We start from the raw sequence: 144,179 nt of genomic DNA, 5'->3' as shown, positions 1-144,179 counted from the left end.
TCTTGAGTGACATTGCAACTGATAATTTTACAGAATTCAGCTCTAAGTGCTGCATTTTCTACATTGATTTCAACTAAACTTTTTGCCTCTATATTATGTATTTACAACACATATTCTTCTAATGTTAACAATTAGAAGAACATGTGTTGTAAATAATAATAATAATAATAATAATAATGTCTTAGATAAATTACGTACATATGATTATTACAGACATTTTTTGCATGTTTACACATTATGTATAAAATAATATTTTTTTCTATTTTCATCGTAGAGAGTATTTACTGGTATATTTATAATTAATTCATATTACATTTGCTGTTCTATACATTATACTGTACGCAGTTTAAGACACATTATTTCTTTTCAATGTTTTTTTCTTTGGATACAAATTCATATACTTTTTTTATATCAGTATCTTCATTTCAAGTATCTTCTTTCAAATATTTGAAAGAAGACAAAATGGAAATGATAGAAGATGTGAGGAAATTACTTGAGGTAGCAAAAGAGAAGAGTGAAAGAGTTAGGATGGTGAGTATTTTGCCGCGGTATGACAGTGAAGTGTTTAAAAGGAGGGCCATAATTGCCAATGACTTTATGCATGGGTTATGGAGAATGGTGTGGAATTTGTGGATGTGTGGAGTGAGTTCAATGGGCGAAAGGATTTATATAAGCTGGATGGGTTATATTTGAATGGAGTTGGTGTATGGAGACTTGAAAAAGTGTTGATGAATGATGTGGGAGTGGATGTACAGACTCAGGGAAATTAGATTTATTAAGGGGGGGGGAGTAGATATGCAGACTTTAGGGAGGCAGTTGAGTGTATGAATGAGTATAATATGCCCGAGCGAGTACAAAGGACAACAAATCAGAATGGGATAGTTAGTATAAGGCATCAAAGTAGGGATGGGACTAATAAGCTTCTGCAATTCATGTACACCAATGCCAAGAGTATTAGGAACAAGAAGGAAGAGTTTTTGGCATTGGTTGGCACTTCCAGGCCACAGGTTGTTGGTATTAGTGAAACATGGGTGACAGAAGATGATAAAGCTAGTGGGATTGAATACGACGGATATAGCGTGTTCAGGAGTGACAGGGTGAAAAAAAAAGGGGGGAGGAGTGTTATTGATGATAGCTGATGAGTTGCAGCCAAGGAGTATAGAAGTTGGACTGCAGGATAGAGAAAAGAGCATATTTGAGGCTGTTTGGTGTGAGATAGAATCTAGCAGAACAAAATATACAATTGGGTGCTGCTATAGACCAGGTGATGGAATAGATGGTGGGGATAGTATGCAGAGGCAAAGAGAAGAAATGAGTGGAAGGATGGTAATTATTATGGGTGATTTCAAATATGGTAACAATGACTGGAAAGAGGAGAGGGCACATGGGAGGAAGGAATTGGATTTTATGCAGTTATTAAAGGACAACTATCTGCGGGAGCATGTAGTGGAAAATACCAGGGGGTAGAGAGTGCTTGACCTAGTAATTGCAACTGAGAATGTGGCTGTAACGAACATGACCATGTTGCCACCAATTGGTGAGAGTGACCATAAGGTCATGACTTGGGAGATGGCTAAAGGAGTGGAATTTACAATTAAGATAGGGTACATGTGGAATTACCGGGCTGGTAAGTATGACAAGCTTAGGTGTGTGCTTGGCTCAGTGCCATGCCATGTAAAACTGCAAGGGCTGGATGTTGACAGTGCATGGGAGGTGGTTAAGAAGTGTTTGCAGGAGGTAATGGTTGACTGTATACCAAGAGTCCGAATAATAAATCAAGTAGGGGTTAAATGGATGAATAACACTATTAAGCTTGAGCTGCAAAAAAAAGAAACAATTGTGGAGGGAATTTAAGGAGAAAGGTGACCAGCAGGCGCAGGAACGGTATAAAGCTTAGGCCAGGATGGTAACAAGGGCGATAAGAAAAGCAAAAGCGGATTACAAAAGAAAATTGGCCATGCAGGCTAAAATGAATCCCAAACAGTTTTTTCAATATGTTGCAAGTAAAAGGGAAAATGTTCATGGCAGAATGATCTTAAAAAATGCTGAGGGTAGGGAGGTAACCGAATCAGTCGATATAGTGGAATTACTGAGCGAGCACTTTGCAAAAGTATATCATCCAGGTGGTGATATTGCAGGAATGGAAGAACCAACAGCTTATACTGGAATTGTGATGAATGAAGTAGAGGTAACTAGTCTATTACAGAACCTCAATGTCAATACATCTGTGGGATTGGATGGTATACCAGCTCGTGTCGTACGTGAAGCGGCTAAAGAATTGTCAGTGCCCTTGACCATTTTGTTTCATTTGAGCCTCGGGTCTGGGTCAGTCCCAAGGGAGTGGAAAGAGGGGAAATAGTTCCACTGCATAAAGGTGGTTCCAAGGCTGCTGTTGAAAATTACCGGCCAATCAGCATAACAGGAATCATTATCAAGGTCTTGGAGAAAATAGTCAAGAGGAAAATACAAGATTGGATTGAAGAAAATGGGATACTGTATCGGGGACAGCATGGTTTTGTGAAGGGTAGGTCATGCCTCAGTAACTTGCTCACGTATTATAACACAGTGACGGCTGAACTGGATAAGGGTAATAATAATGGGTTTACAGTGATTCTACTGGATCTTGCTAAGGCCTTGGACAGGATACCACATGGAATTCTAATCAGTAAATTGCAGCATGTGGGGATGGACATAGGGTTGGTGAGATGGATAGGAGAGTGGTTGACGGAGAGATATCAGAGAGTGGTTTACTCAGGAGTAGAGTCCACAAGACAGCCTGTGACTAGTGGTGTGCCACAAGGATCTGTTCTTGGACCACTGCTGTTTAATTTGTTCATAAATGATATAGGAAAGGATCTGAGAGGAACAGTTCATTTGTTTGCGGATGATGTGAAGTTGGGTAGGGCAATAGTGAATGCAGATGACGTCAAAATTTTGCAGGATGATTTGGATAGATTGGAGGTCTGGGCTAAGGAGAATGGATGTCAATTTAATGTGGCAAAATGTATGGTTATACATTTTGGGGTAAAAAGATTAGCAGCAGTTTACTACATTGATGAAACTGTACTTCAGGAAATTGTTGAGGCACGAGATTTAGGAGTGTTGGTGGATAAAGGAGTTAAAGTTTTAGTGGGCACATTGCAAAAGTGGCGAAATCAGCTCATCAAATCACTTGGTTGCTGAAGAATACGTTGACAAGTAGAGACAAGCAGGTTATTGATCCTCTGTATCGAGCCTTGATAAGACCCCATCTCGACTAATGTGCCCAGATTTGGTCACCTAGGTTTCTTCTTGATGGGGAAGAGGTTGAGAGGATCCAGAGGCGAGTGACCAAGATGATAGCAGGTCTGTGGAATAAACCTTATGAGAACAGGTTGAGGATTTGTGGGTTGCAGAAATTGGTTGATAGCCAGAGGAGGGGAGATATGATACAGACATTCAAATTACTGAAGGGTTTCTATAAAATTAATTCAGAAGATATTTTTGAGAACAGGGCTGGTTGTAGGGGGACTATGGGACATCCATGGAAACTGGAAAAAAGTGTGGTTAGTAAAGGTGTTAGAGCTGGGTTCTTTACTTTTAGAGTGGTGAATGAGTGGAATGGGCTGCTAGAGTCTGTGGTGGATGCTGTGACAGTGAATGAGTTTAAGGCGAGGTATGATAGATACTGTATTAATGTCGAATAGTTGTGATGAATATGATTTTGGGGCCTCCCTCGATCAGTCTAATGACTCCCTGGAGTTACCCGTAATAATAATAATAATATATTGCATACTTTTGTTACAGTTATTACATATATTACATATATTTGATTACATATGATACATTACTTACATTTGTTTACATATGATACTTACATTACATACATTTGTTTACATATAATACTTACATTACATACTTTGGTTTACATGTGATACATCTTGGATGAGAAATAATTTCTCTGCTTTCACCCTCGAAACTTATATGTAAGCTTATCTGAGGATGACACCAGTTGGTTATTATTTATTGGGTTTTTTTTGATGTGTTGGGAAGCTACGAAATCTATGATTGAAAAATTCGCGGGCGCGCACACACACACACACGCGCGCGCACGCACACACACACGCACACACACACACACACACACACACACACACACAATAACTTGGAATGTTTTGATGCGTCACTGAACTGGAAGCCTGAAGGGATATATTGTGTTTCATTAAGTTTGTATGGTATTTTGGGTGCGTGTTTCTTGTTCATAGTATGTCCTTAGAGCTCTTTTCAGGCTATTGTAGTTTGTAAGGTTTCTGTATTCAAAAGGTAATTTGTTTATCATGTCTGGAATGTAGAAGTTTCGCATGGCCTTTCCGTGGTGATTATTGTATTTATATGTGATATAATTAGTGGTCTGAGGTCTTGTTATACGGTATGTATTTCTGACTGTCCTGTAGTTGGCATCGAAATAATGTTTTAGCAAAGTTGCATAGTGACATAAATGTTTTGTTGTCAGTATTTTGTGTTCTGACATTGCAATGTATATAAGGTCATTATTTTCTCTTTGTTCCCGAAAGATCAGTTTTATCATTTTGTACTGTAGCGACATTAATCTATTTAATTTGTAGGGTGCACACAAAGCATACGTTATTATAGCGTATCTTAGTATATTTTGGCGTAGTGCTTTGTATATTAGTGTTTTTAGGCGTATGGAAACTATGTCTTTTAACCTGTAGAGTTTGCCACTTATTGTTCGGAGTTTGTTGTGTAGATGGTTTATATGGCTATTCCAGTTCATATCTGCATCGAAGTAAATTCCAAGGTATCGTATTGTTTCAACCTGAGTGACTGTAGTGGTTTTACTGTTCTGTGTGTTTTTTATGTTGGAAAGTGGATGGTGGATGGTTATATATTTGTTATCAACTGGTCAATTCAATGGATTTATGAATATCATTAATTTTGTCTTTTCTGAGTTTAGGTGTATGGAGTTTTTCGTGAGCCAGTCTATGATCAGATTTATGTCATGTTGCATATTTGTTTGGGCTATGTTTGCGTTATTATGGATGGATATTATTGCTGTATTGTTTGCGTATTGGAATATCTTACCATTGAGTGGCAGTGTGTAAATGTTGAATAGAGTTGGAGAGAGTACAGCTCCCTGTGGTACTCCACAGGTTACTGGTAGCTCTCTGCTTCGGTTTGAACCAATACGTGTGATATGCTTTCTATTTTGAAAGTAGTTTGTAAACCACCTGTGAAGAGGCCCGTCTGTTCCAACATGCTTCAGCTTTTTTAACAAGGTTTCATGTGTAAGTGTATCGAATGCTTTAGTTAGATCTATAAAGACTACCATGGCAATTTTGTTTTTGTCTAAGGTGGTATTAATTACGTCTGTAAAGTCTTCCAAGAGAGATGTTGTTCCCTTATTTTTCTGAAAACCATATTGTGTTTTGGGGATAATATGAAAGATCTAAGTGTATGCTGTGAGTTTCTTCAGTATGATCTGCTCCGTAATTTGATTGATATTGGTAATGTTGCTATGGATCTGTAATTGCTGATTAAATTTCTTTTTCCATGTTTGTATATGGGTGTGATTATGACGGTCTTTAGCATACTTGGAATCTGTACTGTTTTAAATATTTTATTTATTAATTTTAGTAGGATAGGACAGATTCCAAGTATGCTAAAGACCGTCATAATCAGGTCTTATACCATCAATTCCTGGGCCTTTGTTTGGTTTGATTTGATATATTGCAGACAGAAGTTCTGCTTCTCTTATGGTTGGGAACCATAATGTCTGTTTTGATTTTGGTCCAAGTGGAGGGTTTCGTTTTGTGATTGGGGGTATATTTCTATGCACTTCTTGGATGGAGTCTGCAAAGTATTGGTTAAAGTCATTTGCTAGTTGTTGGATAGGTTTTGCGTGTTTCATGAAGCTGTGTTTTATTGTTTCGGAGGCAGTTGTGTTGGGATCAAAATCTCATTGATCAGATGCCAGGTTTGTTTCATGTTGTTTTGTGCAGAGGTTAGTTTGTCTCTGTAGTTGCTTCTTTATGCATTTCCGATTTGTGTTGTATGACTGATGCAGTGTAACTCTTTGGTAGTGCTCGGACATTTATATGATCTACACAGGAGGCAGTGATAATATTTCCGAATATTTCTTCTCTAGTACATGATGTTATTGTTGGTATTAGATTATATATGGATAGCGTGTCTAGGTATTGTACAGTGTTGTTCTGGTTTTCGTTTGCAATATTTATGTTTATGTTGCCAATTATCATTAGGTATTCGGTTGAGCATATTGCTTGGATTGAAAGACAGCAATTGCGTTCTTGCAAGAATTTTATCATGTTTAGGTTTGGTGGCCTGCAAATAGCATTTAGTATTATGGGATGCTGTCTATTGGTGGTATTAGTGATTTCGAGGAAAAGGGTTTCAGCATGTTCAAACTGATAGGCCGTTTCTTTTCTTATTAATTTTTGTTTGATATAATATTAATATTCCACCCCCTCTTTTTGTTTGGCGGCATGATCTATTTTGTTGGAAGCCTAGAATTTGGAAAGCAGTCGCTTCATCATTGGTTATAGATACTTCAGTAAGAATCAATATAGCAATAATATCAGTGTAATTCCTCAGATAAGCCTGTAAAAATAACCAATGTTATCGGATGCTTCTGATGTTAATCTGCAAGATTGAGAGACCTTTCGCTTGTACTGTGTGTTATTTCCGTGCATCAAGCAATTCGAAAGTACAACTGATGTATTCTGGTGTAATTACATCTATCTGATGGTTCACATTCTTTTTTGTTGTGTTGAAATCTTCTTATTGAACTAAATTGGAGTCTTTTGATTCACTCTGGCAACCTATCTATATCTTCCGAGCTTTTTATTTGTATAGACTTTGAAGTCTGTGATCTTTCTCAAGAATATTTTCCCGTCTTTGATCCATAAAAATTTACACTTTTTTTCTGTTTTTTTCTTTTCTTGCTTGGTTCAAAAGATTCTGATTGAACGGTGTATAAATACTCAGATAGAAAGATTGGCGTATTGTCTTGCCATGCATTTAAATCCTTGACTACTGTTTTTATCAGTCTGCTGGCTTTTATGAGATTGTCTCTTGTAGCCTTGCTTGTCAGACGAACTATGACTAGTGCGGGTCGTGGTGAGCCTTGTTTTTTGTTCTTCCTGGGAAACCAACTTATGGTCTGAATATCATTATGCTCTAGGGGGATGTCAATTGCATGGCCTAACTTTAAAACTACGTCTCTGAGATTTTCTGTGGATTCAGTTTCTGGAAGACCGTTTATGACAAGGTCTTCTTTATGTTATTTTTGGTTTAAAACTTCGTATTGTAGTTTCAGGGAATTAAATTCTTGACGGAGTTCCGATGTGTCTTTTATCAATTTGTGCTGCCTGTCAGTTAATGCATTAATGCTGGTTTTAATGTCTTTTAGTGTTTGTAAGACTTCTTCGACTTTTGAATTATTAAATTTAACAAACTCTTCATATTCGCTAATTTTTTTTTGTTATTTCTTTATTCTGTTTATCAAATAGTTCTTGCACAAGATCTACCAAGCTGGCTTTTATATATTCTAAACCTTTTTCTAGTAAATTTACGGAACTCAAATTATAAGACTCACCGGTATTTTTTTGTGTGGTCAGTTCATCGTCCGCTTCTGCCTCTGGCGTAACCAGTTGCATCGTGGGTGGCTGCGTTTCTTTGTCCTCTCTGCAGTATAGGCATTTCCATTTCTCTCGCTTTGCATTGGATTTGCGTTGCCATGTTGTTTCTGAAAGTCTGGAACATGTAAAGTGAAGATTCCTAAGGCATTTCCCGTAGGTTACATGACTTCCGTCGGACGATAATTCCTTCAGGCACTTGTTGTACTTCATGGCTCACCTTTCTTCCCTTGGACAACTGTAAAATTGCGGACTCCTTTGTTCTATGCTGTTAGTGACCACGGTGAACTCTGCTCAATTTTCAGCACACTCAAAATTTTGGTTTCACTTGGCTGTATTGTATGCAATTGACTAATGTGTATTTTGCTATGAAGCCAATTTATTTTCTGAATATTTTAGAACTACGTGATTACTGTTGTACTGATTTGTTACACTTGTTATTTATAGGAAGGTGACGTATAGCTATACTATTATTGAAGATCAGGTACCTGGTTACGTATGTATCAAATAATTGTCATAAGTCTCAAATATTTTTTTATAATATTCAAAGGTTTTAGAATTAGTTTCTAAGCAATAATATATATTCATGCGTTTATTTTTAAAAATTTCATTTTTGTATTTGTTGATGAATAAAATGCAATTAAATTCTAAGGAGTTAAATCTATTCTTAGATGAACTGGGTATGATTGCTACTCTCTCTCTCTCTCTCTCCCTATTTCTCTTTCTATTTGTATCTCTCCATATGCAGTATAATGAACTGACCGCTATGTTTTATACAAACATTACATCCATAAACTATGTGAATAACTTCGATCTTAGACTATAAATCAAGCTCACAAAAAGGAAGAAAATAAAAATGTTACTTTTCGTAAAAACGTAGGTTAAAATCACTTATCATTCTTTAATCATATATATATATATATATATATATATATATATATATGATTAAAGAATTGCAAGAGAAACAATCTGCAATGAAGCTATTCAAAAATTATAGTATTCCTATATCGTATCAATATGCTATAAGCGGAACAAATGAAAGACGTAAATGTATTTTTTTTTAAATGATCACTTAGTATAATTGATATATCATACATATTTTTTTCTTGCAGGGGAATATTCATGATCGTGGTGGTAAGGATATTTCGCTGATCAAGTGAGTATTTGAAAATTAAAATTTTTTTTTCTGTTTCATTTTGCATAAAGTGATTCCTCACCCCTGTCATAAACTTGAAGCATCTATGCTAATCTTTTCAAGTTTATGGCCGCTTACAATCGAAATTTAACAAGAAGGTCCCAATAAACATGGGTCAGCAATCCTGCATTTTTGAGATTCATTCCTTTGTAGTTTTAGTACAAACGGCGACAATCTACAATGCAAATAAACAACAAAATATTGAGAAATAAGCATAAATCTCTTGGGAACAGAACAAAAACACTGCAGTATTAAGGTAATTCACAGTAGATCTTCAAAATAACCTTTGTTGCGTTGCAAGCTACAACAACTTAGACATGAAAGCAGTGAGAGCCTAAAGGGCTCAAAGGTTCTGTTGGTGTTGGATGGCAGTACATGCATTTTCAACACGTTTCTGCAGTTAAATATTGTTCCCAACTGGAGTTACGAACATCACACAATTTCAAATGACCGCCACAAATAAAAGTCCACAGGATTTAAACAGAGTAACTCGGAGGAGGTTAAACTCAAACCACACGCTGGGTAAACTTCCATTAGACAAACCTGGCTGGGGAAGCATGTCAGAGCCAACCCCCCACATGTTGATTTTTTGCTGATTACAAAAGGAATAAGGATTCAGAAAAATCATGCAGTGCGACTGCCACTCCATTTTCTCAAAGAGCAATTATGAAGCTTGCGGGCGAAAGCCTTCACGAAAGTCCACATGAGTTCAAAACATTAACTATGGAGAAATCCACTTATTATAAGCACTTGCTGAAATCTTTAAAATTTAATGACCTTTGCACTAGAGGGGAGTCAGCAAACCTGGATACAGTTTGCATCCAAAAACACATGTGAAGAACAGATTTTGGATCGAATGAAATCACAATAAAGCAAAGAATGGACTTTCGTCTATATATCAACAGATAAATGTGGTAATATAAAAATCGAAATGCTAGTCAACAAAAGGATCTATATTCACATCTCATCTATCTCCGAGAGCATAATGGCCATAACGTTTAGAACTCAAACTTGAAAGCAACAATATCCTATACCTATGCATCCACTGAGACTTCGGATGAAAACCCAAAAAATGCTGTCTACAATCAACTTTCTGACTTTTTGCATACTGTCTCAACACACAATCGGTATAGAACTTAACTCAGACCATATAATAGTAAGTGCACATATAGAACTTCGTCACCGCGCTTTTAAACCTAAAACAATGAGAACGAATATTAATGGAATGATCTAACTCTTCCTACCATACAAACTCAGTAAAAAGAAACAGTAAAAAAAAAAAAACTAATGTTATGCCCAATTCCTGAAGAGCCATCTGGCCGAAAAGAGTAAAAATAAAATGCTAAAAGCTGCAAGATACCTGAAAATGAAAGTGATTAGGGCGGAAGAACCACTTCGAAAAACCATTATATAATTCATTAGTGAACTTCACTACAGATGGTTGGCCAGAAATGATGATCCAAAAAAACTTCACATTATATATAACAGTTTAACAATGCAAGAATTTGAAACTGAGCTAAAAACCCAAAAGATTCAGAACGTACTAGGACCGGATGGTATAACTGCAGAAGCTATTAAACATGGAGGAAACGAGCATTAGTATCAACCGTTTAATATCTGTAATAGAGATCTAGTTATATTATTCAACAGTCCATCATGATGGAGAGAAGGCCTAATAATACCAATATCCCAAAATAGCAACCCGACAACTCAGAAAATTACAGAGGAATCACTGAAAAATCTATAACAGGATACTTCTAAACCATTTGAACCACATATAACACTTCTTATACTCAAACATTAAAGAGGTTTCCTGAAATACAGAAGCTCTCTTGAACACATCCACTCCTTACAATCACAATATAAAGAAATACAATATCTGTCATCAGTCAAATTTATCAAATATGGTGCCCAGACACAGAGCATCACTACTCAACGAGCAGTTAATATCATCAATAGGTTTGAGGCTACATGCCTTCGAATTGTACTACGATATACATTGCCCGACCCTATTCTTAATACTGTAATTCTTGAAGAAAGCCAGCAACCGCTCCCTAATAGAAACAATTCAAAAATGGGATGGTTGGAATACTAACTTAGACATCGACCTTCCCTACTGTTCAGTGCTCTCTACAGGTCAACTAACGTATACAGAGCAAAAGGAGAAGAACCAAGATAACAGTTTTCATAATACATAAGCAAACTACTTTTTGAAGGTGAGGTTCACGAACCATCTGACATTTACAATGTGATACAAACCAGAGCATCTTGGTACACTTTCATCCAATAGACTACCTCCATTAGTTTTTGTTATATATTTCCGTATTCATACATGAATAAATTGTAATTATGACTAAGGAGATTATGTAGGTGGTCTACTTCGATCAATCCATCTTTCAAGAAACCTTTTATCAAGATACTCTCTCAGTTCTTTCGCCTGAAGTGCCATAGGATCTCTATCATATCCTTATGGGTCTCTATTCCAAGGGAATGTCGCCGAACACATCATGGAAATTGTTTTCTGCTAATTTTAGAAAGAAGTTTCGATACAAAGGTTCCGTAGGTCTGTATGTTAAATATATAGCCTCACTAATCTGCTTACAAATATAAACTGCATATACAGTGATGGAGAATTTTTTGTAATAATGCAAAATACCATCTCGAGTAAACATCACTAATTCTAGGAAAAGGGCACAGTTGTAGAACTTCTGACAAAATACAAATCGACAAAATTTAGTAGAAGTGTTGAGCCAGCTGGAAAGGCACAGTTAAAGTCGATTTTCATGCAGGTACCATCACAAACTGTCTCACAAGCACTCTTATAACTGCATATAAGACAGCCTCCTCTTTCACTGCAGTCCACTGTGTGCGTATAGTGCGTAGATTCCATGCCACCAAACTTAGTACGTTTTCTTTAGTTTCCAGAACTCTCACTGTACTTCACTCATTAGGCGGTGATAAACACGAAGGAATATTACACTTCAATCATATGCATTTCCGTTTTCACTTCTATAATAAAAATAAATATCCTCCAAGTCTGTAAACGTCTACTCACCGCAAAAGCGTAAAAGCAATTTCAGATTTAGAAAAAGAAAAAATAAATAAAATAAGATCATGTGACACTTGATCAGAGCGACCCTATTAGATCGAACTCAAATTCATCGGCTCTGTATGTTTCTTATACACAGTAGACATTCTTGCTGCACCTTGATATACATACTGAATCCAATAATTTATGCATCAAATAAGCTTTATACATTACTAAAAATACTGTATTTCAAATATTATGTATCTAACATGTATCTATGTAATCGAATTCTCACAGATATAGAGACATGTTGAAAAGTTATATTTGGTCTTTATTAACTATAATTGACACAACAGATATTTGGATTATAAGACCATAGGTTTAATACATACATGTACAAATTCGTCTACTGGTTTCGCTAGCAAAACTGACTAGCTTTGTCAAGACTATGCGGTGAAAAAACTAATAAATGCAAAAAAAAAAAAAAACCGAAGGAATTCAGTAAGGTTTACAACGGTTAGACAACAAAATTGGAAGGCACTGCGTGACATGGTGTGCGTGAAGCGATATACTTCAGTCATTATTATAAATACGCGTTACATAGTTTTTGGCGTACTGTAGTTCTGCTAAACTTAATGAGTTAACAAGATTTTTCCATATATCCTTTAATATTACTACTTGGTTTCTATTATCGTAGGACCACTGCAGCTTCTTTAAATATTCGCCATCTGTAATCTTCCTCCATGTATGGCATTGAGTTGTTATCCCAATCTTTAGCGTGGTTTGAAGTTGAGAAGTGATGCGCCAAACCTGAGGTGTCCGTTCTGTTATGATTAACGCTTCCGACATGTTCCTTCTGTCTAATTTCTAAGCTCCTCGAAGTTTGGCCTATGCATGATAGTCCACATGTATAAGGTATGCTCTAAACATCTGCATATTTGAAAAAAAGGTACACTGTGTTTAGGGGATCTTAAAAACTGTCTAGTGGTAGCGGTCGGTTTAAACTCTGATGTTATAAGATTTTAAAATTCTAGCTATTTTATTGGAGACTAAACCAACATAGGGTATGATAATGGCTGATATGTACTGAGTTGCTATACGTTGTTGCTGGAGGTTGTTTTTATAAAGTATTTTATTGATTAAGTTTAGAGGATACCCATTTTGAGAAAGAGATGTGGGAAAGTTCTGTACATACGTCTTCTTCGTCTGTGACTATGTTGTGGGCTCTGTTTCGTAGCATCTGGATTATGCTGCATTTTATGATGATGATGATTTGAAGAATAATTGAGATACCATCCAGTATCAGTGAGTTTCCTTATATATAGTAAGTTTAATATCTTCATTCTCTAGTCTTTTGACAAGTATATCTTAAAAAGGTAATTGATGATTGCTTTCTAACTGTAAAGTAAATTTTATTTTGTCATGACAAGAGTTGATTTTTTCTAAGAACTCATGTAAGTTTTCTACTTTTTCTCTCCAGATAATAAACACATCATCAATGTATCTCCACCAGACTGTTGGTTTTGGAGTAATGTTAGTTAGAATATTATTTTCTAATTTCTCCATAAAGAAGTCCGCACATGGTGGCGACAGGGGACTGCCCATTGCTAGGCCTTCTAATTGTTGATATACAATGTTGTTGACTTTAAAGAAATTAGACTTAAGACAGTGATTGAAAAGTTGTGTGCTATCATTAGGAAAGAGATCTTTTATAATGTCTATGACTTCCTCAACTGGTATGTTCGTAAACAAGGATACAACATCAAGACTCGCCATTATGTCTGTCTTAGATAGCTTAACGTTCCTAAGTTTCTCCACAAAGTGTTAAGAGTTCCTTATGTAAGACTGATTGTCATATATTTTGCAATATATCACACCATACTGTATTTTTTTTCTTGTATTTTATCTCTGTACTATTGTATTAATAAGGCATATTATATTACATATATTAATTACTCATCTGTATTTTATCTCATCTTGTATTGTGCTTTGTATTTTATTGTCAGAAAACTAGAAATTTGTTAATATATCTTAACTGAATACTTTGTATTTTACTCAGCATGGAGTTTCCCGCACATCTTAGATTTTACTTAGACAGAAATACAGTGGTTCACTCATACCAACCAAAATATGAGGTAAGTTAAAAACTTGTTTTTTGTGAATGAGTTAATGATTCGCAATCTTAATGTTCGATGAAAAATGTCACTATTATTATTAATTAAATAGTATTGTTTGTTACGAATGCAATACAGATGAGGTTCCAGTAAAAAAATCCCCCTTTTTAATGCAGTATTAACTGAATGAAACTAACGTCATTAATGTTAATACTTTTAATAATTGCTTCAAGTTGATATTAGGCATGTGTATTAACTCCGCTTCATATGCCTAAGTGATGTTTCAGAACACTGATGGACGATCAAGCGGCATGTTGGGTATCTTGTATAGAAATGCCTACCTTCTGCTATACACCAGAACTTTGTAATACAGCATTCATGTCTGACTATTAAATAGATGTTAACTACTTAGAATCCAAGATGTTTCCCTCTCCATAGTAATTTACTTACTTTTACGATATTTTCTCTTATGTCATAAAAAATATATGGTGCCTAGGTATTCTTTTCCTTTTTTCTCTTAAAATGTTTCCCTTTTTCTTTCTTTGTTTATGTATGTATGTATGCATGTATGTGTGCGTGTGTATATTTCTATTGACAAAAGATAGCTAGCCAAAATAACCTCCCACTATATGGTAGTATATTTGGTTATTTCCAAATCTTATTCTGAAACCTCACGTGACATTTTTCGTTAAAATTGTAATTGCAATTGCAATCTTGAAATTGCAAACATATCAAGAAGTGACAGTAAATAATATGAAAAATAATTAACTTTTCATTAAACGAACTTCACAATGAAGTAATGTGTTTAAAAACTCAACTGAGTAATGGTTTTTTTTCCAGTAAATATCGGATTATTTTGAGTGAATTTTTCCCTATATTTTTTTTTTTCAGATTTTCATTTTTCTGATACTTTTCAGACAAATTTATATTTTCTTAACGTCCAATAACTATGTGAGGAGAAGAAGTAGCTCAACTAGGGTGTCTTAAAACTTACTTTCTCTACTTAAGAAATTTTCAGAATTTCTTGGGAAGTGATGAAATATTTCAGAATTTTACAGATAAAGAAATTAATATAATGGAATTTAATTTAAATATTTATTACCTTTTACTGTTTTATTATAATTTGATTGATTTGTTTATTGATAACAACATTTAATTTTTAATTGTGTTATAAAACATATCGATTTCGATTTTTGTGGTGTGTGTGTGTGGGGGGGGGTGAATCAGCATTGAAGAAAGCAATTGAATTGTTTTCTCTATAGAGGACATTAGATTATTAAAAATCATGGGACTTTTAAAGCAAAAACATAAGCAAAATCGGCTATAGAATAAACACGAATGCATTGCATTGAGAATAGGAACCCTGCTTCCTACAGTACATCGAACTACGAACTATTAATCATTACTAAATTAATTAGTACTGTTTACAGTACTAATTAATTTAGGCAATTCAACGCGCCGAGTCCAATGGAATGGGCCGTCATCCCCCCCCCCCCCGCATTATTCTCCCAATTACAGGTGTTGCAAAGCTATTTTCCTGGAGTCGCAGGCGTAACACCAACATTTTTGAATACGGATTAATGGATACTCTAAGGTGAGAATCCGTTATCAATATGAAAAGTACATTTCTAATCCAGGAAACTGACTCTGAGACACCTGCAATTAAAAAAAAAGTGTCTTGAAGTTAGATCGAAAAACAACGAAAATCGTTTCAGACTCTAAGAAATAAAGCTGCCACATAAGCGAAACAGAATAGTTGTCAGATAGAAGTAATAGTAAAAAGGCTGTTACAAGACATGCAGTGCCTTGTAACTTTTAATATGAATAGTACTAAGTTTTACAAAATTCACCTTACTCGGCAATTCGAATATGGTGATGCGCACGTCAGATTGAGATTCGCATTCAATCACCTTTAGTTATCGAGAGATGTGTGTACCCCATTTCATCTGAATAGCGAGTAGGAATACTCACGATTACCATATTTGGACAAGGAAAGAGTTTTCCACGTTTCAAAGGAAACAGTTATTACGTTTAGCTGATTCATTGACCAAAGATGGTCCTATATACTTACCGAAGGTTAGGATATGATGGAATTTTACTTTGGCTATCTTTTTCTTCATTAATTTAATTTATTCCCTCCTTAATAAGATTTTCTTTCTTTTGATGAGAAAGAATCTTATTTCCTTATATTTCCGAAAATGTCATCCTTATAGAAATAAGGATCTTAATTGCGGTCATTAGTGATCATTTAGTCTATATACAACATAAGGTTAAAGAATTGATATGTGGAAAAGAAAAAAAAAAAACAGTGAACTGAACTCCGAATCATGAAACTATTTTGTTTTTGTTTTTCAAATAAGGAATCGTAATGAGCATAATTGATTTCGACGAGGCTCTTTGGGGAAAGACCTGGGATCAAATACTGTCTAGTGCGCGAAGAAGACTTTGTCAACGAATTTCAAATGCATTTGGCGCTGTTACGTACGTGACAGGTTTTCAAAAAATTCAATTTTTTTCATTTCGTCAATCAGTTAGACGGACCGGAAGATCATACTCAAATGACAGCCATAATAAATCATACAGATCAGAGTATTAACGAGGTTTTTAAGAATCTTATTTATACTTGGCAGTAACAGGCCATTAAGCCTAATGTCAAGGAAGGAGAAAAAATCTCAACGAAGTAAGACATTTAGAAATAAGCGCCAGTCTTTTTTAAGTAAATTCCAGTCTTTCAGACGTAGTTGACTGAATGGAAAAGTGTCTCCCACCATTCTCTTCTTCAGTCAAAGGGTGATAGACAATTTTTATCACCTTTGCGAGATCACTACTCTGCTTAGCATAAGCCTAAAGTTGGTTTAAAAATACAGTGTTTCATCTGTATGAAACAAATACAGATGGTGATTCCTGGATTATTAATCCGCATTAGGGTAGACTTACATAAGAGAGAAGAATATTAAAAAAAGGTTGTAAACAAGTAGATAGATAATTTGAAAACCCTGTGCGAGACCAAACATGGACTTTTTGATGCTACTTCAGATTTTCAATATGCAGTCCAGTAGTAATATGACATCGGAGATAAAAGTCACCTTTCACTTAAGATTATAATAAAATCGCCTTTTCTAGTATGTTTACATAAATTTATCTTATTAATTTTTGCTGTTATTATCCCATCTCAATTTACAAATTGCACAAAATAGTGTTGATAAATACAAATTAACACTAGATATCAAAGAAAGGCTATTTGCATTTTTTCATAGATAAAGGCCCAACTTCCGATACATTATTTGTTTTTCTTTTTTATATCTTTCAGAGTGTCGAACTTCTCAGCTATATTGGAGGCTACATTGGTATATGGCTTGGAGTGTCGCTGATTGCCTTCGTTGACTTTCTGGAGAGTCTGATAATAATAGCAACTTTCTTCTTTCGTAACTGCCGAGCTCTGAGAAATGCTTTAACCAGTCAGAAGACGTAAATATCTCCCCATTTTAAGAAAATCTGAAGACGGAATTAAGTTTTGAATACTGTTACCCTATAATGTTAATGCATATGTTCAGTGGTGTATTTAGGTATTTTCCGCTCCTAGATCCGCAGAAAGTGCCGCCCCTCGTATTTAATGAACATGTTGATTTACATGCATAACCTATTTATATCGTAAATTTGTAATATATATATATATATATATATATATATATATAGAATATCATACGTCTTGCCGCCTCGCTCGGCGAAGGTATTTATCACGTCCTCGTAGTCCAGTGCCCTTGTAATATCGCTCTCAATTTGTAGAACTGCCAAGTTGCTGAGCCTTTCTTCTGTCATAGGTAAAAGGACTATGGTAGTCCTTCTACCTATGACATACATAAAATGTTCTTGAAGTTTTTTTTTTTCCTTTTATGACGTCCTTTCACATATTACATGCATCATTGTTGTGAGAAACCGGAACTCCTTCGAGAGGTTTTCATACGACACTTTTCTTCGATTCATTTCGAATGAGAGACTGTGCAAAATTGTGTCATAAGTATCAGTTCTGAAACTGACTGATGGATTGTACTCGTCTTCATTTTCGTTACTTTCATCTGCGCTGTCGTCAAAAAATCTGGTGGGCGTTTTCTTCCACTTTTTCTTTTCCTCATACCACTACGTTTCTTGCCATGTTCTTCATAGGGTTCATTGAGTAACTCTAGTTCTTTGAAATATTCTTCGATTGACCCGCACAGTTCCTATATTAATGTTTACAATTTGTAATTTCTTGCTTGTGGCATCTAGTACCTAAGAGATAAAAATATTTGGAAACAAGTATAAAGATTTTCTGAAATTAGATGTCATGTCGTTCCTGATTTCATAGAATATCAAAATTTTATTAAGTAATGGAACTATCTCATTGATATATTTATATTGAAAAAATAATTAAACGACATATGGTTGTGTATTTTTAGAAGATAGAAGTTATTATTTTAAAGAAAAATATTATTAATTTAGATATATTTACTGGAAGTGGAACATATTGTATTTCATTGTATTAAATACCTCAGAACGTCTATCAAATCAATATATTCATCTTCAATTTTATGCAAAATTCGTTATCGGTTCAATGTAGTTATTTCTGCATTAAATAAATTTTTGAAAGGAATTTTTAAATCTCCAACTGAAATGGTGTATGTATTCACTCAGGAACCAGGTAATTATAAATAAAAAATTGTATCAAATAAATAAAGATGATAGACCTAAATTTTAAAAATGCTGATAAGTCAAAAGACTTCAAAATAGAATTTAAGAATTCAGTACCTCTACAGAATTCTCATTACCATTGAAATCAACGTCATTTTGTCAGAGCATAAAAAACAATGCTACTATTTTACAAGAAATTATATTATTAGTTTTAAAAAAGGGCTAATTAGATAACTCTAAATACGTTATGGTAATTATAGAAGTGTATTTATTACAAATAACACCAAAAGTGTTTTTTATAAGTCATGTATTATGGAAGACTATTTCCAATAATATATTGTGATGTATCTGATTATTTCTACGTACAATAATGTGGATAATTTAAAAGTAGAGTTCATTTTTGCAATTTAGAGAGACTCCAGCTAAAAACCTACTGGTTTGATTTCATTTGAGTTGAGAAAGAAAAAAGTATGTTGCATATACAGCATATCAAACGAACAGTTCGAAGTTATAAAAAAAATCAAAGCATATTAATGGCCTAGTAACCATTTGATTATGTAGTTTGCCTGAGCCACGAAGGAATGGATTTAAATTGTCTAATGGTAGCAATTGCATAAACGTATGTTGATGGACGTTCTTATTATTAACATACGTTTCTTATTAACGTATGTTAATAAGAATGGCTGTATTTGCGTTTGTTCACCGGGCCAGTTTGTCTGCTTGCAGAAGGAAAAGCCCCAGATAAACTGGTGAGTAAAATCCTGCTGTCCACTCCCAAGATCGGCTAACTTGGCTATGTCTCAGAAAGATCTTTAAGCTCTTCACGTCGGCGATGGAATTCGAACCCAGGATACTCCTTTCCCAGGCATAAGGTTGCGAAGCGCATAGCCACTTGGCTAACCGCTCGGACTATATATTTTATAAATAAACATATTTGTAATCGAGTCATCCCTGGGTAATTAATTATTCATAATTTTAATTGCCTATCACATTTTTGATAAGGCTAGGCGCAGCTGTCTTTCTGAGTTATGTTTACGAATTAAAAAATGAGAAGATAATATCGAAGGTTAATGTCGCCCTTAGGTAAACGATACAACAGAAAACATCATCTGAAGTGCATATAATATATCTTTAAAAACTGTCTAAAGAAATTATGTGTAAATAATTTTAAAACTGTCAGGCGTTACTCTACGTGAGATGACCGGTTACCAATGATTTCATTCTTGACTGTGCGTACAGAGCTAATATAATGGATTGGAAACAAGGCAGCGCCTTCACAAAAAAGAACAGTACTGATATTTTTACATATAATTACGACAATTTTTGTATAAACTAATTTTTTCTACATTTACCTATTTAATGTTAAGTTAAATAATAAAACAAACACCAAATAGTTAGCAACTACAAACATTTTAACGGGATACTAACTTGGAACGAATTTAAATTCGCACAAATTTAATGAAAATGTAAATACGACAATTCAATACTTATCATTTTATTTGAAAACAATAAACAAATAAAAAGAATATAGTCGTGTGATATACTTTCTCTTCACTGTTTGGTATGCATTGTCTGTAGTGTGTCGGGGATGGGGAGAGAGTGTGTGTGTGTGCCTGTCACTTAGAACTTGTAGTCGTCTTTGATATAAGTTTTATTTTGATGAAAGTGGATTGTGACTCTGATATGCTCCAGCAAATAGTAGTCGGAATGCAATATAATTAATATCCGGTACAGTTGGAATTCCTGTATCGTTTTAATTTAAATAATCAACTTTTAATGGCTTTCAAAACGGACAGTAGAAGTTTCATAATTCATTAGCACAGTAAAATAAAATATTTTTTAAAATATATATTTTTCATAATACATTTCTTCACTACAAAAAAGAAAGAGAAAAAAAGTTATAGACTTATGCTGAGGTAAAAGACTAATTTAATATTGCAGTAATCAGTGCTGTCGTAGCGGAATTCAAATTCTACTGAATATCAAATATGAAATTATGGTAACAAAGTTATGGTAATTGCACAAACGACTTTTTGAACAATAAACATTGAATGCATTCTTTGTAATTCACTAGAACTTTTAAGAAATGAAATATTAAATATCTTGTATATTTTCAGGGATTCTACAATGCAAGATTTTAAAACTCCTGACGAAGTCCATTGTCCAAAAGATGACAACGAAAGAATATGAGTAGTATGGGTCACATTTCTGACCAGATCAACATCCAGATAAGATAAGGAATCGTGACGTGATTGGTTGTTCATTAGATGACGTCATTGTGCATGACGTCATGAGTTTGTAATGTTTGGAATTTCCTTGAGGGCATATGTGTCACTGACGTCAGTTTTTATGTTGTGGTTCGCGTATGGAATTATGGGTGATGGCAGAGATAAGGATTCGTGTTATGATTGGTGGTGCACTTCTGACTAGATCAAGATCAAGATAAGATAAGGGATCGTGACGTGAATGTTTGTTGTTATCAGATGAAGATAAGTGAGGTCATTTGTTATTTGTAAATAAGTGACGTCATTTGTTAGTTGTAAATAAGTGACGTTATTGTTTTGAATGGAAAGGGAGATATATTAGTGTATAAGGAATCGTGTCGTGATTGGTGGGACACTTCTGACCAAATAAAGATCAAGATAAGATAAGGAATCACGACGTGATTGTTTGTTGTTATAGAGTTTGGAATGTTTGGAATTTCGCTGGAGCCCTCGTCTGTCAGGGACATCACGTATGTGTTTGGTTCTCTTATTGCATTGTAGGTGATATTTAGAGATAAGAATCGTGACGTTATGTGTTTGGAAATTTCTGGGGAACATATGTCTCTCTGTGATATCACATGGTGTTTTGTTTTGGCTATGGAATTGTGGGCGATGTTTTTGAGATAAGATATCTTGGAATTTTCCCAGGATGACACACATCCATCATTGTCGTCATCACGTTTTGTGTTTGGTTGTCTATAGATGGGTGTACTAATTTTCCAATACATTTGGGGTATTTCTTTCCTGTTAAAGGGTGGGAATTCTTAGAGTAGAGTCCTGATGGCGGCTGTGATTAGGTTTTTCTGAATAATTTAATTATATACTGGTGTTCTGTTCCTCAAACAGACACTTTTTTTTTCCATAGCTCATCCGTATTTTCTTCTATATTCATATTCATAATTCATCCAAATATTTTGATTTGTCTAAATTAAGATCTTAAAGTTCAATAAATAAACAAATCATGTGTGAATTCACGGTGATTTCAAAAAGTGATCTTACTTAAACATACATACCACATCAACGACACTGTTTGTTCTTTTAAGTTTAAATATTTATTTCTCAGATATTATTTACAATGCAGTATGCAATATTTACCGATATCACCAATGTATCAAATGTATATAATGATTTCAATATTTAATTGGATTATACTTATATTGTTATTATTCAATGTTTCTATTTTATATTTTTAAATCTTCGTATGTTTTTTTTTTATTTACTGGTATTATATTTCACTTTTATATTGTATGAAATTTGTAATACTTTTTTGTGTAATGCGATTTATTATTATGCTGGCAATAAATTTATGTCCACATTTGGCTGTAGTCATAAAAATTTTTCATATACAGTTAAAAATGTATTTGGTCCTTAGCTTTTGGACACCAGTGTATTTCTGTTTTATAATTTGTTAAAGTTGATGTAATGCATTTTAAATGTTGCAAAGCACTCAATATGTTGCTCTTCAGTGTGGCATCTGTTTAGTGAAGTTTCTGTAAATAAATGCATCTGAAATCATAGCCGCTCTAATTTGAATCTTGAATAGCATTGTAGAATAATGCAACATTTTTTTTTTTTTTTTTTTGTAGACCTTGGAATGCATTGCCTGAGAGAATGGTTGGGGTGGGGACGGTTAATAGGTTGAAGGAGTGGTATGATAGACTTTGTATTTCCTAAAAACCACCTCCCACGATGAGTCTTTTGACTCCATGGAGGCCTGAATAATAATAATAATAATTTTCGGTCCCATTCTAAGTCAGTACGATAAAAAAAAATGTTTTCAGAAATAAAAATTAATGTGCCCTCAGGGTGCTCCAAAAGTTGTACTGGGCTAAAATCTCCCCGCTTTCCCCTAATGGAAATAAAATTAGTCCACAGATTTATTTATTTTAATTAAATTAGAATTTTCTACAAAACTATTATATTTCCTTTCAATGATGTTCGAGCAAGTCTAAGTTTTCCGTGTTGGTAATATTTTGGTAGCTTAAATTCCATTACGCTTCGCTAATTAATATTTAGGATCTTCAAAATGAGCTAAAAAAAAAAAAAAACTTCTCCCCAAGGATGGAAGAGAAACTGTTCAACTGCAGTATTCAGTTAGCCTACTCCAGCATATCAGCCACTTGCGAATTACATCAGCGACGCCTTGGTAAAAAATGAAAAAACTTAAGATTGAAATGCTACTGAATCATTTCAAAATCTGAATGTGTCTATCATGAAGTAACTAGAGAGGCATTTGAAATAGAAAGAATGTAAATGCAGAGTGAATAACTGGAGAAGTAGGAATGGCTCAAAAATAAAAATAAAAATAGGATCATATTGGGCTGGTTAAGTTACAAAAGGAAAGCCGTTTGGAACGTTCTGAAATCCCAACTTCTTAAACTTCCTGAGACTGCGGAAATCCATAAAAAACATTTATTTTTCGTGAAATCCCTATGAAAATTTTGATAAAAATATCTGAAAAGATATTTTGACAAACAACGTTTACGTTCAAAATATTCTAATCGAGAAATCATATAATACATAATATTACAAATAATAAAGTGACATAACTGTTCTAGAAATAACTCAGTTTCATAAAAATTAATATTCTTCCCAATCACAGCATTTTTTTAAATTAATTATTTTTTTTTAATTTATTATTTTCTAAATCTAATACAAGTTATAAATGTCTGTAAGCTCTCCGGATAGGATTCGTGACACAGTGCGAGAAACACTGGAACATTCTGAACTCAGTTTATTTTATTTATTTTTAGCCAACTAACCATAGACTAGTGTTTCTCGGCCTTTTTTGGATCATGCCCCACCTCAACGTTTCAAAGATTTTGATGCTACCCCCCCCCCCCCTAGCATAATAGTCAACCAAGTTCTGAAAAAGTATAATATAAATATGTACATGTATACATTTTCTAATTGGCCCCAAAATATTCAAATTTCCCCCCTGCGGGGCGTACGCCCCACGTTGAGAAACACTGCCATAGACCAAATACAGTTTAACAGAAATATATATATGGCGGATGGAGGGTAGGACGTATACTGGCTTCGAACAAAACGACAATCGGCTCCTTGGTGGTACACGGGAATAACAACGACAATAATAATCCTTTCTTTCTGATTTTTTTTAAACTACCATTAACCTTCCAGTAAAATACAAATTCGGAATTTATTCTTAAGAAATGTTTTGGCTCTGATATTTATTTTCAATTGTTAAACATTCAGAAATATAAAGATCAGAAACGTATTCTAACAGTTAGATTTAACTGTCAGAATATGTTTCAACAGTTGAATTACTGTGGTGAAATACCTTTTTTTTTTTTTGTTAAATTTAACTCTTTTTTTTTTTTTTTTTAAATTTAAGTGTATAATCCTTAATTATTAAAGAAAGAGAGTGTTTTCTCGCAGCAGTAGATAAGGCTTCAGTCTCCTACGCTGGGAAATATTGGCTCGACTCTCAACAGGAGGCTTCTGAGTTTAAAATATATCCTGGGGGGGGGGGGTCGCGTCGATAGATATTGTAAGAGAAACAAGTATTTCATTATCAATTGATAAAATCTCCTGTGTTTATTCTTGGGAAATGTAAGTAACCTCGGAGTATCTTGGAGAGGAAGAATATTACAAGGTAGCAGAGAAAGAAGTTTGCCTATCGGTGGATAGGGAAACTTGGCTCCTAATAATAATAATTATTATTATTATTATTACCTGACACCTCCAATGAGTCCAAAGAGTCATCGAGGGAGGGCATCTACTCTACAACTCCCCGAACTACAGCGAACCACATCATCTACACCGACGCCATCTACTGCCCACCACCACCACCACCACTAGTATTTTCACAGACAATCACAAATATCCATGCCCACGGCGGGATTCGAACCCGCGGCCTTTTGGCTGGAGAGCGGACTCGGCAAACCAGTCCGGCAAACAAATGGCCCTGGTGGAATTCGAACCCTCAATCCTCGGTTTAGGAGAGCGATGCCTTATCCATTAGACCAGAGGCTAAGTCAATAAAAGTAAATAAAATATGAGATTCTTAAATTTTATATTCAGAATGTTTAAATTATTGTAAATGCCATTTATTTAATTTTGTTTTATTCTGTGCAGTGTTTCTCAAAGTGTGGTATTCGTACCCCAAGAGATACGCGAAAGTTCTTAAGGGATACCAGACAGCATTTTTTTTTTTTAATTTTGATTTTTTTTTCTTCTTCTTCTTTTATATTTTTTGTCGCGTATTGTCGCAGATAAGCACATCCATTCTATAATTAATTTCTCATTATCATGAAAATCCTGATGTGTACCCACAGGGGGGTAGTACAGGATATTTATTATTAAGGAATGCAGAGAACCGAGCAGGGCTACTGTCTTAATGTCCAATCTTCATCACCTGGTAGTGCACTCCATTATGAGGTAGATACCTCATAACGGAGTGCACTGCCAGATGTATCTGGGATTTAGCCAACCAAACTTCACTCTCTATTGGCTTAAACCAAAATAATCACGTTATTTACAAAATTATACAACAGGATGGAATTAATTTTTCAATAACTAAAAAATCCTAAGGATTTTTTTAAAAAATAAATAAAAGGTGTCTCATAGCATATGCTGATCTCCAATCGCGGTCAAATTTATATCTGACGTGAGTCCATGTACGCCTCAAAATAATAAATATAGAACCAGATTTCAGCAAACGAACTTAACAGAGACACTTTCATTCATCTCATTAAACTTTTTTTATTAATGAAAATTTAAATTTCATAATTTTTATTTCTACTATGTCTCTATTGGATTAGTATAATTAAATATGTATTTAATAATTAAAAGAAAAAATTATATTACATGTTTGGATTTATTGTAATAATCAATACTGTGATTTTATGAATCTTCTTAATTGATAAGTCCACTGGAATTTCTTCCTTCCTACGACGCTTGGCTCTGATTATCATTTTCAACCGTTAAACACTGAAAACTATTAAGTTCAAAAACATAAATGATAATAGTTACATTTACATCATTCAATTTTAACAATTAAATCTATAATCTGTATTTCAACAATTAAATTCACATTCCACTATTTAAACATGAAGAAAGTATGCTCTTCCAACATCAGCCCCTGTGGCCTAATGGATAAGGCATCGGTTTCCTAAACCGGGGATTGTGGGTTCGAATCCCACCAGGGGTATTTGCTTTGTTTTTCTTAACTTCAGTATGAATAGTGTTATTGCGAATCTGAATTTAAAACATTCCCTGAATAGACAGTACATCTCTATACATAATGTAAGAAAAACAGAAATATGTTTTAATTTATAAAATATCCCAGTATTGATTGCAACCGATTTATTCAGACTGTCAAAAGCGTGCAGATTTTATATTGGGAAAGTGGATTGGTAAATGTGCATTTTATTTCCAAACTAGTAATTTGTATTTCTTTAACAGTAAAATATTTTCTTCTTCTTTTATAAATGCATATTTCGGCAATATTCTTAAGTTAAATATACTTACTTCATCAAGTATATTTCTTTCTCGAAATGTTCAGTGTACGGTGTATTGTAAAGGAATTACGGATTGAACAACCACTCAGAGAATAAAATTTATCAATAAAAATCTATTATTACACTTACGGGTTTCTGTCTCGTACCGAGAGGTCTTCAAAAACAAGTATATAACAAAATAACCGGGAAGCTATGAAAATTATATTCGGCAATACATACCGTACGACAGGCCTGCCTCCTAGTGAAAATAAACCACTACTAAGAAATAAAAAATGCAGAAACTTTTAGGATGATTATTACGCTTAAAATTTAACATATTCACGGTTGATAATCAAACCCAGACTTTTGGTAAGTGGCCACTTAGAATGAAGTAGAGAAGAACGTAGTTGTTGGGCTGTCAACATGCAATATTAACAAACCCTGAACAAATTAATGAGGATAAAAACACATTATTTTACAGCCAGTACGCGAAACTCTGAGATCGAAAACTACGATCTAAGAGTTTCATGCCGAAGAACTATCGCCGAATCCAAGCGTAAGTGAACACCTAGTAGTACAACACCAAAGCAACTCGAAGTAAAGGTGGAGCAAGCTCCCTCACTATCCTTGATATTTTCTCATAATGTAAAACACAGCTCCTAGGAGAAGTAATTCTGCCGTAAGGTAAGCTGCCTTACATTATGAGGAGAAGTCACTACCCAGACCGGTTTCAACCTTTTTTGAGGTCTCATCAGTGAGTAGGTAGACCTGAATGATATCAAAGTTTAAGTGAAAAGAACTTACATACCTTCACTATATGAATGCCAGAAAGGTGTGCTCATATAATATAACTAAGATAAAAACCTGAACAGTTAGAAACAAAGTTTCTCGATATCCTGTTCTAGATGAACTATGCAGTTACTCAAATGAACATTTAACCGGTTAGAAGCTGAAAATGTATTTTAAACAGGCAGTGTTTTACAATAACCACTATGCAGTTATCTCTTAACTTTTATTTTATCGCTGTCTTTTCGGAGCTCTTATCCGTTCCATCCCGTAAACTCATTGAGAGAGGCCCTAAACATTACATCAAGAACAACTATTCGCATTCGCACAGTATCCATCATACTTTGCTTTGAACTCATTTACAGTCATGGCACCCACAACAAACTCTGGCAGTCTATTCCACTCATTCACCACTCTCCAAGTAAAAAACCTAGCTCTAACACCCTTGCTAACCACACTCTTACCAAGCTTCCATGGATGTCCCCTAGTTCTCCTATCACCAGACCTGTTTTGAAAAATTTTCTCTGAATTAATCTTGTGAAAACCCCTTCAATATGAATGTCTCAATCATATCACCCCTTTTCTGCCTATCAACCAATTTCTGTAACCGACAGATCTTCACCGTGTTCTCGTAAGGTTCATTCCATAGACCAGCTATCATCTTGGTCACTTGCCTCTGAATCCTCTCTACCTCCTCCTCATCAAGAAGAAACCCAGGGATCCATATCTGGGCAGAGTAGTCAAGATGAGGATCTTATCAAGGCTCGATAAAGAGGAACAATAACTTGCTTATCTCTGCTTTCCAATGTATTCTTCAGTAACCAAGTGATCTGATGAGCTGATTTTGCCACCTTTGCTATGTTCCCCCCTAAACTTTAACTCCCTGTCCACCAACACACACCCAAATGTGTTGGTGGATAGCTGTTGGCTTCGTCAACCTCCTGGAGTACAATTCCAACAATGTGATATACTGCTGCTAATTTTTCGCCCCAAATTGCATAACCATACACTTTGTTACATTAAACTGACATCCATTCTTATTAGCCCAGAATGCCACTCTATGCAAATCATCCTGCAAAATTTTGACATCATGTACATTCACTATTGCTCTACCCAAGTTTGCATCATCAGCAAATAAATGAACAGTTCCTCTCAGATCCTTTCCCATATCAATAATGAACAAATTAAATAGGAGTGTTCCAAGAACAGAACCTTGAAGCACACCACTAGTAACAAGCCTTCTTTTGGACTCCACTCCTGAATAAACTACTCCCTTATATCTCTCCATCAACCACCCTCCTATCTCACCAACCCTATATCCATCCCATGTGCTGCAGTTTACTGATTAGAATTACATGTGGTATCCTGTCAAAGGCCTTAGCAAAGTACAGCAGAATCACTGTAAATCCATTACCCTTATCCAGTTCAGCCATCACTGTATTAAAAAACTTGAGCAAGTTTCTGAGGTATGATCTATCCTTCACAAAACCATGTCCTCCATACAGTATCCCATTTTAATCTATCCATTCCTGTATTTTGCTCTTGACTAATATCTTTAAAACCTTGACAACGATTCCTGATATGCTGATCGGGCAGAAATTTGCAACATCAGACTTGGAACCTCCTTTATGCAATGGAATTACTTTACTCTCTTTCCACCCCCTCGGGAATAACCCAGAGCTGAGACTTAAATTAAGCAATATGGTCATGGGAACTGACAATTCCTTTGTCGTTTCACGTGAGACTCGAGCTGGTACACCATCAAACCCACAGAAGTATTTACATTAATGTTCTGTAATATACTATTCACCTCCATTTCATTCACTTCAATTCCTGTATCAGCCATTCGTTCTCTCATTCCTGCAATATCACAGCCTGGATGATATACTCTTGCAAAATGTTTGCTTAGTAATTCTACTATTTCATCTGATTCAGTTACCTCCCTGCCATTGGCATTCCTTATAAATCATTTTGCCGTGCACATTTTTTATTTTACTTATAGCATATCGAAAGAACTGTTTGGGATTCACTTTAGCTTGCTAATTTATTTTAATAATCTGCTGTAGCTTTTCTTACCACACTAATTACCCTTCTGGCCTGTGCTTTGTACTGTTCGTGTGCTTGCAAATCACCTTTCTCATTAAATTTCATCCACAATTGTTTCTTTTTTTCCAGCTCAAGCTTAATGGTGTTATTCATCCATTTAACTCCCGCTTGATTTACTCTCCGGACTCTAGGTATGCAGTCAGCAATTACCTCCTTCAAACGCTCCTTAACAACTTCCCATGCACTATCAACATCCAGCCCTTGCATGACACTGATCCAAGCAATCTCCTAAGCTCGTCATGCGGGGTACATGTGGAATTACCGGCCCGGTAATTCCACATGTACCCCGTCTTGATTGAAAATTCCACACATTTAGCCACTTCCCAGGTCAACTTTATGATCACTCTCATCAATTGGTGGCAGTATGGTCATATTCATAATAGTCAATTTCTCAGATGCAGTTACTAGGTCAAGCACTCTCGAACCCCTAGTATATTCCACTACATGCTGTCTCAGGTAGTTATCCTTTAGTAACTGCATAAAATTCATTTCCTTCCTCCCACCAATCAATGTTACCATTATTGAAATCCCCCATAATAATTACCTGTCCTCCACTCATTGAGTCCATTTGCCTATGCCAGTGATGGCGAACCTATGACAAGTGTGTCAGCACTGACATACTTGAAGGTTTGAGGTGACACACCTTGGATGTTGAAATATAATGGTATTCTGATGAAAAAACTGCGACAAATCGTGTAAGATCGCTCTCAGTTAAGGTAGATTTGTTCAAAGGTAGGTTTGTTCATTCAAAGAATTTTCTACCAGTAGTCAGCAACAGAAAAGTCATTAAATGTAATGTAAGTTTGTAATTTCAGTTTATTAAATTAATTGTATAATATGAATTCATAGATTTTATATCAATGTCCTATTAAATAAATAGCCTAATATGATATGGTATAAGTCATCATCTATGATATGTAGTTACATTTATAATGCATGTATGCAAGTGGCACATCAACAACGTCAATATTTAAAAAAAAAAAAAAGTTTGACACACCTGGGTAAAAAGGTGTTGCCATCACTGGCCTATGCATATTGTCTCCATCATCTATTCCTTCGCCTGGTCTATAGCAGCACCCAACTGTAAATTTTGTTCCGCTGACCCTCAATCTCAAGAACCAGATAGTCTCAAATGTGCTATTTTCACTATCCTGAAATTGGACTATATTTTCTTTGACTGCAGTTCATCAGCTATCATCAATAACACTCCTCACCAATAACATATCCTCTAACTTATTGCTGTTATCGAAATACTAGCATTATTCATAATTACCATGCATAAAAATAGCAATATTTAAATTCTTCCAAACGCTACATCCACATTTCTGAGTAATTTCTACCTGCATAATAAAAGAATTGAATTTCATTTTAGAGAAAAAAATCTGAAATTCTTCTACTTCATAGTAATAACTTGATATATCCACTTCTCTCCATTTTATCCTAATTAATTTTTTATTTAATCGGTGTTTAATCCATTTGGCAGGGGGGAAAAAAGACATCCTCGGTTCAATTCTAGTTGCTATGTAGAAGAACTTTTTCTAAGCCTTTCCTCGACCGGTTTCAGATTTAGTCTATTACTTGCATGAGTCAATAGGGTTTTTAATTCAGGAGTTCTTAGCTTCAAATTTTTAAGAAAATCGTCAGTAGAAGTCACACTGTTAAAGACAATAACAGCATTAGTGTTTACAGCCATGAGACGACGGCAGCTGTTTGAATATTCTCTCGAAAGACTTGATAAAGATCCAATGCATCCTAGATGGGATGCATTGGATCTTTATCAAGTCAAAACAGACTTTGCTAAGGAATCTACTTTATCTGTAATTTATGAATAAATTCAAGCTATGTGGACTGTTAGGGTTTTAGCCAAAATTTGTTATATACATATATATATATATATATGTATATAACAATGTTGTATATAATGGTGTATATATATATATATATATTTATTTATATAAAACTTGACTTATTTGTCTGTTTGCTTACTTGGGAAATGGAGTAAAACCAGGTTTAAAATAGCTTGGTATCTTTAACATATATTATATCCAAGGTAAAAAACTTTCTATATATACACACACACTAGGGGGGGGGGGGCTCTTCCTTTTTATCTATAGAGAGTGGATATATATAAAACATACTACTTTTCGTCTGAAATTTATTATCGAACTGGGTATTCATTCTAGATAATTTTCTATTTATATCTGCATCTCTTTAAACTATTATTTCTGTTATTGCCGTCTAGCTTACTTCTATTTTTATTTTTATATTTTATTTTTTTTAAGTGCAGGGTTGCAGATTTTCCGCTAGATCTTGGAGATTTCGATGCTATCTAACTCATAATAAACTCTGGCATATGTAGCTTAAAATATAAGCTTCTTTTAAAATAATGTAATGGATTTTAGCTTTTGGAAGGGACAAATAAATTTACATAAATTATCAGGTGTAATTTGAATTTTTTTTAATGAAAATGCAAATAAATTGTACTACAGATTATTTTTATCAGAAAATATTTAGAAATTGAACCTACTTAATTGTGTGTGGGTAGTGTTGACTGCCTAATTGGCGCGTACGCACTCGCCAACCATTCCAGTTCTCTTTACAACTCATGTGGTAAACAGCGTAAGCATTTTCAAATTATTTAGATTTTCTATACCCCATAATAATGCCAAAAATAAAACAATACAAACAAAAGTTTGGAAGAGAAGATAGACAAATCAATTATTGAAAGACTGGTTAAAAGAAATGTGTGATAATTCTAGTGAAGCTTATTACAACGTCTGCAAAATGGATATCACAAATTATGATAAAATTATGATAAAAGATTAAAACTGCTATACTTCCGTTTATTTGAAATGTACAGAAATGAAAATAACCTAGTCTTCCTGTTCTTTTTTTTTTTTTTTTTTTTTTTGCGTCCAGTTATTGAGGAATCAAGTACTGCCGATAAAATGAAGCTTGTAGATGATCTCACACATTTACTGGTAAGCGGATCTTTCAACTACTAAAGTCGCACCTCTTACTTTTAATACTAAGTAATTTCTGGACCCAAAGCCTTGTTTAGGATATAGATTTGAAAGAAAAATTGAAGAATTAAGAGTGCTTGACAGACAAAGGATGAAGAAAATCAAAACTCATTTAAGATAAAAATGTTTAAATAAAGCCAAAAAGAAATGTTGACACCTGAAACAAAGACTACTAGAAAAATTGCATATTCTCAAAATGTCATTTTTATCTGTTGAAAAAGTTCATCCTATAACAGTTTGATTAAAGATATGAGAGCATCGGAAAAAGTCATATCTGCTTCTTAATATCAGTATTTAAAAAATTCATTTAATTGACTGGAAATAAATACTGAAACTTTCTGGAGTGAGGTTCTACAGTAAAATAAAAAAAAAAAAAAATAAAAAAAAAGACTCTTCAGAATAATTCCCATTCAAAGAACTTTCAGTATTCGCAATGTCGACATTAATTGTGCTGCACATAAAAGATAAAATTGAAGGAATATTCAGAAATTTAAACTAAGAAATAGAATAGAAGCGGAAATGTTAACGGTTTTGTTCTCTGTAAAATTCTGCTTGATATGGCATAAAAATGCTGCATTACTTAATCTTCCAGAAAACAATTTGATAGCTATTTGGAACACCCGCATCTTACGTAGAAAAGGATGATGAAAGCCAAATCTTAACCACGTCCACTAAGCCTTGTCCTTCATCAACTTACTGAGAATACTAGATAAGTTTAGTAAACATCTTTTATTATTATTATTTTCATTATTATTATTTTATGATTTTAATTTAGACTCGCTTATTTAATATTATATATTATTATGTAACATTATTGATGCTTATTTTCCTAGCTTTAATTTTAGCGTCAAAAAGAAAAAGAAATCTATCTTATTTTATTACACCTTTTTGTCCAAAATAACAAATCTGAGACAAATAGCAACTCTAGTGTAGAGGGACTTAGCGATAAGTCCTTGCACTCCATGCAGGTATCCCGCAATAATAATAATAATAATAATAATAATGTATAACCACCTGCAATAATTAATTCTTCCACTCATTGTCCATGTTTCACTTCCATAACAATGTTGGTTTTTATAAAATATTATATTACACAATACTGTACTTAGCTTTTGTTTTTCTTTGCCTGCTTTATTTATTGCTTTTTAATTGTTGATCTTAGGGTGTCGTTTACTATGGAATTATAATCATATATTAAAGTAATGATATCTTAGCTCTTATAAATTAAGAAATAAATACAAATACTTTTTAACTAATAGCGTCAAGATCAACTTTCGTCAAACCAAGTCTATGATGAAAGATTAATAAGGAATATTCCAGTAATGTTCCTGTTCAAAGTTAGTCGTAAGAATGAGTATATATTTTCCCTCTGCTTTTTATTGATATCTATAAAATTGACATTGGAACTATCACATATAAATGTAGTATAATGAGGAAATATATTTTTCAAAGTTCCTCACTATGCATATAGATACTGTTTTAGATGGTTTATTCGGAGTACAGTATTTGCTAACTCGAGAACTTTTTATTTTAATTTCTTTTCCCCTCTTAAATTGGACTATTTATCCTACAGATACTGGATGATTTTGGTAAAATCTGCTGCAAGCCATGGTTGCCAATATCCACAGATATACAATGTAAGATATATTATTTAAAATCTTCATCAATGAGTTTCTGTGATAAATAAATATATAATCGTCTAAAGTCATTTTAATGCCAAAATTAAGTAGGCATAGCTTTTTTTCAGATCTTATTTTATTTTATTTTATTTTTGGAAATTAGTGTGTAGCACTCAACGAAAGTGTGCTCATGAATAGCAATGATTTTTAAAGGAATAACGGAGAGAGAGAGTGGCTGACAGTGGTTTCATCCCTAACTCATTCCGTTGTTTGAAATTATGCGAATTCTATGGTAGATTTTTCTCAAATAAATAGTTTAAAAAACGAGTTTTGGGATTAAAAAAAAAATCTACTTAGTTGTGCCAAAGATCGACTATCTCAAAAACCGATTATCAATGAACTTACATCTTCTTTCATTTGAACACGTTTGTTGGGTGAAATACCCAATAAGATTATTTCACCTAGAATACAAGTTTTTTTTGTTTTGTTTTGTTTTTAATCTTAACTCATATTGTATATAGTACAAAAAATCTTATGTATTATGCGAGTTAGAGAATTGTTTGTTAAAGGAATGTTTAGCCGAATTGGCTATGCCTTTCACATGTTTTTATAACTCGAGTCTCAGCTGAGAAATGATCCACAGAAATGGGAGGAATGTATGATATTTCCAGTGTACAAGGGTGGTGCAAAACCTGTTGTGTCTAACTACCGACCTATCAGTATCTCTGGTGTGGTAATGAAGATTTTAGAGAAGTTGGTGAGAACTAGCATACAGAAATGGGTAGACAAACATGCTATACTCTGCAGGGAACAGCATGGGTTTACTAAAGGAAGGTCATGTTTTAGCAATTTGCTCATATTTTATAACAATGTTACTGCTAAGTTGGATAAAGGAAATGGATACACTATGATAATGTTGGATTTTTTAAGGCATTTCATAGGATACACACGAAAGGCTGTTGCATAAACTGGAAAATATGGGATAGGAATATAAACTCTTGACTTGGATCAGGGGATGGTTGACAACCAGTATCAAAAAGTGGTATACAGTGGGTGTGAATCTGTCAGAATTAAGGTGACCAATGGTGTACCTCAAGGTTCATCTTGGGCCATTATTGTCAAATCTATACATCAGGGGTCTTCAACGCATGGTCCGCGGGCCACCTGTGGCCCGCGGAGCTCTTTACCTGGGCCCACAGGCCATTTTGAAAAAATAACCACTTAACATTAAAACGTGATTAAATAAAAAATAATATCAAAGAAGCCCGCGGGCGATATTTAGAATTGTAAGATGCTTTCCAGATTCACAAGGAATGCTATGCATTTGATACTTGACATAAAATCCTATAAAAATAAATATTAAATAGGCATACTTCTTCAGCCATCTACCAGCAGCAAGAAGTACTTATTTTGGTTCATTTTTTGGGCTCACCTTGCATTACTATGGCGTCTACGAGTAAAAAGCGTAAATCTAGTAATTCTTGTCGGGTTTTTAATGAAAAGTGGACCAATTTGTACTTTTTCGTGGCGATCGACCACAAGTCAGTGTGTTTACTTTGTCGTGAGCCAGTGTCAGTATCAAAAGAATACAATACGAATAAATCGACACTGTGAGACAAAGCATGCGTCCAATTTCGATCACTGTCAAGGACGGATTTCTGTGGACAAAATTGATTTAAAATGCCAGCAGGGTACGTTTAAAAGGCAGAGGGAATAGAGCGAAGAGTGCGTCAAAGTAAGATATGTAATAACGGTAAAAAACTGCTAAAAAATCAAAAGCCTTCTTGGACTGCAAGTTTGTGAAAGAGTGTCTCATCGCTGCTGGGGAAATTCTGTGACCAAATAATAAGGAATTGTTTAAAAACCTGACTTTGTCTGGGGTAACTGTGGCACGACGCGTTCAAGGAACTTTAAAAAAACGGTCGTTCGTATTTACGTCATATTCACTTGCCTTAGATGAGAGCACAGATGTAAAGGATACAGCACAACTGTCTATCTTTGTACGTGGCAATGATCAACAATTCACTGGGACAGAACTGATAACGCTCGTACCTATAAAGGGAATGACGAAAGGCACTGATATTTTTGAAGCCGCCAAGAAAATTCTCCAGCGTTTCGACCTCAGCTTAACCAACCTCGAGGGTGTGGTTGCTGATGGTACCCTTGCTATGGTGGGGAAAAAACGAAGGGTTTGTTGCCCTGCTACGAAAAGAACCGGATCTAGAAATAAAAGATTTCGTCCATTACCACTGTTTAATCCACAGAGAATTTGTGCGCGAAAACTATTGCATTTGAGAATGTCATGAAAGTTATTGTGACTGTCGTCAACATTATTAGGGCAAGAGGATTGAATCATCGTCAATCCAAGTTTTTGAACCAAGAGTGCGAAGCGGATTACGGCGATGTAGTTTATTATAGTGATGTGCGTTTGTTGAGCAGAGGGAAGGTTCTTAAAAGAGTCTTTGACTTAAGGAGCGAAATACAGCTGTTCATGCAAACCAAGGGGAAGCCGATTGCGGAATTCAACGATCCGAAGTGGATGACAGACTTTGCCTTTGTGACCGACTTCTCGCTGCATATGAATGACCTAAATACGCTGCTACAATCCAAAGATCAACTGGCGCACCCCCTGTTTGATCACATCAAATCAAAGCTTTTGTGGCCAAGCTCAAACTTTGGGAGGTACAACTCGAAAAAAAAGATTTAACTCATTCTCAGCTTCTCTCTGAGTCCAATTATTCGTCTCTTGATGAATACGCTACAAAACTGGCCATGTTGCAAAGTGAGTTCAAAGAGAGATTTAGTGATTTTTAACCAACAGTCTTCTTTAGATTTGTTTTCAATGCTATTCAGTGTCAATGCTGCAGAAATGCCAGGCTCAGTACAAATGGAGCTGCTTGAACTCCAAAACAACTCTTCTTTGAGAGAAAAATTATTGAATGTGCCCTTGCTTATATTTTACAAAGACTACATTTCTGAGGACGCATTCCCTAATCTTCGTTTCCAAAATCTTGACATTGTAAAAAAATGAATGTTTTCTTTATTAAATTATCTTTTTTCAAGTATTGATTGTATTTGCTTATCATGAACCCGACTCCTACTTATGCTCTTAAAGCTGAGTTAGTTTATTTTTATAGGATTTTATGTAAAGTATCAAATGCACAGCATTCCTTGTGAATCTGGAAAGCATCTTACAATTCTAAATACCGCAGAATAGTTAGTGGACCGCGGGCTTTATTGAAATTATTAATGCGGCCCGCACTGTCAGAAAGGTTGAAGACCCCTGCTATACATTAATGACATCAGGCAGGATCTGACATCAGATGTGCAATTGTTTGCAGATGATGCAAAGATAGGCAATCAGGGCTGCTACTGATATTCAGCAATTACAACATGATTTGAATAGACTGGAAATTTGGGCAAACGAAAATGGCTGTCAGTTTAATGTTAGTAAGGGTAAATTATGCACTTTGGCGTGATTAGAGTTCCGGAGGCATATAATATTAGTGGGGTTATGCTACAAAAAAAGTAAAAATGCACGGAATCTTGATGAATAGGAATTTAAAGTTCAAAGGTCACATAGCAAAAGTTGTGAATACAACTCAGAGGATAATTATGATGTTGAAGCAAACCTTGAAATGTAAGGATAAGTCATTTTGCCTCTTTATATAGGCTGACCATACAGTTTTTTTTTTTTTTTTCATATTTACTGACCGTCCCATCGTTTTAATAAAAAGGTCAATTTTCTCTCGTTTTTAATGAAACCTATAAATATACTTTAATATTGGTCAATCATAAATTATTCATAACCTATAATCGTATATCAATATCACGATACCAATAATTTGGATATTCTAATAATACTAATGATATTCTAATACTACGGAGTCGCATTGTTCGATACTAAATATCAATATCTGAATTGATTTATTCTGAGAAGATAATACATTTTGGCAACATTTGCGTCTCCGTCTATTCTGCTGTAGCATTAGTTTTTGTTTTGCCTGTATGCTAACCGGTGGCTTCGTTATTAAATGCCGGTAGTTTAAATTTCATAATTTTTGAAGTTTTAAGTTTTATTTTTTAAAACTTTAACCACGCTACCTGCCAGGACGTATATATACGTCCAAGTTACCATGGATGCGAAGTGCATATTAAAATTGTAATACCTGTGGATCATGGCCATAGTTTTCGAGCACATGACTGCTTGTCGACATTGATCAGTAAAATTTATGAACCAAAATTTTCTTCAGCGCATACCAAATCAGAATCAATAATTACTAACGTTTTATCACCATACATACTGGGCAAAGTAAAACTTTTTTCTTATCGTCTTATTTTTTCGTCAATACATATTACATAACACACCTCCCCGTCCCGTTTGTCTCAAGGAAATATGATCAGCCTATCTTTATAAGGCTTTGATAAGACCACATCAGGATTACTGTGTGCAGATTTGGCCTCCCAAGTTCCAAGGGGCTCAAGAAGCTGTGGAAAGAATGCAAAAGTGTTACATAGATTATATCCGGATTATGAGGACAGATTGCGAGTGTGTGAATTACAGACTTGATTAACAGCAGAAAGAATGATATGATAGAGGTCAATATGATGAGATGAGACTTTTTGTTATATGGAAAGTGGGGAGTAGAACACTCAGGGTTTAATCTTAGTGGGGGGAGAGTGAGCAGACGATTTGAATATACACACTACGCATCGTATACGACCTATGACTGAGCATCTGCAATGACCGCTAATTCATAAGCAGGGGCGAATGCTGGTCTTAAAATTCACGCTTGCTCGTTATCATTCAGGGAGTGAGAGGTGTGATTGAAGTCTGATTAGCGGAATAATGAATTTAAAACTATATATTTAGAAATGCATGTACATTTAATCATACAAATACAACATTTCTTTCACAAATGATATTCTATCTTTTCCAATTTAGCTACCTGAATACAAATTCTACCCTACGGTTCTTCCTTATGAACTGGTCAATAACACTGTCATAAAAAGCTGGTTGTGACTTAATTTTCCTAAGCAACACGCACACTTGTAAAGACTGGCTGAAGCTCACTGGCTAGAGCTACTTTGACTGCATATGGCCTTGTGTTTAAGACGACGTGAAGGGAGCGGAAATGGCTATGCACGCGCATGAAATCACAGTGCTGCAGCGATGACCTGGAAGCTCCTACAACCAAGCAAGCCATTCTGATTAGACAAGCAAGCATAGGCCTTAGATACACAACGCAAAGCTTAATTATTGCTGCGCAAGCTTAAGACGTCTTCTGTCTACAAAAATAAAAGCCTAAATGGAATGCTTATAAATGCATTTATTAACAAATAAATATTACTTCTTTCTGAATTAATGAGCTTGCGCAGCAAGCATGGAGAATTCGCCACTGTTCATAAGTAGTATGGAAATAGAAGACACGACACAAAATAAATTTAAAAAAAAAGTGAATTTTATTAATTAGGAAAAGATTTTTGGAAATTTTTCTAGTGTTTTTCTTTCTTTTTCTTTTTGAAGGGGCCAGGGCCTTTCGTCCCCCTCTGGGTGCACGACTGGTGAGGAGAGAACAGGGGTATCCATGGAAGTTAAGTTTGTTCACAGTCAAGAAAGGGTTAAGAGCTAGGTTTTTCTTCCAGAGCAGTGAATGAGTGGAATAATTTACCCTTGGGGGGGGGGTAGTGAGCACATCTAGTGAATGAATTTAAGGGAAGGTATGATAGCCGATTTGGGTGATTTATGGTCTCCCTCAATGAGTCCTTTACTCCCTGAAGATCTCAAATAATAATAATAAAAGTGAATCTTAATTATAAAAAACTGCATCGATGTTTACGCCACTCATATTTCGTCAAGAGGGAATTTATATTTCTTCCTTGTAGTTATAATTCTGTATTTATTAAATTTAAGTAAAAGTGTGTAGTTTTGAACATGCGATTAAAATGACAGTGAAAAAGGCAACAAGAAAGACGAATGCTAGTGTGATGGATTTTTCGAAAATAGCAGAGAGGGATTTATATGGAGAGGATAAATAAGAGAGTTTGGGTATGTAAGAAATGCAGCATGCTTGTGGATATTTTACATTCAATGTAAGCAGTGGCAAAATATCACGAATGTAGCAACAGGTTTAAGCAGAGTTGACGTTGCAGCTGAGTATTTGAAAGGTAACGGTAAGACAGCGGATGAACGTGGCTATAAGTTATACTGATGTTGATTGGTAAGACAGCGGGCATAGATGGCAGCAGTTATGGGACTGGATGGGCAATTGGCTCATCTTACAAGAAAGTAAATCAAAAATTTGGATTGCTTCTAATCAATCAGGTGATTTAAGCCGCAGCTATAGTTAAATCCTAATGGGATGGAAATGAGGAAAAATTGCTTCATTAGAGGTTCCAAGGCAGAAGTAGCAAATTATAGCCCAGTTAGCATCTCACAAGTGATGATAAAAAGTATTAGAAACTTTGAGGGTAGAATTCACAATATTGTATGGAGAAACATTGACTTTTTGTGCAGGCCTTTTACTTCAGGAATTTATTCATTTTGTACAATAATGTAATAATTCAATTGGCTGTACCATTATATCACTGAAGGATGTAAATTCCTTCAGCAAAATACCACTCGTTATCCTGTGTCCTAGAGCTCTATGCATGGATAGTTAATTAGTATATCGTATATTTGTGAGTCATATAGGATGATTTGAGGAAGGAAGGATATCCAATTGTTTGGTGATGGTGGAAAACTATCAGACTGTAGTATGCCATAAGTATTTCTGTCATTAAAATATAGTATTCAGTCTTTAGAGGTCTTTATTTCATTATTGCTAAAGCAGCTAATGCTATGAAGCCAGTTGCATTATCTGTTAATTGCATGTCATCTCACCAGTTGGTCATCCCACTAACAAATTGTCTTGATACAAAGAGCATCACAATTTCAACACTTGACAGCTCTTATAAAATTATAATTACACCAAGTCTAATCTAAATAGATTTATTTTATATCTAAGGAAGACTTCAGGAACCAAAAATAACATCTCAAAACATCATGCTCACAACATACAAATAAATAAATAAGAACTTTAAAAAGTAACGTATTATCAATTTAACTTTAAATTATTTTTTTTTAATTTGTGGGACATTGAATTTTAATACAGATATCCTACAAAACCACCACCAGGTGCCACTGCAAAGCAGTTAGTTATTTGGTTATTTTGCAATTTATAGCCAAAGCAACTAAGGCTATGAGGCTAGTGTATCATATATATAAATTGTGTGTGTTCTGAGTAGAATGCCAGTTTTGCAAGGTGAAAAACCTGCATTTTCATGAATAAAAACCCTGTATTCTCTAAGCATCTTCACATCCTAGACAGGATAGTCCAGATCATTCCAATCAAAGGGTATCATTGATGCTGACAAAGCTATGGAGGTTTCACAACAAAGAATAAGTGGAGTATGACAGCCAAGTGCTGGTGACAGACTCTACTGAAAACAGAATAGATGTATACAAAACACTGAAGACCTCTGTTCATTTTTTAATTTTTTTTTTTTTATTTCAAGCAATTGTTTGATCTATGAACTCTTTAATACTGATAATATCTAATTTTACAAAACTATGTCTACTGGAGAAATTTGCAAAATTTGAACAATCATTGATGCTGACAAAGCTATGGAGGTTCCACAACAAAGAATAAGTGGAGTATGACACTACTGAAACACCATCTTATGATCAAGAGAATACCTGCACACCAATCATTATCCTAACTATGTATGTACCAAATGCAAGAAATCCACAAATATTTAAAAAAAAAAAAAAACAACCAGCAAAGAAAATATATTGGACTTGTCACAGTGGAATAATTCAACTGATTAATATAAATCAACAAACTTTCATTTTTTAATTCCAAAAAAGTGATTATGCAATACTCATTTTATGCCTGAACTTTTGAAAGTCAGTAAGTCAGTTTCGCCTCCCCTCATCATTGCTGAGATTGAGTGTACTTCCCACCTCTATGAGACTGGCTAACTCGCCTTCAGTTAAAAAATTCCAGGTAAAGGTTCTTTGTATCGCAGGTAAGATTTGAACCCAAGGTCCTTCCAACCGAAGGGCATCATCTATACCAACTGAATATGGTAGCTCTAATAATTTTTAAAACTGTAAATTCTGAAAACTCAAATATAATATGCATAATGCATTTCACTTCAAACAGAAACACCACTCCAAAACAGATATTTCATGAAGTGAAAAAAAAAAAAAATTATCATAAAGCATTTTTTTCCAAAAAATAAGATTTGTACATCTTCCTAAATTATTCAGTTCTACACAGTTTCTAAAATGTATACTTTATTTTCATAGTTCCAATAATAACTGGTATCTCAATTTAAAGAAAGGTAAAAGCATCTTGTAGCAAATAAATGCATAGATAACCATCTAAAATGATCTCTTATCTTGACACTTCAAAGAAATATTCAAAATATTCTCTTCCTATTTCCCACTACAAGAAGGGGGTTTCAAAGAACCATCTTCTATACACCCAGGCAAACTGCTTTTACTTAGCCTTTAGCATAAACATGCAACTTAACATTCCATAATTTGTTACACATCTATGTAACAAATATCTCTTTCTTCAACTTATGGAGAAAGAGATATGTAACAAACTTCTGAGTAAATAAATTAGTAGTTTACATTTGATTAAGTTTTTCTGTTGTTGTTGAAATATGAAAATATATGCCATTACTGTAATTTACATTAGTGTTTCACTTTTGAAAACATTATTGCAAATGTCATCATGTATACTGATGTTCAATTCAGTTTCTTTGTCATTTCTCTGTATTATATATGTATTTAAACCACATCGCCGTCAATATGGATAAAATACATCACTCCTCTACACTTCGTATCCATCATATATTTCAATGTAATATCAATGGTATTACAATTTTAATATGCACTTCGCATCCATGGTAATTTTGACGTATATATACTCCTGGCTGGTTAAAAAGAACAGTTGAATTGTTTTGTCATAAAATTTTAACAAACTTGATTGTGAACAAACCACTTATTCTTCACTCTCTGCACAACACTACTTTTTTTGTATTTTTATCTTTCCAAGTTACACAGATAAATGTATTTAAAATTTTGCTTTCTTTTAAAGTTACACGGTGATCAGCATTCCTATTTACGAATTTAGGGACACAAAACATGTTGAAATGATTATTTTACTTATTATTAATAAAATAACACTTGATGTTTCGACCGCTGTATTGAGGTCATCAACAGAAAAATACATGTGTATAAGAAGACAAGCTACATGCTCTTGTTCTCTACAAAGGTAAATACTATACTGTTAAAAATGCTAAAGTCTTCCTCTACTAAACTTTTCTTCAGGACTTGTACAGTTTAGGTTGCTATACTAAGATTTTCTTCTGGACTTGTATCGTTCAGGTTGCTACTGAATGTTAAAATAAAATAAAATTAAATTAAATTAAAAAATCTTCACTGGTCTTCTTATATTGAGATTTTTCTTTAGCTTGTTCTGGTTGCTATAATGGCTGTAAATGGGTCCTCCACATTCTTGGAATGGTTAGACCGTCATTTTTGTTCAGATTAGAATTGTGTTTGAGCATTTCACATGCTTCTTTAAATTTTCTCTCGAACCAAGTTTTGGAGCAGTGTAGGGACTTGGTACCTTTCCAATCAATTCTGTGGCATTTTTGGAGTGTGTAGTCTGAAACGCCAGTTTTCCAAAATGGAGGTATTTAATGTGTCATTTGTGTTTGTCCTTCCTAATTGGGATGATTCGCCCTGTTTCCTTTATGTATGGTAAGTTATATGTGCATTGTATTTTGTAAACCCCTGGGTGGGTTAGGTGTGGAAGAGGATCTTTGGAAGAACTGAGTAGGTGTCTTAATTTTGTCGGGGGTTTAAAGTTGGTTTTGACATTGTATTTGTGTAGTGTTCTGTCTATTTTTTCTGAAATGCTCCTAACATAAGGAATGGCAATGGCATTCTTGAAATCTTTTTTTGTTTTTTAGTGGAGTCTCTGATCTAGAGAATAGTTTTTTTTCCCCCTGTATCCATTTTTATAAATATCTGGTTGATAATCTCGTATTCCTGGTTTAGAGCTTGCTCATTTGAACAAATAGTTTGAGCTCTGCATTTAAGGGTGCTTATGACACCTAGTTTTTGTGTTGGGTGGTGATAGGTGTGTGTGTGTGTGTGTGTGTGTGTGTGTGTGTGTGTGTGTGTAGTAGATAAGTGTGTCTAGGAAAGGAAGAGAGTTGTTTTTTTTCTATTTCAATGGTGAATTGGACACTTTTGTGTTGTTTGTTTAGGTGGCTAAGGAATGTATTTAGTGCTTTGCGGCCGTGGGGCCAAATGGCGAAAATATCAAAGTATCTGAACCAAATTTTAGGCTTTAAGCATGCTGACTCTAGAGCTCGTTGCTCAAAATCTTCCATATATTGGGGGGGGGGGGGCTGTGGTGAGCCCATGGCTGTACATTCTTTTTGAAGGTAAAAATTGTTTTGCCACATGAAATATCCGGAGCAGAGTACGCGAACAAAGAGGGCCATGATGTCATGTGGAAATATGTTCTTTAGGAGCACAATAGTATCGTTGATCAGGACATTGGTACTCCACTCCAGATATTTCGTGTGGCAAAACAATTTTTAACTTCAAAAAGAAGGTACAATCATGGGCTCACCCCCCCCCCCCCCAATAGCTAACATTTATTTGGAAGACTTTGAGCAACAAGCTCTAGAGTCAGCATGCCTAAAGCCTAAAATTTGGCTCAGATATGTTGATGATATTTTTCACCATTGGCCCCATGGCCGCGAAGCACTAAATACATTCCTTAGCCACCTAAGCAAACAACACAAATGTATCCTATTTACCATTGAAATAGAAAATAAATAACTCTCTTCCATTCCTAGACATACATCTTCCCTCAGGCTGTCTCTCCTTTTCAGTCTACTGCAAACCCATACATACAGGCCAGTACATACACAAAAATTCCTACCACCACCCAACAAAAACTAGGTGTCATAAGCACCCTTAAACACAGAGCTCAAACTATTTGTTCAAATGAGCAAGCTCTAAACCAGGAATACAAGATCATCAACCAGACATTTATAAAAAATGGATAGAGTAAAAAAAAAACTATTCACAAGATCTTCCACAGAGATGCCACTAAAAACAAAAAAAAATTTCAATAATGCCATTGCCATTCCTTATGTCAGGAGCATTTCAGAAAAAAATAGAACACTACACAAATACAACATCAAAACCACCTTTAAACCCCCAACAAAATTAAGACACCTACTCAGTTCTTTCAAAGATCCTCTTCCACACCTAGCCCACCCAGGGGTTTACAAAATACAATGCACATGTAACTTACCATACATAGGGAAAACAGGGTGAATCATCCCAATATGGAAGGACAAACACAAACGACACATTAAATACCTCCAATTTGGTAAACCAGCATTTCAGAACACACTCCAGACATGCCACACAATTGATTGGAAAGGTACCAAGTCCCTAGACTGTACCAAAACCTGGTTCGAGAGGAAATTTAAAGAAGCATGTGAAATGCTCAAACACAATTTTAATCTGAACAAAAATGATGGTCTAATCATTCCAAGAATGTGGAGGACCCATTTACAACCATTATAGTAACCAGTACAAGTCAAAGAAAAATCTCAATATAAGAAGACTCAGTGAAGATTTTTATTTTATTTTTTAACATTCAGTAGCAACCTGAATGGTACAAGTCCAGAAGAAAATCTTAGCATAACAACCTGAACCATACAAGTCCTGAAGAAAAGTTTAGTATGAGAGGAGTTTAGGAGTGTTTATTGTGAGTTTCTTTTTTACCACTAGAGGTCAGGCTAAGTAAAAGATCAATTAAAAGTGTATTATTTACCTTTGTAGAGAGCAAGAGCATATGTAGCTTGTCTTCTTATACACATGTATTTTTCTGATGATGACCTCAATACACAGGTCGAAGCATCAAGTGTTATTTTATTAATAATAAGTAAAATAATCATTTCAACAAGTGTGTTTTGTGTCCATAAATTCGTAAATATGAATTTAAATTTTTCTGTATGAAGGGTTAGCTCTGTGCATTTATTAGGTAAGAAAACCTATTTCAAATTTCTGATTATGGTTTCTATTTGGCGTGGACTTTTATGTGTGTTCGCAGATGATCTTCTCGCGAAAATGTCTTCCCACATATTTCACACTGATATGGTTTCTCTTTAGTGTGCACCCTTTTGTGTCTTTTAAGGTCATTTCGTGAAAATGACTTATCACAGATTTCACACGTAAATGATTTCTTTTTATGTGCCCTCTTGTGTGCTTTAAAATTTCCTCTTTGTGAAAATGTCTTATTACATACTTCACATGTAAAGTCAGTCTTTCTGGTGTGAATCACCACATGTTTCTTACGATGATCTTCGCGTGAAAATGTCTTGCCACATATTTCACATTGAAATGGTTTTTCTTTAGTATGAATTCTTTTGTGTCTTCTAAGATCATCTGCCCTTGTAAATGTATTACCACAGATTTCACACATAAAGGACTTCTTAGGGATATTTTCATTGCTGTGAAGTCTTAGATGTATCTTAAGATTTCCTTTTGTTGAAAGTGTCTTGCAACATATTTCACATGGAAACCGCTTTTCTGTCAAAGCATACCTTTGTGTACTTTTTAAGATATCTTGCATGTGAAAATATCTTTCCATGCTTTAAAGATATTGGGATTTTATACCAATGAAGAAATCTAGGTGTCAAAATGTTTCCAGTAGCAAAGATTTTTCTTGAATTTCTTCTTTCATAATGTGCTTGAATTATTAGTTCTTTTTTGAGGCTGGAACAAAACAAAACAAAAAATTAAATTTGTAGTGATATATATTGAAAACTGATATATATATATATATTCATTTTTCTAAATTAACTGACTTAAACCCGAGAATTATAACACAATGACATTTATTTGAAAAAACGCAACATGTTTTGTCAAGAATGACTTCTTCAGGCGATAAGAACATAGAAAGATAATAAAAGACACTTAAATTAACATTGACACACTCCAAAGCTATACAATTATAAAGCCATAATAAAGCCATAAAATTTCAACTCTACTATTGTTGTACACCTGTGCGTGTGTGGAATCACGCGATCTCCAGTATCTAATAGTAGAGTTGAAAGGGTCTAAGGTGATTTCCCTTGACTCGACAATGCGGCGCTCTATTTCATCATGGCAGATGTGTAGGTTTGAAGTCAATGTCCAATTTATTTCATGTTGGTGGCCTTCGTTGTTCGTGTTTATTGAAAGCAGGACATGGCCCGACAGAGCAGTTGCTCTGGTTCTCTTATAAGCAATGTCTCTCTGATGCTCTTCGAGACGTAGTAAGATAGATTTCTCTGTCTGCCCATAGTAAGGCTTTCCACATTCACAAGTGACCTTGTATACACCTGGGAATTGTAGAAGGTTGTGAGGTTGTTTATAGTTGTTGAAGAGTGATATTATTTTTGGCAGAGTCGAGAAGCACGTTTTTATGTTAAACTTCTTTAGAATTCTGCTCAGCTTTTTGGATAGTGTGCTGATATATGGCAAGACGATATGACCTTTGGAGTCGTCCTGTGTCTCTACGTTGTTACGTTGACGGCGGGATAATTGGTTGTTAATACTTTTTAGAGAGTAGCCATTGTTTTTAAAGGTCCATTTAAGATGTTGTAGTTCCTTTTTCAGTTCTTCTTCATCTGACAGTACAGATCTTGCACGATTCGCTAGAGTTGATATAATACCCAACTTTTGTGCTGGATGGTGATGGGAGGACGCATGCAAATATCTGTCTGTGTGTGTTGGCTTTCTAAAAATAGAGACTTTAATTGATTCAGGCGTCTTGGTGAGTTTAACATCTAGGAAGCAGATGGAACTATTTTCTTCAATCTCCATAGTCAATTTTATATCTTGATGGCGGTTGTTTAAGTGGTCGAGAAACTTGTGAAGATTCTCAGTACCATGCTCCCATATGAGGAATATATCGTCCACATATCTAAGCCAAATTTTTGGTTTTAAAGTAAAAGAGGAGATCGTTTTTTCAAATAAATGTCATATTATACTATCAGTCATATATATATATATATATATATATATATATATATATATATATGACTGATAGAAAAATAATTATATTAAGTGCTTTCTATGAAAGCTACATTAATACAACAATCATGAAGGCATCAGATTTATTGTGATAAATCTAACTATTACTATACTGTTTTGTGCCTAAACAGCATTCAATCTTTGCCTTATTGCACCATAGTTAATGTAGTATGCCCCCACTTCCCGTGTAAAAAAATTACTTTTTTTTTTTTTTTACCATCGTTAATACTACTTCCTGTAAAGAATAGTATTTTTCTTTCTAATTTAGTGCAATTATGCCTATGAATAATTTCTTTAGCCAAAACTCAAAATGTTAATGCCATCTCTCAACTTCTTATCAAGATCAGCAAATCGCATTCCTCCAGTCTGCCTTAATAACTAACATTTCAAAATTCTGATAATACTTTCTGGATGCTGTTGAAAGTTTTCCCAAAGTTAGATTTTCCTACTTCACATCCAAGAGACTTAATATAATCTCTAGTGCACAGCCTTTTACAACAGAATAACCATTTCCTTATGACAATATGCCAACTGCTTTTATTTTTTGGAAAGTATTCTGTTGTCATCGCAGTGATCCTTGGAGTTCACACCAAGTAATTTAGTAAAGCAGAAAAGGAGTTCAACTCCTTTTCTGCTATTATTAAATCATAGATCTGCATTTATAATTCTACATGTGCACTAGTTTCATATCTGCATTACCATTTCATTATAATGATTGCTGCTGTAATGATCTTGGCCTCAGTACCTTATCAATTATCTACCACATAAACCACATCAAATTCTAAAAGAATAAGTCACAATGCATCATTGCCTATCAATCTTTAATAATTAGCTTTACATTCCTTATAATGATTTTTTATTTATTGAATTGGATTTTAACGGTATTGATACAAACACAGATTGATAAGAAAATGGTTATTTATTAACTTAAAAGCTAATATTTTGCTGGTATTATATCCAGCATCTTCAGAGCACACAGACTATCACAATCCCATACATTAAAGGCACACCTGAAAAGATATCTAGGGTGTTTTAACAAACACCAACTATGCACTGTATTTAAACCTTATTTGAAATTGGCAACTCTCATCTGTTCACTAAGGACAGATTCACACCTTTATCACACCAATGAGTCTATGAAATGCCCTGTTCATGTCATCGAGCTTACTAGGGATAGATAGGAAGAACTGTGGACATCTGCCTCAGTGAACACAAAATATATATGTGGCATATATATTCGCTATGGCGAGTTGGGTCTGGCAGACCATGCCTTTGGATATCCTTGCACACAGAATCAATTGGAAAAAAACAAAAGTACTGCATAGAAGCTTTTACAAGTCAGAGAGGTTGTTCCTAGAATCAACGGAAGCCTTAAAACATACTCCAACCTCAACAAGTATGGCTGTATAAATCTATCAAAGATTTGGGAGACAGTCATCCTAAGACCAAATAATTTTTTTTTTCTCCCAAAACTTTGGACTACTATTTTTCAAAAATTTGGACTACTGTTTTTTTTTGTTTGTTTGTTTTTAACTTAGATAGCACCTAATTAGGACTTTATTCTTGTGTTGCATGCTGCAATTACTTATACTGGTCCCACTGTTACACTGGATTGTGGTTGTCTCGTTATTGTAACGAACTTTATGTGCTCTGAAGATGCTGGATATAATACAGCAAAATATTAGCCTTTAAGTTAATAGCTATTTTCTTATCAATCCGTGTTACCATCAATTCCGTTAAAATCCAATTCAACATGTGACGAACACATAAGCCTTTCCACACAATTTTTTATTTATAAACATTTAATTATTATTGATTGTGCAGTATTTGTTTACTGCAATGAGTAATGTTTTTTAATGTCAATCCCACCCAACTAAAGGTCGGTAACTACAGAACATTTAGTGCTGTGTGTAAGTTATGCGGTATGGTGGAAGAAAAAATAAATAAATAAACAATACTGAACTTTGACACCCGCTGATTCCATAACATATATATCATCATCATCATCAAATTCCTGCCATGTACCCTCAAGGGGTGTACAGGATATGATAGTACTACATGAAAAAATTACATCATTACTAACTTCCTATCTACAATTTTCCTCCAAATCAGTCTGTTACTTGTCAAGACTCCAACATTATCAGATCTTATATTTCTATCGTCTAAGGCACTTTGTACCATATCAATCCACCTATATCTTGGTCTTCCTCTGGGTCGTTTTCCTGCCAACCTGGATGCTGACAATGTCAAGTTCTTTCCTAATATCCTCATTTTTAATACGATATTGCCATTGATGCCATCTGTTCACGCCTCTAATCTTTCTCAGGACTCTCATATCTGCGGTCTCTAGTCTTTGGTCAAGTGTTTTACTTCTGACCCAGCTCTCAGATCCATAAGTTAAAACTGGTCTGAACACTATCTTGTATACAGCTAATTTAGTGTTCCGACTAATTTCTCTCTTATTCCACATTAATTTATTCAACTGGCTTCCCACCATACCAGCTTTGCTGATTCTGTTGTCTATTTCTATATTTAATTTACCATCTTCAGTAAAAAGCGTGCCTAAGTAACTGAAATGATTTACTTGTTCCACAGATTCTCCATTCACAACACAGTTGACATTTTCAATGATTCTGCCTATTTTCATTGTCTTTGTCTTTTTATTGCTGACCTTCATACCATAACATATATATTGTTGTGGTTATTCAATACTACTTTTTTTTTTTTTTTTTTGCACCTTACTGTATAATCCAGGAACTCCTCTAGAGGCCAAATATGGGACATGGCCAATTCAGAATTCCAATGAGCAGGATGGTAACTGCATATTTATGAAACAAGCATCTACAACATAAGGTCTTTCACATGTGGAATTCAAACCCACAGCTGTTGGATGGAGAACAGAAATGCTATTTCATACCAACATTACACCACTAAAAACATCACCTAAAACAAAGCTAACCTTCTAGCCTCATTCTCTTTCATCTCCTGAGTGAAAAAACTAAAGCAAATTACCTCTATAATTGTCCCGTTTCAATAAAAGTACCGAGTTGACTGGCATTATGGATGAAGAAAGTAACACTACAAGACCAGTGTACTGTCTGTTAATTGTACGTATTTTACTAGTTTGTATAAATTTCATTTGTAAACAAGAAGAATGCTGCACTAGATGGTGAAGAGAGCTATGAAAAAATAAGTTTAAAATTTAACATTGTATGTGGAATTAGGGATAATTAGTTTCTTAAATATTGTTGTATGATAGTTGCGATTGGTAGGCAGTGTTTGGTGTAGTTCTAATTCTGGATTTATTAAATTTCATTGTGTTTCTTGTGTGTGTGTAGCTTTGAGTATGAATAAAATGGTGGTGAAAAGTAATATGGTGCAAAAGACGAATGCAAGTGGCATGGATTTTTCAAAAATAGCGAGATGCTGCGAATACAGTATGTACGCTTGGAGAGGGATTGAAGATATTTATGTGGAGAGAATAAATAAGACAGATGAGAGAGTTTGGATGTGTAAGAAATGCAGCATACTTATGGATTATGAGATATCATTGAATGTAAGTGGTGAAGAAAGCTATCAATGCTGATTGGTAAGACAGCATGTGTAGATGGCAGTGAGTTAGTAGTAAGACAACAAAAGTACAAGGTAGTGAAAATGAGATTTGCATAAATGGCACAGAAAAACTAGTCGAAGATATGAAAGCATAGTTGGTAAAGATGAGGCAAGAGAAAACATATGAGAAATGAACTGATGAGAATTACAGATTTGCACGGGAATGTGAGGAGAATGGGACAAAAGATTTGAAAGAAATATCCAATGATTTCAGAGTGGCTATGTATAGCGATTCAGTGATAAGAGTGAAAAGATGCACGAGGTCTGTTTTCTGGATCTGTCTGTTTGGTGGTTGAAGCATTGGATAATAGGCATACAAGAGCAAAAGAATTGCTAGTGATAGTTGCCACAAATTATTTGACTGGTAACAAGAAGAATGTAAGGAGGGGATATCACGAGTCTGTGAAGGAGAGTGAAAGATAACAGTGTGGTAGGTAAGTTAGTCAGTTTGTTGCCCAGGTATGACAATGATGAATTGAGAAGGTGAATGAAGATTATAAATGGTATACTAGCAGAGTTATTATTCCTGATACCTCCAAGGAGTCCGAAGACTCATCGCGGGAGGACACCTACAACTGTCTCAACCACTACACCGAACCTCTACTACAAATCATCTCCATCAATGCCATCTACCACCCATCTCCACCACAACTAGTATTTTTTGTCTGTAAATTGTGTGTTCTGAAGGGCTGATTTGTCTGTATGTGGGATGAAAAACCCGAGTTTCCGGGAGAAAAAACCCTGCTGCTTCCATATGAGATCGGCTAACTCACCTTCGATTGAAATCTTCCAGATAAAGATTCCTCCCACCGCGACGAGAATTGAACTTAGGCCTATTCCAATCGAAGGGCGCAATGTACATCGAGAATGACAGTACATCTCGAGTTGTACAAGGAAAAAGGAGTTCATTTTGCAAATGTGTGGGATATGTTTGAGGGGTGGATAGAGTTGTATAAAAGAGATTGGGCTACACTTGAATGGATTTGGTGCCAGTCAGTTGAAGAAACTGTTGCTGCAAGAGAGAATGTGAAAGTAAGTGAATCTAAGACCTGAGGAAGCAAGAGATTTGTAGAAGAGAAAGAGAGTAATGTAGGCAAGTTTGTGAATGGAGAGGTGAGTGGCACGAGTGAAGAGAATGCAAAAGAAGAAACACAGAATGGATAGGGAAACAGGGAAGGCCAGAGTGGACTGCAAAAAAAAAAAAATGTGTTGATGATACTTTCAGGAATAGATGTGTGAGTGCGCAAGAAAGGATTAAGAATGGATGAAGGAGGGGATCACATTTAAGTCTGGGGAGGGGTGTAATATCAGTGATGGACAGGAATGGACAGGGAAGAGTGTGAAGGAGTCATCTTTTACACAACTCTATCCACCCCTCAAACTCATCCCCCACATTTGCAAAATGAACTCCTTTTTCCTTGTATAAGTCTGCTGGCATACCATTTATAATCTTCATTCACCTTCTCAATTCATCATTATCATACCTGGTCAACAAACTGACTAACTTACCTACCACACTGTTATCTTTCACTCTCCTTCACAGCCTCGTGATATCGACTTGTTATAGAAAGAGAAATGAGCTAGTGTGTATTATGTTTAAAAATGCTACAAGTATTTGAAACAAGGAGAACGGAATTACAGCACTCATAGAGTTCATTCACCCAAAAATTGTTGGTCCAGTAAGTGAGACATGGTTGAACGAGAATGACATTCTGACAGGAATAGAGATGGAGTGATATGAAGTTTATCATGAAGACAGACAAAGCAAAAAGGGAGGAGTGTTACTGAGGGTGGCAGAGGAGTTGTGCCGTTTTAGGGTGAGGAATGCAAATACTGATAGTGGTTTTGAAACAGTATGGTATGAAGTGAAGGTGGACAGGATGAAATGTTTAGTAAGGTGTTGCTATAGACCTGTTAATGTGGAAAGGAGCGAGAAGTAAATGTTTAGACAAACTGGTTAGGCTAATAAAAAAAGGGACATTATGGACAATTTCAATTATGGTAATATAGAGAATGAAAATACAGCATCAGGAAATAAAAGGGAATGAATTTCTTGAGTTTAAAAGGGATAACTACCTTAAGCAGTATGTAACAGAGACCACACATGGATCAAGGGTCTTGGATTTGATTATCTCATCAGAAGATATAGTTGTGAATGAAGTGTCACATCTTCCTCCAGTTGTTGAAAGTGACTATGAAGTGATCACTTGGGTGGTGGCCAGCCATAACAGGACTTATATGAGAAATATTTATATGTGGAACTAGAGACAGTGATCATGGCAATATGAGATGGTGGCTTGGAGCAATATCATGGAATTAGGAATTATGTGGGAAGGAAATCAATGCTACTTGGTCTTAACCCAGGAAGTATCTGGCATAGGCTATGACTGAGTGTATTCCAAAGATCAGGAGATTAAACAAGGTAAGTGGTAAGTGTAAAATGGATGACTGAAAAGGAAAAACGTTCAATCAGGAAGAAAAAGGCATCGTGGAGGTAGCACAAGATGAGTAGAGATGATTAGTTACATGAGGAATCCAAAGAGCAAGCTGGGAAGGTGACTCATTTAGTAAGGGTAGCAGAAGTGTGGTATCAGCAGAAGTTAGTAGATAATGCTAAAAGAAATCCTAGGGTGTTTTTTCAATATGTGGCCAGTAGAAGGAAGAATGATGATGATGATGATGATGATGATAGGCTACATCAAGGAGTCCTTAGATTCAGTGAGAGAGGCCCCAAACATCATGTCAAGAAATATCCAACATTTACACAGTATCTATCATACTTTGCTTTGAACTCATTCACAGTCATGGCATCCACAAAAGACTCTGGCAACCTATTCCACTCATTCACTACTCTCCAAGCAAAAAAACCTAGTTCTCCTACCACCACCAGACTTGTTCTGAAAAATTTCCTGTGAATTAATCTTGTAAAAAACCCCTTAGTAATTTGTATGTCTCTATCATATCACCCCTTTTCTGCCTACAAACCAGTTTCTGCAACCTACAAATCTTCAACCTGTACTTGTAAGGTTCATTCCATAGACTTGCTACTAGCTTGGCCACTCACCTCTGGATCCTCACTACCTACCCCTCATCATCACCAAGAAACCCTAGCACACAGAGTTTCTTGGTTATGGGAGGATGATGTTGGAGAATGATAAACACTCAGGAGAATATCAGGAAAACTGCCATTTTCTTAGACTTAGCGAAAGCATTTGACAGGGTGCCACATGATAAACTGATATTTAAGTTGCAGCACATGGGTCTGGATGTCAGATTAGTCAACTGGATTCAGGATTGGCTGTCCGATAGGTATCAGAGAGTTGTGTATGGTGGGACAGTTTCAAGGAGGCAGAGGATTACAAGTGTGGTCCCACAGGGCTCAGTGCTGGGACCTGTATTGTTTAATCTTTATATCAATGAAATTGTCAATGGATTGCAAGGGGATATTCGGTTGTTTGCAGATGATGCAAAGCTGGGAAGGATTATTAGTAATAGTGCAGATGTGGTAGCCCTGCAAGAGGATTTGAATAAGCTAGATAGATGGGCAAATGAATGGGGGGTTTCAGTTTAATGCAGCAAAACGTAAGGTCTTGAGGTCTGGGAAACATCAATGGGAGGACGCTGCATACTCTATGGGAGGAGTTATACTGGAAGAAGTAGAGGAGACAAGAGATCTGGGGTTGATGATTGATAGAAACCTGAAATTTAGGGGACATATTGCAAAGGTGGTGAAGGTAACACAGAGGATTGCTGCAATAATGAGAAGGACACTGACCTGCAAATATAAAAGGATTATCATTCCATCGTAAAAGTCTCTGATCAGACCATACTTAGACTATTGTTCTCAGATTTGGTCCCCAGGATTTGAAGGGGGTAAATTAACTGTGGAAAGAGTACAAAGGCGAATAACAAAGATGGTGTCGGGACTGTACAATGTTAGTTATGAGGATCGGCTGAGGGAACGTGAACTGCAGGTTTGGAGCATAGAAGAAGGAGAGGTGATATGATTGAGACTTTTAAACTGTTGAGAAGTGGTTACAGGGTTGACACTTGGGAGTTCTTTCACTTGGTTGAACAGCGGGAAGGAGTGATGACAAGAGGCCATCCCTGGAAGTTACGAAAGGATACTCTGAGCAAGAGGGTAAGGAGTGGTTTCTTTGCATGGAGGGTGGTTGAACCATGGAATGCATTGCCTGATGGAGTGGTGGGAGCGAGAACAGTCAATGAGTTCAAGGAGTGGTATGATAGACTTTATGTTTCTGGGGTGGGGGGGGGGCAGACCTCCCCTCAATGAGTCTTGATAGACTGTGTTTCTTAGGAAGGACCTCCACGAGAGTCTTTTGACTCCAGGGAGGCCTGAATAATAATAATAATATTGTGTAGGTGTCAAATGAGCAGTGCATTCAAGTATTCCATTCTTGTGATTATAACATAATGCAGAACTTGAGAGCAATGGGAATGGGGGAGGAACTACTGATAGTGAGTAGAGGTATATGAGAAATTGATACCCATGATGTCAGCAAGGCCATGGGATTTGATGATATATCACTGCATGTCTTGAGGAAATGTTCAAGGAAGTTAGCAACAGTTTTAACTTACATTTTTAACATGAGTCTTAGATTAGCTCAAGTCCCAAAAGAGTGGAAAGATGGCAACATTGTTCCGATTCATAAAGGAGTCATAAGACTAGGCTTCGAATTATAGGCAAATCTGTTCTCTGGAGTTGTGATCAAGATTTTAGAGAAGCTAGAGAGGACAAGGATTCAGAACTGTGTCGACATCAGTAGAATTCTCTTTAATGAACAGTATGGGTTTGCTAAAAGAAGACTGTGTTTAGCAATCTGCATACTTATTATAACAAGGTGATGAATACATTGGACAAGTGGAATGCATATATACAGTAGTATATTTAGATTTCAATACATTGCCATATGACAAACTAGTAGTTAAACTACTAGTTTGTCATAGAACAGATGCAGTTGGATAGTAGATCAGTGCACCAGATTGGCTGTCTGATAGGTGTCAGCATGTTCTGTATGAGGGAGTGATATCCCAGAAGAGGAAAGTCCCAAGTGGCATGCCCCAGGGATCTGTTTAGGGTCATTATTGTTTAATTTGAATGAAAATGACATTCGAAAGGGATTAAATGGTGATATGCAGTTGTTTGCAGATGATGCAAAATAGGGGAGAGTTATGAGAAGTACAGCTGATATTGTAGCTTTGTAAGAGGACCTAAATAAACTCTGAATGAGCAAGTATGTGGAGGATGCCAGTTTCATGTTACAAAGTGTAAGCTTTTAAAATCATCATCATCATCAAATTCCTGCCATGTGCCCTCAAGGGGTGTGCAGGATATGATAGTACTACATGAAAATTTACATCATTACTAACTTCTATCCACAATTTTCCTCCAAATCAGTCTGTTACTTGTCAAGACTCCAACATTATCAGACCTTATATTTCTATCATCTAAGGCACTTTGTACTGTATCAATCCACCTATATCTTGGTCTTCCTCTGGGTCGTTTTCCTGCCAACCTGGCAGAGAACACTTGTTTTGCTAATCTTTCCTCTCCCATTCTGTTTAAGTGACCATACCACCTGAGATTAGCTCTGCTATCGCATTCCTGGATGCTGACAACATCAAGTTCTTTCCTAACATCCTCATTTTTAATATGATATTGCCATTGATGCCATCTGTTCACGCCTCTAATCTTTCTCAGGACTCTCATATCTGCAGTCTCTAGTCTTTTGTCAAGTGTTTTACTTCTGACCCAGCTCTCAGATCCATAAGTTAAAACTAGTTTGAACACTGCCTTGTATACAGCTAATTTAGTGTTCCGACTAATTTCTCTCTTATTCCATATGAATTTATTCAATTGACTTCCCACCATACCAGCTTTGCTGATTCTGTTGTCTATTTCTATATTTAATTTACCATCTTCAGTAAAAATCGTGCCTAAGTAGCTGAAATGTTTTACTTGTTCCGCAGGTTCTCCATTCACAACACAGTTGACATTTTCAATGATTCGGCCTATTTTCATTGTCTCTGGCTTTTTATTGCTGAACTTCATACCATATCTATTACAATAGTTATTCAATTTAGTCAGTGAATCTTGCAGACTTGTAGTGGATTTATTTAGATGTATAACATTGTCTGCATAAAGCAAAGAACTGACATTAACATCTCCAATTCTGATATCATGTTTAATACCACTTTCCTTCATAATGTGATCCATATAGATAATGAATAACAGAGGGGATAATGTACTTCCTTGTCTCACACCAGATTTAACATCTTCCTGTACTTCCTTCAATTCTAACTGCTACTTACAACTCAAATAAAGACTAAGTATCGCTTGATATAATGCCCCATTAACACCATATAACTTTATTTCACCTTATAACTGTAGCGTACTGAATAGCTTCTCTCTTGGCACCTTGTCATATGCCTTTTCCAAATCGACAAAACTTAAATACAGATCTTTGTTATATTCCCATGATTTCTCGACTATTTGTCGTAACGTGAAGATCTGATCCTGACAGCCTCTATTTGGCCTGAATCCAGCTTGTTCTTCACCAAGCTTTTCTTCCACAATTCTTCTCAACCGTTTCTCAAGTATACTTGCATAGATCTTGCCAGGAACACTCAGTAGGGAAATACCTCTGTAATTCTCACATTCAGTTCTATTTCCCTTTTTATATATGAGTACTGAGAGCTCTACTCCAATCATCGGGATTTCGTCCCTCTGTCCAGGCATTCTGAACTATGCAGTGCAGCCACTGTAAGACTTTTATTTCACCATACTTCAAGATTTCTGGTCGAATATCATCTACTCCTGCTGCCTTTCCACATTTCAAGCCTTTGATGGCTTTTTCTACTTCAAGTATTGATATGTATTCCTGACTGCATGCCTGGTCAGTGTTTTTTTTTACCACTGTGCTGTCATCACTGCTTGTTTCATTTAGCAGTTTTTCAAAGTAATTACTCCATACTTCAAGGATATCTTTTTCTCCCGTTTTCATGTCATCTTTATCATCTCTAACTCCTTTTACAGCATCTTTCCTCCATTCCTAAGCTTCTTCAACTACTTCCAGAATATTTTGCCATCTTCTTGATATTTATTTTCTATGTTCTTGCCAAAGTCCTCCCATGACTTTTGTTTAGCTAGTTTTACAGACTGTTTAGCTTTCTGACATTTGTCTCTGTATTCTCTAAGGGCACAAGCTGACTTATTTGCCAGGAACTTTTGATATGCTTTCTTCTTTTCCTTCACTGCCTCTTTAACTACCCATGTCCACCATGAAATTCTAATTTTTCTATCCTTGCAGACAACTTCACCACATGCCTCTCTAGCTGAATCAATCAGGGTTTTCTTCACGGCTTGCCACTGAATCTCCAAGGTTTGGTCCCTGTTCTCAAACTCTTTCATTTTTTCTTCAATAATCTTTGTGTATTTTAGTATACAGTTCACATCTGAGAGCTGCTCAACTTTTATTCGCTTTAAAACTTTCTTATATGTTATTCTTTTCAATATGAAATTCAATTTTATCCTGCTCAAGACTAAATAATGATTACTTACAATTTCAAATACTCTGTACACTCTGGTATCCTGCACCAGGGAGAAAACATCACTATCACAATAATATAGTCAATGAGACATTTCTTATTTCTTGCCTCTTCTCTCCATGTGAATTTGTGCACATTTTTCTGTTGGAACATGGTGTTAGTAATAACCAGTCCATGTCCTGAGCAGAAATCCAACAGATATTTGCCATTATTATTAGCTTTGCTCTTTTCTCCAAATTTTCCCAAAATATTTTTGTATGTCTGACAATCATTTCCTACTCTGCTATTTAGATCCCCAACAAGGACCAACTTTTCCTTTTTCATTGTGTCAGTTGCTTTTTCTAAAGCCTCAAAAAATTCCTCGACTTCTACCTTAGTAGAACCTTCTGTAGGACCATAGGCACAAATAAGTCTCATTGTCCACTTCCCCATTCTCATATTACCCACATTACTCTACTTGAGACTGCCTGCCATTCAAGAAGATTAGCCTTGTGTTTTGTGTTGAATACTATGGCTACTCCTTCTTTTCCTTGATTGTCATTGCCTGAATATAACCTTTTTGTATTTATTGCTCAGAAAGATCTCACCAGTTTTTGTCTTTTTTGTTTCAGTCATCCCTATTATGTCGATTTGGTACTTACCTAATTCCTCAGCTAGCTCCATTTCTTTGCCATTCAGGCTTCTTATGTTGATAGTACTGATCTTTAACTCTGGTGATGTTGTGTTGGGGTGTGTTTTCAGATTTGTTCCAGTTGCTGACTTTTCGCTGTTTGCTCTGGTTCCCTGGTGAAAACAACGGGGGCCTTGTTTAACCGGGCAACACCCCAGTCTGCATGAAATTTTGTCATGTTGTACCATCATTTTGTATTTTGGTTTAACCAATAAGAATAGAATTTGGTTGGCTAAATCCCAAATTGCCAGCCCATCCTTGTTCGTTTAGTATCCAGGTAGATATCCAATCAGGTGCATCACGAGAAGGTGAGGACTGGACATTAGGTCAAAAGCCCTGGTGGGTTCTCCGCATTCCTTTAAAGGCTATGTGGAAGTCTCCTCTCAGTTATACAGCTTTTAAAATATGGGAAGCAAAAATGGGATGCAGAGTATAGGATTGGTGGGGAAATTTTAGAGGAGGCAAAGGAGATGAAAAATCTGGGGATGATGGTAGACAGGGACTTGAAATTTCATGGACATTTTGCTAAAACTATGAGGACAACAGCAGATTAGAGGAATGATGTAGAGAACACTGATGTGTAGAAGAGTGTTTTGATTCCATCGTACAAGACTTTGATCAGGCCACATATGGATTACTGTGCAAGTTGGTTACCAGATTTCCAAAAGGATGATGAAATGTCGGAGAGGATTCAGCGATGATTGACTAAATTTGTTTCTGGTCTTTGGAATGTGGAATATGAGGACAGATTGAGGGAATGCAAATTACAGTCTAGTGGATAGAAGGAAGAGGGGAGATATGATCAAGACAAGACATATAAGTTGGTAAAGGGTAATTATCTGATTAACGTGAATGAGATGTTTCATAGAATATCTGGAGATTTTTTTTTTTTTTTTAATATTGAGTGCATACACGAGAGGTTGGTAGATCAGCTATAGTACATTAGTACTCTGTATGGGTTGGGAAAGAAGGTACTTGTTCACATTGGATTTCAATGACTGTATATTGTATTCCTTAGGAGAACACATCAAGAGGAAGACTGTTCATAGTGTAGCAGTTGCAGGGATGAAAGAGGGGAGGAGAAGAAACTTGTTCTGTGGGTTTCAAGTGCACTGTGTAGGGATGTTGAACAGCAGCTGCATGTGTTCCAATGAGCTTAGTACTAAATGGAGGGATTATTGATGCTATTTCGGATTAACATTTTCCATGGAAATGTTTGTAGAAAAAAACATAGTGCAGAGACCGATCGTCTGTGCAAAAGTGGGGGGAGTGAGTTGGTAAGAGATGGATCATTAACCCCTTAACATACAAAGATGTCTGTGACACATTTTTTGTTTATTGCACCAAAATTGATTTTGAATTTTGGTTTCACATATAAATACAACCGAATATAGATGCTAGACAATCTTGTGCCTATTTCCTTTCAGCCGAGAAAAGCTGACAATGGCACGTATCGGCTATTTCATTTGTGTTTGATCCAGCAAATCACCCTCACCCAAAAAATTGGCAGAAAAACGACCGCTTTCTGATTTTTAATTGGTACGTTAAGGGGTTAATAAGTCTGTTTGCTCTCCATATTGAGTTGAGCATTTTGAGGGGGTTCTCACCCCACATGTGGGAGCAGTATTCGATGGTTGGGCAGATTTGTGATTTGTATAAGGTTAACAGCTGTTCAGAGGCTAATTCCTGTCAGGGTAATTCCAAGAAGAGAAATCTCAGATTGCCTGGAACTTTGGGTGTTGTCAAAAATAATACTGGGAGAAAATGTTTTTTTTTTTTTTTTTTTTTTTTTTTTTTTTTTTTTTTATGAGAAATGAGACAGTACTGGGTTTTATTTGCATTGAAAGTGACTAGGTTATCTGAACCCCATTGGAGGATGGCTTGGAGGTCTGAATTGAGGGCAGTAGTGGTTGCTGTTCTGTAGGTTGAGGTGAGTTATGTGGAGTAAGATTTATCAAAAGAAAGGGAGGAGTGCAATGTGCTGTCGTCTGCAAAACTGTGTATTGGGGTTGTAGGTAAGTTGAAGTAGGTCATTGATTTATAGTAGGAAGAGGGTTGTGAGAGGACAGAACCTTGAGGAATCCCAGCATTAGTTGAATGGTAAGAGGATAAGGAGCCATCCACCACCACATATACTGTGCATCCAGACAGAAAGCTGGCAATCCAACTACAGAGGTCTTGAGATAGACCAAACGATGGCAGCTTGCTTAGTAAGTCATTGTGCCACATCCGGTCAAGCGCCTTGGAGATATCAAGTGCAACTGCTTGAGATTCACCAAACTTCTCCATGGCATTTGTCCAGAGATGGGTGACATACGTGAGCAGATCTCCTGTTCATCGGCAGTGACGGAATCTATACTGGTAGTCGTTTATTAGACGGGTAGCTCTGAGGTAGTGTTGGAGTTAAGAATTGATGATTTTTTCCATTACTTTAGACAGGACTGAGGTGAACGAGATGGGGCAGTAGTTGGACACCAGTGACTTGTCGCACTTCTTGGGAATGGGTTTATAGGCCAATTTCCAGGCTGTAGGATCTTACCAGTGAAGTAAGACAGTATATATAAGCGACATAGGACAGGAGACAGTTCTGGTGCACAAACCTTCAGGACAATTAAAGGAATGCAATCAGGGCCGAAAGACTTTTTTTTGTGTCTAATTTGGACAGTATTTTGCTGATCTCCTTCTGTCAAAGAATATAGTGGGCATTGTATGTTGGGCATCTGGAATGTTTGGGGGACATTTGCCATTGTCAATTATACACACATTGGAAGCAAAATGTGAGGCCAGGAGATTGGCCTTTTCTGTAGGTGATGATACAGAAGCCATCTGAGTAAGATAGAGGTGAGAATAGTGTTGGGCAGAAGTTACGACAGATTGCTTTGGTGAGGGACCAAAAGGCTTGGCTGCCGTTTGGACAGGCTACTAATTGTCTGCTTGTTGCTCTTTTGAACTCTGTTTTGGAAGCGTTGATTGTTTTTTGCATTTATTTCAGGCTTCAGTATAAGCTCTAAAGGAGGATCGGATTCTTGATTTGAGCCAGTGGTATGTTTGGTTTTTAATTTGTTTAATCCTGGTTTTCGAATACTGTGGAGAATGTATGATTCCGTGCCAGCGAGGATTACTTTGGTTATGAGTTCAGTCCATGTGTTTGTGTTCGAAGGTCAGAAGCAAAGTCTAACCATGGGAATGAGGCACAGAAGTTGCAGACGCTGTCTCCCACTTGCCACTGTTATAATGCCAAACTACTCTTGCATGTAAGTCGCTATGTAAGCATTGTTCATGGGGGAGAAGATGAGCACTAGGTTGTGGTCAGAATTGCCCAGCAGGCTCTCTACATTCACTGCATATTTGGAAGGGTCATTGGTCAGGAAGAGGTCTAAGGTATTTGGGGAGTGGTTTGGATTATCAGGTATTCTGGTTGGCATCTGAACTAGTTGTGTAAGGTCAATGGTGATGGCAAATGTTTCAGCATCTCTGCCTGCAAGATCTGTACAACTGAAGGAGAAAAGCCAGCTGGTGTTGTGGACATTAAAATCTCCTAGGAGAATAATTTCGTTGTTGGGAAAGTGGGACTGAAGAAAGTCAATTTTTAAGGAGAGGAAATTGAAGAACTCAGATTGGTTGTTTGCATTAAGGGAGCGATAGAGACAGCATATGAATCTGACGGAGTTGAGTAGGGATATTTTCATCCAAAGAAGGTCAAAGTTGGGAGATCCTAGGTTGGGTGCTCTCTGGCAAGGTATGTTGTAGCGGATCTGAAGATGGGGGAAGGTGCATAAGGTGGGTCGGAGGAGTAGATCTTTTGTATGAAGAGTGGTACATGATTTGAATGCATTGCCTGGGAGTGTGGTGAATGCAGGGATAGTGAATGTATTTAAGTCGAGGTATGATGAACTGTGCATGTGAGAATGGCACCTCGCATGATGAGTCTCTTGACTCCTTGGAGGTCTGTTGATGATGATAATAAATAATAGGAAGATATGTTTGGCAGTAAACTATTAGTTGATTTGCTTACTTCAGCTCTTTTAAATAAAGAAAATAATTAACAGTTAATTTCTGACCACGTTATCTCAGATTAATTCGGTTCCCAAAAAGTACATACTGTGTTTACTGAAAAAAAAAAATAATAATAATAAATAAATAAATAAATGTGGAAATTCGTTTCACCAGCTGCTTGACGATTATTACCAACCAATAAGCATTTCTTACATATACACTGCTTGGAAAGAAGTCAATGGACACCAGTGACTTCTTTCCAAGGAACAAATAGCTATGGTGCACACCTGAATAAGATATAGGACCTCCTTTTACTGCAATGATTGCAGCAATCCTACAGGGCATACTTTCCATAAGCATAAGATAGTGATCCATGGGAATTTTGGACCATTCTTCCTGTAGGCATGCAGAAGTCCTGGACTGTTGTGGGTTGGATATTTCTTGACCTCGCCAGACACTCCAGTTCATCCCACAGATGTTCAATAAGGTTGAGATCAGGGATCTGTGAAGTGTAGTTACATTCATGTCCACAAAACACTTAATTACACCAGTAGCCTTATGACATTGCACTGTCTTGCCAAAACAAACAATCAGTTCTGTAAAAACGCCACAAAGTAAGAAGCATTGCATTATGTTCAGCTACCTCTCAGATTTCAATGTTCGTGTCACCACAAATAGAGGCCTGAGGCCAAACTGGGTAAAAACAGGACCATACCATTACACCGTCACCAGAGAATAGCTGATGTTATACACTTAGGTAAGAGATGTTCACCAGACATCTGCCACACCTGTCCGTTTGCTCAGTAGAGGGGTGTAGTGTGATTCGTCACTCCATAACAGCTTTCCAAGCTTCCGTGTCCATTGCACATGCTTTCTGCACCACTGAAGATGCTGCATGTTGATTCGGGTAATGCGGAGCTTGCATTTTGCAGTCCTACTATTGAAACCCATGTTGTGTGAGCCTCAGTTCTGAATGCTTTTGTGAAGATTCATGTTCCAGTCAATGTCCAGAACACGTCAGCCAACAAATGGTGGTTTTTACATATTATTCTTTGTAGCACCGTACAGTCACATTCAGTGAGTGTGTGTGTGGGGGGGGTCGTCCACTGCAGGTGTCACTTGCAGTTGACTCCCTGTGCTTCCATCTTAGTATGGAATTATTGATTGGTTGACCACATATGGCCAAATTTGTCACCAATTTTCCAAACAGATAAGCCTGCAACATGGCATCCTATTGTAATGCCTCTTTTGAACTCTGTAAGTTCACTTCTCACAGCCATTTCATCTGGACACAGTTGCACTGACTTGGGAGCATCATATTGCTCCAATTTATACCAGCTAGAAACACATGGCGATGTACCTCGCCCATGTAGATATCCATTGCCTTCTTTCCAAGCAGCATACTCAGAGTGGGGTGAATAGTACATGTCACTCAACCACAAAAAAGTGTACTTACAGTTTATAACTGCCTCTTCAAGGTGTACCTTTTTTTTTTTTTTTTTGCAAATGCTAGATATGCAAATCCTCTTTATTAACACCCTCCAAACAGTCTCTATAGGTATTCCAAGGCATGCAGATATATACTAAGCATTTCTACTAAAACTGCAATGTACTTGTCAAGATATGTTATTAAATTTCTTCATTCAGCACTAAATGATCCAGTTTTCTTCAGACATCGATAAATAAATATCATTGGGTAATCACGATTAGTATTCTTCAATCCCAATACAAAAAAAAATTAAATAATATGGATATTTGATTTTATTGTAAGGCAAAGTCTGTTTTACAAATGTAAAGCATAAAGAATTTTGAGGGTAACTCAGAGGATGGTTGCAATACTGAGAAGGACGCTGACCTGCAGAGATAAAAGAGTTATCATTCCGTTGTATAAGGCCCTGATCAAACCACACTTAGACTATTGTTCTCAGATTTGGTCCCCAGGATTTGAAGGGAATAAACTGACTGTGGAAAGGGTATAGAGGCAGATAACAAAGATGGTTTCAGAACTGTACAATATGAGTTATGAGGATTGACTGAGGGAATGTGGACTGCAGAGTTTGGTGGATAGAAGAAGGAGATACAATCAAGACTTTTAAACTGTTGAGTGGCAGTTACAGGGTAGACATTGGAGAGTTCCTTTATTTGGTGGAATGGCGGGAAGGAGCGATGAAAAGGGGCCATCCCTGGAAGTTACGAAAGGAGGCTGTGCGCAAGAGGGTGAGGAGTGGTTTCTTTGCATGGAGGGTGGTTGAACCTTGGAATGCATTGCCTGGGAGAGTGGTTGGAGTGGGGATGGTTAATGGGTTCAAGGAGTGGTATGATAACTTTGTATTTCCTAAAAATGAACCTTCCACAATGAGTCTTTTGACTCCATGGAGGCCTGGATAATAATAATAATAAAAGCAGATTTTGCAAGAACACCAAATGCACTAAGCTTGCCTCCTGCTCATATGCTGGCTGAGTCTTCTGGTGCCTTTCCAAAGCTATTGGACAAACCTCTATCCTGCTATGTTTCCACATCCTTCTCGCACCAACAGAACAATGGTAACATCTCCAAGTAACATGGGTGGGCTAAGAATTTTTTTTTACAATTTTATTATAAATTTGATATTTTCTTTTGTATTTTCATTTATTTAACATAATCTGAAAGTCCTGTTCTAGAGACCATATATGGAATTTTTTTTTTTTCAATCCGCTTTGGGCCTCCAATAAGCAAAGTGGAGGTCTAACACCAGGCAATGAAATTCATCTCTGATCTGAAGACCATCAACAAACAACCATGCCAAAGCAGTATTCAAACCTACAATATGTTGGTTGGTGAGTGACTATGCTAACCACTCAGCCAAACTGACTAGCATTGTACTTAGTTGTGCAAAGAAAGTGTGCTCAAGGATTAACACCCAACATGTGTAAATCCTTGAGCACACATTCTTTGTGTGTGTGCTCAAGGATTAACACCCAACATGTGTATTGCCTTCACAAGCTGTCATATTCATTTGACATCCATCTAACAAAATGGAAGCAAGCTCTTATCCAATTTGTTCCTAAAAAGGGAGATAAGTTTAGACATCAAACAACCCACTGCAAACTATCATTCCTAGACTCATCAGTTAATTAGCAATTACCAATATGGATAACCTTGCCCACCTTTGAACACAGGCAATGGAAAATTTTACAAAAGATCATATGATCACCCTTAATATTTCCAAGGCATTTTGATCGAGTTTGGCATCATAGCTTTCTTACCAAGATGCCATGTGGTCTCCCTCCTAACCTTTGTGAGATTGCCCACTTCCTTTCTGATCATTCATTGCATGACAGTTTCCTCGTCTGATTTTTCCATCTATGCTGGATAATCCTAGACGTATGTGCTTCGACCACAACAAAGACCTTCTCTCACCAACATCCAATACCATTCATACCTTTGCAGTACACCATTCCTCTTCATTTACAAAACCTTCTGTTGCTCAGATAAATTAAGTTTCAAGATCTTCTGGCCAATGCCTTTAACACTGTTCCTCTTGCCATTCTTAAATAGGAGGTGAAGATAATTTAGTGAATGCTACCAAACACAATCCAATCTTATTTGTTAGAAGAGAGACCATGCTTCACATTTCGTTGCTTTTTTTTTTCATAATATTCCCCTTACAAATGAAGTTTCCTCTTCTTGTCCTGACTTTTAAAAATTTACATGGTGAGATGTACATCAATGAATACAGAGAGAAAAGGCAAAAGAAATAAGTGCTTGTTGACTATGTAATTATTATTATTATTCAGGCCTCCATGGAGTCTTTTGACTCCATGGAAGTCCTTTCTAAGAAACACAAGTCTATTAAGACTCATCAAGGGAGGTCCCTCCTAGGGAACACAAAGTCTATCATACCATTCCTTAAATGCACTGACCATCCTCGCTCTCACCAATCTATCAGGCAATGCATTCCATGGTTCAACCACCCTCCATGCAAAGATATCCCACCCTCTTTCTCACAGTTTCGTTTTGTAACTTCCGGGGATGGACCCTTGTCATGACTCCTTCCTACTGTTCAACCAAGCGAAAGAACTCCCCAGTGTCAACCCTGTAACCACCTCTCAACAGTTTAAAAGTCTCAATCATATCACCTCTCCTTCTTCTATCCACCAAACTCTGCAGTCCACGCTCCCTCGACCGATCTCATAACTAATATTGTACAGTCCCGACACCATCTTTGTTATCTGCCTTTGTACCCTTTCCACAGTTAATTTATCCACTTCAAATCCTGGAGACCAGATCCGAGAACAATAGTCTAAGTGTGGTCTAATCAGTCTTATACAATGGAATGATAACCATCTTATCTCTGCAGGTCAGTGTCCTCATTATTGCAGCAATCCTCTGTGTTACCTTCACTACCTTTGCAATATGTCCCCTAAATTTCAGGTTTCTATCAATCATCAACCCCAGATCTCTTGTCTCCCCTACTTCCTCCAGTTTAACTCCTCCCATAGAGTATGCAGCATCCCATCGATGTGTTCCAAACCTCACTGATTCAGGACATAAAAATATACAGAGGATCTGAAACTGGAAATGATCATCACTTTGTTTTAAGAATGATAAAATGAATATCACATTGAAAATATAAGAAGTTTTCAAAAACAATTAAAGTTGAGCAGCTTTGATAGGTGAACTGTAGACTCACCTATAGGAACTATAGGAAAAAATCAATAGGAAAACCTTGCTTAATGTGATTAAATAATCCATCAATTAATGCATGCTAAGCAAAATTGAGTTAAGCAAATACAATAAACAATAGGAATAATTATAATTCATCCATCAGTTAGCATAAATTTGGATAAAAAAGTACAGTATAGCTGTATTAGAGGATAAAATCATCAAATTTAATAAAAAATCAATCGATTAAATTTTTATTTAACATTCTAAACATTTGATTGGGCTACTTTTTTACAAAAAAATTAAGTAAAGTTGTCTGAATCATGCTCAATTCATCTTGTCATGCAATTTTCGATAGCTGGCGATCACTTTATGAAGATTTCGGTAGACTTCCAAGCTTCATTCCATATCAGCATCAAACAAAATTTCCTTAGCATACTCAACGTGATTGAAAACTAGCTCAAGTTCTTTTGCAGTTAGCTTCTTAGTCATAACATTCCCTTCTTGTTCGTCCTCCTTATTTTCTGCATATGCATGCTGTTGTTCTAGTTGAAGGAGATCACTCTAGCTTAAATGTTCTGAATGGGAATCAAGCAAGTTTCTCACATCTTCATTAACCAGTTCATTAAGTCCAAGTTTTTTTCCAATTATGCTTATTTCTTCGATACTGTTAGTTCTTGGATTTTGTGCACGATAAACTAACATAGGCCAGGTTTAAAGTCGCCTTCTGCATTGCCTCCTAATAAAAGCATAATTTTAGATACTTTGTATCCTGCTTGAGATGCTTCAGTTTTATCTAGGAAAGTTTTTGTTGGCATACATTTCCAAAAGAGACCAATTTCATTGACGTTGACTATTTCCTGATCGCCATAATCACCCTCCTGAATTGTCCTTTGCAATTCTTCAGGGAAAACTTAGCCACAGAATCTTTAACAGTACTAGCAGATTCCCCAGTTATTCTTATGTTATGCAGTCCAGTTTGACTTTTAAAACAGTCAAACCATCCCAAACTCGCAGTAAAGCTTTCACATTCCTCTTGAAATTTGGTCTCTTTCAATGAGGTAAAAATATTGAGAGCTTTTGCCAGACTATTCCCTGTATTAAGAAGTATACTTTTTTGGTTATAATCTTCAAACCAGAGTGATAGAAGATGCTCCATCTCGATCATTAAATGGCTTCTGTTTTAGGTGATCTGCATGCTTAAAGAAGCAGTAGCAACTTTTCCTTGTTCTTTGCTCTTACTTAATACAGTCCAAACTGTAAACTCACTATATCCCAAGTCTTTCAGAATCATTGTATTACTAGCACCATTTTCATGTTTCTTAATGACTTCCAGCTTTTCTGCTTGCAGATTGGCGACATAAAATTTCCCATAACGTAAAATTTTACATAACATAAAAAAATCACATTAACTGATTAATCACCTCTTAAAGCAGGAAATAGTATCGTTTTACTCAATCGCACTAACTGATTATCACACATATCGAATTCAAATTAAACAAGGTTTTCCTGTATATAAACGTCATTCAAGAAAAAAAGGAACAATTCAAAAATAAGTATCAAATCTTGGAGTTACAATGGCAAACTGAAAAAAGTCACAATGATTCTGGAAGCGGGCATGTGGTGAAGTTGTGTGCGTGCGCATGCAAGGGGAGAAATAAGAACCCAATGGTGGACACAAAAACTTAAAGTGGTATGGGAAAAGAAGAAAGCATACTGACAGTTCCTAGCAAACAAGTCAGCAGATGCCCTGAAGAAGAGGCAGTGAAGGAAAAGAAGAAAGCATATCGAACATTCCTGGTGAATAAGTCAGCTTGTGCTCTTGGAGAATACGAGACAAATGTAAGAAAGCTAAACACTATATAAAACTAGCTAAACAAAAGTCATGGGAAGACTTTGACAAGAACACAGAAAATAAATATCAGGAAGGTGGCAAAATATTCTGAAAGCCATTGAAAAAGCTCAGAAATGAAGGAAAGAGTGCTGTAAAAGTAGAGATGATAAAGGTGACATGAAAACTGGAGAAAAAGATATCCTTGATGTATGGAGCAATTACTTCAAAAAATTGCTAAATGATACAAGCAGTGACAACACAGTCGTAAAAACACTCAATAGGCATGCAGTCTATTGATCAGTACATTCAAGTATGGATGTACATATCCATACTTGAAGTAGAAAAAGCCATCAAAAGCCTGAAAATCAGAAAGGTTGCAGGAGTAGATGATATTCGACCAGAAATGCTCAAATATGAAGGTATAAAAGCCTTGCAGCAGCTGCACTTAGTTCAGAAGGCCTAGACAAAGGAATGAATTCTAGATGATTGTAGTAGAGCTCTCATAGTACCCACATACAAAAAGGGAAATCAAATTGAATGTGAGAATTACAGAGGTATTTCTCTACTGAATATTCCTGGTAAGATTTATGAAAGTATACTTGAGAAACGGTGGTTGAGAAGAATTATGTAAGAGACGCTTGGTGAAGAACAAGCTCCATTCAGACCAAATAGAGGCTGTCAGGATCAGATTTACACTTTATGACAAATAGTTAAGAAATCGTGAGAATATAACAAAGATCTTTATTTAAGTTTGGTAGACCTGCAAAAGGCATATGACATGGTACCTGGAGAAAAGCTATTCAAGCAATACTTAGTCTTTATTTGAGTTGTAAGTCAGCAGTTAGAACTGAAGTATATGAAGATGGTCTGAAGTTAAATCTGGTGTCAGACAAGGATGTAGATTTTCCCCCTCTATAATTATCTATATGGATCACATTATGAAGGAAAGCAGTATTAAACCTGATATCAAAATCGGAGATGTTAATCTGAGCTCTTTACTTTATGCAGATGACATTATACTTTTTAAAAAATCCAGTACAAGTCTGCAAAATTCCCTGAGTAAATTGAATAACTGTCATAATAAATTTGGTATGAAACTCAGCAATAACAAGACAAAGACTATGAAAATAGGCAGAAACATTGAAAATATCAACTGCAATGTGAATGGAGAACCTATAGAACAAGTAAAACATTTCAGCTACTTAGGCACTTTTTAGTGAAGATGGTAAAATAAATATGGAAATAGACAACAAAATCAACAAAGCTGGTATGGTAGGAAGTCAGCTGAATAAATTTATATGGAATAAGAGAGAAATTAGTCAAAACACCAAGCTGTATATATATATACATACATATACACTGTCTTACATATATATATGTAAGACAGTGTTCAAACCAATTTAACTTATGGATCTGAGAGCTGGGTTAGAAATAAAACATTTGACCAAATACTAGCAACCACAGTTATGAGTCCTGAGAATTAGGGGCATGTACAGATGGCATCAATGGCAATATAATATATTAAAAATGAGGATATTAGGAAAGAATTTGGTATTATTAGCATCCAGGAATCTGTTAGCAGAGCTAATCTCAGGTGGTATGGTCACTTAAACAGAATGGGAAAGGAAAGATTAGCAAAACAAGTGTTCTATGCTAGGCTAGCAGGAAAAAGGCCCAGAGGAAGACCAAATATATGTGGATTGATACATTAAAAAGTACCGATAGCAGATTGATTTGGAAGAAAATTGTTGATATGAAGTTAGTAATGATATAAGTTTTTCATGTAGTACTATCATAATATCATAAGATCTCTGTACATCCCTTGAGAACACATCAGGAATTTGGTGATGATGCCCTTAAAAATTACATTGAACTGAAAAAATGTAAAAAGAGCTAAACTATGTGGAAAGTTAAAAGTTATGAAAAGACTTCAGTAAGAATGCAGAAGATAAATATCAAGGCAGCAAAATGTTCTGGAGTCTACTGAAAAATCTTAGAAATGAAGGAAAAAGTGCAGTAAAGGGAATCGGATATGATAAAAGTGACAAAAACTGAAACTACAGATATTTTGGGTATCTAAAATAATTACTTTGAAAGACTGCTAAACAAAACAAGCAGTAGCAGCATGATGATAGATAATATTTATCAAGAATGCAAAGAGGAGTATGCATGAATACTTAAGGTAGAAAAAGCTATCAGAAGCTTGAACTGTTGAAAGGCAGCTGAAGTAAACGATATTCACTTCTTCTTCTTTGAGTGCCATCTCCTATCGGAGGTCAGCGACCACCTTGGCAAATTTTGACAATTCTCAGCTACTCTGAGCAGTCTCTCAGAGTTCATACCAGTCCACTGTCTGATGTCTGCCAGCCAAGATTTTCTTCTTCTCCCTTGTTCTCTTCTTCCATTTATCTTCCCTTTTAAATCAGTTGAAGTATCTTATATTCACTTAGAAATGCTAAAAAAGTTTTATATTGGCTAAACTGCAAAATTTAGGAGGAGGCCTGGTCAGAAGGTCAATGTTGACATCTATAAAAAGGGAAATAAAAATAAATGTGAGAATTACAGAGGAATTTCTCTACTAAGTGTTGCAGCTAAGATTGACGCAAACACACTTAAGAATAGGCTAAGAAAAAATGTGGAAAGAAGCTTGGAGAAGAACAATCTAGCCAAAATAGAGGTTGTCAAGATCAGATTTTCACCTTATAGCAAATAGTTAATAAATCATGGGAATATAACAAGATCCTTTACTTACATTTCATATATCTGGAGGAAAAACATATGATAAGGCATCTAGAGAAAAGCTTTTCAAAATGCTATAATTAAAAGTCAGCCTGGTTGGCCTAGTGGTTAGTGTATTTGCTCTCCAACTAAAAGGCTGCAGGTTTGAATCCCACAGTAGACATGAATGTTTCTAATTGTGTGTGAAAATACTAGTGGAGATGGTGGGCAGCAGATGGCATTGGTGTAGATGATGCAGTTCTCTGTAGTTGGTAGATTGAGTGGTGGAGATGGAGAGTTGTAGAGTAGGTGCCCTCCCTCGATTAGTCTTGGAGGTGTCGCGTAATAATAATAAATAGGATAAATGGAATACACAGGTTGTAAGTAGGCAGTTAAAATTGAAGAAACTAAAGGAGGATGGTTTCTGGGAGGAAAAAACCCTGCCACCTCATGAGACTTGCCTTCAACTGAAAGTACTGACAAAGGTTCTTCGAGACCTAGACAGGATTCAAACCAAGGTCTGATGCTACAGAGGCTCAGCAAATAATTCAGTGAAACTAAAACCAATGATTGCTAATCTAAATCCAACCAGCAACAAATACAATTTGGAGATAAACTTGAAAGACATATTATGGTAGTAGGTAGAGTGAAAAATTATGTCAATGTTACAATAAATAATAAAAGAATAGAACAAGTGGACAATTTCAGTTAAATCAAATCATTAATCACCAAAGACCGAAGTTACACAAAAACTATCAAGCAAAGAATAAGTCGTCTAGGATAGCAATGAATAAAACAAAATTAGCCATAGTCTAAAACTCAAAGATTACACTCAACTCAATGATCCTGATGGTGGTGCTGTTCAGAGCAGAGAGCTGGCACACAGGAAAACAAGTTAAAAGGTCTTGAATCAAAGTGCTTAAGAAAAATTAATGACACAAAGTAGACTGAAAACAAATAATAAAAAAGATAAAATAAGGAAAGAGTGGGCCACACAGATAACTTCTTAAAGACAGCTGCAGTGGTGTGGATCACACAGCAAGGATGTGCCAAAAAAATTGTCCTGAGCCTTTCTTTATGAAAGGGTCGGAGCTGAAGCAGAGGAAGACTGGGAAGAAGATGGTGTGAACCTGTGAAGACCCAATAATGCCTTGACCTCATCCCACGAGATAGCAAGGCTGACAAAAACAGAATCCAATGGAAGAAAAGAATGCTAACACTTGACCCATCTTCAGATAACAGAGAAGAATGAAAGAATGAGCTGCAACCAGGTTCCTGGTTGTTGTTCCACTTTACTGGCAACCACCATTCTGCCATTTTCCTCTAATTATGCATGAATATGTTCAGTTGCTGGTCAACAACCATATATTATTTAGCTCTGAACCAACTTCTCACCATCTTCCTTCATCCCCTATGCATCTATCCATTGGAAGGATATTAGGAAAACGATTAATATTTTATTTGTAAATTAAGTTTTATTAATTTAAATTTTCCTCTAATTATGCATGAATATGTTCAGTTGCTGGTCAACAACCATATATTATTTAGCTCTGAACCAACTTCTCACCATCTTCCTTCATCCCCTATGCATCTATCCATTGGAAGGATATTAGGAAAACGATTAATATTTTATTTGTAAATTAAGTTTTATTAATTTAAATTTTCCTCTAATTATGCATGAATATGTTCAGTTGCTGGTCAACAACCATATATTATTTAGCTCTGAACCAACTTCTCACCATCTTCCTTCATCCCCTATGCATCTATCCATTGGAAGGATATTAGGAAAACGATTAATATTTTATTTGTAAATTAAGTTTTATTAATTTACAAATATATAAAATAATTATAATTTACAAATACATAAATAAAAATAATTAATGCCATTTTCGACTTTATACATCCCAAATGCCAGAATTGCTTACCACCATCTCTGTGGATAAAACGAACGCTGACAGTCATGAAATGCATGGTGAAGGAATAGATTGGTGGGTGGTTTTCAAAATTTGTGCAGCAACCCCATCCTCATCTGAGGGGAGTGTCTATTGCCCTCCCACGATATTAATAATTATTTTAACTTTCTGTCACTAAATAATTTTCACATAGAACTGCAGTAAAAATATTAACTATTTAACATTGTTCATACGAGTATATATTAAAAATGATAATCACTTAATAATGTTAACGATCTTTAGCTGTTCAAAAAGTATCTAAGTATCATATTTTCCTTATCTAATTTAAATAAGGTCAGGGTCATGTTTTTCTTTTTTCTTACCACTGCTATTCAGTTATTTTCAGAACGAAAATAAGCACAGCAACTCATCTCTTAAAAACATATTTTACGTTACTAATGATTTTCTTAAATTTGTTTGGGATCGACACGTAACTGTACTATAGTTGATCATCGGCTTCCCATATGTCACGTGTATAACAAACTGGTGGGAAAAAAGTGAACTTACAAAGTAACATCCCATTAAATGCCCATTGTCAATAGCGCAGCAATAATCGCGACGCCTAGCGGCCAGAGAGAAACTGAAAAATAACACCTCCCCACAAACTTTAAATATATACTTTTTTTTTTTTTTTTAATTTTGAGTGCCAAACAAGGAATTATAATTATGTAAATTTTATGCCACAGTTAATTACAATTCGTACTAATTTTTAAAAAATGAAGATATGCGTACACGTTATTTTTATGTAGAATAAATGTAAAATTTATGTGAGTGCTATGGTTGCCATCTTTTGGTAAGTCTAAAAAGGGAACACACTTTTCGAATTGTCATCAAATATTTTCCTCAGAAAAACAGGACATTCTTCAATGCTTTTAAAGTAGCTCTCAATAGCATCCCAGTTAAATAAAAGTCTATCAGCTGCAGGTTTCAAGGAAAGCCATCTAGTACAAACATGCCTCAGAACCTCTTGCCATTCTAAATCAACAAACTCAAAATAACTCTGCAGCTCTTCTCTCCTTTTGGCGGAACAAGAAAAGTGGTTGTAAACTTCGAGAACAATTGTTTCTATATCTATATTTAGTGCATCACGTGCTTTCTTACACGTTATGATGTGGCTGAACAATTGGCTTTTATTATTTTGTTATTTGCCTTAGATAATAACTGATATACTGAATGTTTCTTCCCAAAATTAACACTGGCATTGTCTGCGGTGTAGCTTGTGATATTGTCTAGGCTCAGGGAATGCTCTTGAAGCATACTTTTGATATTTAAAAAAAAAAACTTAATCTGAATTCTCTTCTGGATCCTCATAAAAATCAAGACCCTTACACTGAATGCCCTTTTCAGCTGTGAAATATCTTACACAGAGAGGCCACAGCTTTCTGTTTCTTCTGTTACTTGCATCAGTAGCTACAGAAAAATAATCTACGTTTTTTAGATCTCTGGGAACTTCGGAGACTGATTCAGGGGCCAGTATTGCAGACAACCATTTCAGCCTTTGTCCTACCACACTGAATCTTTAAAGCAATTTCAGAGTCATTAAATAAAACAGGACATATTTTATTGGCACAATCCATACTTGATAAATTATGCTTCACTGTGTGATAAACCAAACCAAATTCTGCGGCTGTTACTGATTTTCTTTCCGTTTCGGATGATACGAAAAAACTTTCCAATTTCATTCCGTGTTTGCTACTGTTCTCTTTCTTTGTGTGGATATCACTGTTTGAATGTTTTTAATGTCATTTTCTCCGCCATGTGCAATACTGAATTCACGGAAGCAAATATGACAGAATGCTTTAAAAGAGTTTGTTCCACATGGCTTCAACCATGAATATTTCACCTCCCAAACACGCATAAACGCTTAATTTTTTTTCTGTTTATTTTTCTTCTCTTTTTCACTGTCACTTGAGGAACTAGATATCGTGAAACTAATGCTGTGCAATACTCCAGTTCACTATCGGTGACTAATGTGCGGAAAGCAATTCTGAAAAAAAAAAAAATGAAAAACAATAACAGTATCTCACAGAACTTAAGAACACGCTACCTCTCAATCATCGATCATAATAACTTACCTCTTCCTCTGAAAAAAATGCCACAACTTCTCCTTTAAACAATGAAAATTCAATGTTAAAAATGCCAAGCTATTTTAAACCTGGTTTTACTCCATTTCCCAAGTAAGCAAACAGACAAATAAGTCAAGTTTGCACCTGCATGTATTGCAAGTCTAGGTGACCCGTAAAAAATGAAAATTCAAGTCAAACTCGACGTAAAAAACAACCAACTCGTAGCGTTCAGCAAAGTCATATGTATCTAGATTCTAGAAGGCTATGATAATGTATAACATCGCTGACAGTAATTTCACTGCTGCCAATATAACATACAATAATTATGGTGATAAATCACATAAACACATTATGTAGGCCATGAACGCGCTTATTTCATATTATAAGTAAAGATTATAAGTTAATCGAATCACAACGAGCATTACAATCTATGTTATCTGAGAAGAATTTAACCAATGAGACCCCACAAACAGATATTTTTGCATGGTACAGATTATGGATACGAATTTACAAATGTCGCTAACGCTCACTAAGAATTTTTTCACATATTTTGTAAGTCTTTGGGATAATTTGGTGTCTCGCCATATAAGTGGTCCCTCTTAGGTGTCATTCGGGAAGCTGAAAGTTTTCTTAAAATTAGACACAGGTGGCAACCCTAGTGAGTGCGTTCTGTCACAAATGAAGCTGCAACAAATTTGTTAAAATTTATCAGTTTGGACAAATATTAATAAAATGAAAACAGCTATACTTGGAGGGAAATTGATTAATGGTCTGTTTTAATTGGTCAACATCCTTAACTTGAAAAGTTAACGATATTCTCAAGCGGCGAATGAATACTGGATCCTGTGGTATACCAAATTTCATCACTGCTGATCAGCCAGAACATACAACATACAAAGCATGACAACTATGTATCATAAAATGAACTTGGTTCATTTCTTAAGGTCAAATTAAAAGAAAGCAATATCTCGCTGGATGAATATAAAACGTATATCCTACCCACTGCTAACTATGCCACTGACTCGGATCATTGTACAGTGGGGTGGGACAAAATCATATATATCTTCATTGAGTTTTAAATCTGAAAGATGTTTGTGGAATTTTCCACAGCCCTACAACCTATCTCCTAAACTGAAATAACTATGGCTATTCAAACTACTAAAATTCTGTGGGACTATTATTATTATTAGCCAGCCTGGTTGGCCGAGTGGTTAGCATAACCGCACTCCAATCAAAAGGCAATGGGATCGAATCCGGCAGTGTGCATAGATGTTTGTGATTGTCTGTGAAAATATTAGTGTTGGTGGTGGACAGTAGTGGTGTTATTGATGCAATAGATGATGCGGTTCGCTGCAGTTGGTGGATTGAGCTGTAGAGTAGATGCCCATGCTCAACGAGTCTTTGGACTCCTTGGAGGTGTCACGTAATAATAATAATAATTATTGGAAAAGCAATCCAACAATCAGTATCTCCTAACAGTGAACACGATTGTTCAGATGATAGTCTCATAATCAGCTTATGAGAGAAAAAGGTCTCCATGGAGCCCTTATAATAATAATAATAAGGGCTACATGGAGACCGAATACATCGCGGGACACCCAATCTATTCACACAATCTATCATACCTCTCCTTGAACCCATTAACAGACAAAGCACTCACAACTGACTCTGGCAATCCATTCCACTCATTCACAACTCTCCAGGCTAAACATCTAGTCCTCACACCCCCTACTAGTCACACCTTTATTGAACTTTGACCCCCTTGTTCAGGCCCCTCCAGCCAGGTGTTCAAACATATCCCCTCATATCCTCAATAACCTAACAACCAACTTCTGCAATCCACACACCCTGAATCGATCCTCACAGGGAATATTTCACAGGCGACTCACCTCTGATTCCTCTCCACTGCTTATCCCAAAGAAACCCCAGGGGGACCAGAGTTGAGCACAGTAATCTAGATGTGGGCGTATCAAGGCTTTATAAAGAGGAATAACAACTTCCTTATCTCCACAGTTAATGTGTTCTTCAATAGCCAAGTAATCTCATAAGAATACTTAGTGACCTTAGCAATGTCCTCTAAACTTTAACTCTCTGTCTACCCCCCCCCCAAGATCTCTAGCTTCATATATTTCTTGAAGGTCATTGCCATCAATGTGGAACACGGCTAGTAATCTATTTCTCCAAAATGCATAACTTTACATTTATCCACATTAAACAGATACCCATTATCTTTTGCCCATACTGACAGCCTATTTAAATCGTCCTGCAAGCTCTCAACATCGCCTTGATTAACTATTATTCTACCTAATTTCGCATCATCAGCAAACTACTGAATATTTTTTTTCAGGTTATTTCCTATATCCTTCATGCACAAATTAAACAGCAATGGACACAGCACCGAACCTTGCAGCAGAACACTAGTCACCTGTTTTCACCTCGCTTCTTCCCCTTCCCATTTTTTGGTATCTGTCCAGCAGGTACCCTCTTATGCACTTAACCAGTGTCCTATCCATTTCCATTTGTTACAGTTTATATATAACAGAGTTTCATGTAGTATTCTGTGAAATGCCTTTGCAAAATGCAGCAAAATCATCGGGTAGCCATTTCCTTTATCCAACATAGGTGATCAGCAGTTACCGCTCATGTACCTGCTGGTCACCTTTCTTCTTGAATTCCTTTCATAAAAGTTTTTTTTTTTTTTGTGGAGCTTCAGCTTACACTGGATTCATTCTCCAGAATCGAGATATGCAGTCTGCTATCACTCCCTTAACACTCCCATGCACCATCAACATCCAATCCTTGTAATTTCAAACATCACTGATCCAAGCAATTTCCTATGCTTGTCATATTTACTAGCCTTGCAATTACATATCACCCAGTAATTGAAAATTCCACATATTTAGCCACTTCCCAGGTCAAAACTATATGATCATTCTCACCAGTTGGTAAAAACTTAGTCATATTAGTGATAGATGCATTTGATAGATCAAGTACTCTCAGTCCCTAGTATATTCCATCACATGCTGCCAGAGATAATTTTTCCTAACTGCAAAAATTCCATTTCTTTCCTCTCATATATCTTCTCATTCCAATCTTTGTTCCCATAGTTGAAGTTCTCCATTATAATTAACCGTCCTCTACTTATTTCGCTTATCTGCTGATGCATGCTATCCCCAACAACCTTTACGTCATCTGATCTATAGAAGCAACCAACCGTATATTTCGTTCTGTTGGCCACTTCACACCAGATGGCTTCAAGTGTGCTATTTTCACTGGCATGCAGTTGAACTTCTATTCCCTTTGGTTGCAGTTCATCAGCAACTAATGTACTCAACCCCATTCTGTCTCTATCCTCCCTGAACATACTATACCTTTCAGGTTCTATTCCACTAACTATATCATCTTCTGTCAGCCATATCTCAATACTGACAATAACATTTGACCAGGATGAACTAACCAATGCAACCCCCCCCCTGTTCTGAATGCTCCTGGCATTAGTGTACATAAAGTGCAAAAACCCTTTAGGCCCACCACTGTCCTGACGTTTTATACTAACTATCCCAGTTTCGTTTGCAACTAGCGATAATAACTTAGGCATTTTCTGCACATTCTTACATTCAGCTGCCTCACTGTTTTTCTATGTATCCGCTCAACAGCTTTCCCCCTAAAAGCTTTAGTTTGCCTAATTCTGCTCATCTTCTTTCACCTCATTTGACAACACTTTTCCCAGACTGAACACCAAATCCATTCAGATGCAAACCATCCTTTTCGTATGTCCTTTCGTAGTCAAACTTACTCTGTACATCCACAAATTCCACATCAGTCTTCCTTCCTGCATAACCTACGCTTCGACTCTTTTGCTATTATGGTCTTCCTTCTCTGTTCCACTTTGTCATTTCCTTCTTTTGCTACTTTCATGTCCAACCTCACACCACACGTTTCTCCTTTCAAATTATTCGTTCCACCCAAATCAATTAACTCTTTACCTTTATCTTTCGGCGCTCTAACATCGATCATTTTCACAATCACGCCTCCTACGATGGAATCACTGTTCCTTAATTTATTTCTTCTCTCTTCGTCAAGCATTCCTTTCTCTTTTCCTGCACTGCTATCTTTCTGTTTTCAGCTGATCTACTCGCCAGACGTTTAGGCAAACGCTTTGTGCTGTTTATCTGGATAACGGAGCTGTCTCCATAAGTACGGCCAACCCTTCGTTCTTTATATCCCTCAAACTACTATTCTTTCCATCATCACTTTCACTCTGTCTCTCATTCATGCCACTTTTAACCCCCCCCCCCTTTTTCAATCCTATCTGTCATTACACCGTCACAGACATTTTGATGTGCATTCTCTGTTTCGTCCACCGCTTCAATCTCATGACTTTACATGCACTTCGGACTCTCGCTTTCAGAGTATTTTCGACACACTTTCTCATCAGTATCGCTTTCAAACCAAAGTCAACTCGCTCTTGGTAATGTAAAACTCGCAGAAACTGCACTGAACTAAGTCCCTCTAGTTGAATTCTTTTCAACAGCGCCATTATCCTCGGACGCCATTATGCTGCTTCACTGTGATATGTAACTTACCATGAAAGAGAGTTATATTGACTATATTTAAATCAAAAAAAAAAAAAAATCAGCTAACGCCTTTTAATTCCCGTATACGGGAGTAGGCGAGGCCATTTAGCCCTATCTAACTTTTGGAGACTGAGTGGGCAGTTCAATCTCCACTGGTACCCAATCAGAGACAGATGGCCCAAGGCTATCACTAATTAAGCGGTACGCAGTGAAGAGAGACGGCTCAAATGTGCCGCCATCTCGTGGTCCCTAACCCTAACACAATATATTTAATGTCTGAAAAAATAATGTGGGTTCTACGGTCGATTTTCTTGAGTTTACAGGACGAAAAACCCGAGTTTCCGGGAGGAAAAACCTGCTTGCCCGTGCCAGAGATCGACTAACTCGGGAACCGGTCGAAAAAAGGCTTAGAAAAATTTCCTCTAGTCGTCGACTAGACTCGAAACCAAGTCTTCCTTCGTGCGGCCAAGTGCGGCGGTGTGAAAACGCCACATCCGCTGAGCTACACAGGCTCTTCTATATAAATCTTAAATTAAATCTAATTACCATCACAATACTATCTAGTTCAAACCAAATTTTTAAATAATATCGCTTATTTAAGTTAAGGGATATTACATCCCATATTGTTTTATAGCCGAATAAGAAACTCAAACCTTGGACTCGCCGAACTTTATATATTTACTATATTCGGCATGAAACTCTGAGTTTCTTATTCGGCTATGAAACAATATGGGATGTAATATCCCTTAACTTAAATAAGTTTATATATGTCGCCGAATTGAAGCCTTTGGTTATTCATGTAATTAATAAAATAATATCGCTATTTTTTTCTAAACTAAACAACTCATCTTCCAGAGATCTCCAAAGCCAGGTCTATTATGAGATGCGAGCCATACTGCGTTATTGGATTCTCACTAATAGATCAAGGTCAAGGAATATAAAGAATGATGTGGATTGTATGTATTTGCAAATAAACTCAATGAGTGGTGGACGATTAATTAATATGGGGGAGTTTAACTATGGAGCACATAGACTGGAAGCAGGAAAAGTCACATAAACAGAAACAAACAATATTTGTGCGGCCGCTAACGAATAATAACCTGAAATAGCATGCAATAAAAGACTCCATCTATTCATTAGACATCAAAAGATGTCGTATGTTTACTCAGATGCTTGGTGATGTGCCATACCAGTCTTCTCCAGGTGGTCCTGTGGTATGCTTTTCTGGAGGCTTCAACTCTCTGAAGCATCAATCATTCCAGATACCACTATGGACGTCTATCCCTTCATTTTCCAGCAACTTTACCTTCTATTACAGTTGTGATTAATCCTCCTTCCGTCCTTTCAATGTATCGGTACAGCATTTCAACTTTCTTCTGTCAATATCCTTAAGGAGCCTTAAAGTTCTACACCCATCCATTTGTTTGCCTTTCAGTATATGATATCCTCAACAGCCTTCTGTAACACCACATCTAAAAAAAAGCAGCTATCCTTTTCCTATCAGACTTCTTTAAGTTCCAAGTCTCACATCTATACGTCGCTGTTGGAAAAACTGCATCCAAAATTCTCAATTTTGTTCCAATGAAGATGGATCCATCCTTCCAGATTTTAGCCAAGTCTGTGACTGCTGTTTTAGCCATTCCTTATCTTCTTCTGACGTCCTCTGAACAGCAATTCTTCACATTAATAATGGATCCCAGGTGCTCAAACTTCCTAAATTCTTTCTCCATTTAGATACACTTGTTTCTCAGAAGCTTCTCTATTTCCTTTAATAACCATAATGTGTCTAGCAAGGATTGAGATGAAGTCCTATACTCTTACTGATCTCATTAACTTTGTCAAAGGAGTATTGTATCATCACCATAGCTCAGATTATTGATCAGTCTATGACCTATCCTAATTTCTGTCTTAAGCTCATCCAATTCTACACACACACGGTGTCTTCAGTATGGATACTGAACAGTGAGGAAACAAGTAGACACCATTGCCTAACTGCCTTTCTAAAGTGAAGCCAAGTGAATCCAACACATGTTCTTAACATGGCTTCTTATTCACTGTACAAGTTAGTTACAATGGGACGTGTTAAGGAAACCCATTATTTTCATTACTTTCCAGTTTCACGGGCTGAACATAGTAGAAAGCTTTAGAGTAGTCTACGAAACACTTTAGCATAAGGAGTCAAAATTCTTTATACTAATCATAGAAAGTCTAAGGCTAAGGCCCTGATCTCTCATTGTTTGTTCCTCAGGCATCTCTGCCTCAACTTTGGTCCCAATTCTATTTAGAATGATTAATAAAATCTTGCTTGCATCAGAGATTATCTCCCATCTTGTGTAGTGGTATGAAAACAGACTTCTTTCATTCTCTAGGTTATGATCCTGTCTCCCTCATCCTTGTAATCAATCTATCAAGCACTCTTATTCCCCCATCCCCTGTACTTTAATTCACACAGCTAAGATTCCATCTGCACCTGGGGTCTTATTGCTATTAAGCTGTTAAATTGCATTTTCAACCTCGTACCTAAGTGGAGGAGGTTCCAAATCGAAATTTTCCTGGTGAGAGGATCCCTCACCCGGACCCCTCATACGGTTCCATTCCTGTTTCATAGCATTTAATTTGGTCTTAAACTTGTGCTTCAGGTCACAAAGTAAACGAAACATCCTTTTATAATTGTGCCACATCTTGAACAGTATCTCTTCACACTTGTAATTTTCTTTTTTTGTACTGCCTGATGGCTCTTCTGACATCTCTAATATTCTTTAGTCCTTATATCTCTACTTTTCCAACTGGCTTTTTTCGATTAGATCCCATGTTGATTCTGATATCTGTGGGTCTCTAAGGTCTTTTATTTTTAATTGGGCAGATATTTCTTGGCAGCATTCTGTATTATAACCTTGACTCCTTTCCAAACGATTCCAGGTGATTTCTGCTCAGAAGTCTCCTTCAAACTGACTTGATGTTTCTTTGTGAACTCACTAAGAATTGCTCTGACATCCAGTCTAGTGCGATCTGCCTGACGTTGAAGGTTTCAGTCTTAGTCTTACTCAGGTGAGGATCTGTGCCATAGTCTGCTTCAGGAAAAGGATGCACATCTGTGGTGCTTGTCATCCATCGTTGGTGAGTCAGGATGTAATCAATCTGGTGCCTTGACTATCAATGTTAGAATGTCCAAGTATAGATCCTTCGTGGGTGCTTCTGGAAAAGGTATTGGTAATAACCAATGTTAGTAAGGGCAAATTCCAACAATCACTCAACTTGGGTGTTATGTTCACCCAGACCAAACATGCAACATTTGATACTATTTCCTACTTTTGCATTCAAGTCCCCCAAGATGTAAAGCAAATCTATCCTTAGTAGGCAGTACAAAACAGCCTGTATATTTTTAATAGAATTCCTAACTCTCTTCATTTGGCCAATCTGTGTGGAGTGCATAAACTACCACGATTCACACATTCGTATGAGCATTAAGTCTAATACAAACTATCTTGTCATTAATGGGATTAAAAGTAAGAAGGGCTCTTACCAGAAGTCTTCAGTATCACAGATATTCAATGATGCTTTGGGTCACCTCCTAAATAACCAACTAGCACGATCCTGTCTTTTGAAGTGCCCAATGCCATTCTGTTTGGTTTCTGAAATTCCCACAATGTCAATTTTATATTTCTCCATCAGTTTACACACATCAACAGTACTCACTGGTAGACGCTGTACATTCCATGTGCCTATGTAAAGTTCTCCCTCTAAGATTAATCCCATACCTTTTGAATTCCTTGTTCACAATCTTACTGACCTTTTTTGGAGACTCAAACATACTTCTTGAACAGAACCCTCTGCCTAAACTATGAAGAACATGGCTCAGATTATTCTGCTCCACAATCGATGCAGCACGAGATGTATTTTAAGTTACAATCATATTAGCATTTTAGAGTGAAGTCTGCAAGCAATATATATATTCAAGATACCAAGTAATTTTATATAAACTTGGTTTTTAATCCTATTTCCCAAGTAAGCAAACAGACAAGTCAGTCAAGTTTGCGCCTGCACGTAGTGCAAGTCTGAGGCAAATCGTGGTAAAGGTGGATTAAGCTCTGATCACTTTTGGTATTTTTCCCTTAATGTAAAACAGACCCCTTGCGGAGATGTATGATGTTATGCATTAAAAGCAATGGTCACTCCCCACACCTGTTTCGACCTTTATTGAGAACTCATCACTGGGAGCCAGACCTGACAATGCTAAGGCTGAAGTAATGAAGAGCTTATGAATTTTACCTAAACAAGTTGCCACAAGGTGCTTTGACCTTATTAAATAAAATCTCAGGATGAGAAATATATATATATATATTAAAAAATATTGAATGACTAGAACCGAGAAAAGGAAAACAAAATTTAATAGCACAACTAGTTTCAGCTTATATCAGCCTTCTTCAGGTGCACATTAATAAAGAAATAACCAGTAAAACATAGAGGAAATAATTGTAAACATCACGAAAATTAGTGTATATACATTCAACAATGAAACATTGAAATCAGCGCATTCAAAACTGTTCTCCCGTTGGCTTCATTATAGCATCTCGCGAACGCCAGTAGAGTATTTGATTGTAGCACAATGGCAGTCTGAAAGGTTGTAACTCAGGTTGTTGTTGAAATGTAGGGGGTTGAGAATGATTCTTTTGATTCTATTATCTTTCTTTCTAATTCATTGTGGGCATGGAAAATGTTATCAGACATGTCCTGTAGGACTGTATGGCTAATGCTTTCTTCATTAGAATCGGCCGAGAACAGAACATGACTAGGCAAAGCACTGGCTCGCGTTCTCCTGAAGAACATAAAAGACACGTCAGTGTCTCATGTTCTTCAATGCGTGACTCGATCGCTTTTCTGTTTGAACAAAGTTTGGTATATCACAGTTGCATCAAATCTGGTAAACACTAGGATATTTAAGGATGTGATGTCGAAGTTTCGGACGGCTCACTAAGGAGCTGATTTTAGAAAGACGAGTAAATAAAGTTCTTTTGTTGTATTTCCTAAGAACCTTGGCCAATCTGGGTGAGACAAAGCTTATGTATGGTATAGAAATATTACCTTTCACCCTATTGGTCTCTTCATTATTGCGAGTGGGTGGATTTAATAGGAATTTGTCAATTGCTTTTTGTGAATAACCATTTAATTGAAAAGAAGACCTGAGAAAATTGAGATCTTTATTAAGTTCTCTCTCATCATCAAGAAGAGAGCGAGCACGATGTCCTAGTGTAGAAATGATTCCAAACTTTTGGGGAGGATAATGATGGGATTGACAATGCAGATATTTGTTGATTTGGGTAGCTTTTCTGTAAATCGAGATTTTTAATTTCTCTGAGGAACGGGTCAATTTGATGTCCAAAAAAGGAACAGAACCATTAACTTCACACTCAGCCGTAAATTTTGTTCGGATATTGATTATTTAAATGTTCTAGGAAGTTCAGGAGAGATTCACGGCCATGGTTCCAAATCAGGAAAATGTCTTCAATATATCTTTTCCAAATTCTTGGTTTTAAAGGATAAGAAGAGATGGCTTTAACTTCCAGATCTAAATAGATGCTCGCAAGTATATCTATTTTATTTAGTAAAAAAAACAACGTTATCTCAAAAAAATTGAACAATCTCTAGATAGTGACAGTTGGAATCTTCTTAAAGTGAGAAGTGAATCTCAAGCTGCCAGTATTCAAAATGACAATAAACTGAAACTTATTAGAACATTCGAAGCCCTTAAACAAATAAAAAGAAATTCAACTTCTTGGAACCCACATTTCCAACCCGAGAAAGTTATTAACGAATCAAGTTATCTTTCCGATGCAGAGAAAAGTCCTCACTCAAGGCCTAAATTTTGTTTTATCTACCAGATTTATTCCTGAAGAATCATTACTTACAAAGATCGAAAAAGCTACCTCCTTTCTTCCTACCCAAGAGGCAAACCTACTCCACATTGTATTCATTTTCATCATCCATAACGCCAAACCCCTCTATAGGCAATATCTTTTCATCAGAACAAGCTATTAAAAAGTTACAAAACAACAAAAATATAATTATTCTTCCCGCGGATAAAGGCAACGCGTTATTCTTAACATCGATGAATACCATAACAAGATGATGGAATTGTTACGGGGTGATACTTACTCGATTCTCGAGATCCCACCCGTAAACTCCACAACCGGGCAAGAACCTACTGAGAACTACCTAGAAACATGTGCTTCTCTTCGTTCTTTCCATCTGCTTATTCCACGATTATATGGACTTCCAAAATTTCATAAAGAAAATACCCCTCTTCGACCTATCGTAGAAGGAATTGATTCTCCAACATATAACCTTTCAAAATATCTGGCTAAATCTCTCAAATGTTTCTCCAGCAAATCATCGTCTTTCATTAAAAACTCCGCAGATTTCGTTTCATGTATAAAAGATATTAAGATGAAATCATGGCTAGTTTTGATCTAAAATCCAATTATCTAAAAAGTAATGCCATCATCTTTTTAGATAATTTATCTTTGAGTGTCCTTATTTACTAAAGTTCCTACGGATGAAGTTCTTGTACCACTCAAAGATAAATTATCTAAAAAGATGATGGCATCACTTACTCATTGCATCCACTCAGGATACATTAAGTTTCAGGACACCATTATAAACAAAATTATGGCCTTGCAATGGATAATCCGTTGTCGCCTGTACTTGCAAACATCAATTTAGAAGATCTGGAAGTTAAAGCCATCTCTTCTTATCCTTTAAAACTAAGAATTTGGAAAAGATATATTCATGACATTTTCCTGATTTGGAGCCATGGCCATGAATCTTTCCTGAACTTCCTAGAACATTTAAATAATCAACATCCGACCATAAAATTTACGGCTGAGTTTGAAGCTAATGGTTCTCTTTAGCTTCAAACTGATATCCCCACGGTCAATCCTATCATTATCTTCCTCAAAAGTTTGGAATCATTTCTACACTAGGACATCATGCTCGCTCTCTTATTGATGATGAGAGAGAACTTAATAAAGAACTCAATTTTCTCAGGTCTACTTTTCAATTAAATAGTTATTCACAAAAAACAATTGACAAATTCTTATTAAATCCACCTGCTCGCAATAATTAAGAGACCAATAGGGTGAAAGGTAATATTTCTATACCATACATAAGCTGTCTCACCCAAATTGGCTAAGGTTCTTAGGAAATACGACACAAGAACTTTACTCCTCTTCCTAAAATCCGCTCCTTAGTGAGCCGTCCGAAACCTCGACATCACATCCTTAAATATCCCAGTGTTTACCAGATTTGGTGCAACTGTGATATACCATACTTTTTCAAACAAAGAAATCGATCGAGTCACGCATTGAAGAACATGAGACACATGACGTGTCTCTTATGTTCTTCAGGAGAACGCGAGCCAGTGCTTTGTCTAGTCATATTGTTCTCTGCCGATTCTAATGAAGAAAACCATAGCCATACAGTCCTATGGGACAAGTCTAATAACATTTTCTGTTGCTACGATGAATTAGAAAGATAATAGAATCAAAAGAAATCATTCTCAACGCCCTACATTTCAACAACAACCCAAGTTACAACCTTTCAGACAGCCATTGTGCTACGATCAAAAATTGTACTGGCGTTCGCGAGATGCTATACGCATGCATACGCCCAACAATGAAGCCAACGAGAGAACAGTTTCGAATGCGCATATTTCAACGTTGAATATATATATATATATGTACACACACACACACACACACAAACTTTCCATGTTTACAATTATTTCCTCTATGTTTTACTGGTTATTTCTTTTTTGATGTGCACCTAGGCTGATACAAGCTGAAACTAGTTGTGCTATTAAACTTTGTTTTCATTTATCTCGGTTTCTAGTCATTCAATAATTTTAAAAAATGCATATCATCCGAATAAATCAATCTCCCTACATATATACAGGGTGTTCGGGATAAATTTGACATTTATAATTAATTATATTTTTCCGTAAGTTACATGTATTAACACACACTTCTCTTCATTTAAAAGGTTGGACCCTTCTTCATTCATATACAAGATGTCAGAAAGGATGGATAGCTGGAACCCACCTGAATCATGGAAGAGAATAACTTGTATCATGATGATTCGTGCCGGCCATCAAAATAAGGATATTTCGACTGCTGCCCAATGCTCCCTGAATACAGTAAAAACAATCAGGCATGAACTAGAGACTTGCAATGGTGACTACGAGGATGTAGCAAGAAGAAAGATCCCTAGCAGACGATCTGATTGCGTTCGTACAGCAGAATTCCTCGCAAATCTGCAGGAACAGGTGTTGAAGATCCCTGGCATTGGAATTCGGGCTTTGTCACGTGAAATGAATGTTGCAGCCTCTACTATGAAGCTTGCACTCAATGAAGACCTCCGCTACTACTCATACAAGCGCCGCAAAGATCAGCTGCTTACAGAAAAGGCCAGTGAAAAACGTTTGATAAACGCGAAGAAACTTCTAAGCAAAGTGAAACATCCTGCGGAACCACAAACAATCTGGTTCTTTTCCGATGAGAAAAACTTTTGCCAGGATCAAAAACACAACACGCAGAATAACAGATGGCTTGCATACAGTACAAAGGACATTCCTCGTGTAACGCAGACTAAATTTCCCCAAACTGTGATGGTTTTCGGATGTGTATCCTCTGAAGGCAATGTGATGCCTCCGCATTTTTTCCAAGAGGGCCTCAGGTTGACTTCAGATGGCTACGTGGAGTTGCTAAACACTGTAGTCAAGCCCTGGATAACAACGGTAGCCAATGGTAGGCCGTATGTATGGCAGCAGGATTCGGCCTCTTGCCACACCTCTGGGAAAAGTCAAAAATGGTTGTCTGAAAATTTCTACGACTTCACCAGTCCAAATGTTTGGCCTCCAAACTCCCCAGACCTTAACCCCATGGATTATTTTGTATGGGGCGCAGTTGAAAAAGACACCAATCGCACTTCCAGTAATACAAAAGCCCAGTTAATGGATAAAATTAAAACAGTTTTTGCGGCCCTTCCCAGGGAGACTGTAGCATCAGCTTGTTCGAGGTTCCGAAGCAGGATTGAAGCTGTGATCGATGCTAATGGTGGTTATTTTGAGTAAATCTTGTTGATAGTATTGTAATTAACTCTGCCTGTAATGTTTTTTGTCAATTCATTAAATTTAATAGATACAAAGAAGATTTTCTTTTTCCTTACGAAACTGTCAAATTTATCCCGAACACCCTGTAGATGGTGGTTCAAAATTCCACATACAAACTTTGAGGGGAGATAGAGAACATCAAAATCAACCATATTCATATAAAGCAAGACCGGAAACGCCACCGGAAGGTACTAACAGGGACACAAATATACAGAAATAACACAAAGCAGTACGTAGTGCAAAAAACTTTATTAGGCGTAACTGAACAGTTCCAATAGTAGTTGGATACATAATATGGTAAACGAGGTGTATGTCTGCAATCTCAGCGTTCGTAAAACATACATGTTCTTCGTACGACGTCGAAAGCTTGAATGTGGAAACCCCAATGCTCACCTGGAGCGCTGGCGAACAGTGCCACCTATCACTTTCGGGTGCCTATGTGAATATGGGATGTTCTCTCCCCCCCCCCCAATGTTTGTACGTGGAATTTTGAACCACCCTGTGTGCATATTGGGTTGCAGAAGCGTTTTCCACATATATGGGAGGGTTTGATCCCAATTCATTCCAGATTAGCCAGGTGGTTTGGGACTGCAACCAACTAGGTGAGGCAAATACCTAAGAGAGAAGGAAGACTCTCGTTTCATAAGACAAAATGAAATAGCAAAACAGGAAAGATTCACCCCTATCCCTCGAATACTCTAATGGCACTGGAAGAAAGAGCAAGAAGAAAAGAAGGGGGAGGGACCGTTCTACAGCTAATATAATAGATGTATATTACATGAAGTATGGCATGTTCCTTTACCACGAATCTGCCACTCGAATACTCATTAAAAGTGAGCCATGAAAGGGATAAAAGACACCAAGGAACTTTATTTGTAATGACATCAGAGGCTGTCTCTAACCAAGTGACCTCACTGCCACCAATTTCTGAAAGTGATCGTGCGGTTCTGCCAAAGTGGATAAATCTGTTGAATTTTTAGCTGAGAAAAAGTAAATGTGGAATAACTGAGCTGATAATTATGAACCCTCTGGTAGAGCAATGGTATAAGAAACTGCAAGGAAAGGAAGATCATAATGCATGGGAAATGATAGAGGGTGTAGGAAAAAAGTAGTATCAGATGAAGTAGTCAAGAGGATAAATCAATTAGGAACTAAATGGATGAGAAGTATCATCGACCAGGTAGATTCAAAGAAAAAGTTTATTTAGGAAATATAAAAACAGAAGTGATGAAAATGCTCATGAATATAAAACACATGCTGGAAGGGTAAGGAACATGGTAGGGAAGTCATATCAGAGTTTACAAGAGGAAACTGGTTGAGGGAACCAACGGTGAACCCACAGTGTCTTTGATAGTAGAATCATTTTGATGAATTCTGATGGTAGCAAAGTGAATGAACCAGATGAAATAGTTGAATTGCTCAGTGATCACTTTGCAAAAGTGTATCCAAAGAGGTGAAGATATCAATTAACAATTAAGAGAAATGACCTGCAGAAATGATCAGAATGATTTGTTCTCTCTCTTTTCTGAAAGCTGTGTACTACAGTATAAGGGACTGCAAAAATTCAATCAGGTTAGGGATTTGGGGAAACTGTGAATTAAAAACTCATTTATCATATAGCAAAAGTTGGCTAAAACAGCTAGGACTAACTGGTAACTGAAGAATACAACTAACAAGCAGATATAAGGTTATTATTGCTCTCTATAAAGCTTTAATACATAAAGCTTTAATACAGCCCAATCTCGACTATTTTACAGAGACCTGGTCACTTGGAGATGTGTGTATAGGTTATAGAGGCAAATGATTAAGGTGATAGCAGGAATATGGATACTCCCTGTGAGGATATACCAAACAATGGAGGTGTCATATAATAATAATTTGTGGATTACAAAAATTGGTCAATAGCCATAAAATGGAAATGTGATATTCATTGCTTAAGAAGTCAATGGACACCATAATGTGAGGAACAAACAAACATGGCACCCACCTTAATTAGATGTTGGACCTACTTTCACTGTCTTGACTGCAGCAATCCTATGATACATAGGTTCCACAAGTGTAAGATAGCAATTGATGGGAATTTTGGACATTCTTACTTAATTGTAGGCACATAATGAGGTCCAGACTCTTATGGGGTGGATATCCCTTGAACTCACCCGACGCTCCAGTTCATCCCACAAAAGTTCAATAGGGTTGAGATCAGGGCTCTGGAGGCTAGTCAAATGTCGTGACATTCACATCCACAAACCACACAGGTACAGTATCAGCCTTATGACAGGGTGCATTGTCTTGCTAAAAGACAATAATCAATTCTGTAGAAACACAACAAAGCAGAAAGCATTGCATTGTCCAGAATGTTCAAGATACCTCTTGGATTTCAATGTTCATGGCACCACTAAGAGGTCTGAGGCCAAACCAGGAAAAAAGAGAACGATACCATCACACCACAACCTCTGAATTTCAAAGCTGGTATTACATACTCTGGTATGAGACATTCATTGGGCATCTTCCACACCTGTCATCTGCTTAAAAGAGGGTGTTGTGTGACTTGTCTAATCAAAATTAGAAAAGTTAATTAAGCCTCATTACTTCACGTAGATGATGTGACACTTGTCAATAAATCGAGGTTTTCATAACTGAATAACTGCTGTAAGAAATTTGGCATGAAATCAGCAATGACATTTAAAAAAAAAAAATGAAAATCTGCAGGAATATGAAAAATATAAACTGCATCCTGTAGTATTTTCACTTGGTTTACAAAGTAAATTAAACTTGACAGTACTTTACTGTCAAGTTTACTTACACTACTTTACTGTAGCGTAAGCAAACAAATTCTGCACATCACATATCATCTTGACTAGGTTACTTGTATACAGAAGCTGTTGACTTCATATCAATTGCCTTATAATGCAAAGCACACTTCCTTTCGAATGTGCATATTAATTCGAAGTGAGGTGGCCTAGTTATGGAGATACTTCCTATGCAAACTTTGTTTGCTTACACTTAGAATAAAGGATTAAACAAGAATATAATTTCTTGACAAGTTTTATGAACTGAATCCTGAATTAAGAGCTATTGAAGATGCAGTTTAGGCAAGTAATTCTTAATCAAGATTAAATATGAAAACAGGCAACAGAGTAGTATGGTTTAAAGTCAACTGCATAAAATTAACATGGAATAAAAGCAAAATTAGCAAAAATAACCCTGCTCTAAACAAGATTGTGTTCAAACCAATGTTAATTTATCTTTTTCTGACAATAGAATTAAGAATATAACAAATGATACAAGACTAGAAACCACAATTGCAAAAGGTCTGAGAAAAACAATGGACTACATAAATGAAATCTTGGGGGGGGACCTCACCTCTACCAAGCAGGCAGCTCCGAATAATGAATAACGAGCCGTGGACCAAAGGCGCACTTCAGAACCATGGTCAGGAGAAGTGCTGTAGACCACTTTAAAGATGCCATTAAGTAGAAGAAGAAGAAAAAGGCCCCCAGTCCTGCAGGGCTCTTTGCAATTCACCAAGGTGGTGGTGGTGAGAAATCTGCAAGAGTAGTGGGTGCTAAGAATCGTGCAGAGGAAGGTAGACCACCATCTGGAATTCAACCCTATTTATTGGTTCCTTCAACACTCGAATTCTGTCTTCTGACTCCCATATTGATTTCCTGCTTCAAGAACTGCAAAAGTTTGATGTCCTCGCTATCAGTGAAACCCAAAGAACCTCTGAATTAACAGCAATGGAACAATGGCAACCAAATTTTCCTGGGAGCCTCAGATAACACTACAAGGGCTGGAGGAGTTGGCTTCATCATAAATGAAAAGCTAACTAAAAATATTATTTCTTGTACAATCCATTCTGAACGACTAGGAACACTAATATTAAAAATTGGAGAATCCATAACAATAAAAATAATAGTAGCCTACGCACCCACCCCAACAACTGACAAAGAAGAAATAGAAAATTTCTATGAACACCTACGAGAAACATTACTGAAAAAAAACAACATACACAATAATGTGTGGAGATTTCAACGCAAAGATTGGTACAGGATTTATTGAAGAAAAATACATTGGACCGTGGGGGAATGGGGAAAGAAATGAACTTGGTGAACTCCTGGCAGAATTTGTAGAAGCAGAAAGGCTGTACATTATGAATAGTTTCTTTAAAAAGAGAACTGGAAAAAGATGGACTTGGCAATCTCCAAACGGAGAGACAAGAAATGAAATTGATTTCATCCTAACAGATTGCAAAAGAATAATAAAAAATGTCGACGTCATTGGGAAAACTTACTGCGACATTCATTCAGACCACCGTCCAATAAGAGCCACTCTCAAAATACATAAAAAAAATGAAGAACGCATACAAGCACAGTTCAACCATAAAAAAAACACTCAAAACAGATAAACCCAGAAGAATTTAGAAAAAAGGTGGAAGAAACCAACTGAAAATTAAAAAATGACATCGATGAAGATTTAACAAACTTTAACAATAAATTAATGAACTGCAAAGAAAGAACCTCGTATGAACTTCCTCCTAAGACCAGGAAACGCCTATCAGCAAGAACAATAGAACTATTGAAGAAAAGAAGAATACTGAAAGATACAGGAAAAGATCGTCTAGAATATAAAATTATTTGTAAACAACTGAGGCAGAATATCAAAGACGACTATAACATATATAGAACAACAAAATTCACAGAAGCAGCTAGGCTCAGCAGTAGCCTAAAAAAAGTAGAAGAATAAATAAATCTAAAGCAACCACTACCATCAGCCTTCATAGACAATCAAGGAAACAGACACACAAACAGAGGTGAAATGGAAAAAATAGTAAAATCTTTTTATGAGAACCTTTACTCATCTAAACAAGTAATCACAGCTCCAGTACCAGATGAAAATTTGGAAAATCTGGAAATACCATCTGTTCTACCTGAAGAAATAAAAATGGCTATCCACCATATGAAAAATGACAGATCACCAGGAATTGACAGTATAAAATCTGATGAATTAAAAATGGGTGGACAAATACTCTTTAAAGCTCTAGCAGAAAGGTTTACTCAATATATACAATTAAGGAAAGATGGAATAAACATTGAAGGTGAAATATTAATGCTGAATTGAATCCTTAGAATCAATGCTGAATAACATAAGCCAAAACTGCCAAAAAAATGGATTGGAAATACACCCTGACAAAATAAGATGGATGAAAACAAATACTGTAAAGATCATACAATCACTCTAGAATCTCACACCATCGAAAAAAGTTGAAGAATACATCTACCTCGGCCAGTTCATAAAAATGAATAATGATATATCAAATGAAATAACAAGGAGAAAAAGAGCTGCTTGGATAGCCTTCAACAAAATAAAATCAACAATTACCAACCAAAACATAGATTCTAGTAGTAAGACTTATACGTTGGTTAGACATAACTGGTAATTAGTTTACGGAATTAACAACGCATATAAAGTATATTAATTAAAGGTAACTTTAATGAATAACTTCTATATTTCGGCAATGTCACATTGCCATCTTCAGGAACATAAAGATATGGTATGTGCACTCAGGAACTAACACAAAGCAAATGAGGAAGAAAGCAAGAAACTAATATTGTTCCTAAAGTCCTAATGGTGCCCTCTTGCGGGCTAATTTGGTAGTCTTGGCAGTTGGGCTGAAGTTCTCATAATGAAAGTCTCCTAAATTTGGGGCAGTTTCATGCACCCAAATTTGTTGAGGTTAGGAACGTTTTTTTAGAGCTGCTGAAGATTCTTTGAATAATCTTTCATATTTAAACTTGCTGCGATGGATTATTTTTGTTTTCTTCCAACGAATTTTATGGTGGGTATCTAAGGCATGGTCTGCCAGCCCAGAGCGGCTGTACTGGTGAAACCGGATGTAGTCTTGGTGTTCTGAAATCCTGATATTTGTTGTTCTGCCAAAGTAGGACAATTTGCAGCAGCAAGGGACCTGGTATACACCAGGTAGGTCTAGGGGGAAGTGGTTGGTCTTTGGTAGAGCGGATAAGGGATGCCAACTTTTTATATGGTCTGTAACAGGAAGTAAGGTCATATTTTTTGAGGATATTGGTTATTTTTTCAGAGGTGCCCTGGATGTAGGGGATGGTGATAGACTTGGTGTAATCTTTATTGTGGAGGGGGAGGAGGGTTGTGGTTTACAGGTTTTAGTATTTTTTGGGGTTATAGCCATTTGCTAAGAAAGTGTTGAGGATGTGGTTTAGTTCAATAGTCAGGGCCTTGTCATCTGAGTAGATTAATTTTGCCCTGTTATATAGTGTTTTTATCACCCCATATTGTTGTGAGGGGGGGGGGAATTGCTGGTGAATGTATCTGCCAGTGTGGGTGGGTTTTCTGTAAACAGAGAAAACCAAAGATCCATCAAGCTGGCTGGTGATTAAAGTGTCCAGGAAGGGGAGGGTGTTGTTTTCCTCTTTTTCTAAGGTGAACTGGACCCCTCCACAATAAAGATTACACCAAGTCTATCACCATCCCCTACATCCAGGGCACCTCTGAAAAAATAACCAATATCCTCAAAAAATATGACCTTACTTCCTGTTGCAGACCATATAAAAAGTTGGCATCCCTTATCCGCTCTACCAAAGACCAACCACTTCCCCTAGACCTACCTGGTGTATACCAGGTCCCTTGCAGCTGCAAATTGTCCTACTTTGGCCAAATAGGCAGAAAAACAAATATCAGGATTTCAGAACACCAAGACTACATCCGGTTTCACCAGTACAGCCGCTCTGGGCTGGCAGACCATGCCTTAGATACCCACCATAAAATTCGTTGGAAGAAAACAAAAATAATCCATCGCAGCAAGTTTAAATACAAAAGATTATTCAAAGAATCTTTAGCAGTCTCCCAAATTTGGGTGCATGAAACTGCCCCAAATTTGGGAGACTTTCATTATGAGAACTTCAGCCCAACTGCCAAGACTACCAAATTAGCCTGCAAGAGGGCACCATTAGGACTTTAGGAACAATATTAGTTTCTTGCTTTCTTCCTCATTTGCTTTGTGCTAGTTCCTGAGTGCACATACCATATCTTTATGTTCCCGAAGATGGCAATGTGACATTGCCGAAATATAGAAGTTATTCATTAAAGTTACCTTCAATTAATATACTTTATATGCGTTGTTAATTCTGTAAACTAATTACCAGTTATGTCAAAACATAGATATAGACATAAGAGCCCATCTTTTCAATAGTCACATCTTACCAGCATTAACCTATGGCAGTGAAACATGGAACACAGCTTTAAAAGAAGAACAAAGCTTAACAACTCAACGTGCAATAGAAAGAAGAATATGCAATATAAACAAAATAGACCACGTAAGACACACACAGAAATCAGGAAGAAGTCTGGACTCACATATATAATAAAAACAATCTACAACAGCAAAAGAAGATGGGCAGGACATCTCGCCAGAATGAGAGACAACAGATGGACAGTCAGAGTTACAAACTGGTATCCGAAAGATACCAAAAGGAAACCTGGAAGACCAGCCTTAAGGTGGGAAGACCCAATGATTAAGAAAGTTGGAAGAAAATGGAGAAGAAAGGCCCAAGACAGGAATAGCTGGACTCTTTACGAACTGCAGTCATGGAGAAATCCTGACTGAAACCACAGATCCATCAAGGTAAACATAAATGAAATACAAGAATGGCAGGTAAAACAACCTGTAGGATGACCAAGATCCAGATGTTTTAATGCATTCATTAGTTCCTTAGAAGACTGAAATCTAAGATCCAACAATATTAGATCCTGATAGACTATGGAGGCAAACTCGATAGGAAGTCAGTAGTATTGCAAATTTATCTTGCAGAACTAATATAGTATATTAGTTCTGCAAGTCCTATACACCTTGAGGGTACATATTAAGAATTTGGTGATTACTTGAAGGAAGCCACAACATCATCACTTCCTGACAGACAGCACTATATTATTAAACAACCATTTTCTTCTAAATTAATCTCTTACTTGTCAAGAGTCCTATATTGCTATATCTTCATTTCAGTCTTTTAAGACATTTCTAACTACATTAACATGCTTACATCTTTTTTCTGCATTCTGGTTTGAAACCTTCTTTAAGCTTTCCTCTTCCATTTAATTTAAGAGAACATAAAATTATCTCTACTCTTACATTTCCTGAATGCTAGTAATATCAATTCCTTTTTAACGTTTTAATATGATGAACTGATGGATTCAGTAACATTTGTAATGCATTGAAACTATCTGTTCACTCCACAAATTTTTCTCAGAAATCTCATTTTCTAGTCTTTGATAAACAGCTTTATTTCTAATTAAATTCTCAGATCTGTAAGTTCAAACTGGTTTTGAATAAAACCAATGTACTGTATATTACAACTTTTGTATAATTTCTCTTATTCTGTTATCAATTTCTCTATTTAATTTGACATCTTCACTAAACATCATGCCTAAACAGCTGAAATATTTTACTTGTTCTACAGATACACCAATGAAGATGTAGTTAATGTCATCACTGTTCCTGCCTATTTCCATTTTTTTTCCCCTTCAATTTTCCATTTTTTTTTTAATGAAGATTTTTGTACTAAACTTTTTATTCCAATAGTTATTTAATTTAGCTAGAGTCCTAAAGGCTTGTACTATGAGAGCTCCATTCCAATAAACTGAAATTTATCTTCTGACCAGGCATTCTGATTTATGCAGCATAACCACTAAAAAACTTTTATATCAATATTTCCATATAGCTGCCCATATCATCTACTCCACATGCCTAAAGACATTTCAGTTTCAGTTGGTTTTTTCTACCTGAAGTATCAGTGTGTGTATTCCTGCTCTACAATTATTGTCCAGAATACTTTTACTTTTTAATGTATCTATCATCCATGATTCCTATTAACAGCACATAGAATATTTTCCCACTTTCTTAATGTTTATATTCATATGAAAGGCTTCTCATGACTTTTCTTTAGCTGCTTCTACAAACAGCTTAGGTTTCTTAGATTTTAATGTCTATTTTCAAGAAACTTTCTCATTTACTGAGAAGAAACCTTTCTTCCAGGGAATGCCTCTTCATCCACTTGTATTCACTACAAAGTTCTATTTTTCTATCCATGCAAGAAACTTTACCATATTCCTGGATGAATTAACCCCTCCAACCTGCCACAAAGTCTATAGATGTCAAGATAAATCTGGATACGAAGCTCTAAAACCCATTGAATAACATGGATGAGAAGTGCAATTTGGTGTCACTATTTCATCCTAATTGGCTGGTAGGGAGGTTAAACCTGTATATGCCAGTATTCATTTCCTACTCTGCTACTAAGATCTCCAACAAGGACCCACTTTTCCTTTTTTGTCAGCTGTCTTCTCTAATGACATGAAAATTTTCTAAATTTCTTCCTTAAGAGAACCTTCTGTGAGATCAAAAATAAAAATCTAATTTTTCAAGTTCCCATTTCGAAATATGTCCACATCACTCTCCTTAACATTGCCTGCCATTCAAGAAGTTCATGTTTAGTGTTGAATACTAAAGCACTACTCCCTACTTTTTTTTTGATAACTTTTGTTCAAATATGACATCTTACAGTTATTATTTAGCAGTATCTCAGCTGTTTTCTCTCTCTCAAATATAACTGGAATGTCAACATTCCAATTATAATGATATAATACTTCTATAATTCTTCTCCTTGCTGCATTTCTTTTTCACTGATACCTCTTACACTAATGATTGCCACCTATGTGGCAATCATTAGTGTAAGATCATGTAAAATATTATTTCAAAAATTTTAAAGAATTTTATCTTCTTACTTGGAAAATAACATTAAAGCTGCTTTGGTAAATTTCACACAAGCAGTACAGGATTTTTACACCAGCATTACAAACTAACAGTTGATTTCTGTCCATTCACATGCTAGATAGTGGATCATTTAAGCAAACGTTTACTGTATTTTTCCATGTATGTGGGTGGTCTGAAAAGTTCTCGGCCTAACGATGAAAAAACGAATTTATAATTTCAAAATTATTTTTCAACATAATCTCCATTAAGACTAACACATTTATTCCAGCAATGCTCCAGCACCATTATCCTATCCTTGTAGTGGTATTTTGCAGATCTTACCAATCTGCAAAATACCCCTCTACAGGTGCAATCATCTCTTGATTCAAACAAAAAGGCAGACCAGCGAGGAAGAGTTTCAGTTTTGGGAAGAGATAGAAGTCAGAGGGAGCAAAATCTGGGGAACAGGGTGGATGTTTCAACAATTCATAGGGCAGATCCCTTAATTTTCCAACTGTCAAAACATCTTTGTGGGCAAGTGCATTATCCTGATGAAAGATGATTTTTTTTCTTCTGCAAACTGGGTCTTTTCTCACAGATTTTTTCATCTAGTCTGGTTAAAAGATCGGAATAATATTCCCCAGTTATTGATTTATCCTTTTCAAGAAAATTAATAAACAAAATGAACACTGATTCCATGACCTTCTCTTCTTTGGTGCTGAACAACCGGCTTCTGTTTACAGTTTTGACTGCTGTTTGGATTCTGGTGTGTAATGGTGAATCCAAGTCTTATCCATAGTAATAAATCAATGCGCAAAATCAGTTCGATTCTTGTTAAAACACTCCAAGCACTGTTCAGATTTTTATGCAAGTGTGTTTTTGATCTGCTGTGAGCAAGCAGGGCACCAATTTTGCCAAAGCTTTATCATTTGCAATTCTTTATGCAAAATATATCCTACACGTTCTTTTGAAATGCCTATAGTCTCAGCAATTTCATGCACTTTGACTCACTGGTCATCCAATACTATATCATGCACTTGATCAATGATTTCTGGTGTTGTTACACTTTTTGGACATCCTTTGGAAAACAAAGGATAAGAGTGCCCATATACTTTGAATGGATTTCTTTTGGTGTTAAACCTTCTTTTACAAAGAATTTTATAACTGCATGATACTCAAATTTTATCCATTTTAAGGGATACAGACAACACTTTGGTTTCAGACAGCTGTATAAAACAAACTGCTTGATAGAATGACTTGCAATTTCACATGAATGCTTATGAGAGATGTACCAACTTAGAAAAAAAAAAATCTTGCCGATCATCATCATCAAATTCCTGCCATGTACCCTCAAGGGGTGTACAGGATATGACAGTACTACATGAAAAAATTACATCATTACTAACTTCCTATCTACAATTTTCCTCCAAATCAGTCTGTTACTTGTCAAGACTCCAACATTATCAGATCTTATATTTCTGTCGTCTAAGGCACTTTGTACCGTATCAATCCACCTATATCTTGGTCTTCCTCTGGGTCGTTTTCCTGCCAACCTGGCAGAGAATACTTGTTTTGCTAATCTTTCCTCTCCCATTCTATTTAAGTGACCATACCACCTGAGATTAGCTCTGCTAACGCATTCCTGGATGCTGACAATGTCAAGTTCTTTCCTAATATCCTCATTTTTAATATGATATTGCCATTGATGCCATCTGTTCACACCTCTAATCTTTCTCAGGACTCTCATATCTGCAGTCTCTAGTCTTTGGTCAAGTGTTTTACTTCTGACCCAGCTCTCAGATCCATAAGTTAAAATTGGTTTGAACACAGTCTTGTATACAGCTAATTTAGTGTTACGACTAATTTCTTTCTTATTCCATATGAATTTATTCAACTGACTTCCCACGATACCAGCTTTGCTGATTCTGTTGTCTATTTCTATATTTAGTTTACCATCTTCAGTAAAAATTGTGCCTAAGTAGCTGAAATGTTTTACTTGTTCCACAGGTTCTCCATTCACAACACAGTTGGCATTTTCAATGATTCTGCCTATTTTCATTGTCTTTGTCTTTTTATTGCTGACCTTCATACCATATCTATTACAACAGCTATTCAATTTAGTCAGAGAATCTTGTAGACTTGTAGCGGATTTATTTAGAAGTATAACATCATCCGCATAAAGCAAAGAGCTGACATTAACATCTCCAATTTTGATATCAGGTTTAATACCACATTCCTTCATAATGTGATCCATATAGATAATGAATAACAGAGGGGATAATGTACATCCTTGTCTCACACCAGATTTAACATTAAACCATCTTCCTGTACTTCCTTCAATTCTAACTGTTGACTCACAACTCAAATAAAGACTAAGTATTGCTTGATATAATGTCCCATTGACACCATATAACTGCAGTGTATTGAATAGCTTCTCTCTTGGCACCTTGTCATATGCCTTTTCCAAATCGACAAAACTTAAATACAGATCTTTGTTATATTCCCATGCTTTCTCGACTATTTGTCGTAAAGTGAAGATCTGATCCTGACAGCCTCTATTTGGCCTGAATCCAGCTTGTTCTTCAGCAAGCTTTTCTTCCACAATTCTTCTCAACCGTTTCTCAAGTATACTTGCATAGATCTTGCCAGGAACACTCAGTAGGTAAATACCTCTGTAATTCTCACATTCAGTTTTATTTCCCTTTTTATATATGGGTACTATAAGAGCTCTACTCCAATCATCAGGAATTCGTCCCTCTGTCCAGGCTTTCTGAACTATGCAGTGCAGCCACTGTAAGACTCTTATACCACCATACTTCAGCATTTCTGGTCGAATATCATCTACTCCTGCTGCCTTTCCACATTTCAAGCCTTTAATGGCTTTTTCTACTTCAAGTATGGATATGTATTCCTGATTGCATGCCTGGTCAGTGTTTTTTTATCGCTGTGCTGTCATCACTGCTTGTTTCATTTAGCAGTTTTTCAAAGTAATTACTCCATACTTCGAGGATATCTTTTTCTCCTGTTTTCATTTCACCTTTATCATCTCTAATTCCTTTCACAGCACTCTTTCCTCCATTCCTAAGCTTCTTCAACAACCTCCAGAATATTTTGCCACCTTCTTGATATTTATTTTCTATATTCTTGCCAAAGTCCTCCCATGACTTTTGTTTAGCTAGTTTTACACAGTGTTTAGCTTTCTTACATTTGTCTCTGTATTCTGTAAGAGTAAAAGCTGACTTATTTGCCAGGAACTTTTGATATGCTTTCTTCTTTTCCTTCACTGCCTTTTTAACTTCCTGTGTCCACCAGGGAGTTCTGATTTTTTTATCCTTGCACACAACCTCACCACATGCCTCTCTGGCAGAATCAATCAATGTTTCCTTCAGAGTTTGCCATTGAATCTCCAAGGTTTGATTCCTGTTCTCAAACTCTTTCATTTTCTTTTCAATAATATTTCTGTATTTTAGTCTACAGTTCACATCTGAGAGCTGCTCAACTTTTATTCGTTTTAAAACTTTGTTACATGTTATTCTTTTCAATATGAAATTCAATTTTATCCTGCTCAAGACTAAATAGTGATCACTTCCAATTTCAAATCCTCTGTACACTCTGGTGTCCTGCACCAGGGAGAAAACATCACTATCAACAATAACATATTCAATGAGACTTTTCTTATTCCTAGCCTCTTCTCTCCATGTGAATTTGTGCACATTTTTATGTTGGAACATGGTGTTAGTAATAACCAGTCCATGTCCTGAGCAGAAATCCAACAGATATTTGCCATTATTATTAGCTTTGCTCTTTTCTCCAAATTTTCCCAAAATATTTTTGTATGTCTCACAATCATTTCCAACTCTACTATTTAGATCCCCAACAAGGACCAACTTTTCCTTTTTCATTGTGTCAGTTGCTTTTTCTAAAGCCTCAAAAAATTCCTCCACTTCTACCCTAGTAGAACCTTCTGTGGGACCATAGGCACAAATAAGTCTCATTGTCCAGTTCCCCATTCTCATATTTGCCCACATTACTCTACTTGAGACTGACTGCCATTCAAGAAGATTAGCCTCGTATTTTTTTTTGAATACTATGGCTACTTCTTCTTTTCCTTGATTGTCATTGCCTGAATATAACATTTTGTATTTATTGCTCAGAGAGATCTCACCAGTTTTGGTCTTTTTTGTTTCAGTCACCCCTATTATGTCGATCTGGTACTTATCTAATTCCTCAGCTAGCTCCATTTCTTTGCCATTCAGGCTTCTTACGTTGATAGTACCGATCTTTAACTCTGGTGATGTTGAGTTGGGGTTTGTTTTCAGATTTGTTCCAGTAGCTGACTTTTCGCTGTTCGCCCTGGTTCCCTGGCGAAAACAACGGGGGCCTTGTTTAACCGGGCGACGCCCCAGCCGGCATGAAATTTTGTCATGTTGTACCATCATTTTTTTATTTTGGTTTAACCAATAAGAATACAATTTGGTCGGCTAAATCCCAAATTGCCAGCCCATCCTCGTTCGTTCAGTATCAAAGTAGATACCCAACAGGGTGCACCACGAGAAGGTGAGGATTGGACATTAGGTCAGAAGCCCTGGTCGGTTCTCCGCATTCCTTTAAATTCTATGTGGAGGTCTCCTCTCAGTTATACAGCTTTGACCCTTAAGCACCCCTAATATGAATCAGACTATGTAAATATTCTTTTTTAATTTAATTAAATGATTTGTGAACAACATTTTGGACCGATTCTGTCAATGCACTATCCCAAGAATTTCAAACCTGCATAAGATTAAGTGATCAATAATCAAGGCACTACTGGTTAAAAGGTACAGATTAACAAAAGTGGGGAATAAAAATAACATCTGCTTTGTCTGTAGTTTAAAATCTTATACTCTTGCACTCAATACATAGTCTAAATGGTGCAGTCATAAAACAAATAAATTTGTTAGATTATAGAGCGTGAGAACATAAGATCTAGTAGAAATAAAATAAATGGCAGCAGTCGACCATTTATGACATCTCACAAGGACAAAAAAATCAGGAGCAAGATTATGAAATAAGAATGAACTAACAGAAAAATAACACTGCTATAAGTACACCGGTTTTCATGTTATTAACAAACCTGGAATGTTCCATAACTTCGAATAACAGGGGTGTCAGGACAATTATAGGTAGATGGTGTGTGTGTGTGTGTGTGTGTGTGTGTGTGTGTGTGTGTGTGTGTGTGTGTGTGTGTGTGTGTGTGTGTGTGTGTGTGTGTGTGTGTTTAAAAATATCTGCTAATATTTTTTATTCCCCATAAGGAATAGGCAAGGTCTTAATTTCTGGAGACTGAGGTGCAGTCAACATCTGCCATTAGCCAATCAGAGACAGTGATCCCAAGACTCATTAATTTTAAGCAGCAATCCAGTGAAGAGAGCAGATAACTGCCACCATCTTGTGATGCCCAAACCCTAATGTAATATATATTGCCTGAAATAGTGTGGGTTCCGAGAAAAACCAAAGTTTTCAGGAGTGGGAAAAAAAAAAACATTTGCCAATGCTAAAGATCAAATAACTTGAACCAGTCAAAGAAAGAGTTAGAAAAGGTTCTAACCTATAGTGAGCAACTAAAAATCACATTTAGAACTAAAATAATACATAGCACCTGATGTCCAAAGAAAGACTTTCTTTAGTTGGCTTAGTGCTATGGTTGAAAAAAAAAAAAAAAAAAAACAGCAGAGTAGCACCCATGGAAATACTTATAAAAAAAAAATAATACAGAAACAGAGCATCTAAAAAAGTGATAGCAGGGAGTCAGTGAGAGAGATTCTTAACCAAATACTCTTCTGTTAAGCTCTTGTCTTGGATACAATTAAGCATTCTGAAAGAGATTTAGGGTACACCACCTCAAATGTGAGAACAATATTCTAAGATATCAAAAAAGTTAAATGATCTGATGGAGAGAGAAATACCCAATTCATTATGTTAAACAGAGGATAGCAATAATTACTAATCAGTGAGACAGGATGGTCTAAACAGATTGTTAGGACAAGGAATAATGCATAGCAATTCAATGTATTGAAGTATAGTTATGTACTTGGGAGAAAACAAATTACAGACCATTTTCATAGATGGAACAACACTGCAAGACATTGTTGAGGCTAGGGGTTTGGGGGGGGGGGTAATGGTGGACAGAGTTGAAGTTTAGAAGACATCACAAAGTGGGAAAAATAAATTATACTAGAGAAGTTATATTCTTGTTTTAATCCTCTAAGTTGAGGAAACAAACCTCGCATGTGAAGCTGAAACCTCTACAAAAATAGTCTACCTCTATAAAGAGACAAACTTCATATAAAATTACTTTAATATCTCTTAATGGAAATCATACTTCCTTTCAAATGAGTATAATGCCTTGCATCATGGGAAGGGTCACTATCAGGACTATTTTTAACCTTTGAGGTCTCATTGGATAGAGACCCACGGCAATACTAAGAGCTAAATCAATGCAGAAGTCATTTTCCCTAAACCAGTAGAAAAGTGATGCAGTGACATATTTTAAAATATTCCAGAGACAGTGAGAAAGGATTTTTTTTATGTTGCCCCCCCCCCCCCCACACAAAAGTTATTTACAAACCCGTAGTATATTTCGTACCAATGGGTAGGCTAAGGATTTTTTTTTTTTTTTTGTATTCTTAAATATTTTTTTTTTACAGTCTATGAACTCTGCTCTAGAGACCGAACATGGAACTTTTCAAGCCACTTCAGCCCTCCAATAAGCAGGGCAGTCATCTCCTACCTAAAGACAATCACAAACATCCATGCCCACAGTGAGATTCGAATCCACAGCCTGTTGGTTGCAAAGCAAGTATGCTAACCACTTAGCAAACAAGGCCAGCATAGTTGCTACATGTACCTGCTCGCCAACCAACAGGCTACACGATTGAATCCCACTGTGGGAAATTATTATTATTTGACACCTCCAGGGAGTCCAAAGACTCATTCAAAGTCTAGACAAGACTTGCAACACTTGCAGGTGCAAACTTGACTGACTTGTCTGTTTGCTTACTTAGGAAATGGAGTAAAAAACCAGGTTTATATTTAAAATAGCTTGGTATCTTTAACATATATTATACCCAAGGTAAAAAAACTTTCTACATCTATCTCTCATCCTGAGATTTTTATTTAATAAGGTCAAAGCACCTTATGATAACTTGTTTTGGTAAAATATTTATAGGCTCTGTATTACTTAAAACTTAGTATTTCTTAGCCAGGCTCCCACTGACGAGACTTCAATAAAGGTCGAAACCGGTCTGGGTAGTGGCCCCTTGCCTTTAATACATAGCATCATACACCTCCTCCAGGAGATGTGCTTTGCATTAAGGGTAAATATTAAGAATAGTGATCGGAGTTTATTCTACCTTTAGCAGGAGTTGCCTTGACTTGCACTTCTTGCCGATAGTGTTGCTATTTATGGTCATGGCCGAGAACTTTTCAGACAACCCACATATAAGACAATACCTTTTTTAAAATTTTTAGACCAAAAATTGGGGTCGTCTTATACATGGGGGGGGGAGTAACTGGTGAGAGACTCATGGTTGCCATGCTGAAACTGCAGGTACCTTGTCTCCACTGACGGGCTTCCGCCAATCACTCGCTTTTGTTAACTCCATTGTTTGACGTCATTAACGGCCGATTCTGAATAAACTAGTCAGAAATTTGAAAGCATTCATACATCTGCAACTTGTTTGTGGGGTAAGTTAATGCCTTAACAATATTTTGAGCACTAGTCCATAAAAATGTCTGAAAATAAAAAACGATTGTCATGAGTGATGCATAATTTCTTTGTATGTATCTTAAAAATATTACCTAATTACTAAATATACTTTGAATATTTTAAAAAAATATATCAAGTGTGTTCTGTTTTAATTTTTATAATATTGATTTCTTAAATTTAGGTTCTAAAAAGTAGGGTTTGTCTTATACATGGAGGCATCTTATACAGTAGTTTGTTAGTTGTTTAAGATTACCAACAAATTATTTACAATTCTGCCAAATCAACCTTACCATTGCTGCTTAAAATATACAATTTTCAATTTAATGAGTAATATATTATGAAGTTAGAAATGTATATATTTGATATTAGAATATATTATGAAGTTAGAAATGTATATATTTGATATTAGAATATATTATGAAGTTAGAAATGTATATATTTGATATTAGAATATATTATGAAGTTAGAAATGTATATATTATGAAGTTAAAATTATATATTTGACACAAGTACAATATACATTGTACTTGTGTCAAATATATAGAAATGTTTTTGACACAAGCACAATATACATTGTGCTTGTGTCAAATTAATTTATTTAATTACTAAGTAATTAAATAAATATTTAATTACTAAGTAAGTGTGTATAAGTAATTAATCAGATATTTAATTACTTATACACACACACTAAGATTTTTCTATGCCCCTTTTGGGGAGTAGAAAAATCTTAGAAAAAAATTGATGGGGCTATATATATATATATATACTAGGGAGATCTGCCCCTCTGGCACCAACCCCCCCCCCCAAGTTCCGTTCTCCATTGTTTTGAAATGTCCAACAAATTGTTGTCTCATGAAGGCAAACACATTGTTGGACATGAAATGTTTCAAATTTCGGCTTAACCCGGCTCAAAACAATGAAGAGACAAAAAACATGACATAAAAACATTTCAAATTTCAGCTTATTTATATATATATAGAGAGAGTGGATATATATATCCCCCATCTTATTCATGGGGAGATATGTTATAAAAGCCCTGCCCCCAATGGATACCTGTAACTCTGGATAGTACCAAACCTTATATATACTATTTTTTCCTATACATACATACATACATACCTATGATGAAATTTAATTTATAAATTAGGCACAATAAGTGATTAACAACAATAACTAATAATAAAATAGAGCAATTATAACAATATACTGTAATAAAAGTTATATGAATATGAATGGAATGTTAGCTACCTCAGCATATGATTTTTTTCTTTCCTTATGAACTCAAGAACTTTTACTTTTTCACTTAAAGGGAGCACTTTATGGCTTCTCTTCAGCATATCCAAATTTCCAGCATCACTACTCTTGCACTTTGGGGTCATTATTAAGTAAAATAAGGGTTACTTGAACACAAGCAATGTGATATCATGACAGTCGATCTGATAACCGAGATGGCTATAAGTGACTAACAAGTGGACAGCATATACAGCACAGAGTGGACAGGCTGGACAAAGGAATGATTCATATCACAGGTGAGAGAGAGAGCAGGATGGTGTACAATTTAAAACTTATGAATTTTGTTTCTGGAATTTTCCATTCAATATTTTTCCATTCGGACCAGGTTTGACTGCAGAAAGCAAACCTGCAGATTAGGGAGTACTACTCTAAATATGCGTGTGTGTGTGTGTGTTACATAAAGAACAAAAATGCAATGACTGATTAATTTTATACAGTAACTCTGAAAAAAGAATCAATGACTTGTAGTTACACAGTAGCTGTCACATTATGGATTAACTCATAAACTCTTATTATGGCTGATATAAAATTAAATAAAATAGATACAGGTAATAAATAAATACTAATCAAAGCAAAGATCATGTATAGAAAAAATACAATGACTAAAGGAAATCTTCACAATACACTTAATAAAAAACATTTAATTCACCTGGTTTAAAAATAAAAAAATAAATAAAAACTTGTTTTATTTTATAGCTACAATCACATAAGTTTAACCAATTCCTAAAGAATAATTTACTTATTCATCATAGAAACATATCAGTGCATATTTACATTGCAAGCATTTTTGACATGTCATATTCAAAGAATCAATTTATAGTGACTTATTCTGCAAGCAATAAAACTACACACATTCTGAAAGTATCGTCTTATGCTTTTCTCCAGTATGAGTTCTCCTGTGCCTTGAAAAAGTTGATAAATCTGAAAATGAACTACCACATACATTACATAAAAAAGGTTTCTCCTTGGTGTGAATTCTTATGTGAGTTTTCAAGGATCCTGACTGTGAAAATGCTTTGCCACAAGTTTCACAGCTAAAAGGCTTCTCTTTTGTGTGAATTCTGGTATGTGTTTGAAGATTTCCTATGTTTGTAAATGCTTTGTCACATATCTTGCAAGCAAAGGGTTTTTCATTGGTATGACTTCTTATATGTGACTTAAGAGTTACTGAATATGAAAATGCTTTTCCACATATTTCACACATGAAAGGTTTCTCTTCAGTGTGAATTCTAATATGCCGTTTAAGAACTACCAAGTGAGAAAATGTCTTGCCACATATTTCACATACACATCTTTCGTTAGTGTGAATTCTGATATGGTTTTTAAGACTTCCTGCTTGTGAGAATGCTCTGCCACATATTTCACATACAAAAGGTTTCTCATTAGTGTGAATTCTGATATGGTTTTTAAGACTTCCTGACTGTGAGAATGCTCTGCCACATATTTCACATGTAAAAGGTTTCTCATTAGTGTGATATCTCATGTGTTTTTGAAGGTATTCTGACTGTAAAAATGTCTTCCCACAAAACTCACATGTGTGGTTATGAACACTAATATGCTCAGCAAGATTTTCTGACCTTGGGAATGGTTTGCCACATGTCTTGCATATATATTCTTTTCCATTAAAGTGAACTATTTTCTTATGAGCATCTAGAAGTCTTAAAAATGGAAAATATTTCCCACATATTTCACATGTATACTGTTCTTCACTGGTATCAGTGTTACTACTATATTCAGCAGAAAAAGATTCTGAAAATGACTTTTCATGAGTTTTATTTAAAAAATTTTCCATAATGTTAATTTTCTTGAAAATATATAATTTTGATACTTTTATAAATACTGATAATGTGTATTACTGTTTCTGCAAAATTAATATCTTTCCTAGAGTTATGTTCAATATTTCATTTTTACAAGACATAATTAGGATGATTACTTCATGTTGTCTGAGACTTTGATAACATTATATTACTGTGAAATATACTATTATCTGAAATAATATGATATATTATATTATGTAATTATATAATATTATATTAAATAATATAATATTATTTATTTGAATATATAATATTATTATTTCAAATATAATATAATTTGAATATTAATCACAAATTTAAATTAAACAAAGCTGACTCCTTTACAAATTTATTACTTTCTGTAACTGCTTCAACTTCATTTTTAACTCAGTTTTCTGCAGATAATTAGATTATTAAAGCTTACATCATGGATCTTTGAAAATCCAATGAACAGACAACTTTTCAATTTCTCATGTTGAATCTGTACTTCAGTGTTCATCATTACCTGTAATGACACAAAATATAATTTTTTAGTATAACAGAAATTACAAATCAGATTTATTTTATACTATTACATGGCACTTCTAAAGACTCATCACAGGAAGGCACCACACTATACACAATTCACCATCTCCACTATTTAATCCTTCAACCACTACACACACATAATGTCATCTACCACCTTCTACTACAGTCACTAACAATTTTTTTTTCCTGTAAAATGCATGCATTCTTATAGCCTATATGCAAGATTAAAAATAAGAGTTTTTGGAAGAAAACATCAACAAAAGATCAGCTAACTCAGCTTTAATTGAAAACAGTCCATATAAAGATTCCTCTCGTCACAACAAGAACTGAACTCAGGTCTTTTCCTATCAAAGGGTGCAATATTTTCTTAAAACATTTTTACTTTTGTTAAAATATTTTAATTCTGATGTCATATTGACATCATAATGAAAGTTCATACTCATATATGCCTCATAAAATGACAAGCAAATCTACCAATGAGGTTTGTGAGCTAATAGACTTCTAATGATAATATATATATATTACTATCATTATTATTACAAATGACTCATCATGAGAGATCTACATTAACCATTCTGATACAACAAATAGCATCTCTCTCCTTTTAAAAGCACTTTACAGAAAAACATGCACTTAAATATGTCTCTAGCATATTTAAGTGCATGGAGCAACTTATTCCATTCCACTCATGCACCACTCTCCAAGGAAAATCCAGTCCTTATAATCTTGGTAACAACATTCTCACACAATTTCCAGTAATTCTCATACACTCAGCCATTTCTGAATGGATGAGGAGAAATATTATACTCGAGCAACTGCTCAGACATTAACTGGTCTATAATTTGAAAAGTGAATCTTGATGCCTCCTTCATGTAAGCACACTATTCTACCCTTTACGATTTTTTTTTATTATTATTACAACTCTAACAGAAGTGTGCTGTATTAATTTTTTATTTAAATGCCTACTCATATTTCAATCAGTCAACACACTTCTGCATACAGTGCTCATAGGTTTTTTTTTTTTTTTTTAAATTTAAAGAATCAGCTCAATCTATAAAGAAATCAGAAATACTTAGAAAATAAAAATTACAACTTAAAGGGGAATTAAGTGTATGAAATTTTCCCACTGCATTAACTGAAATTCACTGATTTTATGACTTTTGAGTTAGTGTCTAGGTGGTGACTGCATCTAGTGTGGATGAGTTTAAAAGGAGGTATGACAGCTAGTTTGGTTGACATATAGCCTCCGTCAATGACTCCTTCACTCCATGGAGGTCTCAGATAATATAATAATAATAATTTTATAATTGGGGAGACCTCTCATTTATCCTTCATCTTTCACTTTCCCAGGTCACTTCCAATGAAGGAAAAGATGGAATGATAATGAAACAGGTCAATCGTCTTAAATCCCTGAATGGATAAAGATCTTCCATTTAAGTTCAAAAAGTTCTTGGCCTGTCCCTTCACTCTCTGACGAAAAACGATTAACCAATATTGGTTACTTCTCAGTGACGAAAAACGATTAACCAATATTGGTTACTTCTCAGTGAACCATGCTAAGTTATTCTACGTACCTCATTTCAGACTATTTCCTCTCAGAATTTCAGCTATATTTTCATTTGCGTGAATTTTATTCAATCTATATCAATAATCCTCTAGTGACAGATCCGGTAGCATACCAGCTTCTTAATAAGAGTAATGCAAAGTGCATTAATACCTACGACTGCTACAATGGTGACATATCATCAATTATATTTAAAACAAGGCATAACTTTCAAATTTGGTGTTTAGAAAGAGGGGGGGGGGAACGAGAAGTGGGATTACCTACGAAAATAGCAATGCAATTATTATTATTTTAAATACGTCTGAAGTACAACTAACCAAAACTGAAAATTAATTTAAATCCTGAGCTTTTCACCTACATATTATGTTTCACAGAAACGACAAATTGTGCAACACAAATACAACAGTCTTAACAGGATTAGAAAATAACGGATATATATTAAATATAAAATTTTTTGCGATACCAGAAAATGCTGAAAAAAGTAACAGTGACATCATTCCAGCGTTTGTTTCTACGAGCGCCCTCCATCGCATACTTCAAAATAATAATCATTAACATATGTCTTCGGTATTCATTGAAAACTAAAAGACTTCGAAAGCACTCTCACAAGCTCCGTTGGTCTGTTTTCGAAACTCTCAAATGTTCAGAGAATACATGCAGTTTACAAACAAAAAAACATTGACAGTGGTAGCCAGTATATGGCGTCCTGCTGATGATACTGGTGTCGTTGTGTGTAGCTGGAGGATCAAGTAGGGAAGACTGAGTAGTGTGTAGGGGAGTAGTATGCTGTCTCACGATGACTCCTTGGAGACGTTATGTAATGATAATAGTAATATTTCGCTATGAAATAAGGATGAATTGGTAATATTTCCTAATTCTTATTTTACTTAAATGTCGGCATACTGAAGGTAAGAGTACTTTCGTGAATATTATTTTTCATTCATGTATGTTCTCACGGTTTGATGAACACAGCAGTAATAATAGAAATATGGGATATGGGCTGGTAGAGTCCAAGAAGTCATTATTCCGATTATTTGGTCTTCTGAGTTCCTTGGGGATCATGGAGGTTTTGATAGGATACAGAATCTGGTGACTAAGGTGGTTTCAGAACTGTGCAATGTTTCATATGAAGAAAGATTGAAGATTTTTGGATTATATACAATTACAGATAGATAAAGAATAGAAGGCATAACAGAAATATATAATCTGATAAAAGGATTTTACAAGATATAGATATACGGCAGGAGATAGAGAGAAAGGCCATCGTAGGAAATTGAATAAAATTGAACTTAATAGGGGCGTGAGATTTACATTTTCTGCTACAAGGATGATGAATACTGATGGAATAGGTTGCCTGACGTAGATATCAGTGCTCTGTTGAGGAATCAGTTAATGTTTCATTGTGTTCATAGTTATAATATGAATAATGGTTAGTCTGAACCTGCCATGTTGAGATTTTGGACATATGGGAAATGGTATGATAGGCATATTGTGAATATTAGTGGGATTATTCCCCAATGAGTCCATAGATTCTGTGGAGATATTCGATTAGTAATTACAATAATAATAACGTCAAGAAAATGGACCATAGAACCCATATTATTTCACACAACATCATATTGTCTTAGGGACCACGAGATGAGGTACTTCTCTGCCCCTTCTTACCGGATGCCAGTTAAAATTAGTGATAATATTGGACCAGCTATCTTTCATATGCAACGGTGGAGTTTGGCTTCCCCACGGGCATTAATGTTAAATAGGACTAAACAGCTCGCTGACTCCCTATGGGCAATAACAAGCGTTAGCGGATAATAATAATTAAGAGTTAATTATGCATGACACTTCATGTCACACTGCAGTGCAACGATATCGAAGATATACCTAAAATGAATTTAAAAAATATAATTTGACTTATTCGAAATAAATACCAATAAGTTTAATTTCTAGGTACCCATATAGCCTTGTGGAAATAATGCCTGCTTTTAGGAAACTAGTCCACAGAAATAACTGTACTAAGTTCGATTTTAGTTGCCGAAAAAACAAATTTTCATCCCACTTTTTTTTTCAGCAGATTCCCGAGATTAACTCTTAAACAGCTTTATATGCGTTCGCCTGTTTCCTCGAAACATGTACATCTCTGCAACACCATCCGAATCCTCATCCACTTCTGCATGCCTATCTTAAAGATTTGGAAAGTAATGACGATTAACTGGGTAATTATTATGGGGGATTTCAACTATGGTAACATTGATTGGAAGGAGGAGAGGACACATGTGAGGAAGGAAATGGATTTTATTCAATTATTAAGGGATAACTATCTGAAACAGCATGTAATTGAAAATACTAGGGGTGTGAGAGTGCTTGACCTAGTAATAGTATCTGAGAATTTGACTGTAATGAATATGACCATGTTGCCACCTATTGGTGAGAGTGATCATAAGGTCTTGACCTGGGAGGTGGCTAAAGGTGTGAAATTTGTGATTAAGACAGGGTATATGTGGAATTACCGTGCTGGCAAGTATGACAAGCTTAGGAGATTGCTTGGATCAGTGCCATGGCATGTACAACTGCAAGGGCTGGATGTCGATAGAGCATGGGAAGTGATCAAGGAGCATTTACAGGAGGTTATGGCTGATTGTATACCTAAGGTCCGAATAGTGAAACAAGGAGGGGTTAAATGGATGAATAACCCCATTAAGCTTGAGCTGCAAAAAAAGAAACAACTATGGAGGGAATTTAAAGAAAGGGGTGACCTGCAGGCACACAAACGGTATAAAGTACAGGCCAGAAGGGTAACGAGTGTGGTAAAAACAGCAAAAGCCGATTATGAAAGGAAACAAGCTATACAAGCAAAAGAGAATCCCAAACAGTTCTTTCAATATGCTGCAAGCAAGAAAAAACTGTATATGGCAAAATGATTTTAAGGAATGACGATGGTAAAGAGTTCACTGAACCAGTCGATATAGTGGAGTTACTGAGCGCGCACTTTGCAAAAGTATAACATCCAGGTGGTGACGTTAAAAAATGAAGGAACCATTAGTTTATATGGGAATTGTGATGAATGAAGTGCAGGTGAATAGTCTATTACAGAACCTTAATGTGAATACATCTGTGGGATTGGATGGTATACAGGCACGGGTCTTGCATGAAGTGGCTAATGAATTATCAGTGCCCTTGACCATGTTGTTTAATCTGAGTCTCAGGTCTGGCTTAGTCCCGAAGGCGTGGAAAGAGGGGAAAATAGTTTCACTGCGTAAAGGAGGATCCAAGACTATGGTTGCAAATTACCGACTGATCAGCATATCAGGAGTCGTTGCCATGGTCTTGGAGAAAGTAGTCAAGGGAAAAATACAAGAATGGATTGATGAAAATGAGATACTGTACAGAGGACAGCATGGCTTTGTGAAGGGTAGATCATGCCTCAGTAACTTGCTCAAGTTTTATAACAAGGTGACGGCTGAACTGGATAAGGGAAATGGGTTTACAGTGATACTGCTGGACCTGGCAAAGGCGTTTGACAGGACACCACATGGAATTCTAATCCGTAAACTACAACATATGGGAATGGATATAGGGTTGGTGAGATGGATAGCTGGGTGGTTGATGGAGAGATATCAAATAGTACTTTATTCAGGAGTAGAGTCCAAAAAACGGCCTGTGACTAGTGGTGTGCCACAGGGTTCTGTTCTTGGACCACTGCTGTTTAAATGGGACATTTGGGACAATTCCCAAATGAATTGTCCCACTTAGACCCTTTCCTATATCTGTTCATTAACGATATAGGAAAGGGTCTAAGTGGGACAATTCATTTGTTCGCTGATGATGCAAAGTTGGGTAGGGCGATAGTGAATGCAGAAGATGTCAAAGTCTTGCAAGATGACTTAGATAGATTGGAGTACTGGACTAAGGAGAATGGATGTCAATTTAATGTGACAAAATGTAAGGTTATGCATTTCGGAGTGAAAAGATTAACAGCAGTATACCACATTGGTGGAACTGTACTCCAAGAGATTGATGAGGCCAGGGACTTGGGAGTGTTGGTGGATAGGGAGATGAAGTTTAGGGGGCACATTGCGAAAGTAGCTAAATCAGCTCATCAACTCACTTGGTTGTTGAAAAATACATTGACGAGCAGAGAAAAACAAGTTATTGTACCTCTGTACCGAGCCTTGATAAGACCTCATCTCGACTACTGTGCCCAGATTTGGTCACCTCGGTACAGAGGTACAATAACTTGTTTTTCTCTGCTCGTCAATGTATTTTTCAACAACCAAGTGAGTTGTTGAAAAATTTAACAACCAAGTGAGTTGTTGAAATATATAAATTCGTAGTTCAGAATTGGGGGAAAAAAGAGCAAACGTTTACTTCGAACTCTAACAGGATGTGCTCCTGTTTACTCATCTGTGATTAACAATCTATTACGTGACACTCGCAACTAATGAATGTTGTTAAAACATCTTTAATTCTGTTCCCAACTATGCTTTCTAAAAGGAAGAAGTAAGCAAAAGTTAAAAACTTCTGTTGCTCTCTCTCCCACTCTCTCTTCACAAACAAAAAAACAGATGAAACTCAGAAAACAAAACAAGTGAAATATAAAAACACTAACATTCTGCCTATTAATTTAATACCCATTTCCTTTTCCTTCAAAGAGTTCAAACAGTTTCACTGAGTGGATTTTCAAAAAAAAAAAAAGTCTCTGGTTAGTTTATGGCATGAAATTTTAAGAGGAGAAAAAAAAATAATAAAATAAAAAATGTCATGGTCTTACTTAAATTTGTATAACACTTCAATGACACCCAATTTGTTCATTAAAATTACACATTTTATTTGAATGTAATATTATTTACAAATTGTATTTACTGAATGTAACATATAGAAAATAAATAAAGTGAAAAATACGATCAATTTTTTTTGGTTCCTTAATCTTCTTATTGTTAAATTTGTACTCTTGATCAAAGGTTCTTCCCATGCTTGTGAATTGCCATCATGTGGTTTTTGACAATGTCACTCTCATCTGAAAGTTAATTTTCATTTGGTCACAGTTGGGAATTACTGTAGTAAAATTAATGGTTGCATATTTATTTTTTTGAAACCGATACATATACTTCTCAGAATTATTAAAAGCACAGAATCTTTTGTTATGTTTCCAAAATCATTTAAAAGTACACGTTTATGTTTTCACGTTTTGGGCATCCAATTTCATTTAAAACAAGAACAGGCCTCCCTATTAACCTCATTAATGTTTTTGATTTTTCTCTTCCTTTGGCAAGTAATATTTGATATTTGCATGTTGATTCAATCATCCAATTTCTTAGTTTGTCCGGAGATAGTGAACCAATTTCCCACTTCAGCTGATGGTTATATTTTATTAACCAAGAATTCTGTTTTTTAACTGTTTCAAGCAATTCTTTCCAACTACAAGGTGATTTTGTCAATGCATATCTTACAATAATTCCATCAGAAATACAAATTTCTTTAGGAAATAAACTTGAAATCTAATTCAAAAGAAATTGACCATCAAGTATAACAATGATGACCGAAAATTCGCATTTTTCACCCACTGTCGATTTTTCATATACGTTTTCCTTCATTCTCCTTCTTCTTCTTAGATTATTTCATATGGCACCACAAATAAATACTTATTTATTATTGTTATGTCACTAATTATTAGCTCTGATCGTGTATTTTATGTTAACTTACTGTTACAAAATTCTAAACAAATAGAACTTTTCCCAAAGAAACTTTCAAAGAATTTTGTGGCTCAGTCGTTATTTTTACATTTAACACCACAACACAAAACAGCAGCTGCAGTGAATGAACGATTATCTTAAGTCCAAAGTAACTCGACTCTATGGTTTTTTTCTAATAGTACTGGTTACCCTTACTATATACCCAACCCTGAAAGTTTCTTCAAAAATGAACCTCTTGAGCAGATGACGCAACGACATGTTTTCGCATGCTGTTGGATATACTGTTGGTGTGTTTTTATCTTACTTTGTGTGTGGAAAAGTAAAATTTGTATATTTGTTATCTGGAGAGTACAAATACTTTTTCTATACCAAACTTCAAGAGTTTAAGTCACGTTTTTGGGTTAATTATCTGCAGGCTCTCGGTAAAACAACCAAATTCTAACAGTTCGGATTTTCGATTAAGTGCAGGAATTGTGTTCCGATAACTCAAACAATGTCAATAGGTAACATTAGACAATTTCTAAAATAATCAATAAAATGGACACAGTTTTCAATGCTTTTTTCCCCGTTCTTGGCATGTTAATTTCACAGTAGTGATTTTTTTACAATAATTAAACGGAGCCTGTGTAGCTCAGTGGATGTGTCGTTTGCACACCGTAGCGCTTGGCCGCGCGAAGGAAGACTTGGTTTCGAATCTAGTCGGCGACTAGAGGAAATTTTTCTAAGCCTTTTTTCGACCGGTTCCTGAGTTAGTCGATCTCTGGCACAGACAAGCATGTTTTTCCTCCCGGAAACTCGGGTTTTTCGTCCCGTAAACTCAAGAAAATCGACCGTAGAACCCACATTATTTTCAGACATAAAAATATTGTGTTAGGGTTAGGGTCCACAAGATGGTGACACATTTGAGTCGTCTTTCTTCACTGTGTACTGCTTAATTAGTGATAGTTTTGGGCCATCTATCTCTGATTGGTACCAGTGGAGACTGAACTGCCCACTCAGTATCCAAAAGTTCGATAGGGCTAAATGGCCTCGCCTACTCCCTGTATACGGGAATAAAAAGGCATTAGCTGATTTTTTTTAATTAAACAGAATGCATTAAGGTATAAAGTTATGGATTTAAATATCAAATTCTACTCAGAATAACTGAGTAAAAAATTCACTGTGGAAAAACACAACAACAAAACCCCTATCTTTGTTCATTTAAGTTTACAAATGCATATTTTATTTTGCTGAAATACTATTTACAAATATATTCACTGAGAAAAATTCGAAAATGTAATTACCTAAAAGTATTTCATAATATTAGTTTAGACTCTTAACATTTTCCAAAGAGTTCAATGAATAAAGTTTATGTTACTCACTGTTTCTTGGTTACATTACATTACATTAAGCGCCTCCGTAGCGCAATTGGAAGAACGACGGTACATTGCGCTCTTCGATTGGAATAGGCCTAAGTTCGATTCTCGTCGCGACGGGAGGAATCTTTATCTGGTCGATTTCAATCGATGGTGAGTTAGCCGATCTCATACGGAGGTAGCAGGATTTTTTCTCCCGGAAACTCGATTAAGATCACTGAGAAAAATTCGAAAATGTAATTACCTAAAAGTATTTCATAATATTAGTTTAGACTCTTAACATTTTCCAAAGAGTTCAATGAATAAAGTTTATGTTACTCACTGTTTCTTGGTTACATTACATTACATTAAGCGCCTCCGTAGCGCAATTGGAAGAACGACGGTACATTGCGCTCTTCGATTGGAATAGGCCTAAGTTCGATTCTCGTCGCGACGGGAGGAATCTTTATCTGGTCGATTTCAATCGATGGTGAGTTAGCCGATCTCATACGGAGGTAGCAGGATTTTTTCTCCCGGAAACTCGGGTTTTTCATCCCGCATACAGACAAATCGGCCCTTCAGAACACACGCAATTTACAGACAAAAATTACTAGTTGTGGTGGTGTTGGAGGTGGGCGGTAGATGGCGTTGATTCGTAGTAGAGGTAAGGTGTAGAGACAGTTGAAGATGTTCTCCCGCGATGAGTCTTCGGACTCCTTGGAGGTTTCAGGAATAATAATAATAATAATAATAATAATAATAATAATAATAATTACATCAAAATATCTGGTGACACAAAAGAGTTTTTAAATCAAATACCATGCCTCCCTAAACATTCTGTGTATTCTTTTGTCAGAAAATATACACAAACTGTTTACGTAAAATGTTCGTAAAAGTCCCAAAATAAAGAATCTTTATCGAATTGGATAAAATCTTGAAAGTCTAATTTTACCACTGATGAGCAAAAGGTTCATTTTTGAAGAAACGGTCAGGGTAGGCCATATAGTAAGAGTAAACAGTATACTATTAGAAAAAACCATACAGTTGAGTGACTTTGGACTTAAGGTAATCATTCATCCACTGCAGCTGCTGTTTTGTGTTGTGATGTTTTGTGTTTGGTAATGTAAAAATAATGGATGAGCCACAAAATTCTTTGAAAGTTTCTTCGTGAAAAGTTCTCATTGTTTAGAATTTTGTCACAGATTGTTAACATAAAATTTAAGATCAAAGCTAATAATCAGTGAAATAATAATAATGATAATAATAAATGGCTATTTATTTGTGGTACCATATGAAGTAATCTAAGAAGAATGATGAAGGAAAACGTATATTAAAATTCGACACTGGGAAAAAAATAGGAATTTCGGTTATTATTGCTATAATTGATTGTCAATTTCTTTTGAATAAGACTTCAAATTTATTTCCTAAAGAAATTTGTATTTCTGATGGAATTATTGTAAGATATACATTGACAATATCACCTTGTAGTTGGAAAGAATTAGCTGAAAGAGTTAAAAAATAGAATTCTTGTTTAATAAAATATAACCATCAGCTGAAGTGGGAAATTGGTTCACTATCTCTAGACAAACTAAGAAATTGGATGATAGAATCAAAATGTAAATATGAAATATTACTCACCAAAGGAAGAGAAAAATCAAAAACATTAATGAGATTAATAGGGAGGCCTGTTCTTGTTTTAAATGAAATTGGATGCCCAAAACGTGAAAACATAAACGTGTACTTTTAAATGATTTTGGAAACATAACAAAAGATTCTGTGCTTTTAATAATTCTGAGAAGTATATGTATTGGTTTCAAAAAAATAAAAATGCAACCCTTAATTTTACTACAGTAATAAATTTTCAATGATCACCAAATGAAAATTAATTTTCAGATGAGAGTGACATTGTCAAAACCATATGATGGCAATTCCACAAGCATGGGAAGAACCGTTGAACAAGAGTGCAAATTTAACAATAACAAGATTAAGTAACAAAAAAATACATTCTATTTTTCACTTTATTTATTTTCTATGTAAGATTCAGTAAATATAATTTGTAAATAATATTTCATTGAAATGAAATGTGTAAATTTAAATGAACAAATTGGGTGTCGTTGATGTGTAATACAAATTTAAGTAAGCCCATGACATTTTTTTCTCCTTGTAAAATTTCATGCCATAAACTAACCAGAGACTTTTTTTTTTTTTGAAAATCCACTCAGTGAAACTGTGTCAACTCTTGTAAGCAAAAGGAAATGGGTATTAAATTAATAGGCAGAATTTTATTGTATAATATTTCACCTGAAAAGTGAAAAAAAAATAAAAAGGTATCATAGCATGCAGATAACAAGTGAATCAACATGCAAATATCAAAAAATATTCGCCATTGGAAGAGAAAAATCAAAGAAACATTAACGAACTTAAGTTTTAAAAGAGGTATACTGTGAGTAGACATATCGATACAAAATTAACGAACTTGATAGCCAGACCCGTTCTTCATTTAAATAATACCAAATGATGAAAACAATATAGGAAGGAATTTCAAAACTTTGAAAGAGTGATGAATTTCTTGTTTGCTGTGATCATAAATATTTATTTGAGGGTAAACATTATTTTTTCTTTCTTTCTTTTTGAGTAATTTTCGTTTGAAATAAGAATAAATAATTATTTATTTGTATTGGAAAAAATATCTAATATAATAAATGTGTTAAAAAAAAAATATATATATATATATATATATATATATATATATATCCCTACTGTGATATAAATATAGGGCTGAGAAGACAACAGTCAATTGGGACTAACGGAAATGAGTTTTTCGTAATTGAACTATGTAAATCCATAGTTCAACTTGTTTTGAAATGTCACATGGAGAAAAATCACGTGATTTATACGTAAACACCAGTGACAAATCATACACTATGAACATCAGCACAAATGTTAAATCAGAAGAATGAGAAAAAAATACTCTGTTTTTCAATTTATTTAATTTCTGTACGTGAAATTTAGTAAATACAATTTGTTCATGATATTACAGTTAACTAAAAGGTAACATAGAAATTAACAAAGTATATATATTACAGAGCGAATATTCGTTTGAAATAAATTCCAGTTTCCTAGCTACACAAAATATAAACAAACAAACAAGCCATCTACTTGAAAATAATATGTATATAAAATCCTTAATCAGAAATGAATAATTTTAGGATATGTATCATAAGACTTTTACACTAGAAGAACTGTCGTACTTCCCCGAACTGATAAAACCATGCAAAACATCAAAGGGAGAATATGAGTCATGAAAAAGTTGAATACCGCGATTTGAAGTAACCGCTCACTGCCGGATATTAATCATGAAAAACACACGACTTAGGATATGTGTGTCACAATGAACGAATCATGTGAATGTTAAACCGCAATTTGAAGTAACCGCTCCCTGGCGGAAATCACTCATGAAAAATCCCATGGGATGAAATCTAAAGGAAGAAGTACTCAACTATTTCAGGTTACAGTATTTACAGAAATTTCGTTCTTTGTGGTTTTTGTGTTTGTGTTTTGGTGTGGATATAAAATTCAATAATTTTGGAATATTCGCATATAGAAGAGGCATTTTGGAAAACTGTAAGTAATTTAAATTATCATTAGAATTTCTAGAATACATACAAAAGGTTTTGTAATCCATTTAACTGTCCGTTTATTTTAATTTATTTTTGAAATGCCGTAGGGACACCAGCATATAATTAAATTATTCAGAAATGCTCGAAACACTGCCACCACTAGACTCTACTCTACTCTAAGAATCACTACCCTTTAATAGGAAAGAAATGCCCCAAAATGTATTGGAAAATTAGTACAGCCATCTATAGAAAAAAAAATATAGTGACATTAGCATATAATTAAATTATTCAGAAAAGCTCGAAACACTGCCACCACTAGACTCTACTGTACTTTAAGAATTCGCACCCTTTAACAGGAAAGAAATACCAAAATGTATTGGAAAATTAGTACAGCCATCCATAGAAGAAAAAAAGTGTATGTTTGAGTGACATTAGCATATAATTAAATTATTCAGAAAAGCTCGAACACTGCCGCCACTAGCCTCTACTCTACTCTAAGGATTCCCACCCTTTAACAGGAAAGAAATATCCCAAAATATATTGGAAAATTAGTACACCCATCTATAGACAACCAAACACAAAACATAATGATTGTCGGATGTGTATCGCCCTGGGAAAATTCCAAGACATCTTATGTCAAAAACATCGCCCACAATTCCTTAGGCAAACCAATACACCATGTGATATCACAGAGAGATATATATTCCCCAGAAATTTCCAAACACATAACGTCACGATTCTTATCTCTAAATATACCCACAACCCTAGGGCGAACCAAACACACCACATGATGTCCCTGACAGACAAGGGTCCCAGTGAAATTCCAAACTCTATAACAACAAACATTCACGTCACGATACCTTATCTTATCTTGATGTTGATCTGGTGAGAAGTGTTTCCCACCAATCACGACACGATTCCTTATACACTAATATATCTTCCTTTCCATTCAAAACAATAATGTCACTTATTTACAACTAACAAATGACGTCACTTATTTACAACTAACAAATGACATCACTTATTTACAACTAACAAATTACATCACTTATCTTCATCTGCTAACAACACACCCACGTCACAATTCCTTTTCTTATCTTGACCTTGATCTTGTCATTTGGTTTGCACATAATTCCAAGCGCGAACCAAAACACAAGAACTGACCTCACTGACACATATGCCCCCAGGGAAATTCCTAACATTACAAACTCATGACGTCACACACAATGACGTCATCAAATAAACAACCAATTACGTCACGATTCCTTATCTTATCTTGATCTTGATCTTATCAGAAATGACACCCCTACTACTCGGGTGGTTTTAAAACCACTAGAATGCTAATAATTGACCCGCTGTGGCATCTATACATCTGTTCAAAGATGTCTATATTTGCGACCATAGACATGGGCTATTAACGCTAATGCACTGCATTGTTCAAACGTCGAAAAGTGTCATTTTCATGATGCATTAGTATTTTGCATTTAATGTTAGGAATCACGCGAAACCAGGATTAGGAGTCTTTAACGAATAAATGCAAAAAAGATAATATCGCTGATCTTATTGTACTGTGGTTGTGCACAGCACACCATGAGTATACGAAGGTGGTCGAAAGGGTCCCAGCTTAACAATGAAAAAACAAATTTATAATTTCAAAATTATTTTTATTTTTCAACATAATCTCCCTTAAGTCTAATGTCATTTATTTCAGCCATGTCCTGTGCCATTATACCATCCCTGTAGTGGTTCTCAGTAAGATCTGCAGAATATCCCTTTTTAGCTACAATCACCTCTTGATTCGGAGAAAAACACTGACCAGCGAGGAAAAGTTTTAGTTTTGTGAAGAGACAGAAGTCAGGAGGAGCCAAATCTGAGGAATATGGTAGATATTCCAACAATTCATAGTGCACATCGCTTAATTTTCCCATTTCTAAAACACCTTTGTGGGCAGTAGCATTGTCCTGATGAAAGATGATTTTTTTCTTCTGCAAAGTGGATCATTTCTCACGAACTTTTTTGTCTAGTCTGGTTAAAGATTGGAATAATATTCCCTGGTTCAGTGGCGCAATCAGGATTTAATCTTGGAGGGGGCTGAGTACTCAAGATTTAATCTTGTGGGTAGATCAAGCACTCGTGATTTAATCTTGGGGGGGGGGACCGAGTTGAGCAGCAGACGATTTGAGAATAGACACTACGCATTGCATACGACCTATGACTGAGCACTGCAGTGATTGCCAATACATGATACCCGTGATCTCTGGCAAACAAAGTATTGCCCGACCACTACTTCGCTCACCTTGTGTTCACAACGGCCGTGATTCCCAAGAGCCAGAGGATATTTCCACCTTATGTGACCGCTAATTCATAAGTAGTATCGAGATAGAAGACACAGTTAATAAATGAAAAAAAAATAACTAGGAAAAGATTTTTGGAAAATTTTCTATTTTTCCCTTTTTCTTTTGCAGGTGGTCAAGGGCCCTTGACCACCCCTCCCTGGGGGGACAAGGGGCTTGGTCCCGGCCGCCAATGTTCCGGTTATTGTTTTACACTTTTCAAGAAAATTAATAAAGAAAATGCTTTTAGCATCCCAAAAGAACCGATGCCATGATCTTCCCTACTGATGAAAACAACTTTGTATTTTTTGGCGCTGAACAGTCGGCTTCTGTCCACTGTTGTGACTGCTGTTTGGATTCCAGTGTGTAATGGTGAATCCACGTTTCATCCATAGTAATAAATCGACGCAGAAAATCAGTTTTATTCTTGTTAAATTGCTCCAAGCACTGTTCAGATTTTCATGTGAGTGCGTTTTTGATCTGCTGTGAGCAAGCGTGACACCTATCTTGCACAAAGCTTTTTCGTTTGCCATTTTTCATGCAGAATATATCCTACACGTTCTTTTGAAATGCCTATAGTCTCAGAAACCTCACAGGCGTGAAGTTTCTATAGTCTCAGACTTTAGAAACTTCACCACGCCGGTCATCCAATACCATATTGATCAATGATTTCTGGTCATTTCTGGTCAACACCAGAAATCACTTGATCAATGATTTCTGGTGTTGTTACACTTTTTGGACGTCCTTCACCTGAATCATCTTCAAGTGTAGTACTGCCACGGTTAGGAAATGGATTGCCACTCGGCAATCCATTTCCTAATTGTCGAAAACGAAGGAGGAGTGCCCATAAACTTTTGTGAACTTCGAATGAATTTCTTTTGGCGTTAAACCTTCTTTTACAAAGAATTTTTGCACGATACTCAATTTTATCCATTTCAAGCGATACAGACAACACCTTTGCTTCAGACAGCTCTATAAAACAAACTACTTGAAAAAAGGACTTGGAATTGCACATGGATGCTTATGACAGATGTACCAACTTAGAAAAAAAATTTTGCGATAGTGTTGCCATCTATGGTCGAGGCTGAGAACCTTTCCTACCATCCTCCTATATATGTAATCAACTAACGAATTTTTCTTCCCATATAGAGAGTAGTAGCCGTTTTAGTCCTAACTTTTGGAGACTGAGTGAGTAGTTCACTCTTCGCTTGTAGCCAAACAGTAATAGCTAGCCTGAGGCTGTCACTAATTTAAGCCGCCTGCAGCGAACATATGGCTCATGGTGCCAACAAGTGGGGCCATCTTGTGGTCGTTAACACTAACACAATATTTTTAATGTCTGAAATAGTGTGGGTTCTACGGTCGATTTTCTTGAGTTTATGGGACGAAAAACCCGAGTTTCCGGGAGAAAAAACCTGCTTGCCCATACCAGAAATCAACTAATTTGGGAACCTGAGTTTGTCTTTCTTTGGACGGATGACAGATTAGTGCTGAGGATGGCAGACACCACTTCTGTTGAGCAACCCAGGCTCTCTCTCTCTGAATATATATATATATATATATATATATATATATATATATATATATATATATATATATATATATATATATATATATATATATATATATATATATATATATATATATATATATATATATATATATATATATATACTGTATATATAAACCTCAAGGGATCACTCTAGTGAGTATGGGCATGGCGAACCCGAGGCACCTGAAGCTGGACCATGCCTTACTTCATGTAATATATACCTGTTATATTATCTGTTGACTGGTCCCTACTCTTCTTTCCCTCTGTATTTCTTTTCACCTTGCTCCTTCTCCCCCAATGCTATTAGAGTATTCCAGGGCCAGGGGTGATTCTGTCCTGTTTACCTATTTTTTTATCTCATGCAACTGCCCACCCCCAGTTAAAAATGGTGAAGACAAATCAGAAGACTATACCGCATCGGTCGTCGCGCGGTTTACCAAGGACCGCATTGGATGTTAGGCTTCCTGAACAGCCAGTGACAAATGGGCTACAGGAGCAAGATCCACAGAGCTCGAAAGTATTTACTAGGAAAAAGTGGAGCATGGCTGAAAATAGACAAGTCATGCAGTGCTTCTACAGTTTAAACCCATCAGTTAGGGGATTTCAGAAACGAATGTTCAAACTTTGGCTTGAATGGCACCCAAATTCGGAAATTTCATTCGAAAGACTGATGCAGCAACGCAGCTTTATCATCAAACGCAAGGTATTTAGTGAACTTGAGCTGGAAACACTGAAATCTCAAGCTGTAAAAGGAGACCGTACTGACCCTGAAGTGACCAAGAATATGAATGAAGCGGAATCAGATTCCAACGTGCAGAATGCCGAAAATTTTGAAAATATACAAATAGTTGAAAGGACGCTATCAGATAAGGAACAAGATCTCACACAAAAAATTATCGAGCAAATGAACAGCAACCAGGAACAAGTTAAGCTTCCGGTATTGAGACAAGTTCCTCAACAAAAACTCAAGGAACTCCTACAAGAGGCCAATAAAGCTGCAAGGGATATTCCTACTGGAACTATTGGGCAAACGAATCAACTTATGTACTCAATAGCCTACGTCGTAACATCTGAATTAGGATATAAGATTAGTGAACTCAAAAGCAGTAAAGCTCAGGAACCAAAATGGAAGCATCGACTGGAGAATAAAATTCTTAAACTCAGAGCAGACGTGAGCAATTTGAAAAACTTTAAGGAAAAGAAGCTGAAAAACACAAAAATCCGAAATAACCTCATAAAGAGATATAATACTGGAACACGACCTATTGATGAAGTATTAGAGGAAGTGAAGCAAAAAACAGTTGCAGTTGCAGCTAAAATAAGAAGATACAGTGCATGCATTGAACAGTACAAGCAAAATTCGATGTTTCGCGCAAATCAGCACCAGTTTTACAAGAAAATTGATTGATGTAGGAATGATAACTTGAAAGAAAATATAAATATAAATACCAGAGACAAAGAAAATACACTAAAGTTTTGGAAAAACCTATGGGACAACCCTAAGAGGCACAATAACAAGGCAAAATGGATTGAACAAATTACGAATGAAGCTCAAGAACGAAAAATGGAACAACTGAAAATAACAACTGAAATGGTTCAAAAGCAAGCAAAAAAAATAAACAATTGGTCAGCACCTGGGAAGGATGAATTACATGGCTACTGGTTGAAATATCTAACAGGCTTATATGAAAGACTTGCCAACCATTTTATGATGTTTTAGAGGGAAAATGCAAAGAAGAGTGGCTCACAGCGGGGAAAACGTTTTTGACCATAAAGGATAAAGAAAAAGGTCCAAACCCTGAAAACTTCCGACCAATAACCTGCCTGCCAACAACTTTTAAGCTACTCACAGGCATACTAGCTGATAAAATATACAGCTATCTTAAAGCAAATTCTCTTCTCGTAATTGAACAAAAAGGTAACAGCAAAAATGCAAGAGGCACAAAAGACCAATTGCTGATTGATAAAATGATTCTTAAAAATTGCAAACGTAGAAAAAACAACCTGCATATGGCTTGGATAGTTTATAAAAAACGTTTGATTCGGTGCATCATAGTTGGATTTTAAAATGCACAGAACTATTTGGTATTAGCGAAAACGTGCAAAAATTTTTGCAATCCAGCATGAAAAACTGGAAAACAACGTTGGTTATAAATAGAGAACAAATTGGAGAAGTAAACATAAAAAGGGGCATCTTTCAAGGAGACTCATTATCTCCTCTATTGTTTATATTGTCATTGATCCCCTTAATTAGAATTTTAAATAAAACTGCTCATGGTTATCAAACTGCGCAAAAGAGTGCCAAGATATCTCACCTTTTATACATGGACGATCTGAAGTTGTATGCAAAATCAGAGAATGAACTCAGATCGTTGCTAAACACTGTGCACATATTCAGTCAAGATATCTCAATGGATTTTGGCTTAGACAAATGTGCAATTGCTGGAATAACAAGAGGAAAGTTTGAAGATATGAACGAAATCGAGCTGCTCAATGGTGAAATAATCCAAGCAATAAAATTCGAAGACAGCTACAGATATTTGGGAATTTTAGAAGCATCACAAATTCTGCACAATAAGATCAAAGAAAGAACTAGAGCAGAATACATAAGACGATTAAGAAAACTCCTTAAATCAATGCTTAATGCTGGAAATTTGATAAAAGCAATTAATACCTGTGCCATACCTGTTCTGAGATATTCAGCAGGCATTGTTGAATGGACCCAGCTAGAGATAGAAGATTTAGATCGAAAAACTCGAAAATTAATGACAATGCACCATGCCCTCAATCCTCGCAGTGACATTGATAGGCTATATCTATCACGCAAAAAAGGAGGTAGAGGATTATTACAAGTGAATCAAGTTATTGAAGAAGAAAAATGAATTTTAAATGATTATCTGCCGCAAACAACGGAAAAATTTCTAATTGAGGTAAGGAAAGAGAGTTTATTTAAACCCATGGAGACACAATTGGAATACAAAACCAACCAAGTAAAAATGAGAACCGAAAGATGGAAAAATAAGGCATTGCATGGAAAATACCTTCACAGCATAGAGGACAACGCTGACAGCAACTTGACCTGGCAATGGTTGAGAAATGGAGCACTAAAGAAAGAAACAATCGGTAATTTTTGCAGCACAAGAACAGGCCATTAAAACCAACGTTATGAAGGCAAAAATACAAAAAATTCAAGAAGACAGTAAATGTAGATTATGCAAAGAAAAGTAAGAAACGGTAGATCACATTATAAGTGGATGCAGCAAAATCGCACAAATTGAGTACCGTAAAAGGCATGATAACGTAGCTAAGATAATCCACTGGCATTTATGTAAAAAGTATGGGTTTGAAGTATCTAAAGACTACTGGAAGCATAAAGTTCACCAGAAAGTGGTTGAGAATGAAAAAGCTAAAATACTCTGGGATTTCAAAATCCAGACTGACAAAAACTTGGAATGTAACACACCCGATATCACAGTGGTTGAAAAAAGTGAAAACAAGGGTGTTACGTTTATCGAAATATCAGTACCAGGAGATAGTCGGATTGACAACAAAGAAAATGAAAAAATTACAAAATATCGCGATTTGCAAATCGAAGTTGAACGAATCTGGCAAAAGAAAACAAAAGTTGTTCCCATAATAATAGGTGTTGTTTTAGTCGCCATCCCTATAACATTGAAAAAACATCTAGAAGCACTCAAGTTAGATGGATCAAAGATTGGGCAGCTGCAAAAGGCCGCTTTGTTCGGCACAGCTTTCATTTTCAGAAAGTATTTCCACAACTCATAGGCCCTTGGGTAGGGCCCGAATTAGTGGAATATAACACCAGCCTTTTCTTAAGACTGAGGAAGCAAAACAAGCTTTGATGAATATTATATATATATATATATATATATATTAAAAAATAAAATAATTCTGCTAACATCTTTTATTCCTTTATACGGATTAGGTGAGGCCTTTTTTATTATATATATACTAGGGGGCTCTCCCCCTGGTGAAGAGTCGCTACTCCCCCGCCCCGAGTTCCGAGCTGGTAAGCCAGTTCTCAATTGTTTGAAACGTCCAACAAATTGTTGTCTCATGAAGGCAAACACGTTGTTGGACGTGAAACGTTTCAAATTTCGGCTTATCAGCTTAATCGGCTTAGCCCGGCTGAAAACAATGAAGAGACAATAAACGTGACATAAAAACGTTTCAAATTTCGGCTTATCTTTTCATATATATATATATATATATATATATATATATATAAACCTAGCTTATAAAATTGTTTGGTATATGTCTAAGATACCAAGCAATTTTATAAGCTAAGTTTTAATTCTTTTTCCCCAAGTAAGCAAATAGAGAAGTAAGTCAAGTTTTTGCTTGCATGTAGTGCAAGTCTGAGGCAACTGGTGGTAAAGGTGGAGTAACCCCCGATCACTTTCCTTAGCATTTTCCCCTAATGCAAAGCACATCCCCTTGCTGAGATGTTATGCATTAGGTGCTTTGTTCTTATTAAATATAAATCTCCAGATCAGAGTAAGAGGCAGAAAGTATTTTTAACTTGGGATACTATGTTAAAGATACCAAGCAATTTTATAAGCTAGGTTTTAATCATTTTTTCCCAAGTTAGCAAACAAAGAAGTAACTCAAGTTTGCTCCTGCACATAGTGCAAGTCTGAGGCAACTCGTGGTAAAGGTGGGATAAGCTCCAATCACTTGACTTACTTGGGAAAAATTTTATTCCCAAGTAAGTCAAGATATTCCAAAATAGTTGAATTTTATATCGACAACACAACACACACTCACACATGATTTGAAAGAACAATATTTCTGTAAATAACCAGAAAATCTAGTTGATTACATCCTTTAGAATTCCTTTAGGTTCTGTTCCTTAATTCCTTCGCACAGTTCTCATGCTATGTTTTTACAAAAGCTATCTATCCCCAATGACATCACAGTGTTGAGTCTGCTAGCGACTTCTGGTTTTTGGAATTCTGGTAGATTTGTTATTAAGACTGGTAATTTTTTCTCCCTCTATTTTACTTTAAAAATCGGTTAACTACATTTTTCTAGCCAGAATAACTGAACAATAAATAAATAAATAACTGTGTGCGATTTTTTTTTTCCCCAGTGCTTATATTTTCATTAGTCTTTCTTGAAGATTAGTAATTAATTTCCGGTCTTAGTTTTTGGTCCTCTTTCAGTTCCAACAGTGACTAAGTGATTTTAGTATTCAAGTGAGTTGAACTATGGTTTTTAATGTCTTTTCCTGACTAAGATCGACAGTGACCGACAAATTCGCACACGTGTGACATCCTCTGATTAGGTTTGGAATTCGCCGTTAGCGATTTCTTTTTGCCACCACAAATAAATAGTTATATCTTATTATTTCAAATGAATATTAGCTCTGTAATATAGTTTGTTAATTTCCATTACACTGCAAAACACAAAATTTTTTTTAAACCAATACATATAATTCTAATCAATAAATAAATTGTGTGAATTTCTTCACTGTAGATTTTTCAAATGTCTTATCTTGAACTGTGTCCTTTTGCTTGCAAGAGTTGACAAAGTTTCTTGAAATATTTGAGAGATTGCATGAACAAATAAGACTTTTAATTGACTGAGTGGATTTTCAAAAAAAAAAAAAAAGAAAAGAAAAGAAAAAGAAAAGGAAAGAAAGAAAGAGAAGTCTCTGGTTAGTTTGTGGCAAGAAATTTCACAAGGAAAAAGAAAAAAAAAGAAGAAAAGTCTGTGTAAAATAACAAAACACAAATCCAATGTCTGAAAAGGCAGTTGACTATTTTTCCTTATGGTTACTGTACGTTTCTGGTTCTGTCCAAAATGACATCATAGGTTTGAAGTCTAAACGCCGTTTTGTTGAGAGCACGTGTTACTTCCTGTTTGGAATTCAGGGTGCTGCTAGAGTATGGAATTCTGGTAGATTTGTTATTAAGATTCGTAATTTTATTTTCTCTATTTTACTTTAAAAATCAGTTAACTACATTTTTCTAGCCAGAATAACTGAGTAATAAATAAATTCATAAATAACTGATTGTCCTCCTCTGACTATTAATTTTGCCTTCGATTCCTTGTGCACCTAATCTATTTCTGTAACTGAAATTTATTTTATTTATTTATTTTCTGTAGCATTAGCAAGTTAAGTAACGGATATTGAGACAAACAAGATTTTGAACTCTGTTAGCATTTTCTTTTAGAATCCAAAGACACAATTACATTATTAGCTATCACATCTTTTTTTTTTTTTCTAAACTTTTTGCTGAACCATTAGTAGCAGAGGCTCTACCAATCGACCAGTCTTGAACACCTAGAAGAAAGGATTTTCTCTAGTGACCTAAAACCAACTATTTCGCTGCGGTATATTGATGACGACTAAGCAGTTTGGAGTTACACAGAACAAGAACTCCATACATTTCTACAAAAAATCAACTCGCTACTTTCTCATAAAAGAAAAAAGTCATCAAAGGTATTTCCTTTCTAGATGTACACATTCAGCATAAGCAAGATCTATTTATACTTCTACTTACTCGTAAACCAACTTTTTCGGATCATTATATCCACAATACATCACTCCACCATCAGCCGACCATAGCTGGTTTAAGATCAGGCCTTAAATCAAAATAATTTAATTGCGCAGGCCACAGATATCTGGAATTTTCTGCAACTCATTGTTATGAGTGCTAACATTCTGCACCAAAAATGTGAACAGATATGAGAGTATTTGTTAAAGTCTGCAACCAAAAATCCAAACAAATAACAACAATAAAAAAGTTTAATATAAATATATGATATTTAAATTTAAAAGTGTCTAGAAGAATATGAAATTCATCGTTTATAAATTTTTATTAATGTCCAATATGTACATACATTAATATAACAAGTATAGAAGAAACTTCTGTGACATTTCACTTTAATCAATGATGCTGTTTCGATCTTTTAAGAAACATTTCTATATTCGTATATATTACCTCTGGATAGATAAAAACAGATAAAACTACGAAAGCAATGTTCCACATCAGAGATAACAGCATAACCTCAATTTTGGAACTACTGCAACCAAGATAAAATATCAAGGACATCTAAAAATGAAGTAGAGCTTTTTGTTCAAAGAAACGTGTTGAGTAATAAGATTTTTCACCTTCTCAGCATATTTTCAACAAAATTTTTTCTTGTCATTGTGAGGTCTCCCGTGTCATTAAAAACTTGACAAACCTCAAAATTTCTTGCCACATCTACTGCATAAAAAAGATTTCTCATGGGTATGAATACTTATATGTGACTGAAGATTTCCTGAATGTGTAAAGGCCTTATCACAAATTTTGCATGTAAATGGTTTTTCAATTGTATGAATTCTATTATGAATTTGAACATTTCCTAATTGGGTAAATGTTTTGTCACATATGTTACAAGTAAAGGGTTTCTCATTGGTACGAACCCTTATGTATGATTTAAGGGTTACTGAACGGGAAAAACTTACTGCAAATTCTAAGAGTGAAAGGTCTCTCTTTAATGCGAATTCTAATAAATAATGTCTTAACAACGGCTGAATCTGAAAATGCCTTCAAATCAAATGACATATTTCACATTTGTATGGCTTCTCACTGGAATGGACTTTTGTCTTTTGAGATCTCCTGAGTATAAAAATGATTTGCCACACATTTCACATGTAAAAGATTTGTCGTTAATGTGAATCCTAATGTTTATTTTAAGATGCTCATCCGTGGAAACCTAGTAAATGGAGTTTTTTTTCGTACCGTATTAGTGCTCACCATGGTATTACTAGCGTTCAGGAACTCATCACGGATATTCTGTGATGGGTTTTGCCCACTCGTTTTAATATCATCCTGCCCCTGTCAGTCATTTTCGGCAGCCAACGTGGGTGTTTTCCTGCAATAGTGATGCCAGAACGTCTCCATTTGTCGAGAGACGTTCTGGGATCACTATTGCAAGAACGTCTTCATTTGTTGATCACATCGCCAACCGTTGATTTTGGATGCTCTAGTTGAGCGGCAATGGCACGTATGGACATACTATAGTGTCAAAAAAAACTAAGAATGTCAGTGTATTGTGTATGTTAATGGCTTATGCTCTCCTGTTTTCGAGGATGAAAAATCTTTTTAACTCTGTATGATACCACTTACCTTCAACTTAAATGCCCCTATAATGATTATTCTAGTTTTAGATAGGATTTCAACTTTCACATTTTAAATGTGAACTGACTGAGCAAGAGTGGCACATAACTTTGGAGAACCACTTACTTTATTGCTATTATTATTAAACCTCCATGGAGTCTAAACGTTCATCAGGGTAGGTCCCACTCTTACATACATAGTGTTTCATACCATGCCTTAAATATGTTCACCGCCTCTGCACTCACCTCTCTCCAGCAATGCATTCCAATCACTCACCTCTCTCTCTGGCAGTGCATTCCAATCACTCACTACTCTCCATGCAAAAAACCTGCTCCTCACCTCTCACACTATCCTTATACAGCTTCCAAGATGACCTCTTCTCTCTCTGCCTTCACCCATTCTATGCAAAAGCTTTCCCAAACAGCTTATATGTCTAGTTCATGTCCAATCATCTCCTCCTATCCACCAATTTCAGCAAATTTCATTTTCTCAATTTCTCTTCATACTCAACATTTCAGAGACCAGAAATCACCTTAGTCAATCGTCTCTGGCTCTTTTCCAATACATCTTCATCTTTTTGAAACCAGATGACCACATCTGTACATCATAATCCATGTGTGACCTGATAATAACCTTATGTAAGGGATCCATAACATCCTTGCATTACAAATCAGTGCCATCCACATCAGTCACATTATCTTTGCACTGTCCTCAGAAATTTAGCAATATGTTCGGAAATTTTTGGAAGTTTTCCACGATCACTCCCAGATCTCTCATTTCCTCCACCTGTTGCAAAATATTTCCACTGGATGTGTACTATACATCGCATCTTTCCTTCCCAAAATCAAAACCTTACACTTTCCAACAGTGAATTGGCAACTGCATTCAGCCACTGCATTCAACTCCTCTTGCAAAGTCATGGCATCGCTCACTCCTGACACTTCTCTCCAACTTTGCATCATCTGCAAACAACTGCATATCACTATTCAAACCTTTCCCAATATCATTTGCATACAAATTAAACAGCAATGGTTCCAAAACAGACCCTGGGGGATACGCCACTAGTAACGTTTTTCTTCTGGGATATCGCTCCTCCCTAGACAACTCGCTGATACCTATCAGACAGTCAGCCAGTCTTCAATCCAGCGCACTAATCTACTGTTTAGCTCCATCCATTAAAATTTAATTACCAGCTTGTCATGTGGCAATTTAAAATACTAATAAAAATTCAGTGGAACAAATACTCGTAAGAGGAGAGATTCCACTCAACCAGCAACATATCTCTCATACTGAAACTTAAACCATGTTATGTGCTTAGCATTCATAACATATTCTGGCAATGTACACCTCCACAAAGCCATTAGGTGCACATTGCTATCTCTACTCTAGGCATGAAAAAACAAAATCTACTTATTGGGTTCTGCAAAAAAAAAAAAAAAAAGAAAGAAAGAAAGAAAGAAAGAAAGAAAAGCCAAATGAGTATTTTTTTGCTCCCTCCCACCCATTGCCCTTTGTATTTTTAAAAAAAAAAAAAAAAAAAAATTGAAATTTTCAGGAAATAAAAACCTTTTCTACTAATATAAGCATTTTTAAGATCTAATCACAATTAAAAAATTACACTATTGAACATGAAACTGTATATTGATGATGGATGCCCAGAGAATGCACTTGCTCTGCATGTGCCTAAGCCAGCACAGATTCTTCATCTTTTCACAACTTCCAGCAGGGGCGTTATCATTTTATCATTCAGCGAGTGAGAGGTGTGATTGAAGTCTGATTAGTGGAATAATGAATTACTGAACATTTAAAAATATATATTTAAAAATGTATGTACATTTAATTACAAATACAACATTTATTTTACAAATGATATTCTATCTTTTTCAATTTAGCTACTTGAATACAAATTCTACCCTAAGGTTCTTCTTTCTGAACTGATGTATCTCAGTGAAGGTGGCGTTTGCACAGCACGACACTTGACCGCACGAAGGAATAATGAATGGTTTCGAATCTAGTCGGCGAAGATAGGAAATTGTTCTAAGCCTTTTTTCGACCGGTTCCCGAGTTAGTCGATCTCTGGCACGGGCAAGCGGGTTTTTTCTCCCGGAAACTCGGGTTTTTCGTCCCATAAACTCAAGAAAATCGACCGTAGAACCTACATTATTTCAGACATTAGATACGAGTGTTAGGGTTAGGGACCACGAGATGGCGACACCTGTTGAGATCTTTTCACTGCGTGCCACTTAATTAGTGATAGCCTTGGGCCAACTATATCTGATTGGGTACCAGTGGAGATTTAACTGCCCACTCAGTCTCCAAAAGTTAGATAGGGCTAAAATCGGCCTCGCCTACTCACTATATACGGGAATAAAAAGGCGTTAGCTGATTTTTTTTAAAGTTGGTTGTAACTTATATTTTCCCAAACAACACGCACACTTGTAAAGGCTAGCTGAAGCTCAGTGGCTAGAACTACATTGACTGCGTATGGCCTGCGTTTAAGCAACAGAGTGAGACGACGTGAAATGGCTATGCACGCGAATGAAATCACAGTGCTGCTGTGAGGACTTGGAATCTCCTACAACTGAGCAAGCCAAGGTAGCTTTGACTAGACGAGCAAGCATCAGCCTTCGATACACAACGCAAAGCTCAATTATTGCCGCGCAAGCTTAAGACATCTTTTGTCCATAAAAATAAGTGTAAATGGAATGCTTATAAATGTATGCATTTATTAACAAATAAATATTACTTCTTTCTCAATTAATGAGCTTGCGCAGCAAGCATGGAGAATTCCTACCTGACTTCCAGGTAGTCCTTGATTCCACATAATCACTTCCATATTTATTCTGTAAAATCTTACCAGCTTTGTCTCTCTGAATGCCTCTTTTCTGGCCATCCACTAAAGTTTTTAATTTACATTTCCTAAACTTCACCCCAGCCTGCTGTAAGTCGCTTATCTGGGGCATCTCCAAAATTCTTTAATCACAATGGAAACAAAGTGACCAATTTTTGTACATCAACATGTTCATGCGTGGTCTCACTATGCCTTTACACAGCAATACAACTACTACATAATATTAGCATGCTCCTTATCACTTTTGGTAAGACAGTATAAATAATTAGGTTGATTAAATAGTCCACTGATTAAATAGTCAGGTCAAGTGATTGTTATGGAGGACTTCAACTATGGAGATATAGACTGGAATGAAAAAAGATCACATGGCAGAAAGGAAAAAGAATTTATCCATCAACTAATAGATCATTACTTGAGACAGCATATGATCAGTGGCGTATTTAGGTATAGATCGTATAGGCCCGGGCCTAGAGCGGCAAATTTTGTGGGGCGGCGGAAATTTCCAGGCTCTCATTTTTTAAGTATAACATGTTCCTTATATGCCGCATCCATTCACAAGTAGAGAAATATTTTTCTTTTCCTCATTGTAAGTTTAGTCTGAAACCATGTTGGTATATAATCAGATTCTACATAACTATATAGACCGAGACAAGTGTACGGAAAGCTACTGTATTGTTGTCGGTAACTTGACACAAAGGCAATAGGGATTAGTGAATCTGATCCCTTTCTAGCTGAGCACATTGCCAAAAGCGGAAAAGTTTCGTTTCCTATCTTTCCATTGCGACGCATGAGGAATTTATTAAAATAACGGGCGAGAAAGTAATCAGATTTATTGTGGAAGAACTTAAATTAACTAAGTACTATTCCATAAGTGTTGACTCAACACCAGACTTGTCTCATGTTGATCAGCTGCCCTTCATTGTATGATATGTGAAAGAACGTGGAATTCCTGTGGAGCGTTTCTTGAGTTTCGTTCCTAATGAGTCACAAATCTGAAGAGCTACAAGAGGCGGTATTGACTTCACTAAGCGAGCTTGGAATTGATGTAGCAAATTGCAGAGGGCAGGCATATGATCATGCTAGTAACATGTCAAACAAGTACACAGGACTGCAAGCAAGATTTCTTGAAATACATCCATTGACAGCGTGCGCTGGACATTCTGTCTCAAATTGGCACTCATGCATATTTTCATGTCCTTCAGAAACTGTATGTATTTTTCACAATCCTCAACACATCGGTGGAGTGTTCTAAGAAAGCACCTGAAAACTTCTGCAAAAGTAATCAAATGTCCTTCGCATAATCGTTGGTCAGCTCGTGATGATGTCTGTTGGAGTCTTCGTGAGGGATGGACGGAAATAATTTCCACTTGGTCCGAAATTGAAAATGACACCACCGAGAAGAAAGTTATGTGATGTGAAGCAAGTGGGATTCTACGGTAACTTCAGTCACTGGAGGTTGGAATCATGACCTGACTATGGGCAGGTCATAAGAGGAAGCACTTTCTGCAGGCCTAGGGGCAGGAAATTCCTAAATATGCCACTGCATATAATGGAGGGATGAGTGTGAGAGTATTGGACCTAGTCATTGAATCAGAAGGCCTATCCATAACCAAGATGACCACATTACCTCCGAGTGGTGAAAGTGATCATGGGGTCTTGCATTGGGAGATTGTACAACATGAGGAATATTCTGTCAAGGAGGTAATTGGTACTACAAGGCAGGTGATTATGAGGAGCTTAGAAAGAAGCCTAATTCTGTGCCATGGCATAAAACATTGCAAGTTAAGGATGTTAGTAGTGAATGGGAAATAGTTAAGGGTTCACTAGAGAAATCAGTATTAAATTGTATACCTAAGATAAGGAGGGATAATCAAGTGGGAGTTACATGGATGAGCAATATCATTAAGCTCGAGTTGCCGAAGAAAAAATGCTGTGGAAAGTATATAAAGAGAACGGTGACTAGCGAACTCATGAATATATGAAAGGTTCAGGCAAGAAAAGTGACCAGCATGGCAAGGAAGGCAAAATCAGATAATGAGAAGAATCTAGCCAAGCAGACAAAGGAAATCCCAAAGAGTTATTTCATTATGTAGCAAGTAAGTGCAGGAATGACCATGACTATGGAAGATTAACGTTAATGAGTGATGATGGGTACGAGGTCACAGAAGCAGATGAAAATAGTTGAGTTAGCAAGTGACCACTTTGCAAGTGTATATCATCCAAGTGAGGCTACTGCTTTAACATATGTGACAGACGCTAATTTTGGAACAGAGGTGGATGAATTGGAGCTTCTTAGGATATTGCAGAAACTCAACGTAAATACAGTTGTGAGATTAGATGGGACATCAGCTCAGATTTTGCAAAAATGTGCAAGAAAATTGGCAATGCCCCTGACTAAGATCTTTAAGGGCTGGTAGAGTTCCAAGGGAGTAAAAAGAGAAAAAAATAATTTCCTTGCATAAGGGAGGTTCTAAGAGTGTAGTAGCAAATTATAAACCAATCAGTATCTCAGGCTGGTGGTAAAAGTACCAGAAAAATTGGTCAAAAAGAGAATTAAAGAATAGGTGGATAAAAATGTGATACTGTATGGGGGTAACATGGCTTTATGAAGGGTCAGTCATGCCTTAGTAATTTATGCACTTTTTATATAGGGTAAGAGCAGAGTTGGATAAAGGAAATGGTTACATGATAATTCTGCAAAGGCATTTGACAAAATACCTCATGGAACCCTGATATGTAAATTAGAACAAATGGGGATGGATATGACACTGGTTATGTGGATAAGAGGGTACCTGCTGGACAGATATCAAAAATTGGCATATGGAAAGGCAGAAGCGAGGCAAAAAAGTTTAGAGGACATATTGCTAAGTAGCCCATAAGATTACTTGGCTATTGAAGAACACATTGACAAGTATAGATAAGTTGTTATTCCTCTTTATAAGGCCCTGAAATGTCCACACCTAGATTACTGTGCTGAAGTCTGGTTTCCTGGATTTCTTGGGAAGTGTTGGAGAAGATTCAGAGGCGAGTGACCAAGATGGTGAGTGGTCTGTGGAAAGTTCGCTATGAAGATAAATTGAGTGTGTGTGTGTGGATTGCAGAAGTTGGTTACTCTTTATCTGTTAATGGATTCAAGGATAGGTATGATAAATTGTGTGGATAGTTTGGGTCTCCTGTAGTGTGTCTTTGGACTCCATGGAGATACCCATACATAATAATTATATTTATCAACATAAATTTATGTTAGATCACAAAAAAATTTCTACAAATGTAGTGTTTCCAAAAATGCTCACAACTTCCTTTGACTTTTGTGAACATAATTTTAGTAGAAGGTTGGTGTAATGTCTAGATATATTTTTGTGTGTAAAATGCGGTCTCTTGGTTTTTGCCATGCTGAAGGATGGGAAAATACAAGTTTCCTGGAGGAAAAACCCATATCACCTCTGTATGAAACTAGCTGACTCACCTTCAGTTCAAATGCCTGGTTAAAGATTCTTCGATTCCTATGGATTCAAATCCAAGTGTTTCCAATCAAAGGGCTTTGTAGAAACCAACCAACCTCACACACGGTATTGATGTGCTATAATCTAACCTCACACATGAGAAGTTCTTGTTCCTATCATGTTATATTTATATCACACATGAGTGTGTGATATAAATATAAAAATAAAATAAAACTGAGCTACAGAGACTGACCTTGTGAAATTAATGTAATGAGTTTATATATTCACTCTCCATTCAACAGGCTATGTACTCAAATATCACCACAGGCATGGATATTCTGTGAATGTTCACCAGGCGATTAGACGAATTTCACTGCCTAGTATGAGACTACTACCATGCTTAATGAACAGCCATTTATGGGTGGGATTCTCCCTCCCTCTCTCTCACTCGCACACACACGCTGTCTGACACAGAAAAAACGAGACTGCGTGCCTGTATCTCTTTTTAACAAATTGAGAAAATCTACTATGATCTCCTTCAAAACATTTCCCTTCTGAGTTGACACAGCTGCATACGATGCTGCCAACGTTCAAAGCAATTCTGCAGATCATTTTCTGAAAGGCTGTTGAGGATCTCCGTCATTTTTACTTTCACATCTTCTACCAACAAAAAGTGGGTTCCTTTGAACAGACTTGATCTTTGGGAAGAGGTAGAAGTTGCAGGGAGCCAGGTCTGGCAAGTAGGGTGGGTGCTCGAGCACAGTGATGTTGTGATTAGATAAAAATTGCTTCTTCACAGACAAAGCATTGTGGGGTGGCACGTTGTCTTGGTAGCAAAATCTAAACCGTTTTTCCATAATCCTGGATCGTTTCCTTCTCACGCGTTTGCGCAATTTCGTAATATTTCATAAGACTTTAGGGTAATACTGCTGATTTACTGTCTAGCCGCTGGGAACCCACTCTGCCATTACAATACCCCTGATATCAAAGAAAACAATCAACATGGCCTTGAATTTTGAATAACTCATGCGTGCTTTTTTTGGTCTCTGAGATGTTGCTGATTTCCATTGCAGATTGTTGCTTGGTTTCCAGATCATACGTAAATATCCACGTTTCATCACAAGTAATTACCGAATTCAACAAATCTGGTTCATCCTTAATGCACTGCAAAAGATCCAAAGACAGTTCCTTTTGATGTTCTTTTTATTCATCTAACATTTTCGGAACCATTTTTGCAAACCTTTTTCATGTTCAATTCTTCTGTTAAAATATGGCGAACACTTTCCCTGCCCAAATGAACTTTCTCAGCATCAGCTTAAACACCCAACCTTGTCTTTTCGAATCATGTCTCGTACTTTATTTAACGTTGTCAATGGTAACCGCTGTGAGTGGGTGGACATCGTCTTTCATGCTTTTTCTACATTGGAAAATCGTTTGTGCCATTCAAAAATGCATGCATGAGACATGCTCTTCACTGTAAGCTTGTCAATAATTGAAGTTTCTTTCGCGAATTTCTTTAGTTTCACAAAATGCTTGATGTTAACTCGCCATTCACTCTTCCACTCTAACATTTTCTGCCTGAGGGTAAGAAAACGTCTATATTTGAACATGCGT

The 144,179-nt window shown here is 35.9% G+C and overlaps 2 protein-coding genes and 1 non-coding gene across 7 annotated transcripts; 1 reads left to right on the top strand and 2 right to left on the bottom strand.

The window, feature by feature from the left end:
• The first annotated feature begins 26,024 nt into the window (after positions 1 to 26,024).
• Positions 26,025 to 26,097, top strand: TRNAR-CCU (transfer RNA arginine (anticodon CCU)). The gene has a single exon. It is a non-coding gene; the product is annotated as a tRNA-Arg (tRNA).
• Positions 26,098 to 45,297: 19,200 nt separating this feature from the next.
• Positions 45,298 to 114,190, bottom strand: LOC150098674 (uncharacterized). 5 transcript variants are annotated; one of them, XM_090405536.1, is made up of 3 exons: positions 114,071 to 114,190; positions 111,940 to 112,020; positions 45,298 to 46,788 (listed from the first exon to the last, which is right to left on the bottom strand). In XM_090405536.1, exon 3 carries the CDS (start codon positions 46,661 to 46,663, stop codon positions 46,091 to 46,093), a length of 573 nt encoding a protein of 190 aa, XP_090261662.1. In that variant the 5' UTR covers positions 46,664 to 46,788; positions 111,940 to 112,020; positions 114,071 to 114,190; the 3' UTR covers positions 45,298 to 46,090. The 5 variants fall into 5 exon arrangements, 4 of the variants coding, with proteins under 4 accessions (XP_090261662.1, XP_090261663.1, XP_090261664.1 ...); XM_090405537.1 differs by having other exon boundaries at positions 113,925 to 114,076; XM_090405538.1 differs by lacking the exons at positions 111,940 to 112,020; positions 114,071 to 114,190 and adding an exon at positions 108,071 to 108,173.
• LOC150098675 (uncharacterized) lies at positions 110,207 to 111,666 on the bottom strand. The gene has a single exon (XM_090405588.1). It carries the CDS (start codon positions 111,509 to 111,511, stop codon positions 110,564 to 110,566), a length of 948 nt encoding a protein of 315 aa, XP_090261714.1. The 5' UTR covers positions 111,512 to 111,666; the 3' UTR covers positions 110,207 to 110,563.
• Positions 114,191 to 144,179: the final 29,989 nt, after the last annotated feature.

This window comes from Typopeltis vanoorti, chromosome 15, assembly GCF_054136105.1.
Source record: "Typopeltis vanoorti isolate ZY-2024b chromosome 15, IOZ_Tvanoo_1.0, whole genome shotgun sequence".
Lineage (NCBI taxonomy): Eukaryota > Metazoa > Arthropoda > Arachnida > Uropygi > Thelyphonidae > Typopeltis > Typopeltis vanoorti.
This window is presented reverse-complemented; position numbering and strand designations above follow the sequence as displayed.

What these genes read in the sequence shown, in the direction of transcription:
- LOC150098674 (XM_090405536.1), bottom strand. Translation starts at nt 46,663, where the DNA reads ATGGAAAGATATTTTCACATGCAAGATATCTTAAAAAGTACACAAAGG.
- LOC150098675 (XM_090405588.1), bottom strand. Translation starts at nt 111,511, where the DNA reads ATGGAAAATTTTTTAAATAAAACTCATGAAAAGTCATTTTCAGAATCT.